Source organism: Bufo bufo, chromosome 2 (assembly GCF_905171765.1).
Source record: "Bufo bufo chromosome 2, aBufBuf1.1, whole genome shotgun sequence".
Lineage (NCBI taxonomy): Eukaryota > Metazoa > Chordata > Amphibia > Anura > Bufonidae > Bufo > Bufo bufo.
This window is the reverse complement of record NC_053390.1, coordinates 667,186,349-667,330,527: the sequence shown is the minus strand read 5'-3', so window position 1 is coordinate 667,330,527 and position 144,179 is coordinate 667,186,349. Positions and strand designations below refer to the sequence as shown.

The window sequence follows — 144,179 nt, the reverse complement described above, 5'->3', positions numbered from 1 at the left end:
ATGGGCAGCATAATGGATCCGTCTGGTTTCCATTATGCAGGACAGGACTTTGTTTCCATCCTGCATAACAGAAACCAGACGGATCCATTATGCTGCCTATAGACTTCTATTATGACGAAATGCAAAACGGAATGCCTCTTAAAGGCTTCCGTTTGGCCTTCAGTCATAGAATTCCATGCTAACAGAATCCATAACGGAATTCCTCCACCGCCCAAACGCCAAACCCGAAAATGTCGGGTTCGCTCATCCCTACTCATGAGGCATTCCCTCCTCCTTGTACAGAGAGGCATTGAGGCTGAGGAGTTTGATTATCCTACTACCTACAAGCTTTGTCATGGTTGCTCAGCCTTGTGTGTGTGTGCGCTTTTGTCCCTATCTACAGCCTTTGTGAGGTGCTCTCCTCATATGCTTTCCCCTGTCCACACACCGATCTGCTATGTACAACATCCTTCTCCCTACTGCTATCTCTAACAATGAGAGAAAGAAGGGGGAAGATAAATAGATGTAAGACACAGGAGCAGAGCTTTGATGAATTTTTGATTTAGAAGCACTAGCAGCTATGTGAAAGATCCACACATACTGCAAACTGGTAGGAAATGATTAATGAACACTATATAAAAAGTTGCATACTTTTTCCATATCTAAAGACCTAATATGCCATAGTTTGGAACACCTTCACAGCAGAAGGAAGAATTTAGCTCACTGATTTCCAGGATTGCATACATTTTTAGCAAACTCTTAGCTGTAAGAAATAATAGGCCTATACAAGCTTTCCTCTGGAGATATACACAGCTCTGGCAATAATAAAAATCCCTTAAACCCATGGGCGTAGGAACCGGGGGGGGGGGAGGGGGAGGGGAACGGATCCCCCCCAGGAAATAATGCGGGGGGGGACAGGTATGGTGAAATCCCCCCCAGCGGCACAATGTGTGCAGCGGCGGGGCACTGAGATGAGCGCTTCCATTGTGGAAGCGCTCATCTCCATAGTGATCTGTTTGTATCGCCGTCCTCAGGGAGCCGTACATCGCGGGACACAGGAAGAGGCCTGCAACGGCATCGCTCCAAAGAGGTAAGTATAAGTGTTAATTTTAAAAAATATATATACAATACTTCGTTTTACTGGAACATGATTGGGGGGGCCGGGCCCTGTTATTACTGGCACATAATGGGGGGGGGCCCTGTTATTACTGGCACATAATGGGGGGGGCCTGTTATTACTGGCACATAATTGGGGGGGCGCCTGTTATTACTGGCACATGATTGGGGGGGGGCTGTGATTACTGGCACATGATTGGGTGGGGCTGTTATTACTGGCACATGATTGGGGGGGCCCTGTTTTTCTGCTTCCAAGCAGAAAAAAATAAAAACCATATTTCAACTATCTTCTTATACAAATGGCAGACCTTTATTGGCAAACATCTGACGAATGTAGAAATACAAAATCTCATGCGTAATTTTCCACAGAATGGTACCTGACAAAGGATATCAAAGGACAGTTGGGACATCTTAAGATACTTAATAAAAAGTTTCGCATTTGCCCCTGGAACTCCCTGTCAGCTGGTGTATGTGGCGTTAGCCATTTGTTTAATAGGCATCTCAAAGCTACCAATAAAACCCCATCTATCAGTCTCTGTATCTTTTTCCCTTCAGGAAAACTATGAAACAAAACTATGAGTGGCTCACATGGTAGTTCTATCTGCCAAGTCTGTTTGATCCAAGATAGTATCCAACTCCAGTAGGTTTGTACCATTGGGCAGGACCATATACAATGGTCCAAATCTGCCCTTGATTGGTTACATTTTGGACATGCTGTTATCCTTTCGGGAGCCACATCCGAGGCAGGTAGACTAAATGCAAATATTGCACTATGTGTGAGCCTAAACTGCGTCTCTCTCCATCCCTCACATGTGACGCCCTTCCTAACTCTCATCCACCCATTCAAATTAACAATCTTTATTTAATCCAATACAATAAAAATGAATATAAATATCAAAGTAATTACATCAATACGGTTAAAAAATGGATCCTATGTAGCAACACGTGACAGGTCATGCACTCTAACAGCGGTCCACAAATACCAAAAGTATAGCAACAAGTCCACAAACAAATGGAGCCAATGGGTCACTGTACAATGTAGCAAAAGTGAGTCAAATAGATACAAACGCTAATAACAAAAATAATAACTAGAATGATTGTGAAAGGAGAGCCAGAAAAAGTTCCCAGCAGTCCAAGAATTTCACATAAGACTCACTCCATCACGTAATACCTTATGCACAGTGATCCATGGAAGTCCATGTAAAATGTATTTGCAGCAGTGTGCCACCATTAAATACAAGTGGGCAAACACTGAATGATGCATAAACTACAAGTAGGACAAGTATTGCATTGTAAGATGGTACAAACCGCAGAGGGGTGTGGCCTCCAGCGACTCCCCAACGCACGTTTTGCCCAGCGGCTTCTTCCACGGGGTGTATCCACAGAACCCTAGGTGCGCTCTTATAAAGCCCTATTAGTCCACATGTAACTCACACTCACACCAGAATCATATAAAGTCAAATCAGTTGCCAATACCATGAGTACAATGTCCCTCCACAGGGCATTCCACTACTTTCACACTACTAACGTTTCTATTTTCTGGTATTGAGATCCCTCATAGGGTCTCAATACCGGAAATATTGGATTACCCTTACCGGTAATCGGTTTTCTTTGAACCTATGACAGCACCGCTGGAGAGACCTCCTCCACATCCTCAGGACAGGAAACAGGAACCAGAACCGCCTTTTAAAGGAGGGATCATCCCCTCTATCTCTTAACAACCGAAAACACTTTTTTTTTTCCCTTTAAAAATAAAAAAATTATTTATATATATATATATATATATATTATTATTATTTTTTTAAAGGAAAAAAACAAAACAAAGTGTATTCGGTTGTTAAGAGATAGAAGGGATGATCCCTCCTTTAAAAGGCGGTGTTGGTTCCTGTTTCCTGTCCTGAGGAGGTGGAGGAGGTCTCTCCAGGGGTGCTGTCATAGGTTCAAAGAAAACCGATTACCGGTAAGTATGTATGTAATCCAATATTTCTTTATCACCTATGACAGCACCCCTGGAGAATAGGCAAGAATTTGTCTAGGGTGGGACCACAGCCTGAAGTACCTTACGACCAAAGGTAAGACCTTCATTAGAAGGTAACTGTATTCTATAGTGCCTAAAAAACGTATGTGGAGCGCTCCAGGTAACGGCCTTACAAATCTGCTCTACGAAGGCAGAAGCTCTCTCTGCCCAAAACTTGGAAACTGATCTCGTAGAGTGGGCCCCAAACCCTGAGGGTGGATCAATCCCATTAGAACAGTAGGCTAAGGAAATGGCCTGTCTAATCCACCTAACAATAGTGTGAGAAGAGGCTGCAGATCCCTTCTTTGCTCCCTGGAACAAAATCAGCAGACATGAAGAAGATCTCCATGGCGGAGTGACCTGCAGATATTGCAAAATACATCTCTTAATGTCTAGACAGTGGTACTTATTTTTATTTTTAGGGGAAGCACAGAAGGAAGGTAACACTATCTCCTGAGAACGGCGAAACCGTGAAGAGACTTTTGGTAAAAAAAGAAGGAATCAGGAGAAATCACTACCCGATCTTCCAGGATCACCAAATAGGGAGGGTCAATAGAAAGAGCAGAAATCTCACTAACTCTTCTAGCCAAAGTAATGGCCAGAAGGAAAGCAAGTTTTAGGGAGAGCAACTTTGGGGAGATTTCATCAATAGGCTCGAAAGGGTCTGAGGTGAGAGGAGAGGGCCAAATTTAAATCCCGGGGAAGGGGGGGATTCTATTTTTACAGACCGGGGACAATTTAGACACGGCTGTTATAAACCTTCCAATCAAAGGATGTTCCGCTAACTTAAACTCAAATAAGGCACTTGATGCTGAAATCTGGACTTTTAAAGTGCTGGGCCGAGGTTTTTTGTTCCATCCTTCCTGTAGAAAATCCAATACTAGCGGGATGTCAGGAGCATCTAGCACATCCACAGGTGTCTTGGCAAATCTGATAAAGGTCCTCCAACCCCTAAGGTAGATCTTAGAAGTGACCTCCTTCAACTGGCCAAGAGAGTGCTAACTATATCCTCGGAGAGACCTCTTTTCTTTAAAATCTCCCTCTCAATAACCAGGCAGTCAGGTGCAGATTCTTCACCTCTGGGGGAAAAACTGGACCCTGGGACAGAAGCTCCTGAGATTGTGGAAGCACCCATGGTGTTGCTATCGACATCTTGCGGAGCCAGGAAAACCACACCCTTCTCAGCCAAAAGGGAGCTATAACTATTACTGTGGCCTCCTCCTCTCTGATTTTCTGGAGGATTCTTGGTAGCATTTTTAGTGGGGGAAAGGCATACAGAAGGCCCTGCCTCCAAGATTGAGCCAGCGCATCCACAGCTCTCGGATGCTCTACTGGAGAAAGGGAAAATAATACTTCTACCTTACTGTTTGCCCTGGTGGCAAAGAAGTCTATTTCTGGAGTACCCCATAATGCTGCCACCTGATTGAAAACCTCCTGATCTAAGGACCACTCTCCCTGGAATAGTTGATGACGGCTAAGTCAGCTTTCACATTGTCCGAACCCCTTAGATGTACTGCAGAAAGAGAAAATAGAGAAGCTTCTGCTAGGCTAAAAATCTGATGGGAGAGAGACATTAGGCCCCAAGCTCTTGTACCTCCCTGAGGGTTGATATAGGCCACTGCTGTTGAGTTGTCCGAATAGACCCTTACATCCCTGCCTCTGATGGTCGGGAGACTCTGCACTAAGGCTATCCTGATTGCATCAAATTACCTGAAAATGTGCAAATGGGCCAGAGATTTGCTGTCCAAAATCCCCTGCAATAGCAGGGACCCCACATGGGCTACCCAACCGGATGGGCTCGCATCCGGAGGAGTTCCTGGTCCAAGGAACTCCTCTTTCTAGATTTTCTTAGATCCATCCTCCACCCCAAGGAATCTAAGGTCTGGGAGGATAGAGATATCTCTGAGTCCAGAATGGGGAGACTTCTGTCCCAATCTCGCAGGATCTAAAGCTGAAGAAGCCTTGAATGGTACTGGGCTCATTCCACCCCTGGAATAGTGGCTGTCACGAGACCCAGTACCGACATGGCCTCTCTTATAGTGACTGACAGAGATGAGAGAAGAAGCTGAACTCTTGATCTGATTAGTAAAGCTTTTTGCACAGGTAGCAGGCACTTCTGGCAACTGGAGTCCAAAATCATTCCTAGGAAACTGCATCTCTGGCCTGGCCATAAACTGGATTTTTCAAGGTTTATCTCCCATTCCAGCTTCTCTAGAACTTCTCTCAACCAGGCTATCTGACCCTGAAGAATTTGACTTGACCGGGCCCCCAGCATAAAATTGTCTAGGTAAGGTATAATGATGATCTCCTTCTCCCATCATTTACGAAACAATCTTTGTGAAAACACTCAGAGCTTGAGCGAGGCCGAAGGGTAATGCTCGGAATTGAAGATGTAGAATCTCCCTTTCTAACCGAACTGCTACCCTCAGGAACCTCTGGTGGCTGGGTTAAATGGGGACATGATAATACGCATCCCTCAGGTCTACTGTGGTCAGAAAGCAAAACGGGAAGAGATTGTTCACTGCTGACTTGATGGACTCCATATGAAATCTCTCATACTGCAGAAATTGGTTTAAACACTTCAAGTTTACTATAGTCCGAAATGAGCCATTTGGTTTTTTGACCAGAAAAAGAGCTGAATAAAACCCCTCTGCTCTGGGACTCTTACCAGCACCCTTTTTTCTATCAGGGAAAAAACTTCTGCGACGATGTCAAATTACCTTTCAGATCCCACAAAACAATCTGTAACTACAAATCTCCCTACTGGAAAACTCAGAAATTTTAATTGTAGGCCCTCCCCTATCACAGAATGTATCCAAGGACTGCTGGAGATCTTCTGCCACTGAGGTGCAAAAAGAGACAGACGATCTCCGACAGGTGCTCTGGTGTCATTTGGACTGCTTTTTTGTGGTGTCTGACCTGGAAAAAAGAAATCCCTTACTTTTCTTATTTGGACCTGCAAATTGCTTTGCTCTCTTTGCCCCTAAAGATCCCCTTATTAAATCTAGGACGAAAAGACTTCCTGACTAACAGAGGGAAAGCCCTTCTTTCTGTCCGAGGCCTTTTCTAGTAAGTTGTCCAGGACGGGCCCAAACAAAAACTCTCCTTGACAAGGGATAGCACAAAGTTTTGCCTTGGAACTAGCATCCCCATTCCAGCTTTTCAACCAAATAGCCCGCCGGGCAGAGTTGGATAAGGCGGAAGCCCTAGCGGAAGATCTTAAAGTATCCGCAGAAGCGTCAGCTAAGAAATCCAAGGCATTACTTATAACAGGGAAGGAAGACAATAACTGCTCCCTAGGGGTACCCCCTTTCATGTGAGCCGCTAACTCCACCATCCACACTTTTAGTGATCTGGCAACAGACGTAGCGGCAATAGCAGGTTTAAAAGCAGCCGCAGAGGCTTCTCAATTTTTCTTTAAATAAACCTCTGCTCTACTATCCATCGGGTCCTTGAGTGAACCCATGTCCTGAAAGGGGAGTGCGGCTTTTTTGGACATTTTTGCTACTGGGGCATCAAGCTTTGGGGACCTATCCCAGGGGGCAGACAACTGCTCAAACTGATACTTCCACTTCACTGAAAAAGGGACGAAAAACTTTCTATCCAGCCTTTTCCATTCTCTGGCAATCACATCTTGAATGTTCTTATGCATATCAAATACCTTCCTCTTATTGGGAGCTAAACCTTCGCACAGAGTCCTGGACTAAATGCTGTGGCCTCTGATCGTCCAACCCCATAGTTGCCCGAACCGCCTTTACTAGGGAATTTGTATTTTCCACATGAAAAAGCGGTCTCCCTGCAGCCTCGTTCTCAGAAGACTCGTCTGTTGATCCCCACTCTCCTTCTTCCAGACCAGAAAGTAGATCACTATCACTGGAGGGGAAGTCTTTTGCAGCAGCTGTGGAAGTACTGGGGCGATGCTTTCTCAGACCGCTAACCGACTCCCTGACCTCTTCATGTATCATGTGTTTTATGCTGCCCATAAAAGATGGAGCTTCCTCTTCCATTAATTTGCTGATACACCCTTGACATAAGGGTTTTGCCCAAGCAGAAGGAAGTTTCTTCTTACACACACCACATCCCTTCTCCTTTACTCTGGAAGTCTTCTAGAAGACTCCTTTGAAACCTAGGCAACAGAAAATGACCCCATAAGCATTAATATAAATAATATATGCTGGGGTATAACCCCTCTTACCCCACCGTGGTACCGATGTATCATTTGTGGTCTCAGTAGGATCACCGCTCTGAGCCTGCTCCATGTTTCATACAGAAAACAGCCTGAATGGAGGAACTGTCACAGTTCTTCACCCAGCATGACAGTGAGCCGGCTGGGCTTTTCTCCTCGGCGCGCGCTAGTCGGCATCCCTCCCCTTCCGGTCCGCAGCGTTAGCTTCTTCCCACCGCCGCAACCCGTACATGCAGATCATCACACGGGCTAGCGGCCTAACAAGCTAACACTGTTGCAGAGGTTTGCAGGAGCCCAGGAAGACCAAGACCCTCCCAGGAACCGGGAAGGAGGACGGAAGTGGTAAGGACAGAGAAGGGAGCCCAGACTTCTGCAGCGGCTCATAGATGAGACACACACAATTTTTTTTAGCCTGGGCTCGCGTAGCTTTTTCCTTAATATCCAGCGGATCCGGTTTCCTCTTAGGACAGGAAACAGAACTGCAGATAGAGGGGATGATCCCTCCTTTAAAAGGCGGTTCTGTCATAGGTGATAAAGAAAAAAACAGTTTTCTCCCCATTCATTGTCAAAGCGTAAATGAACAGAACGGAATGCTCCAAAATGCGTTCCCATATTGGAGAGAAAACCGCAGCAAGTTGTGGTTTTCTTTGAGTCATGGGATGCGGAGCAAAACTGATCTGTCATGACCTCCAATGCAAGTCAATGGGGATGGATCCGTTTAACTCTTACACAATAGAAAACGGATCCGTCTTGGCAATGTTAAGGATAATACAACCGGATCTGTTCATAATGGATGCAGATGGTTGTATTATCAGTAACTGAAGCGTTTTTGCTAAACCCTGCCGGATCCAGCAAAAATGTTAGTGTGAAAGTAGCCTTACAATGTTTAGTTCAGGCATACCCAATATTTGTCACATTTTATCTATTATTTTACCCCTCACCCACGACAGCACCACGAGAGGATGGATACACCCCCAAAGACAGGAAACCTGAGGTACAAAAAGGCGGAGACTCCTTCCTGCCTCCAGTATGGTTTCCTGTCTTTGAGGGGAAGCCTGTGGTTCGTCCTCCTCTTCCTGGGCTGCCCTGTTTACCTGCGGCCTCCGTTCTGGTGTGTCACAGAGTGAGCGGTGGGGCTAGCAGAGGCGCGATGGCAAAGCTCTCCTGAGAGCTTGGGGCATGATGCTTTGGTGCAATAACAAGCACCAGTAAGCATCGCACACGCAGCAGGAATCAAAAGATGTTGGCCGAGGGGGAGGAGCCTCGGCTCCGCTCACGGGACCACCGCTTCTGGTTTGAGTGTGAGGCTTGGAGTGCACGTATGGGAGGAGCACATTACGTTCAAAGGGGGAAGGTTTTAAATGCACTAGAACCCAGAAGTGAGCTGCCAGCGTTAGTCGCTCGCGTGGGGCTGCAGAGGACAGAGCATAGAGTTGTCTAGTGAACGCGGTGGCCACGATGGAGGAAGAAAGAAAGGACACAGCAGAAGAACCAGTGTCCAACCCGGCCTCGGTACCTAGGAGGGGTGAGAGGCTTCTTAAAGCCATGTATTCATGTCCATCTTCTTGATGTGGATTTATATATGTGTTGTTGCAGGAGAAACCCAAGAAGGCGGTATCTAAAAGACGCCACAAGCAATGTGCCTTGTGTAGATGTGCCCTGGCGTCTGACTATGGGAAAAGGTTATGTCAAGAGTGTATTGATAAGACTGTTGCAGAAGAGTTGCCATCCTTTATAACTGTCTACAACATTTTGTTAGAGCAGAAATAAATGCATCTTTGTCCTATAAAAAAGCTGGTACTTAAAAAAAAAAAAAATAAATAAAGTAAGGAAGAAAGAAAAGGAGTCAAAAATGGTTTCCTCAGATTCAGAAGAGGGTGACAATATCCAATCCTTGGATTTGGATTCAGGGGCTTCATCTCTTTCTTCTGACACCGAAGAGAATTAAATTAAAAGAGCTTTTTTCCCCGTTGAAGATATTGATAAACTTTTAAAGGCGATAAAAGCCACAATGGGGATAGAGAATGTCAAAGAGTCAAAGTCGGTGGAGGATATTATGTTTGGGGGGCTAAAAACAAGACAGGTCAGATCCTTTCCAGTTCAAAAAATGTGTCGGCATTAATTAAGGAGGAATGGAGTAAACCGAACAAAAGAGTATTTATTTCAAAGAATCTAAAAAGGAAATACCCCTTTTCAGATGAGATAGCCACAAATTGAACAAAGCTCCCAAAGTAGATGTTGCCATATCTAAAGAAGCGAAGAAGATATGGGTTCATTGAAGGATCCTTTAGATAAAAAAGCTGAGGGGTTCTTAAAAGGAGCATGGGAAGCCTCTTCGTTCAATTCCCCCTTCAGGATTCATAATCACAAAATCAACCCAAAAGGAAGGAAGGGCAATTGTATTAGAAGTTCTGTCCTTAATAGAAAAGGAAGTTTTGGGACCAGTACCAGAGGGTCAAGAAGGAGAGGGGTTTTACACTTCTCTCTTCTTAGTAAAAAAAGCCAGATGGTACTTTCAGAACCATAATGAAGAGACTAAAATCAGTTCCTGTTGCAGAAAAAGTTCAGAATGGAAACTAATCAGGTCGACAATAAACATATTATTTCCAGGATGTTTCATGGCGGTGCTAGACTTGAAGGATGCTTACCTTCATGTTCCAATCCATCAGGAACACCAGAAATACCTAAGAATAGCGATAGAGATAGGAGGAGTAATGAGTCACTGGCAGTTCCAAGCCCTTCCTTTTGGCCTAGCAATGGCTCCCAGAGTATTCACCAAGAGATGGAGATGTCAGCACATATTCGGGAGAAGGATATTTTGTTCATTCCCTATCTCAACGATTTTCTAATTGTAGCAGGAACGGAGATGGCCTGCAGAATAGCAGTCCAAGAGGTAATTCAGATTCTGAAGAAATTGGTATGGATCTTGAACGAAAGAAAATCAAAACCAGAACCTCTTCAACGCCAGAAATGTTTTTTTTGCCAGAAGAGAAGATAGTCAACATAATGCGGAAAATACTGAATTTAATAGATCATCCACAAATTACGTTAAGGAAAGGTATGTCGATCCTGGGGAGTTTAACTTCCTGCATCTCAGCGGTCACATGGGCCCAGTTTCACTCAAGAGATCTTCAGTGGGAGATTCTAGAGGCCTGGCAGAAGGGGAAGTAACCCCTAGAAATAAAAATAAAGATCTCTACCCAGACCTTTCTCAACCTGAGATGGTGGTTGGAAGCAGACAATCTAAATCAGGGACTTCAGTGGTTAAGGAAGGACTTTGTTTAACAACAGACGCAAGTCCCTGGGGCTGGGGAGCCCACATTCAGAATTGTTCTTTGCAGGGGGTGCGTTGGGAGGAGACTCTAAAGAGATCTTCCTCCAAAATGAAAGAATTAATGGCGGTGAAATATGTGATTCTAGGAGCTCTGCCATTGTGTATAGACAAAGATTTGATTTGAGGATAATGCCGGACAATACAACAGTAGTGTCTATATCCATTTTCCAGATATAGATCTGGGGTCTTCCCTGTATAGATCTTTTTGCCACAGTACAGAACAGGAAAGTGGAAATGTTTTTTTCCCATGTCTCCGGAGGGATCCCCCTGTGGGCTGGATGTCTTTCTCCACAGGTGGGATTTTCCTCTGGCCTACGCGTTTCCTCCATTTCCTTTGCTAAAGAAGGTCAGCGAGGATCAGGTCAAGAATAATATTAAATCGCCCCGTTTTGGCCAAGAAGGCCATGGTTCACGTGGCTGAGAAGATTGTCGATTTCAGATCCTTGGGTGCTCCCAGCAACTCGTGGTCTTCTCTTTCAGGGTCCGGTATCCCATCCTTAGGAGGACAGTCTCCACCTGATGGCTTTAAAGGCAGCTTTTAAAAAACAGGGTTTTTTCTACTAATCTGATTAACACCCTTTTAAAAAGTAGGAAGGTAGTCACGATGTCAATTTATTCTAGAACCTGGCGAAATTTTTTGTCCCTTGCAGATATGCAGTTTTGTCCCTTCCGGTCTCCCCCCCCTTTAAATAAAGTACTAGAATTCCTTCAGAAAGGGTTGTAGTTGGAGCTTTCTCCTAGCACTTTAAAAGTACAGGTTTCAGCTTTATCGGCCCTCTTTAACATTCCTCTAGCTTCTAATACATGGATTATGCAATTTTTTAAAGCTATTTCCAGATCTTCTCTTAATGTTTCCCAAGGTTTCCCCAAAGGTAGCCCCTTGGGATTTAAATCTGGTCCTGCAGGCTCTTACAGTTTCCCCCTTTGAGCCCATTCATCAGATCCCTATAAAAATCTTGTCGCTTAAATTATGTCTGTTGGTGGCCTTAACATCTGCTCGTAGAATTAGTGAGCTTCAGGCGATCTCCATCAATCAATCTTACACTTCCATTCTACATGATAGAGTCATTATTAAACTTGATCCTGCATTCATTCCAAAAGTGGCCACTAGATTTCATAAATCCCAGGAGATTATTCTTCCCTGCTTTTATGATAATCCGTCTTCAGAAAAGGAAGGTCTTCCACTGTTTGGATGTCAGAAGGTGTCTCATTCAGTATTTAAGTGAGACTAAAGATTGGAGGAAGTCCTCCACATTGTTTATTCTTTTTCAGGGAAGGAATAAAGGACATCAAGTTTCCAAAAAGACTCTGGCGCGATGGATTATTTCTACTATATCCCTGGCATACTCATCTTCGGGGAAGGAGCCTCCTGAGGGTCTAAATGCACACTCTACCAGGGCTATCGCTACATCTTGGGAAGAGAAAGCGGCAGTGTCTATTGAAGATATCTGTAGAGCTGCTGTCTGGTCTTCTACTTTCTTTAATCACTACCGGTTGCAGATAAATTCTCCATCTGATTTGTGCTTTCTGTTATCCCACCCTAAGTTTCCTTGGCTCTCTCTCTCGTGGTGCTGTCATGGGTGAGGGGTAAAATGAAGATTACTTACAGGTAATTGGATTTTCCTGAACACACGACAGCACCCTTATTTTTCAATTCCGTCTTTTTTAGGTGTTGGTGGTTTATTCACAAGTGTTGCCAAAAAAAAATAAAAAATAAAAAATGATAATGATTATATATACACTCACCTAAAGAATTATTAGGAACACCATACTAATACGGTGTTGGACCCCCTTTTGCCTTCAGAACTGCCTTAATTCTACGTGGCATTGATTCAACAAGGTGCTGATAGCATTCTTTAGAAAGGTTGTCCCATATTGATAGGATATCATCTTGCAGTTGATTGAGATTTGAGGGATGCACATCCAGGGCACGAAGCTCCCGTTCCACCACATCCCAAAGATGCTCTATTGGGTTGAGATCTGGTGACTGTGGGGGCCATTTCAGTACAGTGAACTCATTGTCATGTTCAAGAAACCAATTTGAAATGATTCGAGCTTTGTGACATGGTGCATTATCCTGCTGGAAGTAGCCATCAGAGGATGGATACATGTTCTCATTCTGTTTACGCCAAATTCGGACTCTACCATTTGAATGTCGCAACAGAAATCGAGACTCATCAGACCAGGACACATTTTTCCAGTCTTCAACAGTCCAATTTTGGTGAGCTCGTGCAAATTGTAGCCTCTTTTTCCCATTTGTAGTGGAGATAAGTGGTACCCGGTGGGGTCTTCTGCTGTTGTAGCCCATCCGCCTCAAGTTTGTGCGTGTTGTGGCTTCACAAATGCTTTGCTGCATACCTCGGTTGTAACGAGTGGTTATTTCAGTCAACGTTGCTCTTCTATCAGCTTGAATCAGTCGGCCCATTCCTCTCTGACCTCTAGCATTCACAAGGAATTTTTGCCCACAGGACTGCCGCATACTGGATGTTTTTCCCTTTTCACACCATTCTTTGTAAACCCTAGAAATGGTTGTGCGTGAAAATCCCAGTAACTGAGCAGATTGTGAAATACTCAGACCGGCCCGTCTGGCACCAACAACCATGCCACGCTCAAAATTGCTTAAATCACCTTTCTTTCCCATTCTGACATTCAGTTTGGAGTTCAGGAGATTGTCTTGACCAGGACCATGCCCCTAAATGCATTGAAGCAACTGCCATGTGATTGGTTGACTAGATAATTGCATTAATGAGAAATAGAACAGGTGTTCCTAATAATTCTTTAGGTGAGTATATATATATATATATATATATATATATATATATTTATATATATATTTATATATAGTTGAAGGAATTCAGTGCAGCACACCTTGTAAAAAGCAGTTGGGTGCCAGCGGTATTACACTTTACCAAAGTGATGATCCAAAATTAAATAAATACACCGCAGCACATCCGGTAGGTGAAAAAACAGTGGGATCCTTTATTCACCCATGCAACGTTTCGATCCACTTGCTAGGCTTGAAAATGGTCCCAGCAAGTGGATCAAAACGTTGCATGGGTGAATAAAGGATCCCACAGTTTTTTAACCTACTGGATGTGCTGCGGTGTATTTATTTATATATATATATATATATATATATATATATATATATATACACTTACCTAAAGAATTATTAGGAACACCTGTTCTATTTCTCATTAATGCAATTATATAGTCAACCAATCACATGGCAGTTGCTTCAATGCATTTAGGAGTGTGGTCCTGGTCAAGACAATCTCCTGAACTCCAAACTGAATGTCAGAATGGGAAAGAAAGGTGATTTAAGCAATTTTGAGCGTGGCATGGTTGTTGGTGCCAGACGGACCGGTCTGAGTATTTCACAATCTGCTCAGTTACTGGGACTTTCACGCACAACCATTTCTAGGGTTTACAAAGAATGGTGTGAAAAGGGAAAAACATCCAGTATGCGGCAGTCCTGTGGGAAAAAATGCCTTGTGGATGCTGGAGGTCAGAGGAGAATGGGCCGACTGATTCAAGCTGATAGAAGAGCAATGTTAACTGAAATAACCACTTGTTACAACCGAGGTATGCAGCAAAGCATTTGTGAAGCCACAACACGCACAACCTTGAGGCAGATGGACTACAACAGCAGAAGACCCCACCAGGTACCACTCATCTCCACTACAAATAGGAAAAAGAGGCTACAATTTGCACAAGCTCACCAAAATTGGACTGTTGAAGACTGGAAAAATGTGTCCTGGTCTGATGAGTCTCGATTTCTGTTGAGACATTCAAATGGTAGAGTCCGAATTTGGCGTAAACAGAATGAGAACATGTATCCATCCTCTGATGGCTACTTCCAGCAGGATAATGCACTATGTCACAAAGCTCGAATCATTTCAAATTGGTTTCTTGAACATGACAATGAGTTCACTGTACTAAAATGGCCCCCACAGTCACCAGATCTCAACCCAATAGAGCATATTTGGGATGTGGTGGAATGGGAACTTCGTGCCCTGGATGTGCATCCCTCAAATCTCCAACAACTGCAAGATGCTATCCTATCAATATGGGCCAACATTTCTAAAGAATGCTATCAGCACCTTGTTGAATCAATGCCACGTAGAATGATTCCAGTTCTCAAGGCAAAAGGGGGTCCAACACCGTATTAGTATGGTGTTCCTAATAATTCTTTAGGTGAGTGTATATCATTATTTTATAAAACTAACTTACGCGGCGGAGTTCCTCAAATCCTTGGAAACGTCATACTGGAGGCAGAGAGGAGTCTACGCCTTTTTGTACCTCAGGTTTCCTGTCTTTGGGGGCAGATCCATCATCTCTCGTGGTGCTGTCGTGGGTTCAGGACAAATCCAATTACCCGTAAGTAATCTTCATTTTTTGTGCTCTACTTTGTACAGATGGCACACTATATTGCATGATCTTCGGACCTAGGAGACGTGGCAGACGATGGCCACGTGGAGGAGGGAGACGTGGGATGTCACGGGGGTCAAATTACCCGACTACACCCTCGTCTCCATCTCAATCCTGTTCTTTCAATATGCCGTCTCTTTCTCAATCTGTCCCCTCTTTTTTTAGAGAAGACTCAAGCCCCTTGCCAATTACGGGAACGGGGCCGGGTGGACAAAGTATAACGAATGATCTTCAGATCATTAATCTTACCTCTCGTAGTCTAAACACAACAGAGATTGATGTACTCAAAAGGGGTCTATCATTTGTACCAACTACTAATTTCAGCCTTTTCAGCTCGACTAAGGATCTACATCTATTTGGTAGACGTCTGAAATGGCAGAAATTTTTCAAACATTCGAATAGACAAATATGTGAGAGTCTGGGACTCGATGCGAGTGACTATTCCGATTTTCGAGCACTTCTGGACCTCGAGGAGGAGGGGGGACGAGACCTAGGTCAGGGCTCATATACTGATCTAAAACTAAAAAGTAAAAGGATGCCCCCTCCGTTTAATTATGAATGTATTGACATTTTTCTTCAAATGGTGATCTCGGATTTGGAACAACTCGAGAAAATACATCCGAATAAATACACTGCTCAAAAAAATAAAGGGAACACAAAAATAACACATCCTAGATCTAAGTTAATTAAATATTCTTCTGAAATACTTTGTTCTTTACATAGTTGAATGTGCTGACAACAAAATCACACAAAAATTAAAAATGGAAATCAAATTTTTCAACCCATGGAGGTCTGGATTTGGAGTCACACTCAAAATTAAAGTGGAAAAACACACTACAGGCTGATCCAACTTTGATGTAATGTCCTTAAAACAAGTCAAAATGAGGCTCAGTAGTGTGTGTGGCCTCCACGTGCCTGTATGACCTCCCTACAACGCCTGTGCATGCTCCTGATGAGGTGGCGGACGGTCTCCTGAGAGATCTCCTCCCAGACCTGGACTAAAGCATCTGCCAACTCCTGGACAGTCTGTGGTGCAACGTGACGTTGGTGGGTAGAGTGAGACATGATGTCCCAGATGTGCTCAATTGGATTCAGGTCTGGGGAACGGGCGGGCCAGTCCATAGCATCAATACCTTCGTCTTGCAGGAACTGCTGACACACTCCAGCCACATGAGGTCTAGCATTGTCTTGCTTTAGGAGGAACCCAGGGCCAACCGCACCAGCATATGGTCTCACAAGGGGTCTGAGGATCTCATCTCGGTACCTAATGGCAGTCAGGCTACCTCTGGCGAGCACATGGAGGGCTGTGCGGCCCTCCAAAGAAATGCCACCCCACACCATTACTGACCCAATGCCAAACCGGTCATGCTGGAGGATGTTGCAGGCAGCAGAACGTTCTCCACGGCGTCTCCAGACTCTGTCACGTCTGTCACATGTGCTCAGTGTGAACCTGCTTTCATCTGTGAAGAGCACAGGGCGCCAGTGGCGAATTTGGCAATCTTGGTGTTCTCTGGCAAATGCCAAACGTCCTGCACGGTGTTGGGCTGTAAGCACAACCCCCACCTGTGGACGTCGGGCCCTCATATCACCCTCATGGAGTCTGTTTCTGACCGTTTGAGCAGACACATGCACATTTGTGGCCTGCTGGAGGTCATTTTGCAGGGCTCTGGCAGTGCTCCTCCTGTTCCTCCTTGCACAAAGGCGGAGGTAGCGGTCCTGCTGCTGGGTTGTTGCCCTCATACGGCCTCCTCCACGTCTCCCGATGTACTGGCCTGTCTCCTGGTAGCGCCTCCATGCTCTGGACACTACGCTGACAGACACAGCAAACCTTCTTGCCACAGCTCGCATTGATGTGCCATCCTGGATAAGCTGCACTACCTGAGCCACTTGTGTGGGTTGTAGACTCCATCTCATGCTACCACTAGAGTGAAAGCACCGCCAGCATTCAAAAGTGACCAAAACATCAGCCAGGAAGCATAGGAACTGAGAAGTGGTCTGTGGTCACCACCTGCAGAACCACTCCTTTATTGGGGGTGTCTTGCTAATTGCCTATAATTTCCACCTGTTGTCTATCCCATTTGCACAACAGCATGTGAAATTGATTGTCACTCAGTGTTGCTTCCTAAGTGGACAGTTTGATTTCACAGAAGTGTGATTGACTTGGAGTTACATTGTGTTGTTTAAGTGTTCCCTTTATTTTTTTGAGCAGTGTATAATCTCTCACAAACGGAGATGTGTGCACTACAGTCACTGGAACGTGATGAATCACTAATTTTTAAACCATCCGATAAGGGAGGTAATCTAGTGATACTAGATCAGTCACTGTATACTCGAATGTGTTTGGATTTGCTTGAGGACAAAGGAGGATATAGCATATTGTCATCGAACCCCACCATCCAGTTCAGGATTGAGCTTAAGAGAATTCTTGATGAAGGCATATTGGAGAAAGTGATCACTCCAGTCGAGTATGATTTTCTCCTCCCTACCTATCCATGCATTGCCACTTTTTACGGACTACCAAAAGTCCATAAGGGGACCAACCCACTGAAGGGTAGACCAATTATCTCGAGGGTTGATTCCCTCACCCAGAATAGTGGCATATTTCTTGACAGTGTTTTGAGCCAGTTTGTCGTGTCCCTACCAGCACACACGAGGGACACGATGGACTTTCTCAATACACTGCGTGCAGAATTATTAGGCAAATGAGTATTTTGACCACATCATCCTCTTTATGCATGTTGTCTTACTCCAAGCTGTATAGGCTCGAAAGCCTACTACCAATTAAGCATATTAGGTGATGTGCATCTCTGTAATGAGAAGGGGTGTGGTCTAATGACATCAACACCCTATATTAGGTGTGCATAATTATTAGGCAACTTCCTTTCCTTTGGCAAAATGGGTCAAAAGAAGGACTTGACAGGCTCAGAAAAGTCAAAAATAGTGAAATATCTTGCAGAGGGATGCAGCACTCTTAAAATTGCAAAGCTTCTGAAGCGTGATCATCGAACAATCAAGCGTTTCATTCAAAATAGTCAACAGGGTCGCAAGAAACTGAGAAAAGTCAAGCGTGCAGCTGCCAAGATGCCACTTGCCACCAGTTTGGCCATATTTCAGAGCTGCAACATCACTGGAGTGCCCAAAAGCACAAGGTGTGCAATACTCAGAGACATGGCCAAGGTAAGAAAGGCTGAAAGACGACCACCACTGAACAAGACACACAAGCTGAAACGTCAAGACTGGGCCAAGAAATATCTCAAGACTGATTTTTCTAAGGTTTTATGGACTGATGAAATGAGAGTGAGTCTTGATGGGCCAGATGGATGGGCCCGTGGCTGGATTGGTAAAGGGCAGAGAGCTCCAGTCCGACTCAGACGCCAGCAAGGTGGAGGTGGAGTACTGGTTTGGGCTGGTATCATCAAAGATGAGCTTGTGGGGCCTTTTCGGGTTGAGGATGAAGTCAAGCTCAACTCCCAGTCCTACTGCCAGTTTCTGGAAGACACCTTCTTCAAGCAGTGGTACAGGAAGAAGTCTGCATCCTTCAAGAAAAATATGATTTTCATGCAGGACAATGCTCCATCACACGCGTCCAAGTACTCCACAGCGTGGCTGGCAAGAAAGGGTATAAAAGAAGAAAATCTAATGACATGGCCTCCTTGTTCACCTGATCTGAACCCCATTGAGAACCTGTGGTCCATCATCAAATGTGAGATTTACAAGGAGGGAAAACAGTACACCTCTCTGAACAGGGTCTGGGAGGCTGTGGTTGCTGCTGCACGCAATGTTGATGGTGAACAGATCAAAACACTGACAGAATCCATGGATGGCAGGCTTTTGAGTGTCCTTGCAAAGAAAGGTGGCTATATTGGTCACTGATTTGTTTTTGTTTTGTTTTTGAATGTCAGAAATGTATATTTGTGAATGTTGAGATGTTATATTGGTTTCACTGGTAAAAATAAATAATTTAAATGGGTATATATTTGTTTTTTGTTAAGTTGCCTAATAATTATGTACAGTAATAGTCACCTGCACACACAGATATCCCCCTAAAATGGCTAAAACTAAAAACAAACTAAAAACTACTTCCACAAATATTCAGCTTTGATATTAATGAGTTTTTTGGGTTCATTGAGAACATGGTTGTTGTTCAATAATAAAATTAATCCTCAAAAATACAACTTGCCTAATAATTCTGAACTCCCTGTAAAATTGACACCATTAGTCTTGACCCTGGATGCCTTTTAGCAAGTATTGACGTTGAATCTCTTTATAGCTCAATACCACATGAAAGGGGGCTCCTTGCGGTGGAATATTTTCTTAAGACCAGGGGGACACACTGTAAGACCCATAACGGTTTTATCTTGAGGCTTCTTGAATTCATACTGACCCACAACTTCTTTTTATTCAATGGCCGTTTCTTCTACCAGCTCAGGGGGACGGCTATGGGGAGTCCCTGTGCCCCTACTTATGCCAACCTCTTCCTGGGCTGGTGGGAGGACACCTGTATCTTTCCAGACCAGACTACTTGGTGAACAGACAAGATTATTGTCTGGACACGTTATATTGACAATATTTTCTGGTCTGGAAAGGTGGGTCAGATGAATTCAGTAACTTTGTAACTGAGCTCAATTTTAAACAAAATGGCCTCAAGTTTACATTTGAGATTGATCCGAAGACGATCGCTTTTCTGGATGTTCGTGTCACGAAGGATGGTGACAAACTAACTACTGATATCCATAGAAAGGCGACCGCCACAAATTCCCTTCTACACTGGGAGAGCCATCATCCTGTACCCCTTAAACTGGGGATTCCGAGGGGACAATATCTCCGTGTACGACAGAATTGTTCGGACAATCAGACTTTTTACAATGAAGCGAGGAAGCTGCAAATGAGGTTAAGAGAGAGGGGATACCCCCAGAGACATCTAAAAGAAGCCTTTAAAAATGCAGCACACCAGGACCGAACCAGTATCCACCTTTGACTCAGCTAACGAACAGGTCATGATGACACTTGATAGATATTGGCCCATACTTCAGATGGACCCAGATCTATGTGACATCTTGACGGAGAAACCAAGTGTTAGTTACAAACGTGGTAAGAGTCTCAATGACTGCCTTGTACACAGCCACTATACCCCCCCCCCATTAGGGAAGGCACGTGGCTTGACCGTAAACCTTCAGGAATGTTTAGGTGTGGATCATGCAAAGCATGTAAGTATATCTCCACCTCTAAGATAATAACATGTGCGGTCACGGGACAACTTTTCAAAATTAGGGATTTCTGTAATTGTCGTAGCAAGGGGGCAATATACAGGGTGGGCCATTTATATGGATACACCTTAATAAAATAGGAATGGTTGGTGATATTAACTTCCTGTTTGTGGCACATTAGTATATGTGAGGCGTGAAACTTTTCAAGATGGGTGGTGACCATGGCGGCCATTTTGAAGTCGGTCATTTTGAATCCAACTTTTGTTTTTTCAATAGGAAGAGGGTCATGTGAAACATCAAACTTATTGGGAATTTCACAAGAAAAACAATGGTGTGCTTGGTTTTAACGTAACTTTATTCTTTCATGAGTTATTTACAAGTTTCTGACCACTTATAAAATGTGTTCAATGTGCTGCCCATTGTGTTGGATTGTCAATGCAACCCTCTTCTCCCACTCTTCACACACTGATAGCAACACCGCAGGAGAAATGCTAGCACAGGCTTCCAGTATCCGTAGTTTCAGGTGCTGCACATCTCGTATCTTCACAGCATAGACAATTGCCTTCAGATGACCCCAAAGATAAAAGTCTAAGGGGGTCAGATCGGGAGACTTTGGGGGCCATTCAACTGTCCCATGACGACAAATCCACTTTCCAGGAAACTGTTCATCTAGGAATGCTCGGACCTGACACCCATAATGTGGTGGTGCACCCTCTTGCTGGAAAAACTCAGGGAACGTGCCAGCTTCAGTGCATAAAGAGGGAAACACATCATCATGTAGCAATTCCGCATATCCAGTGGCCTTGAAGTTTCCATTGATGAAGAATGGCCCCACTATCTTTGTACCCCATATACCACACCATACCATCAATTTTTTTGTTCCAACAGTCTTGGAGGGATCTATCCAATGTGGGTTAGTGTCAGACCAATAGCGGTGGTTTTGTTTGTTAACTTAACCATTCACATAAAAGTTTGCCTCATCACTGAACAAAGTCTTCTGCGTAAACTGAGGGTCCTGTTCCAATTTTTGTTTTGCCCATTCTGCAAATTCAGTGCGCCGATCTGGGTCATTCTTGTTGAGATGCTGCAGTAGCTGGAGTTTGTAAGGGTGCCATTTGTGAGTAGCTAATATCCGCCAAAGGGATGTTCGACTAATGCCACTCTCCCGTGACATGCGGCGAGTGCTACACTGTGGGCTCTTGCTGAATGAAGCTAGGACAGCCACTGATGTTTCTTCATTAGAGACAGATTTCATGCGTCCACATTTTGGCAAATCCAACACTGAACCAGTTTCACGAAACTTAGCAAGCAGTTTGCTAACTGTAGCATGGGAAATGGGTGGTCTCGTAGGGTGTCTTGCATTGAAATCTGCTGCAATGACCCGGTTACTGCGTTCACCAGACATCAACACAATTTCTATCCGCTCCTCACGTGTTAACCTCGGCGACATGTCAATGGCTGTAAACAAAGAAACTTGTAAATAACTCATGAAAGAATAAAGTTACGTTAAAACCAAGCACACCATTGTTTTTCGTGTGAAATTCCCAATAAGTTTGATGTGTCACATGACCCTCTTCCTATTGAAAAAACAAAAGTTGGATTCAAAATGGCCACCATGGTCACCACCCATCTTGAAAAGTTTCCCCCCTCACATATACTAATGTGCCACAAACAGGAAGTTAATATCACCAACCATTCCCATTTTATTAAGGTGTATCCATATAAATGGCCCACCCTGTACATCTGTCAGTGTCCTTGTCCAAAGGACTATATAGGCAAGACAATTAGAGAAGTACAGAGGAGAGTATGCGAACATGTGAATGATGTTATTAAAAAGAACATCACACCAGTAGCTTCACATGCCAACGAAACTCATGGGGGGAACCCTGGATGCCTGAAATTTTCTGTCTTGGAACTTGTCCAACCGTCACCTAGGGGCGGGGACTGGGACAGAAAAATACTACAGAAAGAATGTACATGGATCCATAGTTTTAGATCCCAGGCCCCATTGGGCACAAATGAAAGATTAACCTTTTCCTGTTTCTTGTGAATATGTCTGTACCTGCGGTGTTCCTATCTGTTGATTGGTGGCCAAGCTTTATAGTGAACCACGTAGTGTTTCCAAAATTAGGCCTGATGCGTGAAGCATCAAAATTTGATGTATCGGAATGGACATCAGTGACGTATATCATGTCACTGTCCACAGACGGGCACTGACTGTGGACAGTCTTTAGAAGAATTATGTAATTGTGGTATAATTGTATTTATGCTACTCTGTAATTAATGAGCCACATTTAGGGATTACATGACCTTATAATTGCCTGGTAATATGCTCTTTAATAAGTGGGGTTCAACTACCGACTATATCATTCCCCACTATACGATGCATATATGATTTGGTGCCTCCTGCATCCTTAACATGCGATTCGATACCTGTGGAACGCAAGATGCAGGAAATAGGAGCTCAACCTGCGTCTCACCAACAGGAAACTGGACAGGTCATGTGACCGGAATATGGGGGCAGGGTAATCTGGGCACCGGATACTATGCGTTCCATAGCCCGGAACTTGCCTTCCGGGCACCGGAAATTATATCTTGGAGCGCTCTTGCGTTCCATGACCGGGAAGAGACGTCATTGCCGGAAGCCCCGCTGTCCACCAATAGTTTTTACAATAGTGATTTACATTTGGTGATCCTGTTTTTTGATCATAGTGTGGGCCTTATCAAGGCTTTCTGCAGTGGGACGACAGGAATGCTGTCTGAGTAGGGTGCACTATACCTCTAACTATGCGTGTACATTATATCATTGCTATTTGATGTATATCATTATGGAACATCGTATTAATATCGGTATACGATAGGGCTGCGCATCTTCACTCGTCTCACGATTCGATGCGATTACGATTATCAAGTCCACGATTCGATTCGATTCGATTCGATTCGATTCGGCGATGCATCACGATGCATCAAGATTATTACCCAAGTCCCCTTGTTTTTCAATTTTACATCAAAAAATTAATTCAATCAGTCAGAAATTGCACAAAAATATTTATTTGTATCTGCTATTTAAACAAATCATACCAAGTTCCCTGCATATCATATAGCAAAGTCTGAATGAACAAAACAGTGCAGCAGACAACAGTATTTATTTAAAACAGTACTGTCAGTGTCTCTGTAACATTAAACTGTTGTGCTGGCCTGGCTGGTGCAGTTAGTTTATAAGTTTTACAATAGTTTTACCATATAATATATATTATATATTATATAATATTAAACAGTACCTACAAAAAAAGGAGCACTTCAGTTCCTGACTGTAAAACATCACAGTGAGTCAGTGAACCTATAACACAGTCAGTGACTGTGTTATAGGTTCACTCACTGTGATGTTTGCCAGTCAGGAACTGTCTGTCACACAGTGTGTTCAAGTTGTCTGTGTTGCAGAACTTCCTGGTTCACCGTGATTGTTTTGGCAGCAGGAGCAGCACCACCACCAGCACCAGCACCACCACCAGCACCAGATGGGTAGTACGTCTAGATCAGTGCTATAAGCTCTCAGAGTTGTCACTTTACAGAAAACGTTACCTGCACTGAGCACTCAGCAAGCACTCTACCACGATACATCAACTGAAGCCAAGCCATGCCACCATTAGAGGAAGCTGGAAAATCCTTGACAGAATACATTTTCAACTGAATCTGAAAACCTTGGACAAATCTTTATGGGATCACAAACACACACCACAGAATACCAGAAAAAAAATAAACACACATCCTCCTCACTGAATCATAATGGTAAAGGGAAGGCCACAGGACGGGCAATGTGGCACAGCCACCATAGTCAGACATGATGTCAGAAGGTCGGTGTGTGTTTTTTTGGTTTGTGTGAATGTGTATTTGTGTGATCCAATAAAGATTTACTCCAGGTTTTAAGTTTCAATTTTATTCTTTCAATGATTTGCCTTCCTCTGGTGGCTTGGCGGGCGTCAGTTGTCTTTAATCAAATAAATACACTTTTAGAATATTTGGCTGAGGTTTTAAGTTGAGCCCCCCTAAAAATTGACATTCAAAAGATAGACAGTACATCAAGTTAGAAAATTCAATGGAATGGACACATTTTTGAAGATTGTGTCCGACACAATCTTAAAAAATAATACCATTCTCCCCAGTGCTAGAAATTGAAAAGCTTGTCGTCACACAGTGACTTAACAGAAAATTTTACCTGCACTCTACCACGCATAGTCGCATACACCAACTGAAGCCAAGCCACGCCACCATTAGAGGAAGCTGGAAAATCCTTGACCGAAAAAATTGGCAACTGAATCTGAAAACCTTGGACAAATCTTTATGGGATCACAAACAGTCACCACAGAATACCCAAAAAAAAAGAAAAACACACACATGACACTGGATAATGATTGGTAAAGGGCAGGCCACAGCAGATCAGACAGACAAGCGGGCAATGTGGCACAGCCACAGACAACATGAGGTCAGGTAGGTGTGTTTTTTTTTTTTTTTTTTTTGGTTCGTGTGATCCAATAAAGATTTACACAGGGGGAGGGGGGTGTCACTGTCGTCACGTCAGCGGGAGGCGGGAAAGAAGGCGCCAAAAAACTTTTTTTTCCGACTCGGCTCTGCACGGCGGACGCGACGCTAACGTCATCAACATGCATCGATTATTTAAAGCAACCGCATCGATGCAGAATCGCCGGGGGTCGAATCGCGATGCATCGATTATATTCAACAGCCCTAGTATACGATCATCTTTGTTCAACAGGATGTGGAACACACTTCTCTGGCCTTCAGGACCTGCGACTGCAGCACCGATATTATAGCCACATATGATATTTGTGGCTGTGGCTGATTTGGAACAGTGCTATACCTTAAGTTGATCGGTCTCAGAACGCTCCCTATTTAGATTATATGTATAGCGGCTATCATTTTATGTAACCTGGTATTGCCCCAGTACATATTGTGTTACATCAGTGCTTGATAGATCATTATTATTGATATCTTTACCTCCTGATGATCCCATAGTATTGACTAGGGGGAAACGCGTTGAGGTTTACTCTAAATGTTGACTATATGGTTAACTCTGATTATATGTATATGCACTTTGTTTATAGCATCCAGGATTTTTGTACTTTTTGATCCTTGCCTCATACCCGGGGGTATCCAGACTATATTGACATCTAAACCCTTAGGGAAAATGCAGGGTCAATAATAGCCTAGGAACGTGGACAGGGGGTCTCCACGATCAGGGGTCCTCCCTGGGCTGAGGCTTTAGGATAGGGGTAAGTATAGGGACAATTTATTCCCCTCTCCTCAGCAGTATTATCATTTATCTGGATGCATTCTATCAGTAAACCACTTTATTGTAATTTTTTGTCCGTCTTGGATCTTTTTAATGCATATCAATAAAACAGTGATTTTAGTTTTTTTTTTTTTTTGCTGGAACATACATTCACCTAAAGAATTATTAGGAACACCATACTGATACGGTGTTGGACCCCTTTTGCCTTCAGAACTGCCTTAATTCTACGTGGCATTGATTCAACAAGGTGCTGATCGCATTCTTTAGAAATGTTGGCCCATATTGATAGGATAGCATCTTGCAGTTGATGGAGATTTGAGGGATGCACATCCAGGGCACAAAACTCCCGTTCCACCACATCCCAAAGATGCTCTATTGGGTTGAGATCTGGTGAATGTGGGGGCCATTTTAGTACAGTAAACTCATTGTCATGTTCAAGAAACCAATTTGAAATGATTTGAGCTTTGTGACATGGTGCATTATCCTGCTGGAAGTAGCCATCAGAGGATGGATACATGTTCTCATTCTGTTTACGCCAAATTCGGACTCTACCATTTGAATGTCTCAACAGAAATCGAGACTCATCAGACCAGGCAACATTTTTCCAGTCTTCAACAGTCCAATTTTGGTGAGCTCGTGCAAATTGTAGCCTCTTTTTCCAATTTGTAGTGGAGATGAGTGGTACCCGGTGGGGTCTTCTGCTGTTGTAGCCCATCCGCCTCAAGGTTCATAATCAGAGTGCCCGCTGCCCCAGGCATCTCCCTGCCATCCTCATGGTGATCGACTTTCTGCTGTGAATGAAAATTACTGAGGAGGGCAAGTGTAGCGCTTCCCCCAGGATATACACAAAACTCATAAACCAAACTAAGTATTTTTAATGAGCCCAAGAACCAATAACAAAAGTTCCCACTCCCTCAAAAGGAGGGAACTACCCCCCAACCACCGTGTTTTCAGCGAGCATACGTACTTAGGGTGGGAAATTTGTGTGCTGCTGTTAGGACTAAGGGAAAACAAATTATCGTTAGAAATTAACGATTCCCTTACATCCTACCAGCAGCACAGATGGGGAGATAACAAGAAGAACCCCTAGGGAGGGCCTTCCTGCCTGGCAGAATCAAGAATGGTCTGCCCAAAGGCCGAAAACTCTGCAAACTTCGCACCAACTCTGTAGTGCGAGATAAAGGTTGATTCGGAGCTCCAGGAAGCCGACTTGCAGATTAGCTCTAAGGGAAGTTGGTTTCTTTCTGCCACTGAAGTTGAAACGGCCCTAGTAGAATGGGCTTTAACGAACTCTGGAGGGTCCAGAGTTTGAGACAGAAAAGACTCCCTAATGGCTTCCTTGATCCAGCGACTAATGGAAACCTTAGACGCTTTACGGCCTTTAGATTTACCGGCAAACAGGATGAAGAGATTCTCATCAATCCTGAACTCCCTGGACCTATCCACATAGGTCTGGAGGCATCTCGAGATGTCCAGAGGATGTCTGACAGGAACATCGGAGGAGGCGGAAGAAAATAAGACTGGTAAAGAAATTACCTGATTGATATTCTGAAAGGATAACACCTTAGGTCTGAAGTAGGGTAAGAATTTTAGGAGAACCCGGTCCTGCAAAAAGGTTATATATGGATGCAGAGCCAAAAAGTCTTGTAACTCCGAAACCCTCGTAGCTGAAGTCACAGCTAGCAAAAAGACTGTCTTTAAGGTGACAAACTTGAACCCGACCTCCTCCAATGGCTCAAAGGGGGGAGATGCTAACCCATTGAGCACTACTGAAAGATCCCACTGAGGAATGGGTCTCAGTATTGTAGGCCTCAATCTCTCAGCTCCTTTAAGGAAGCGTTTGATGAGCGGGTCCCGAGAATATGGCCTGTTTAAACAGGCCGAGATGGCAAAAACTTGTACCTTCAAAGTGGCCGGAGCAAGGCCCTTGTCTAGTCCATCCTGAAGGAACTGTAGTATGGCGGAAAGGGGCGGATCTGCAGACGCCACCTGGTTAGAATCACACCATAAGGTGAAGATTCTCATCACTCTGGAGTAGGCCTTCTTAGTGGATTCCGCTCTTGAATGTGACAATGTTCTCAGGACCGCCTCAGAGAGCCCTTCTACTCTGGGAAGGGACTGATCAACCTCCAGGCTGTCAGGTTGAATCTGTGCAGATCTGGGCAGAGATGTGTGTCCCACGACACCAGGGTCTGCTCCGGGGGGAGTCTCCAGTATTGTCCCCGACTCATCTGAATGAGCTGGGTAAACCAGAATCTCTTGGGCCAGAACGGAATGATGGCTATTACCGAGGCCTGATCCTGACGAATCTTCATCAATACCCTCGGTATCATGGAAAAGGGAGGGAAGATGTAAGCCAGCCTGAACCTCCACGGTATCGACAGAGCGTCTATCGCCAGGGGGTTGTCCTCCCTGTATAGAGAGCAGAACCTTTATACCTTGGCGTTGAACCTGGTTGCCATGAGATCCACCTCCGGTAATCCCCATCTCAGGACTATCTGCTTGAAGATCTCCAGACGCAGAGACCACTCCATGGTCGGTAATCCGCGGCTTAAACAATCTGCAATCATGTTGAGGGACCCCCGAATGTGGGTGGCAGATAGATGGGATAGGTTCAACTCTGCCCACCGTAGAATTACCCCGATCTCTGCAAGAAGGGGTAGGGATCTCGTGCCTCCCTGTTTGTTTATGTAAAGAACAGCAGTCATATTGTCTGACTGTACTTTCACCGCTTTGCCCCGGATTTGAGGGGCGAAGTGAAGGAGGGCTAGCCGGATAGCTCGCATCTCTCGGAGATTGGAGGAGAGACACGCTGCTCCATAAGAGACCAAATTCCCCGAACTGTGGAACTGTCTAGATGAGCGCCCCAGCCTACTAGGGACGCGTCTGTAGTCAATATGAGCCAAACTGGTTGGGTCATAGACTTCCCTGCAGGGAGATGGAACCACCATCTCAGGGAATTTCGAGTTTGGGAGGATAGAGAGTATAGGGAATCTAGCCCCGTAGGGCTGCCGTCCCACTTGTTCAAAACTTCTGTTTGAAGAGGGCGAAGGTGCCATAATGCCCAAGGGACTGCATCTGCAGCCGCTGACATGAGACCCAACATCTTCATGAGAGTCCGAATGGATACTCGTCGTGGTACCGATAAGAACCTTGCCAGGTCCTGTACCCGGGACTTCCTTTCCGATGTCAACTGAAGAGACATCTCCACAGAGTCGATTATGAAACCTAGATATTGTATTGAAGTCGAAGGGCTCACATTCGATTTCTGCCAGTTGATGATCCACCCTAGGCGGAGCAGAAAGGAAATTGCCAAATGAAGATGGTGGGTGAGAACTGGAACGGTGGCCGCCAAAAGGAGCCAGTCGTCCAGGTAGGGGACAATGGTCAGTCCTTGAAGTCTCAGAGCGGCTACCACCACCTTCGTGAAGATAAGGGGGGCGCATGAGATTCCAAAGGGGAGAGCGGCAAACTGGAAATGCCTGAGAACCCCGGAAATCTGGACCGCGATCCTGAGATATTTCCGAGACGCGGGATGGATCAGAATATGGAGATAAGCATCCTTGAGATCCAGTGTGGCCATCACATCTCCGAGTTTGAGAATGTGGCTGACTGACCTTATGGTTTCCATACGAAACCTTGGTCTCTTTATAAATCGATTGAGAGGTCTTAAATCGATCATCCGGAGATCGCCTGTCTTTTTGGGAACCAGAAATACTGGTGAATAGATCCCTAGGCCCTGCTCCCCTGCCGCGACCTCCTCTAGAGCCCCCTTTGAAATATAGTCCTGGATGTAGGATTCTAAAATCTTTTGTTTGGCAGGCTGAAAGCCCCGATTGATGAGGAATCTTTCTTGGGGGAGAGAGGCGAGATCTATCAGGTACCCGGAGGAGATGATGCTTAGAACCCAGGGGTCTGCAATCTCCTGGAACCAAATCTCTTTGAAATGGGCAAGGCGTCCTCCCACGGGGATCTGGGGAGCGGGTACCGGGAAACCAAGAGGCGTAACGGCGGGGACAGCAGGGGGAAACCAAAAGCCTCTGAGAGGCTCGCAGTCAGGAGGGATTGGCCTCCTTAGTCGGTCTGCGGGGGTGCCTCGAAAGTCTTCATTGCCCCCCCCATTTCTACAGTAAGTAGCCTGTTGGCCCTGTCTGCTGCCTCGATGCTGACTGGGGCGTCCTCGAAAGGGCTGCTGAGGAAAACTCTTGCCCTTCTTGTCAGAGAGGCCCTCCATGATCTTATCCAGCTCAGACCCAAAAAGCCGATCGGGCTCGAATGGAAGCCCACATAAATTATATTTTGAGGCCTCATCTGCCTTCCATGGTTTTAGCCATAAGGGTCTACGGGCCGCAGAGACTAGGCCCATGGTCTTGGCCGCTAGCTTTAGCTGCACCTGCGAAGTATCGCATAAAAAGTCCATGGCCAGATTCACAGTTTTGAAGGCGGCCAGGATATCATCACGGGACACACTCTGGTCCACGTCGGTCTGGATTTGGTTTAACCTACTCCTCAGGAAGGACGACACCTCAGATGCTGCTGTAGCAGTGGAAGCTGAAGCGGCTGAATAGCCTCTTCTTAAAGTGCACTCCGCCCTCCTATCAAGAGGGTCTTGCAGACTCGACCCATCATCTGCGGGCACCAGAGTGCGTCTAGACAACTTGGCTATGGCCATGCCAACCCTGGGAATGGAACCCCACGATTCCATTAAGGGTTTCGCCATTGGAAACATCATTTTAAATTTGCGAGTCAGGACTGGTCCTTTCTCCGGTTTCTTCCATTCAGTACGCATGACTGAACGGAGGGTCTCATCCGCTTTGAAGACACGCTGTGCCCGACCAGCGGGATCGGAGGACTCCCCAACGTCAACATCCTGGTCCCCCGACCGGATGGACTTTAGAAGCTTTTGAGTTTTTTCTGGCGGAAAAAAACATGAGGTTAACTCTTCCTCGTCCGAGGAAGATGAGCCCACTGAAACAACAGCGGGTCTCTCGCTTGGTGCGGTCACCTCCATAGGAGTCTGGGAGGGTCCCGGCAACCTCATTTAAAAGCTTGACCACCCCCTTAATAGAATCATCCACATAGCATCTGGCCCACTGATACATCTCCTGCATCGTGGGTTCCGCAGTGGTACGGGAACGGCAGCTGTCACATCTTGAGTATTGGCAGTCGTCATCTAAGGGGGTATCACAGTTGAAGCAGGCCAAATGTTTGCGTTTGGCGGTGGCCTTCCGCTGGTCAGCGTCTCGTGGAGAAGACATGACTGCGAAAAAAGGAAGGAGGATTAAACCTCTATTAAAGCAATAGGAAGACAAAAAAGAAAAAAAAATTGAGAATAAGCCCACCAACAGAAACAAAGTTTCAGTCTCAATATCACCAGAAATGATAGAGAAAATCTCTCTCAGCACAATAGGACTCTGGAGGCTTGCTACCAAAGCTGCACACCAGAGACTGAGTGAGGGTAACTGAGGGCTTATGAGGAGGTGTGAGGGACCGCTCAAAGGCAGAGCCATTGCAGCCAATTAATCAAGCTTGATGTTGCCACCCACTACCCTCCTACTTTCTGTCACTCTTCCCTTTTTCTTTTTTTTCAACCTGGGGAAGATATTCCCCCCAGAGATCAGGGAATTAATCATTCCCTGCAAGAAAAAAACAAACAGAATGTACCCTCAAACGGGTCATTGCCTTCCTCCCTCCCCCCTCCCCTCTCCTGTAGGGATGCGAGCGCTGCAGCGACAGCTGCCGGCGAGGGAGCCGCAGAGCGGCGCCGTCATCCAGGGAGACTGCGGCGCGAGTCTCGGAAGCGGCGCCGTCAGCACACAGCTCCGAACAGCATGAGGAGGACAGAAAACCTGAGAAAAGATCAAGGTTAGAGGGGGAGGAAGGGACATAAGAAAGAGAAAGGCAAATAGCCTTAAAGATACTGGAAAATATAAGGGGAAGACAAATGTCATATCCCCTCCTATGCTCCCCCCAAAGAAAAAGGAGGGGGGAGCTGCACTCCAGTCCACCTGTCCAAAGGACAGAAAAAAACACGGTGGTTGGGGGGTAGTTCCCTCCTTTTGAGAGAGTGGGAACTTTTGTTATTGGTTCTTGGGCACATTAAAAATTCCGCCGGTCCTACCAGTCCACAGGGGGCAGTTAACCCCCTCTGTGCTGGTAGGACGTAAGGGAATCTTTGATTGCTCCTATTAGTCAACCGGTCCATTATTTTTGTATCCCGTTATGGTCAACAGAAAAGCAGACCTGTCCCCATACTATGCTGCTGTTACTTATGATGATCTCTGATGACAGATCTACTTTAAACATGATAGAGCTATGCTGCATCATCAAATACATAAAAATTTCACATTTTCATCCAGTCTCAACTGTCATATGACAAACAGAGCTGTACTAGGGCATCATGCAATGGCCACTGTGTTCTGCATTACAAAGCTGCAAGGATAAAAATATGATGCACACCACAAAGCAAACAATTTATAGTCAAAGGTTTATTGCACAAAATTTCACATAAAATATTTAAAAGGTTACATCAGTAAAATAAAAGCAAATATTCCCTAATTTCACCTGACAACTGTTCAGTATGTTGAAGTGCCAAGATCAGGTGTTCCAGATGCACATGAGCAATTAACGAACAGTTCCTAATGTGTGTACACACAAATTTGGCCCTGGATTTTTTGTAGCAAAAAAAAGTTTTTTTTCTTTTTTTACCCCCTGCGGTTTTTGTGCCCTTTTTTGTGCACAACTAGCATTTTCTTCATGGCGTTTTTTCCCCTACAGAGAAGGTATTCGCAAAACACCTGAAAGAAATGGCAAAAACTACAGCATGCCGAGTTAAAAAAAAATAAGAATAAAAGTCCGAAAGACAAAAAACGCCAGGAGCAAAAAATGCTTTCGTGCCCTGCATTTCATAGATCTTCAGCTAACATCGGGAGCAGGCGTTTTTACAGAACAAAATGGGAGGTGCAAAAAAAAAAAAAAACACAAAAGTGCATAAAAACTGCACCAAAAAAAAAAAATAGGTGTGAAAGCGTCCTAAATGAAACTCACTCTGCCTGGTAAAATCACTGCTTTTAATAAACCCAGATTTTCTACAACGAGACAGCTTTTAAATGAAAACATTTCAAAAACGAGTTAAACTTCACTACCAACAACAACAAAAAGTGAAAAACGACATCTAGGTAAAAAAATAAAATAAATCAGCTTCAACACTGGCAGCAGATTAAGACTTGTACGCAGATTTTCAGTTTTTACACTTACAGTCTCCATTAATTCCATGTCAAAAAGTACATGTGCGCAATGATATGTAAGCAACACATACAAGGTCGAAGCACAATCTACTTTAATACTGACAATAAACTATTAAAAATATTTCTTATTTAAAGCAAGGAAAAGTCTATAAAAATTCTGGGGGGTAAACATAAAAAAATAAATCTAGCATACATGTTAGCGGGTAGTGTATTCTCCCCCAACTTGCACAACACAAGAAAAAGAAAAACGTAAAAACACAACACAAACTTGCTCGCCACGTCATAGTATGCATTTTTTCTATTTTAAATAGAAAAAAAAAGACTTCACACAAAAGAGCCACAGTCCTAACAATTGAGGTAGAAACGTGAAGAGAAGACAGCGAGTACGGTCTGGATAATTAGTGTCATTTCTCATTTGGTCTATAATCTTCTACAAAAGACTTCGTATTCATCTGGGAAAATACTCATGGTTTCTCGATGAGTCTACTGTGCTGCACATCTATTCCCCATGGGTAACAGGTCATTGTTCATCAAAGTAAAGGCCAGATCCAGTATGAAAGCAGTGGTCAGTGATAGAAGTAATGATATGCTACATAAAGTACAAGCTTCTGTACTTTGAAGAAAAAGAAAAAAAAAAAACATAACTGATTTTTTTTTCTAATGCTGCACTGGTGAGGGGAAAATATCTGACCTAGGTCATAATTCAATGACGATCCACTGATTACTTGCATATTGCAAAGGGAGGACTGTCAGAAGTAGAGCCTATAAAAACGTGCTGGGTGCAATGTAGACTGGCTACCATCTCTGACTAGAAGACCAAAGTTCACACATTGTATATATGTGGTGGAATATGCAGTGAAATTCAGCTTCACATTACAGTACAGCTGAGGTTCTAAGGCTACTCCGGCAGAGAAGAGCCTGCTGGAGTCCTCCAGATGCGGCATTACCGGGTAGTGCTGCCCGCCCGCCAGACCCCTTTGACTATAATAGGATCCGTCAGCTCCCCGGCAAATATGCACGCAACTTTTTTATCTGGCCAATACCTGGCATTTTCTGCCGAAATAACCTGCCAGAGAGCCTTAACAACCTGAATGCACCACGGAGGCCCTATCTGTTGCAGAAATGCCATGGAGGTTATCCTTTGCAATACAACAAAATCAACATATATCACAGGGTGGAATCGGGTGTGGATTTGTAGGCTGGTTGATCAGCATATTACTGTGTACATATGGAATTTGTGGACCTGGCCTTAAATGAAGAAATTGTGAAAATATATAGAAAAAATTAAAAAATAAAAAGAAGAAGAAAAAAAAAAAAAAAAAAAAATTATATTTGGTTGATGGCTCACATTTTCTTTTCAGATGGTCAAGACCGCACATGGGCAACCAGCTACATACAGTAGGTTCTACTATAGCACTCAGCTCACATACTGTCCCTCCCCTTTGGCAGTGATGACTTGTTCCTGATTCTTTCCCCCCAACTCAACCAGAAATTTCTCTTCCATACATCCTTCCTTTCTCTTCAGATATGCTGTTTCATACAGCACACAGGAGAAGAGATTGTAAACCTGCATCTCCAGTGTAAAAGCGTGATCACTACTGGTGTCATATGTAACATGTAGGACACATTTCCAGACTGTAGGATGGACATACCCAAAGGGCTCATCTGCAGGGCAATATAGGAGAAGAAAAACCTTTTCCTTTGTCCTTCCAAGATCTAGTCCAATATTTACCACAAAAGTCCATTGAAGGGAATTTAAGCCTCAAATACAACCATAGTAGAGGGTTTGCATGCGAGTCAAGTATGTAGGTTTCATTTGAAAAGTTCCTTAAGACTACTAGTACCATGCAAATAATTACAGCATACACAGAGGAGCGCGGCCTATAATGGAAGACATTTACAACAGGCCATAATGCTTTTTTAATTCCTGCCATAAATTTCCGATTGGTCACTGCTGAACGTGGCTTTAGTTAAATCCACATCAGCACTAATATGTACGTTACTCCCCTTGAATGGCTTCTATTATCAGCACCAGTCATGTGCTAATGGGGTAAAGTGAGGGCAAATGGCTAGGATATGCCATCACGCTATGATCGGTGGGTCTGAGCCCCACCAATTTATAGAATAAAGGGGCCACAGCGCTGCATTCCCTTCTAGGATTTCTCTGCGGAGACCACCCAGCTGTACAGAGATTTGCAGCACAGCCCCATTCAAGCTGCAGTTCTGTACAGCTGGGTAGTCTCCGCAGAGAAATCCTAAAAAGGGGATGCAGCCCTTTGGCCCCTTTATTCTCAAAATTGGTGGGGCTCAGACCAAAAACAGGCTAGAATGGGGCTGTGCTGCAGTACACGTCAAAGATGAGTGGCCAGGAGAGTCATCATGAGAGGAAAACCTAACAGACACAGGGCTACATAGAGGTCCCAGAGATCAGACCCCCAATGATCATAAAGTAATAGCATAGCCATACACCATAACTTTATAAGATGAGAATATTCCTTTGAAAGGGTGGTGAATTTTTAGAAATCTGCTCAAGTAAAAGGACCCTTCGAGATGCCCTTAAATAACTATTATTCCTCGACACCCTCCCCTCCAAGTGCAGTAAACCAAAAAAAAATAAAATAAATTCCAGTGCAGTTTAGAATTCAAATCTCAACATGGATTTGTTGCTTATGGGACCATATGGGCCATGGGTACCATTTATCAAGAACAACAACCAGGAATGTCCCTCTAACTGGTCAGCCAGTTCCACGTTTTCTTGGAATATATCCAGCAGAGCATGCTGGGACTTGTAGTTGTGGGATAGTGGTAAAATGCAGGAGAATACGCAGAGGGGATCGTTTGTGGTGTTGTGCTTGTAAGACTATTCTAATCATTGGTCAATGTGTATATAGGCACCAGCTCATATCCCATAAAGGCCATACAATATAATTACATGCCGAATTCTCCACATCTTCCTGTTCTAGACACAGTGCAGTAAGTCTACACGACGTTGGTGGAAAGATTTCCAAAAAAAGAAGTGACTGTCCAGACATCAGCACTGAAGAGTTTAAGTATTTCAAAGTTTTCCCAAAATGCTTTACTGTGAAGAGACAAAAAGGCCACTGGGGATGGCAGAATGCCTTCACGTCATGTAAACTTTAAAAAGTGCCCCCATTAGGATGCAGGGGATACAGTTCAGAAGAACAGAGGCGTCAGGTCTCCCCTTTTCCAGAATGGTAGTTTCTCCTCCGTAGCTTATGGAATGACCGAATGTATGATGCAGCTTATAAAAGGATTTGGGCAACATGAGGAGAATGGGTACTTGCCACGGCCGCCAACAAAGGCAAGTCATTGGATTCAATCCTGAATGGGAAACAGAATGCAGAGGACACCAGTTACAAGAATATCCACATTACACAGCATACACACACGAATCAGCAACCTCCAGCTGTTCAGCGACTACAACTCCCAGCATGCTCCATTCAGGTCTATGGGAGTTACAAGAACAGTCACGCAAGCATGTATTCTGAGAGTTGCAGTTTCACAGGAGCTAGAGTGCCGAAGGTTGCTGACCCGATAGTCTGTGTTCACATCATGGCACACATTTGGTGGATAAAAAAAAGCAATGAAAAACTTTCTGATGTAAACTCAGAACCCATAGCCCAATATATTCAACTGTACGCCAATCGGCTGCCAGACATGTACTGTATACTTTTAGGAGTGCTCATCTGTATTGAAAAGATTTTCATACAGTGAAATACAAGGGATGGCGGTGCACACCCCCAGAGCAGGCTTATGGACGCCTATCAGCATATACATTGGGAGTTGATTCTGGTGAAGTGAACAGTGGCTTAAGGTGTATGGCCAGCTTAGGCTACTTTCACACTTGCGGCAGAGTGATCCGGCAAGCAGTTCCATCGCCTGCAAAACGTATGCCAACTGATGGCATTTGTAAGACTGATCAGGATCCTGATCAGTCTTAAAAATGCCTGATCAGTCAGGAAAAAGCATTGAAATAACGGATCCGTCTTTCCGGTGTCATCCGGCAAAACTGATCCGGATTCCGGTATTTTGAATGCCGGATCCTGCACCAATACATTCCTATGGAAAAAAAATGTCGGATCTGGCATTCAGGCAAGTCTTCAGTTTTTTTCCGCCAGAGATAAAACCATAGCATGCTGCGGATTTATCTTTTGCCTGATCAGTCAAAAAGACTGAACTGAAGACATCCTGAACGGATTACTCTCCATTCAGAATGCATATATATACCTGATCAGTTCTTTTACGGCATTAAGGGCTCTTTCACACCTGCGTTCTTTTCTTCCGGCATAGAGTTCCGTCGTCGGGGCTCTATGCCGGAAGAATCCTGATCAGTTTTATCCTAATGCATTCTGAATGGAGAGAAATCCGTTCAGGATGCATCAGGATGTCTTCAGTTCCGAAACGGAACGTTTTTTGGCCGGAGAAAATACAGCAGAATGCTGCGCTTTTTGCTCCGACCAAAAATCCTGAAGACTTGCCGCAATGCCGGATCCGGAATTAATGCCCATTGAAAGGCATTGATCCGGATCCGGCCTTAAGCTAAACGTCGTTTCGGCGCATTGCCGGACCCGACGTTTAGCTTTTTCTGAATGGTTACCATGGCTGCAAGGACGCTTAAGTCCTGGCAGCCATGGTAAAGTGTAGCGGGGAGCAGCATACTTGCCGTCCGTGCGGCTCCCGGGGCGCTCCAGAGTGACGTCAGGGCGCCCCAAGCGCATGGATCACGTGATCGCATGGACACGTCATCCATGCGCATGGGGCGCTCTGACGTCATTCTGGAGCCGCACGGACTGTAAGTATACTGCTCCCCCGCTCCTACTATGGCAACCAGGACTTTAATAGCGTCCTGGGTGCCATAGTAACACTGAAAGCATTTTGAAGACGGATCAGTCTTCAAATGCTTTCAGTACACTTGCGTTTTTCCGGATCCGGCGTGTAATTCCGGCAAGTGGAGTACACGCCGGATCCGGACAACGCAAGTGTGAAAGAGGCCTAAGCCCTTTTGACGGAACTCAGTGCCGGAAAAGAAAAACGCTAGTGTAAAAGTACCCTTAAAGAGGTTTTCCAGGACTTAGGAAGAGCACTGCAGCCTCTTCATCTTGTGACGTCACATTCATCAGTCACATGTCCTTCTGCAGGTCAGTCCCTTTCAAGTGAATGAAACAGAGCTGCAGTACCAGGCACAGCCACTAGACAATGTACCACCCTGGGCCTGACTGAAGAGGCGAATACTTTTACCTGATCACTGGGGCCTCTTCTACGGGCTGTTTAAATGGGTTTTCCGAGATTTTGTTACCGATTACCTATCCTCAGGAGAGGTTATCAGTATTTGATCCGTGGGGGTCCGACACCCAGTACCCCTGCTGATCAGCTGTTTTGGGAAGGCAGCTGCGCTCCTGTGAGCACCGCGGCCTTCTCGCAGCTTACCAAGCACAGTGTCGTACATTATATAGCGGCTGTGCTTCGTATCATGCGCAGCCCCATTCACTTCAATTCTAATCCAATCAGATTCCACCTTTCATTTTTCAAAGGAGCTGTGAAAAATGAAAGGTGGAATCTGACTGGTTGTTATGGGCGGCTAAGCCAGATTTCCTTTACACCAGTTTTGATAAATCTCCCCCTAAGTGTTTTAACTAAATGAGTTTGGTAAAAAATGCTACCATCCATCTATGAGGTCATTCAAGACATATATTAGCATAAAACATGAGACAACCTTGAGAAAAATAAAAGATACTAAATTGAATACAAATAACACATTAAAATAGATAATAGCCCTAGCTACAGTATATCTGATGGTTACATAAAAAAATCCAGACAGTTCTCATATGTACAGTGTCCATATTCATCAGTTACTTGTACTAGTAACTGCTCAGACTGCTGGACTGATCAAAGAGCAATTACTGAAGAATATATGGGAAGGGTAGTTATGAGATTGTGTGGGTCGCTTATGTACCCATCAGTTATATTGCTAGCTATTAGCCCTTTTATTCATTTTGTATTTTATCTATTTTTTCCCTCAAGTGGCTATCTTTGTGCTTTACATTTTACACGAATATGTCTTGAGTGACCTCCAAAAGCAATGTTCTTGAGTCTGCCTGACTGCATGTTGGGAGTGGTGGTTTTATAACAGCTCTAGACACTGGTGACCAATGTTCTAAAAAGACCTTTACATTTATTTTAATTCCTCCTATAAAGACTGTTGTACCAATGACATAATGACGGTAGATATTCCAGAGATGGCCTGTGATCATGGGTTCATTAGCTTAGACCACTTTATTGGAAGCACTCACCCCAACACGATTCCAAGCTCTTTCACATGGACTCGGGTGTGTCCCCTCAGGTACTCCGAAAGCATTTTACTTTTCAAGTACAGCTCTTGTAGTTTGTCCTCTAGATGCATCACACACTTAATGGGGTGGGAAAAAAAAATTTAAAATTTGGTTTAGGTCTATCACTAAATAAAAGCTAAATTAAATGATTTAATGACTTCTGAAACAATATGTACAATAATCTACACCACATACAAGAAATCAGAATATACGGTAAATGGCAGCTAAACATGTAGACAAAGCTAATGTTAAAGGGAACCTGTCATGTTGGACCCCATGTCTGAGCAGATTTATATATAGTTTTGTGGGGATTCGGGGGCAGACTGGAGCCTACAGTGGCCCTAGGAGGTGGGTGGGAAGTAAAAGTGGCCCCATTTTGTAGGGGGTCCAAATTGACATAAGGTGGGGCAACACAAGTAGGCATGGTCAGCAATTGCATAGTGCAAAATACCGTCCCAGCAGAACCAGGTACACTGCCCCAAAAGCTGTCCTCATTGGTGGTCAACTATAGCTGCCATTTTCAGCCCTCCTCCTCCAGTTGTCTCCGATTAAGATATGGAGCAGGGAGATTAGGAGGCAAGATTTGGGCCACAGTAGTTAAATTTAGGAGGACATGTGTTTTCACTGGCCGGGTACATGAGTATCTGCATTAATTACCACTGAGAGCTCTTTATGTACCCGGCCAGCAACAGAGGAGGATATTTCCCTGTAGGGTCTATGGCCAGTCCGCCCCTGTGGGGATTTAATATAACTTGTGGTCTCATCAGTGACGGACATATCTGAGCATGCACATTGAAGAGCAGACGGATCACTGATAACTCCACCCACCTGGCTCCTAAAACACAGAACGAGCAGAGATTTAAATATATTGCCTGCAGATAGGACTGAATTTAATGGGGACTGGTTCTCTTTAAGACTAGCATCATTCATACTGCTTCAAAAAAGCTCAAAAGAGGTTTCCCTCCTAAATAATTGATCTGCCAAATCTCATACTACACACAGCCCGACATGGGGAGTGCCATGATGAGACGGTGCCCACGCTTTCTAATGAAAGCGCATTATAAAATGGAGCTATGCCCTGGAGTCACTTTAGGCCACAGTTTACAGATCCGCTTTATCGGCAACTTTCTTGTATTTGGCAGATTCCTAAATCACTATCTTTATGAGGCAAAGGAAGAACAGGAAATTAAAGAAGCACTCCAGCAAAAGAGTGCCTTGTGTATACCCAATTTAATCGAGTTAGCTACAGATCTATTGGTACATAAGTACAAGTCACTTTGAGATTCAACAGTGCCCATCTTAAATCAATAAAAATGGAGATCAATTACTAAGTCTGCAACAAAAGACCCCAAAGTGCATAAGGTCTGATAGTGGCAACTCTTTCTGACCAGCGGAGTACTTACAAACACAGGGGGGGTTCTCAGCTTGTGGAGCTGTAAAACGGATTGAAGCAAACTGCACACTTGACTGGACACCAAGACTTCTGTACCAAGCTTCATGCTGTCCGTGGTGGTCTTCTGGCTGCTGACAACCTGCACACTGCATTTATCCGTGTCTGCCACTATGCACACGGCTTCTGCAAGGGGCTCATCCAGGACAGGGTGCTGGAAGCAAAGACAACGGTTTTAACTCCTCGGCTTAACGCTTATTTTATACATGTGCAGAAGATCTATTCACAAGCTTTTTTTGGTATGCTAATAGTTATATTACAGGCATTTTTAGAAAAGAGGCAGAATGGATAAAAAAAAAATATAAAAAAAAATTCGATGAGCATAACTTACTGATCCGTCACAAGTGCAGTGACCACCGTTTACCAGCTCCTTGGCGATTTCCACCTCCTGGTTCCATCTTGACACACAGGAGATGCCCATTCAGCGTGCGTGCATTTTCTGCATGTCGAGATGGAATGAAATAAAGTGGAGACCAGCGGGAATGGCAGCTGTGGGGATCGGTAAAGTGAGAAATGCTTATTTATTAAATTTTTTTAACCCATACTGTCCCATATGTTTTATATGTAAATGTTTTATTCTGCTTGACAACCACTTTAATAAACTGTCTATATCTATCACACACACACACACTTTCTCTCTCTAAGGCAACATTCACATTTGCGGGCCGAAAAAAAAATAAACGGATGACGTTCCCTATGGCATCCGTTTTTTGTTTTTTTTTGCGGATCCATTGTAACAATGCCTATCGTCCGCAAAATGGACAATAGGACATGTTCTATTTTTTTGCAGGGCTACGGAATGCACATACAGATGTGGATAGTACACGTGTGCTGTCCGCATTTTTTGTGGACCCATTGAAATGGATCTGCATTATATCCGCAAAAAAAAACTGACACAAAATAATCAATCACTCTCTCGCGCTCTCCAAGGGCTGTTTTCACACGAGCGGATGCAGTGCGTGTCATCCACAGCGTAAATGACAGCCAAGCCCCGGACAGCAGAGACACGGAGCAGTAACATGACTGATAACGCTCCGTGCCTCTGTGATCTTTTTACTACAAAATCACAGTGAGATAAAGTGGTCACTGTGATTTTGTAGTAAAAAGATCACAGAGAGGCACGGAGCGTTATCAATCATGTTACTGCTCCGTGCCTCTGCTGTCCGGAACGGGGCTTGGCTCTCTTTAACGCGGCAGATGACACAGCATTTGCTCTTTATTATGTCCCTGCACAATTATTTGGAACAGAAACTATTCCACTCAAACAAACTTATGTTTTAGCCCACATTGACACAAACATTGTGGCTTCTGTTCATTCTATGCAATGCAAGTGTGAACAGAGCCTTATTTTGGGGGCAATGTCACCTGACCGTATGCACCAACATACGTGGGTTGAGTGAGCGAGGCTGGCCGTCAAGCATGGCTTCAGCTTCTCAGTACTTGCAATCCCGTGAAGCACCATATCAGGCATATATGTGGAGCAGTAACCACCAAACAGAGACCTCCCAAAGTTTTTAACACTTGGGCTGCTGATGAATTCAGATCTAGAAGAGGAAAAAAAGGGTTAAATAAAATCTACAACCTCCCCAACACAGTATGAACTATGACAGAAGACATGATCCGTTTTACAGTAAGTGATTTTCAGAAGGTTACACCTAAACTGAAGGATGGCCTCAAGTTCAGCCAGGTTTCAAGAGCCAGCATAATGCAGTCTGCTGCACTACTATTTAATATATGAAAAACATAAAAATGGTTTCACCAAGTTCCCATTTATATATATTTAGATGTTGTCCACCAGGCACCATAAAGGCAATAAATCCAGAACTGCTCCTGCAATTACAGAAGCCATGGCTCCAGGGCGAGGAATGCTAGTTCAGCTCAGTAGGAGCTTTATACACCTATACATGGGATTGGATCCAACACCAACTGGACAAAGTGACCTGCAGTCAATTTTATTTAACGACCTTGTACACCTTTTTAGGATAGCATTTTACTTATTCGGGGGTAGAAATCATTTTTTCAATTGGTCTTTATTAAAAACGTTCAGCAGTTCCTGAGATAAAAGGGTTAGACAAATCTGTTTGTTTGCAAGCAGTGACTGTTTTCTATGAATCTTGTCATCTGATGGCTCATGTGGAGCTCTTATATCTGATTTCCTGACCGCAAACGTTTAAGCCATATTCTTATCAGTTTGACAGAAATGAATTATAATTGTGTTTATGAGGTTAGGAGATCAGAGATAAGAGCTAAACATGAGCCTCATGGCATTCATAGAAAACAAAGCCTCAGGTTACAGACTGTTTTTTAATCCTTGTATCTCAGAAATGGCTTAACATTTTTAATAAAGACCAATTGAAAAAAATATTTTTAGCCCAAAATTTGTAAAAATTCTTGTTCATAAAGAAATTCCCCTGAAGGTGAACATAGCCTTTAAAGGAATACTGCAGGGCTGCAGCATGACTCAAACACAATTTAAGGATCTCCGACTTTGTACTAGGGTTAGCAGAGTATCAGTTGTGCCTGGAGCTTATACATTGTGTGGGGGAGGAAAGCATCATGAGAAATGCTGATTTATCATATTATATACAGCATCACTGCAAGTACTCTCTAAGAGGAATCTCTCTTTACTTAATCTATGTCCTACCTGGGAATTGGAAGCTCTACTTCTGCATAGTCATTGTTGTGGTCCCAGTCTTCTGAATGGGTGCGATCTGTGTTCAGCTCCTCGTCACTGTGGCCCAGGGCACTGTCATAACTCTTGTTCCTTGGAAGGTTTCCCTCCAGCCTGCCTCCTCTCGTTTTGAGTGGATCCCCACAGGGGATACTTCGAGAGGCCATCTGAGGAGGGTGGACTGTCAGGTCATTCTCACAAGTTCTTTCCTCCCTGTGATTATATGCTACTACACTAGACACAAAACATTTTTCTGATAATAGAGAATTACAGGAAAGAGATTCTGCTGTATTAGTTTCAATGTTGTTACCCTCCACAAAATACTCGTCAAATAAACTGGAACCTCCCTCACAAGAGGGGATCCGTGAAAGCATTTTCCTCCTTCGGTGAGCAGCACGGAAGTCACTTTTGGACTCGCTTGACTGTTCAGGCTTTACGTTGTTCTCTACTTCATTCCTGGAGGTCTCCAGGTCGGAGTCAGAAGATGGGGACCAGCCCATTCTGAAGGTTACTTTCCCTGGAGGAGGAGGAGAATTATCCTCTTTAAGGTCTGAACGAAGTACTTCCTTTGCCCATTCGGACAGTTGCACTGGAGAGCTAGCTTTTTTGTCATATTTGCCAGCAGAGTGGTGGCCTTTAACATGGGATGTAAGAGAATCCGAGGTAAACATGTCTTCAGCTTTGTAAGCTGGTGTTCTCGTGACTGAAACCAAAGACTCTACTTTGGCTTCTTTCACCAATGTTACAGTTTCTTTACAAGAACCTTCATTACGTAAAATAGCTCCATTGCTAGTAGGAGGTGCAACAGTTCTCTGGGTCAACTGAAAGCAGCCACCACTTTTATTTTCTGCGGTCACTGAAATTTCAGAAGGCTCAAGTCCACTGCCATTTTGAGGTGATCTAGAGGGCAGAGAAGGAGACAACAGGGCAGACTCATTGTTCAGTGTTATGACCACATATTCCGAGTCTTCTACCTCCCCCTTCTCAAGTGAAGTTGTCACATTACTGCCCTGTACAATCTGCTCCCCTTTCTTCAAGACTCTGCTGTGAACCAGATGGTTCTCCTGAAGTTCAGAGCAACGGATGAAATAGGTAAGGACATACAAAATGCGCTGGACCAAGTCTTTACGTTTTCCTACAACAACAGTTCGAGTCATTCTGACAGGAGACCCTATAGCTCCATAGAGATCACCTATAGGAGTGAGAAAAGGAAAAGGGTTCATAAGAATCTTAATTGGAAAGCAACAGACCTTTACACTATCCTAGCACAGATGTTAGGCTCTGGAATCCACAACACTGACATACAGTGCTTTGAAAATGTATTCATAACCCTTGTACTTTTCCACATTTTTTCATGTTACACCCACAAACTTAAATGTACTTTATTGAGATTTTATGTGACAGACCAATACAAATAAGGCTACTTTCACACTCGCGTTTGGTGCGGATCCGTCTTGTATCTGCACAGACGGATCCGCACAGATAATGCAAACGCTTGTATCCGTTCATAACGGATCCGTTTGCATTATTCATAAAAAAAAAAAAAGGTCTAAGTCAAAACTGATCCGTCTTGACTTACATCGAAAGTCAATGGGGGACGGATCAGCTTTCAATTGCACCATATTGTGTCAGTGAAAAACAGATCCGTCCCCATTGACTTACATTGTAAGTCAGGACGGATCCGTTTGGCTCTGCGTCGTCAGACGGTCACCAAAACGCTGCAAGCTGCGTTTTAGTGACCTTCTAAAAAAAAACGCAACGGAGACCAAACACAGCCAAATTGATGCATTATGAACGTATCCGTATCCATTCAGAATGCATTGGGGCTGAACTGATCCGTTTCAGGGCTTTCACAAGCGGCCCAAAACGGATCTCACAAGCGGACCCAGAAACGCCAGTGTGAAAGTAGCCTTAGGCTACTTTCACACTAGCGGCAGGACGGATCAGACAGGCTGTTCACCCTCTTTGATCCGTCCTGCTGCTATTTCGCCGTGCCGCCGCTCCGTCCCTATTGACTATAATGGGGACGGGGGCAGAGCTCCGGCGCAGCACGGTGAAAGGCCGCCGGACTAAAAGTACTGCATGTCGTACTTTAGTCCGGCGGCCTTTCGCCGTTCTGCACCGGAGCTCTGCCCCAGTCCCCATTATAGTCAATGGGGACGGAGCGGCAGTCCGGCGGCACGGTGAAATAGCAGCAGGATGGATCCGACAGGGTGAACAGCCTGTCGGATCCGTCCTGCCGCTAGTGTGAAAGTAGCTTTAGCAAGTATGTGTGAAGTGAAAAGAAAATAATTCATGGTTTTTAAAAAATGTCATAAATATCTGGAAAGTGTGGCGTGCATTTGTATTCACCCCCCCTTAGTTAATACTTTGTAGGACCACCGTTTGCTGCAATTGAGATATAGGTCTCTACCAGCTTTGCTCATCTAAGGCTACTTTCACACTACCGTTCAGAGCGGATCCGTCTGTTGTCTGCACAGACGGATCCTCTCCTATAATGCAGACGTTTGGATCCGTTCAGAACGGATCCGTCTGCATCATAGTTTAGAAAAAAATTCTAAGTGTGAAAGTTGTTCAGACGGATCCGTTCAGACTTTACATTGAAAGTCAATGGGGGACGGATCAGTTTGAAAATTGAGCCATATTGTGTCAACTTCAAACGGATCCGTCCCCATTGACTTACATTGTAAGTCTGGACGGATCCGTTTGCCTCCGCACGGCCAGGCGGACACCCGAACGCTGTTTGCAGCGTTCGGGTGTTCGCCTGCTGAGCGGAGGCTGAACGCTGCCAGACTGATGCATTCTGAGCGGATCCGCATCCACTCAGAATGCATTGGTAGCTAGACTGATGCGTTCGGGGCCGCTTGTGAGACCCTTCAAACGGAGCTCACAAGCGGACACCCGAACGCTAGTGGGAAAGTAGCCTAAAAGGCTGACATTTTTGCAAAATAGTTCAAGCTCAGCCAGATTGGATGGAGAACATCTGCAAACAGCAATTTTCCAGTCTTCGGCAGATTCTCAAAGAATCTGTACAGGGAAGACCTACAAGACAGATTGCTGTGTGGATATGGTAATATAACAGACTATATGTGCTTATTAACCACACGCAACACCTGCCCTCCTCTCTGTACTTCTGCTTTGCTCCGTTACTACACGAAACGGCTCTATGAAGGATGGTAATTCATGACTGCAAGAGCAGTGAGGAGAGCCGAGACAGTTCTTAAGCTCACTACTTTGAAGTCACCATCCAGCTTTGTTATTAGGATGGGTTCTGTGTGTGCTAATAGGGCGGTGGTCATTTTATTTTCCTGGATGCTCCCCCCCCCCCCCCCCCCCTAGAGAAAACCAGCCATTATAAATAATGAAAGCTATTTGGCAATGTGATGATGGTGATGAGTAATATTTAGGCATTTTCAGTAATATTATTTTATTAATTACTGGAGAATCTCTTCAATACAGATTATGATAAAATATACAAAATAAATTTAAAAGCAGTATGGCCCCTGACAGCACCAGTATTCCAAAACACTACGTAAAGATCAGTGACCCTACTCTATCAGCTGGTGACCTGAAGGATGTTCTAGAGACTTAAATAGATAAGACGTTTATCCCCTACTGTCAGATTTACAGCAGCCTCACATGGGTGCATTCAGTTATCTGCAAGTCTTTGGCTGGGGGGGGGGGGGGGTCACATTTTTTAAATGTTAAAATGTATATTAAAAAGGGGATACATAATGCTTAATCTCTTGATATACATGTACACACTAAGTAGATATACCTACTTCTACAAGAACGGGGCTCCCCTGTATGAAAATTAGGCACGTAGCATTGGGGGTTCAGCCAAACCTGGGGGGGGGGGGGGGTTGTTCTCACGCAGCTGTGTGAAAGGGGAAAAGGGGATCCCATGGACATAAACAACTCATCAGCTTGAGGGGTCAGAGTAGAATGCCAAGAATCATTGTGGTGCCCCAACTAAAGTGCCACAATGCAAAACTCCTGGTTCCTCAGTGCAGATGGGCTATAAACAGCAGACGATCAGTTTGAGTGCCATTGCCATCTAAGGGAACCAGAAAGGCAAGATTCCAGTGGGAAAAGAGCGCAAACTTTTAAGACCAAGCAGTGAAAGAACATCACCTGTTCAGAGGAGTTCAGATTTCGGTTGCTTATTGGAGGGTGAGATTTTGGCTGAATTGGTGGAGGTGGACTAACAACGTGGGGAAGGTTTTCTTCCCAAACCCTGGGTCCTCAGATACCTGTGGATGGATGTTTGGACAGTAGGGCTTACCTAAACATTGTGCCCGACTAAATTCATCCCTACATGACAGATGTATACTCTACAGCAGACGGACACCTTCAACAGGACAATGCACCAAGCCAAAATGGCCGAATAGTCATGGATTGGTTCCAGGACATGAAGAGAAGTTTCCATGGTTCCCTATAATTCACAGTTCTTAGATCTCAATCCTATAGAGCATCTCTAGCACAAATAGAATGGATTGTGCATGTCAGTACATCTAATCTATGGCAACTGCAAGAAGCTATCCTGTCCTCATGGGTCTATACCATGATGAATTCCTGAAGCTCTGAACACCAAAGTAGGGTTTCAACACGCTACTAATAAAGTGGCCCTTCAGTGTCTATCTCATACACAAATGTATGACCTAATATGTGCACAAGGCCTAAAGGATATACAGGATCAGCATTTGTAACCTAGCCCAAAGCCTACACAATTCCACTGTCATGAAAAGTAGAAGATGGCATAAAATCTATCCAGAGATCCATGGGAACTTACTAGACTCCTGTTTGCTACGTTGAGTAAAGAGCTGACAGCACAAGAGAACAGATAATAGGTTAATCAATTAAAACGAATAAGTCCATAAACTACTCAAGAGAGCAAAATGATTCACCAATATGGAGAGAGAATGCTTATTATGTACTGAGCAGAAGGGAAACTAGTGTCTTCCAAGGGGTTACCCCACGACCAGCATTTAGAATATATAGCCGTGTGATCGCTGGGGGTCCAACAGACATTATAATGAAGGCATGACAAATACTCACCAAGCTGAGCCCACAGGGGGTTATATGGGTGAGATTTGGCCAGCAGACTGACTGACTGAGAAGTGTGCTTTTCACAAAAAGACCTTATTGGAGGATGGTCATTTGGCATCACTGTTGGAACCCAAGCCAGATGGTAAGTCAGAACAGCAGTGATTAATGCTGCAAAGAACCTGCAAAACACATGCAAAGTGCAGAAATTTAGGAAAATGCTAAATGAATATACACTGCTCAAAAAAATAAAGGGAACACAAAAATAACACATCCTAGATCTGAGTTAATTAAATATTCTTATGAAATACTTTGTTCTTTACATAGTTGAATGTGCTGACAACAAAATCACCCAAAAATAAAAAAATGGAAATCAAATTTTTAAACCTATGGGAGGTCTGGGTTTGGAGTCACACTCAAAATTAAAAAGTGGAAAAACACACTACAGGCTGATCCAACTTTGATGTAATGTCCTTAAAACAAGTCAAAATGAGGCTCAGCAGTGTGTGTGGCCTCCACGTGCCTGTATGACCTCCCTACAACGCCTGTGCATGCTCCTGATGAGGTGGCGGACGGTCTCCTGAGGGATCTCCTCCCAGACCTGGACTAAAGCATCTGCCAACTCCTGGACAGTCTGTGGTGCAACGTGATGTTGGTGGATAGAGCGAGACGTGATGTCCCAGATGTGCTCAATTGGATTCAGGTCTGGGGAACGGGCGGGCCAGTCCATAGCATCAATGCCTTCGTCTTGCAGGAACTGCTGACACACTCCAACCACATGAGGTCTAGCATTGTCTTGCATTAGGAGGAACCCAGGGCCAACCGCACCAGCATAAGGTCTCACAAGGGGTCTGAGGATCTCATCTCAGTACCTAATGGCAGTCAGGCTACCTCTGGCGAGCACATGGAGGGCTGTGCGGCCCTCCAAAGAAATGCCACCCCACACCATTACTGACCTAATGCCAAACCGGTCATGCTGGAGGATGTTGCAGGCAGCAGAACGTTCTCCACGGCGTCTCAAGACTCTGTCACGTCTGTCACATGTGCTCAGTGTGAACCTGCTTTCATCTGTGAAGAGCACAGGGCGCCAGTGGCGAATTTGCCAATCTTGGTGTTCTCTGGCAAATGCCAAACGTCCTGCACGGTGTTGGGCTGTAAGCACAACCCCCACCTGTGGACGTCGGGCCCTCATATCACCCGCATGGAGTCTGTTTCTGACCGTTTGAGCAGACACATGCACATTTGTGGCCTGCTGGAGGTCATTTTGCAGTGCTCCTCCTGTTCCACCTTGCACAAAGGCGGAGGTAGCGGTCCTGCTGTTGGGTTGTTGCCCTCCTACGGCCTCCTCCATGTCTCCTGATGTACTGGCCTGTCTCCTGGTAGCGCCTCCATGCTCTGGACACTACGCTGACAGACACAGCAAACCTTCTTGCCACAGCTCGCATTGATGTGCCATCTTGGATAAGCTGCACTACCTGAGCCACTTGTGTGGGTTGTAGACTCCGTCTCATGCTACCACTAGAGTGAAAGCACCGCCAGCATTCAAAAGTGACCAAAACATCAGCCAGGAAGCATAGGAACTGAGAAGTGGGATGTGGTTACCACCTGCAGAACCACTCCTTTATTGGGGGTGTCTTGCTAATTGCCTATAATTTCCACCTGTTGTCTATCCCATTTGCACAACAGCATGTGAAATTGATTGTCACTCAGTGTTGCTTCCTAAGTGGACAGTTTGATTTCACAGAAGTGTGATTGACTTGGAGTTACATTGTGTTGTTTAAGTGTTCCCTTTATTTTTTTGAGCAGTGTAAGTAAAAAAAAAAAAAAAAAAAAAAAAATATAATAATAATAATAATAATAATAATAATAATAATAATAATAAAAAAAAAGAGCGAGTGAGAAGTATTAGCCATAGAGGGATTTTCTGACATATCAGTATCTGATCGGTGGGGGTTCGACACCTGGGCCTCCCGCCGATCAGGTGTTTGAGAAGGCACCTGTGAGCGCCACAGCCTTCTGACAGCTTACCCTAAGCCAGTGACGTCATGTTCAATGGTCACATAGGATTCAGCGAATCGACTTCCGATGAAACATCCGAAGTCGATTTGCATAAAACTTTGTTAGAATACTGTATGGAGCAAGTGCTCCGTACAGTATTAGAATGTATTGGCTGCGGTTATTACTTTTATTGGCTACAGTATTGGCTAAGGGTTATTACTTCACAAAGTAAATGTCTCCTTTATTTAAATACACTGTATCCGCCATCTGTACTTAAACTGTTGGAAGTTTAGTATAGGTGCCTGGTCATGGCGGCCATTTTTATGGACAGGATCTCGTGGACAGCACAAAAAAAAAAAAAAAAAGAAGACTACGCAACCAGAGGGCATACCTCATGTGACATAAAAAGGCACAGAATTTCCACAAAGGCTAGATTAGTAAGTGGTATTTGTCACATCAGAAAGGATCTTGTAAGGTTAGACACTGGGGATTTGGATTAAAACTGATGCAAATAGACTTTACTTACTGGTTCTTGTTAAGCTGCTCAATGAGATCGGTGAACTCTTTCAGGAAATGCTGGCAGAGCTGACTCTTCTCTGCAGTGCTGGACATCATGGTAAGCCACACTGGCTCAGCGATGCGAGGCGCGCAGTACAAGCTCCAGATGGTCTCCCTGTAACATATGAAACATTGCCTATATCCACAACAGAATATGATATCAGTGATATTACATAAAAGATAAGGAAATGAAATGAGTTCTGCAAGTGTTTCATATTTTTAGTTATGATAACTGTTACAATACCTTGCTTGCCGTCAGTGAATGACAACATCCTAGCTTATATCCAGTGGTTAAAAGCCATGATTATGTCTAAGTTCAGGGTTCCTTACAAGAGAGAGAACACTGTTCCCATTCACTGTCAGTAAGCAGAGATCTTTGAAATATTTGAAAAGTAAAAAAATATATATAATGTTAATAAGCTTAAACGGACAGCATTTTTACTTAAGACAGGAATTTTGTAGCTTGTAATTATTTTAACTATAAATCAATTCAATAAAACTGCATCTAAAAAGGTGTGATGTTGGATTTGCTGTAAAAACTATTTAGAATCAATCATTCCCTACCTAAACTGGCCCAGAGCCTCCATGACCTGACTCAGGTAAACCTGCACCCGTTGGCTCGATTCTGTAATTTTCCTGCAGGAGATCATTGCCTGAAAATGGAAAGCAAATGATATAATAAGGTCCGTTCGAGTACACTAGTATCACTTTTGGAGAAGCCATTTCAAGAAGACATGTGAAAAGAATGTACCACAAGCATGAGTGTAAGAAGAACAGACTACAGTTTGCATCATAGAAACGCACAGCAGATGGCAGCCAAGAGCAAGCATCAAGCAGGCAACAGTCTGCTTCACTTCCAAGTTACAATATTGATTGCTTCCCTGCAGACCATTGGAAGTTCAAAAGATGGCAACACGAGTCCATCACTCTATGGAAAACTAGTAAGTGGTCCCAAGTGTCATTCCTAAATAAGAGAAAATAAAGACATTCCACTTGTGAGACGTTATCTCCGATACACAGCATAAACTATAAGGATTAGATTGGTGGGGGTCCTACCGCTGGGAACTCCGCTGATCACAAGAACAGGGATCCCATACCCTTTGGGGCCCCCAAAATTAAAGGAGCACTCCTTCTGCTCAATTTCTATGGGAGTTCTGGAGACAGCACTTCCCAGATCTCCCACAGAAATTAATGGCGCGTCAAAGTACATGTCTGACCGGCCGCTACATTCATTTCAGGAGGGGCCTCAGCGGTAGGAGGACTCCCACCGATCTAATATTTTGTGTAGAGGGGATAACTTCTCACAACCAGAATACCCATTTAAGACAAATAAGCAGATAGCCAAGATAGATAAACAGGAACAGACATTTGGAGTTGTAAAATCACTTACTATGGTGAGGAAGGGGGCTTCTTCTGGGGTTCTGAGGACTAAACACACATCCCAGAAAAATGACATGAAGCCCACTTCATCTGGTTCTAAGAATCCACTCATCGTTGCACAGGTAAAGACCAGTACAGAACAAATAGTACCGCCCTGTACTGTAGAAAGGAGCTACTAGACATTCAAAATGGGTGTTCTACCAGAGAAATGGTCATGTTGATGGTGCAGGAAAGATCAATGTATTCTAAAAATATTTTATTGTGAGGCCACTGTATGTTTTGGGACCACTGTACCTACATCCATTTCCCAACGAGTAAAGAAGATAAAATAAAATTTCGTAGAGTTTACGTGAATTACAAAACTTAATTTAAACGACTTGGCATAATGATTGTATCCTGTTCCAACGTATACTTTTACTGGTTCGTGCTTCCTAAAGAGCAGTTTCCTCTAAACTGAATATTTGTTAGAGCATTTCGGTTCAGTTCTGTGTTGTCAGATGTCTTGCCCATGTTGAGAATTCAAGAAGCCATGTTTCTTGTGCAAAGTCACATCAACATGAAGACCCCAAATGATCACTGCTGTGTAGGAGTTTCATCTAGGGTCAGTACTGCAGTTTTAAACAACATCCACGGAAATGAGTGGTCCACCATGGTCTTGCAGTGTTCTCCCTCCTGAAATATGCAGTTAGTAGCAGCTCAAGGGTTGACCAGATGGCCATTCTCATCTTAGACATGCATGGCATATTTGCGGGATATGCCACAAATGTTTGATCGCTTTAGGTCCCATCTCCTAAAGCTAACTCCAAAGGGCATCTCCTGACCCTTGTTCTGCATGTTGCCACATCTTGATGGATAATGAATGGAGGTGGATTCGCATGTGCATGGCTCACTCCATAAATTTATGTAAGAGCAGGGTCAAACTGGCCCCCTAGAGTACCAGAAGCTCAAGCTTTGACACAATAATTGGCCTCTAATAAACCAGGGCCATTAAGGCCCAGTAGAAGCCAATGCTGACCTTGGAGCCCAGGTGGACATATCATTTATGCAGCCTGTGAAAATGTACAGGTTCCTTGTAGAAAAAGAGGCCTAACATTTATGGCGTATCCTGTGAATACCTTTAAGGTCTTATTACAAATTACAAAAATGCCTATAGCTTAAACATTTCAAGTTTTAAAATGGTCAAGTTACCTTCTCGATTGCAGATTTCAGCTTATTCATGTGAGACTCAAACAAAGGGAAATGTGAGAAAAAGAAATCTTGGAAGTTCCGTTGCGCTTCCTCCTCTTCAGACAAGGAGAAGATGACACCAATTGCAATCTTCTTTCGACCAATCGTTGCTGGGTTGGAAGTATAGCTTTCATCAGCCATACTAAATGTCTCTTCTGTGGTCCTGTAAATATATGCTAGTTAGAGACTATACAGGATAGGATCATCCCAGCCACCTTGCATTATAATAAGCATTAAAGAGGTATTTCCATCTCTAGGATATACCACCAATGTCAGGCAGGTGTAGGTCCTACCTCTGGGACCCGCTCCTATCTCCAGAACAGGGCCTCCGAAGGGAAGGAGAGCCCACTGTGCATGGGGAGGGGGGGGGGGGGGGGGGGGGAAATCACCCGCAATTCATCTTTATGGTGTTTCCGAAAATAGCCGAGCACTAGCTCGGCTATTTACGGCAATCTTATAGTGGTGAATGGAAAGGTGGCATGCTCTCCATTCATTGGTATGGGAGTTCAGAATACAGCACACCGCGCATCCATGGCCACCTCTCTATTCACCACTATAGGACTGCCGGAAAGAGCTGAGCCAGTGCTTGGCTATTTTAAGACCTGCTCTAACAGTAAGCCGAGTGTGGTCGCACATGATCAGCTGCTCTACCTTCAATTTAGAGGGAGGGGGCCCATTCTTGAGAGAGAACCGAGTCACAGAGGTGGGACCTACACCTATCTGACATTGATAGCATATCTCTAGGATATGCCACCAATGTCTGAGATGGGAATAAATGGATTTTTTGTACTCACCGTAAAATCCTTTTCTCGTAGTAGGCATTGGGGGACACAGCACCATGGGTATATGCCCAGCTGCCACTAGGAGGCTGCCACTAAAAACAAAAAAGTGTTGGCTCCGCCCAGGTGGGCTATACCCCTCTGCAAGAGCCGAGAGACACCAGTCGGTACAAAAGCAGTAGGAACGCCACACCTGAACAAACAGAAACTGAACGCCAACAAGTCTTCAACTGGGGAAACCCAACGACCACAAATCGCCAGGACCACAAACAAGAAGAAACTCAAAAAATGGGCGGGATCTGTGTCCCCCAATGCCTACTACGAGAAAAGGATTTTACGGTGAGTACAAAAAATCCATTTTTCTCGTGCATGGCATTGGGGGACACAGCACCATGGGACGTCCCAAAGCAGTCCCTGAGGGAGGGAAGAAGAACGCCATGTCGCCAATCTAAAGCACAACTGCTTGTAGAACCTTGCGCCCCAGGCTAGCGTCAGCGGAAGCCAGGGAATGAATATGGTAAAACTTAGAGAAAGTGTGAACTGACGCCCAGGTGGCGGCCCGGCAGACCTGGGAAGCAGATGCCTGATGACGCACCGCCCAGGAAGCCCCAACTGCCCTAGTCGAATGAGCGGTCAACCTGGAAGGGGGAGCACGGCCCTTTGCGATATAGGCCTCCTTGACAGCCAACCAAACCCAGCGAGAGATGGTGGCCTTGGAGGCAGGCAAACCCTTACGAGGACCCGCCGGGACCACGAAAAGGGAATCCGAATGACGGAAGGGTTCCGTGAGGCGAAGGTACAGGCGAAGAGCCCGAACAACATCAAGGCAATGGAGGGATTTCTCCCTAGGGTGAGAAGGATTAGGGCAGAAAGAGGGAAGGACGATCTCTTCATTGATATGAAACGAGGAAACCACCTTTGGAAGAAAAGAGGGAACAGGACGCAACACCACCTTGTCCTGATGGAAAACCAGGAAAGGCGAACGGCAAGAAAGCGCCGCCAGTTCGGAAACCCGGGGGATGGAGGTGACTGCCACTAAGGCCACCTTGAGCGAGACAAACAACAGAGATATCTCTGTCAAAGGCTCGAAGGGAGAAGACTGAAGGGCGTCAAGGACGAGATTCAGGTCCCACGGCTCCACTGGAAAACGAAAGGGAGGGGCTCGGCGAGCGACACCCCGTAGAAAAGTCCTAACCTGAGCCCGCAAGGCCACGGGACGCTGGAAAAGGACCGAGAGGGCCGAAATCTGTCCACTGAGAGAAGCCAGGCGAAGACCCTTCTCAAAACCGGCCTGAAGGAAGGCCAGAACGTTAGGGACGGAGAAACAGAGAGGGCGGAAACGCCCAGACTCGCACCAGGCAAAATACGCTCTCCAGGTCCGGTAGTAAATCCGGGCTGACTGGGGTTTGCGAGCGTGAAGCATCGTCTGAATGACAGAATCCGAGAGGCCACGGGACTTCAAGACCGCGGTCTCAACAGCCACGCCGTCAAACGAAGCTGAGGTAAATTCGGGTGGGACAGAGGGCCCTGTGAAAGGAGATCGTGGCGCAGGGGAAGTTGCCACGGGACGTCGGCGAGCAGAAAACACCAGATCTGCGTACCACGCCCTGCGGGGCCAATCCGGGGCCACCAGGATTGCCGGAACCCGGGCTGCCTTGAGACGCTTGAGCACTCGGGGCAGGAGAGGAATGGGGGGAAACAGGTACAGAAGGTTGAACTGAGACCAAGGCAGAACTAGGGCGTCTACCGCGAAAGCCTGAGGGTCCCTGGACCGCGCGACATAGCGCGGGATCCTGTGGTTGAGACGTGACGCGAAAAGATCCACGTCCGGAGTTCCCCATCGGTGACAAAAGTTGGAGGAACACCTCTGGGTGTAGAGACCATTCGCCCGGGTCGACTAGCTGACGACTGAGGAAGTCTGCCGCCCAATTGTCGACCCCGGGAATGTGTACCGCGGAGAGGACGGGAACGTGGTTCTCCGCCCAGCGCAGGATACGGGAGGCTTCCTGCAAGGCCATCACGCTCCTGGTGCCCCCTTGGTGGTTCAGATAAGCCACGGCGGTGGAATTGTCCGTTTGAACCCAGACAGGGAGACCGCGAAGACGTGGGGTCCAGTGAGACAGTGCCAGGAAAATCGCCCTGAGTTCGAGCACATTTATCTGCAGGGAGGACTCCTGAGCAGACCAAAGACCCTGGACTGTGAGAGAGTCGAGGACCGCTCCCCAACCCGAGAGGCTGGCGTCCGTCGTGATCACCCGCCAACTGGGGGAAGGAAGGAACGGCCCAGGGACACCGTCCGAGGAAGCAGCCACCAGGAAAGGTCCTGGCGAAGCTGGAGAGGGAGACGAACCTGGCGATCGAGGCCTGCCTGGTACTTGTCCCACCTGGATAGGATGAACAACTGAAGGTCCCGGGAGTGGAATTGGGAATGGCTTCGAAGGAAGCCACCATCCTCCCCAGGACGCGCATACACGTCCTGATAGTCAGAGAGGACGGGCCGCGGAGAAGAGTCACCCCCGCCTGAAGGGAGGCAATCTTCTCTGGGGGGGAGAAACACCCGCCCGAGGAGAGTGTCGAAGATCATGCCCAGGAAGGGCATCCTCTGGCATGGGACGAGGGAGGACTTGGAGTGGTTGACGAGCCACCCGAACTGGGCAAGAGCTGAGAGGGTGATGTGCAGGCTGGACAGGTTGTCCTCCAACGACGGGGCCCGAATCAGAAGGTCGTCCAGGTAAGGTACTAAGGCGACCCCCCTGGCACGTAGAAGGGCCATGAGAGGCGCTAACACCTTGGTGAAGACCCTCGGAGCGGAGGCCAGGCCGAAGGGCAGGGCTACGAATTGGAAATGAAGAGAACCTACCGCGAAGCGAAGGAACCTTTGGTGGGAGAGGTCAATGGGGACGTGGAGATAGGCGTCTTGAATGTCGATGGACGACAGGAACTCGTCCGACTCCAAAGGAGGCGATCACCGACCGGAGGGATTCCATACGAAAATGACGGACCCGGACAAAGTGATTTAGCGCCTTCAGGTCCAGGATAGGACGGAGCGAACCGTCCTTCTTGGGAACCGTGAACAGATTCGAATAGAACCCCCGAAAGCGTTCTGACTCTGGAACCGGAACGATGACCCCTAGAGAGCGAAGGGAACGAATGGCCTGAAAAAAATCTTCTGCCCCGGAGGGGGACCTGAGGGGCGACGTCAGGAAGAACCGTCCCGGCGGAAGATCGGAAAATTCGATCCTGTATCCGGAGGAGACTACCTCCAGAACCCAAGCGTCTTCCACACTTGCTTGCCAGACGTTCTGAAAGGCGAGCAGGCGCCCTCCCACCTTGACAGAGTCATGCGGAAGGAGGTTTAGTGGACTGGGGGCGAGCAGGTTTGGGCTTGGCATGCCAGGAGGGCTTGGCCTTAAAGGAAGGCCTGGAGGCCTTCTTGTCAGATCGGGCAGGGGGGGCCCGAAAGGACTGCGCCCGAGAGGACGACCCAGGGAAGCGACGGCGGCGAGGCTGATTCTGGGGAAGAAGAGAGCTCTTACCGCCAGTGGCCTCCGAGATGAGCTCCTCCAAACGCTTCCCAAAGAGCTTCCCACCGAGAAAGGGAAGGGAAATTAGAGCCTTCTTGGAGGCGGAATCTGCCGCCCAAGAACGAAGCCAGATGGTGCGGCGGATGGCCACAGAGTTAGCGGCCGCACGGCCCGATCGGCGGGCCGATTCCATAGAGGCATCGCAAAGAAATTTGGACGCCTGGTAAATTTGAGAGGCAAGCACTGCCAGTTCCCCCTGATCTGAGTCTGGGGGTAAGGCGCAGACAAGCTGTTTTGCCCAGATAGCGCAGGCCTTAGCCACCCAGGAGGCGGCAAACGCAGGGCGGATAGCGGCGCCCGCTGCAACGAAAACAGACTTGGCCAAAGAGTCGACCCGTTTGTCAGCGGGGTCCGACAAGGAAGCCGCGTCAGCCAGGGGAAGGGTAGTAGCCTTCGCCAGGCGAGCAACCTGAGGATCTACTCGAGGAGGAACCGTCCAGGTATGGACAGATTCCTCAGAAAAAGGATAGGGGATGTCAGAGGCCTTCGTAAGATGAAGGCGCCGATCAGGATGACGCCACTCCTTAGCCAGAAGCGCGTCCAGATCCTCGCGATTCGGGAAAACCACAGTGGACCGTCTAGACCGGCGGAAGGACACCGACTCCAGGGAGGAGGAAGAGGGAACGTCCTGCACATGGAGCGCGTCACGGACGGCTTTGATGAGGTCCTGAACGGCCGCGGACATCGCCGAGCACCGCTCTGATTCAGAATCAGAAGCGGAGGAGTCCCCAGGAACGGCGGTAGCGGCTGAAGAAGAAATTTCGCCCGACTCAGACCTAACCGGGGAGTGATCCGGGGTAGCTGAGGAAGAGTGGGACCCGGCCGAGACTGTATGAGGTCGCTTGCGGGACCGCGTACAGGAGCGAGAACGGACATCCCCAGCGGGGGGGTCCCTGCCCGAGGCGGCCGCAATCTGAGCGGGCAGGCGGTCCAAGGACTGCGCTAGGGATTGGGAGAGGCTGGCAAGGTTACCTATGGCCTGGGATAGAGTAGCAGCCCATTCCGGAAGGACCGACAAAGAGGGGGCCGCAGGGGCGGACTGGGTGGGCGGCACTGCACGCAGAGAGAGGTAGACTGGCCGCATGGGAACTTTCTATTACACATGGAACAGGCGTAATGAGTGGAAATGGCGGCAGGGGGAGTGGGGGCCCGACCAGAAGAAGACATGAGGGCGGATGGTGGAGCCTGCAAGCAAAAAAGAGTCAGCCAGAGGCTGCCTACCAGACCCAAGGTGCTGTGTCCCACAGAAGCGCGTCCAGAGAGCCGAATCGCAGGAGAAGCTGCAAGATGGCGACAGCTGCAGGCAGGACAGGAGCCGGTAGTTGTAGGAAGACACGCCCCCCCAGCAGCCCGCGCTGGTGCTGGATTGGCAAGAAAAAATGCGCCTCCCAGGGCACCACCCACAGAGGGGAGGGAGAGGAGAAAAGCCCGGGAAGGCAGAAGGCGGAGACGGAGCTCCGCCCCACGTGACCTGCGGCCTAGGCGGCAGAAAAGCCGGGGCCTGTAGTAGAAAATACTGCCGGAAACAGACGTCCGCGGTCACGGTGACGTCCGGAGGCAGCAGCAGAATCGGGGACACAGCGCCGATGCGGGGGGGGGGGGGGGGGGGCCCGGAAGGCCAGGTAGGAGCAGGAAGGAAACCCGACAGTGCGGGAAGGAAACTAAAGGACAAAAAACGGCCGTCTTAAAGGGCCAGGCCCTAGAAACAAAAGGTGCCCCCAAAGAGAAGTCCCCGCGCAAAAATGACGCCAGGGGAGGAAAAAGAGCATGCAGTGCTCCCTAGCTCAACTCAATAGGGGTCAGGCCACAAGGAGACACAGAGGAGATCTGGGGAGTGAGGGGGGGGGGGGGGGGGGGGAGTACGGGATACTGCCATACTCACCTTCCGACTTTTTCAGGCGCAGCAATGACCACCCCCTCGGCGGACTCAACACGGGAGCCGTGGGTCCGCCGGAATTCCACTGCGGAAGCAGATAAGGTGGGGACTGGGTGGCTGCCGGGTACCTGAGTACGCGCGCGCAGGGGGGCAACTAAAGTGGAACACGATGGAGCCACCCCTGCATCAGGAAGAAACCTGCAGATAAAAAGAGAAAAAAAAAAAAGAGTAAAATAAAAAACAATTAGCAGGATGACCTGCGAAAACAGGTCATGTCTGCCTCCTACGGACACTAGAACAAGACTGGTGTCTCTCGGCTCTTGCAGAGGGGTATAGCCCACCTGGGCGGAGCCAACACTTTTTTGTTTCTAGTGTCAGCCTCCTAGTGGCAGCTGGGCATATACCCATGGTGCTGTGTCCCGAAATGCCATGCACGAGAAATTCTTTTAAAACAACTGTTTCTACTGAAGCTGCAAAATGTACCATACTTAACCCTTTAACAGTCAAAATTACAAATATACAAACAGGAATAAGGAGTGGGAATAAGGAGTGGGAAAAAAAAAGGGGGGGGGGGGAGAGAGTCCTCACCATCGTGGCGCAACACCATTCTCTAAACTGGTAGTTTGACTCCTCAGCCAACGGCGCTGATAGCTGCTAGCACAGTTACTTGAGAATGAGGTACTTGGCGAAGGGAGAGGGGTTATCAGGAGGCTGCTCAAAGATGCTGCAAAAAACAAAACACATGTAACCAAACATATGAAGAAACGTCCACAGGTCGTTCAAGTTTTGCCGAACTATAGGAACTTACTCATACAAATCATACCTTGGTGTTTACATCTTCACAGGGCAACATGCTCATAGAAAACATTGCTTATTTGGATACAAATACATATAAAATGAAAAACTACAGGTATAGTGTAAACTAGAGCATCCTGATATACCTAGGGCATGAGAATAAATGTATTCGAGGCTTCAGAGAAACCTCTAAACCTCTGGGTCTGTGATAAATATCTAGTGGCGTTGACCAGCAGTTGGTCTACTGATTAAGACCAGAGTTTTACATGCCAGCCTTAATCTATCCCCAGACGTGGCACATCTGTGCACTAGAACTGGTATCGATGCCAGCTGGAGAGCCAGTTTTCTGGTATAGACCATAACAAAATATGACCAGCCCCCGCTCCACCCACCAGAAGTAGCATCTCACTGATGGGGTCCATTCACACATCCGTAGAACGTGGTGTGGACCCATTTACTATCTATGGAGCAGGAATGGAAGCGGACAGCACACAGTGTGCCATCCGCATCCCCGATCTTCTGGTCCGCGGCTCTGGAAAAAAAAAAATGGAACATGTCCTATTCTTGTCCGCAATTCTATGGTGTGGGCCGGCCGGGTGTATTGCGGATCTGCATCTGCAATACACTGCGGACATGTGAATGGACCCATAATCTGACCACTTCTGTTTCGATGCTTAATGGGCTTTCTATCTGGTTCCTCTTGACACAGGAAGTGTGACCAGTCAGCCAACTGGTAGCTGAGGTGGGTCTCCACTTTGGCCAGCTATTAGCTAAGCAGTCACAGTCTCATGTTTTGAGGGACCAGGAAACAACTGCCAGAGAACTGTTAAGTGTCTGAATGGGAGCGGTGGTACTTTCCTTTACTGGGCAGACAATCCTTTAGTAAAAGAAAAGATACTCTAAACACCAGAGAGACCAGCATTTTAGTGCACAATGACTCCATTTTTATCTAAAGTGGGTACCTGATCGAGCAATGCCGCTATCCTTATCTTCATTCTGCCCCCTGCTTGGCATATCCACCGGTGTGCTGTGGGCTGGATAACAGAGCACACATTTCATGAGAAGTTGACTCATAAGAGACATTCACTACAGGCACCGCAGGAAAAGGGGCGCATGGAAAATAGAGGATTAGAGGGTAGGCCTATCAGCGGCAAGTAAAGGTCAGTTATCAAGGTTAGTACCTCCACCAATCCTCATGCAATTTAAGAAAGAAAATTACATTTAAGTCCATGACAGATCAACACACTTTGTGAGAAAGGACGGTCAACTCATCTCAAAGCGATAACCACTTTAACACCAATCTGAATACTCTCCTCAACCCTCAGGGTACTATTAATCGGACATACAGGTGTGATATTATATACATCGGGATGACAGAATAAGACATTATGAACCAGTCACAATGCTTTGAAGAGCCAAGTAGACCGCACTTTATCACAAGAATAATACTATTTTGTGCCTCTTTTACCAGATCTTAAGATGGAAGAGAAGAGTAGCCAATACATGCAATAAGTAGAGAAAACCTAAGCTGATAAACCTCTGTTTTAGAATTACCAAAAGGGCGTTTGCAGTAAAATACAGAAACCGGAAATCATTTCAGAATTACAAGGGTTCATGTTATCATACCATTAATGGGGGGCATTTATCAAGACTGTCGTTCCCATACGCCAGTCCTGATTCCCTGTATGCTGCGCCTAATTTATGAACAGGCAGATCCCGCCTAATAAATTAGTCTCCTCTCTGTGCACCAGAAACTCAAGTCTACTCCGGCCTTTGAGCTGTAAAACTTATGCCAGAAAGTTGCGCAAGTTATAGTAAATCTGGCCGCAGTGATAGCTCCACATCACTTTTCTAAGGTGGCGAGAAGCTGAAACGTTACAAATATGGCGTCTTGCAACTGTTTAGCGCCACAATAGTGGTGTTAACCTTTTGATAAATGTTCCCCAATGTGTTTCTTGAACTAGTAGGTGGATGCGGTATAAGATAATATAACTTTATACCAAAGCTACAATAGGAAGCTTTAACACAAATGGAGCAGCGGAGGTGACGCAAGTATGACTGCGGTACGCAGACATGTACATGTGTCACATTAATCCTTATATACAATTATTGGGCTGGAACCACACATGCACTTTTTAAAGCAGTTTTTTTTCCCTAAAGCCAGAAGTGGAAACGACAGCTGCATGTGTAATTGTAGCCTGAACACGCAATAAATCAATGATAAGAACATGGACCCGGTGTAATTAGGAGCTGGACCATTGGTTCTTTAAAATCATACAATCACACAGAGCTTTTGTGTGGCTTTCGTGGTATTTTGCATTCCACACAAACCTGCAAAGAAAGAGGCACTCCGGATGAGCCGGAGGGGGCGTGCTTCCAACATGGCAGGCAGCAGTTTGCTGCCACACATCTGTAAAATACCTAAAACAGGAAGTGGAAGCAAAATTGAAAAAAAATAAAAAAAATAAAAAAATAAAAGTAAGCCACACACTATAAAACAGGAGAAGACAAAGACGAAATGATGGGAAGTAAAGGCAAGTGGGTTATATTAATGTATCTCAATTCAAATGGTAATAAAGAGGTTGTCCGTCCATATAGACCTCACTGTGTGCGCGTGAGAGCCGACATCACCAGGAGTACTAGCAGTCAGGCTCATGGCAATAACCTGCACATACCTAAATTGGATCCATTCTGGCATAACCCTTGTCCAGTGTGGCTCACACCAAGCCTGGCTCCTGTGCCATCATGACTGATGTTCTCCATGCTATCCTGTAAACTTCAGCAACAGAAAAAGAAGAAGGTCAATATAAATTTGTCATGCGAGAGGCTTATGACAGTAAACACCAGACCATCCTGTAGCCAAGGAAAATACCTTTTACAACATGATAAAGTTATTGCAAAACAAACATGGACGTTTCTAAGAGGAGTTATATGCAGAAGACCTAATTTGCATACAATGCATTCCATTGAAGTCGCATGACCTCAGAAGTCTGGAGATGGCACAGAACAGCGCCTATGCCCCCTCCATCTTCGTATCGCTGGAAGTCCTGGCTCACCGAGGCCATCCTCAGATTTTATTTTTCAAAAAATAAAAAATAAAATCTTCAAATGACTCCATAGGTTCAGCTAATTCTTTCAACGATAAGGATTCATGCCTACATTCTGGACGTATGACAAGAACATCACCATTTTACAACTGGGTCCATCATGATCCTGAGAGGATGTTCCTCTATGAACGTTCAGATAATACATTTGGATTGCTCATCATTTTGTAGGTTTTTTCCATAACCTAACATGGTCTACCTCTAGTTACAGTAAGCTGGAATTTCTTAGATCTGTCAGAAGCTCTTACTGATGGTAGGTACTAGTGTCCAGATCCCCACCAGCTATAATGAAGAGGCTCCAGCACATTACAGAGCATTGTGGCGCCACAAGTCATGTTCAGGAGAAGCTATAGATTTACATTACAATGGACTGCCACCAATGAAACACGTTTCATATGATTGGAGGTACAGTCATATTGTTAATATGATTAGAAAAGTTAAAGGGGTTGTCCAGGATTAGAAAAACCATAGCAGTGTCTGGTATCGCAGTTCAGTTCCATTGGAGTCAATAGGGGAAGAACGGCAATACTGCACATAACCTGTGGACAGGGGTGGTGCTGGTTTTGGATGAAAGCAGCTAGGTTTTCCCAGTCCTGGGCATCCCGCTTAACGCCCATTTCATATTGGGCATGATAGATCGATCACAAATGCAGACATTGCAGATTTCATGAAGGAAGAGGTGAAACAAGAAATTCTTACGTGCTGGTGCTGCCGCTGAAACCTCCGACTTTAGCAGAGAAGACTTTACTAACCATAAGCTGAGGAGGACACCTAAAAGGAAGGCAAAATCAATCAGTATGTCTCCATACTAAGTGTGCAGCACGGCCAGAAACTGCATGGAAATAAAACCATATACATTTGATGCCGTTTGGCTGTGCTGGTGAACAGGCTGCCTAAACAGTTCTTACAACAGGGCAGAACAATCTAAAAACGGACTTTAGACGCATTACCATACAATATACTCTGTATAATAAGCCTCTCTCACGGATGACACAAAAGTATAAAGTCATAGAAAACATTTACTGGCCAGGAGTGATTTTATTGTACTAGAGCCTGAATTCCACTGCAAATTGCATCAAAAAGGCGAGCAAACAACAAATTTATCATGTCTTTTAGACCATTTTTACACTTCATTTTTGTATCAAAAACTTGGCAGTAGCAGGACATATCCGTGTTTGGCTGACCGCCATATGCACCGACTCCCTATAAATACACATGTCTGGACCACCACTTGCCTCAGAGGAGACCATGAGATTGGACAGGTTGAAATTCACTGTCCATCCATGATGACCACTATACACCAGTACACAATGACGACACATTCTCCCAAGTAACCGGTCTGCATTCCAGTAGTCAGTGCTCATGTCTTATATAATAAGTTTCATTCCCATATTCCTAGTTAGTCCATTACGTCTATATTATGGGGCTGTACCTTCTTCCGTCACAACCCCAGCACCACATAACCTACATTTCCAGGATTACTTTCCTGATGGGAGTGGTAGTTGTGGTGCCCTGGAAACAAAAGCAACAAAATATTTGCTAATGACTTCCTTATTGACTCTGACTGTACTCCAGCTTCAGATAAGAATCCTTGTGATCCTGACCTCCCTTTTTATTTAATACCTTGCAGAAACACGTACGTAATTACATTTACCTGGAATAGCACAGACATGTCATGCAGATATGTAGAGCACTCCAATTTAATGCAGGATATTCCTTGAAAACGTACCGGATTAGGTGAATCTTTAAGGTGGAACCTTTGTAACTCATTGCCACAGAACCAAACATCATCTCCCCCAGCATGTTCACGTCTGAGGCTGGCTTGGTGTACTGTAAAAAAAATAGAATAGTCATAGACAACACCACCCATAAAGAATGCCCAATGATCTAAAATAATTGGGCGCTCCTGCGCTCTACTGGCCTTCTGATCAGAGGAACTATATTTAAAAAAAAAAAAAAAAAAAAAAAAAAAATAAAAATAAAAAAAGCTTAAAAGTAGATCCTAAGAAATTCCTATTAGGGTCCCATTTCTCTCATATGGCTACATGTTCTGGTTATACCGAGTAACATCAAATACGAAGTTATAGGGGTGGTTTGATTTATTTGAAAATCTCCAAAGCCCCTAAATGTGTTAAAATAAGAAAAGATTATAGATAGTCACCAGTTAATCCCTCCCCATTTCCAGTCCCCACCTCTGGTCTGTAAACAGCATGTGACCGCTGCAGCCAATCACTGGCCTCCGCAGTATACAGTACAACTCCACTGAGGCCAGTGACAGACCATACAAAACGGAAGTTGGGTCTTTAAGCATTGCATTAGCTCACATGCCACCGGGTTTCTACGGTTTTAGACAGCAGACACTCGATGCTAATCTCTGTAAATGAAGAGAACGCCGATCACTGACATTAAACCCCTTAGATGCTGTGGTCAATTGTGACCACGGCAACTGAGAGGCCTTTCCCCAGGAGCGCCGAGATCGGAGGAGCTGTTTGTTGTGGTAGTATTGAGCCTTTTAAAGGATACAATGATAATTCATCGCAGGCTATGGAACAAGCAATCTAATAATTGCGTGTTCAAGTGCCCTAGAGGGGGACTTAAAATAAGTATATAAAAAAAATTATAAAAATAAATGATATATAAAAATCACCCACTTTACTCATAGTAAAAATAAGCAATAAAAAAAATATAAAAATATCATTTGCATGTCCTAAACGCCCATACTATGGATTTCTGTTTGTCATATAACTGCTTGAAAGATGGGAAAAACCTGACTAAGTCATTTTGCATTTCGGTAGAAACACAAACAAGTCATTAAAACTGAGTATGACACACGCGTTTCAGTGTAAGGATCGAGTCATTGTATCTAGGAGGAATGCAGCAGCGGTTCACCGCGTGGATTATTGTACCTTGGGTGTTCCCTGGCATGTAGTATCAGAAGATCAGAAATAGGTGTTGGAGGTTTGTGCAGTGACTCAGACTGTCATGAGACCTGGACACGTTATTTACTAGTCAGTGGATTCCAGGCGATCGTCAAAGGCTCTGCTCACACTAATGTTTGACTTCTCCACGGACACATTTGGAGGTAACAGATTATACATGACATTTACAAAGGATAAATGGCAGTTCCCATTTTATTTGGTTGACCTCAGATTTCTTAACCTGGGTAGAATAGTGTAACAAATAAACCAAAAATTTATATCCGGGGGCAATCCTCTAAATCAATCAGAAAAACTCCATCTAAATTACTGAGGCTGTCACAGGGGTTGTACCACCAAAGGAACGCATCCCCCATCCACAGGAGGATCTGACCATTGGAACCCCCTGCAAAAAACCCACAAGAATGAAATGCCGGAGTCCACGGAGCAGCTGCCAATGCATTCAACTCTAGTCCCAAAGAGTTGAATGGAGCGGCAGCAGCATACATGACTGCCGATTCACTCCAGCACCTCAAACATGTGATTGGTGGGGGTCCAAGCAGTCGCCCAACCCCCCCCCCCCCCCCCATTGAGTGGATACATAACCCCTATCTTGTGGATAAGTTGTTATGGTGGAACAACCCCTTGAAGGAGCTTTATTCAATGTTTTTATGTAAAATAACAATGGAATAAAAAAATAAAAAAAGGAGACAGATGAAACCCTGGCAATTGCACTTTAAGGGTAGGTTCACATATGGAGAATATGCTGCAGAATCTGCAGTGTACATTTTTTATCTGCAGCATGTCAATTTATGCAGCCTATTTATACAGTGTATTTCACCTTTTCCAATACATAGGGTGAAATCGGCAGAAAAAAGAAATCTACCACAAATATGCAATCAACACCTCTGCCCCATGTGACCATATCCTTAAAGGGTCATTGAGTTTTGTTAAAGGGCTGAACCCCGACATACCCATAATTTCCCCCAGGCAGCCCCTCTGCGCGGGCTCTTTTATTTACAATAACACACTGCCGGGCAGAGGCTTCCGCCCAGCAGCGTGTTCGGTGACGTCACCGGCTCTGATGTGTGGGCTTTAGCGCTGCCCTGGCCATTTTACTGGCTAGGGCAGCGCTAAAGCCTGTCCATCAGTGCAGCTGACATCACCGGGTTCACTGCTGGGCAGAAGCCTCCGCCTAGCAGTCCTATGGAGAGCCCGGTTCGTCACTGGAACTCCAGAAAATACCTTTGCCCTGAGCAATTCAGCACAGGGCAAAGGAGAGTATCGGAGCCTGAACTGCTCCGATGCCCAAGCCAGGGGGGGCTTCCTGGGTGAAAATGGGGATATGTCCGGGTTCAGCTCTGAACCCAGACAACCGCTTTAAGTTTTACTAAAACTCTGTGACCCTTGAAACTGGAATTTTCAGAAAAATATATAGTGCTGTGCAGAAGTGTTAGGCAGATAAAATGCTGTGAAGTAAAAATGCTTTCAAAAGCGTTAATATTTATTTCTCAATTAGCGCCTGTTTCACTCAGTTTTTAGATCTGGCAGGCTGTTCCAGCAGGGAGCATCCTGCCGGATCTCTCTGCATCCGGCATTGCTGGAAACTACCACATCGCTGCCTGGCCCCATTCACTATAATGGGGATCCAGCCGCAACCCGACAAACATGCCGAGAATCAGCCAGATGAAAACCTCTGCACACAGCGGTTTACGCTGGGCCAATTCTCTACATATTTGCCGGGTTGCAGCCAGCTCTCTGCCAGTCTTTATTATGGTGAATGAAGCCTGTGAGTGTCAGGTAATCTCTGGCAAACTGCCGAAACAGCCTGCCGAAATGGGAAACGCGAGTGTGAAACTAGCCTAACAAAATGCAAAGTGAAGGAACACCAGGGAGGCGTCTAAATGGCTCCGAATTTATTCTGCTGCAGTAGAACGACCTCAAAACATAAAGTCAAGGCTGGAGTGGTGGAAGTGATGATATGGCCCTGATCTCAACATCATAGAGTTTGTCTGGGATTACATGATGAGAAAGAAGGATTGAGCAAGCCTACATCCACAGAAGATCTGAGTAGTCCAAGATGTTTGGGAAAACCTTCCAAGTTCCTTCAAAACCTTCTGTTCATTCACTTAGCATTTTGTTGATTGATAAAAATAAACTATTAACACTTTTGCAGCATATTTCCACACATCTGCCTAGAACACACTACTTTGCATATATAGCATGCTTCAAAGAAAAGACCACTTTTTATATTTAGCCATTTTAAGCTACATTAAAGGGATTCTGTCACCTCGTTTTCAGTTAGAGATGCGGACATGCACGGCTAGATCACCGCAATATACCGGTCCTATAGGGCTGTGTGCTTTTATTTTGTTGAAAAAATTATTTTAGAGATATGTAAATGAGTTTTGTAAGGAAGGAACTGCGCATGCGCGAGATTACGGCAATCTAACTGTGTCGAAAGGAGGAGATTCGGAGGACGCAGGCGGTGCTGGGCTCCTTCACAGGGGACGTGGCTGGGCACCAGGAAGGTTAGTGCAGCCCCTTGGGCACCTTACAAGACTCATTTACATATCTCGAAAATCATTTTTTAAACAAAATAAAAGCACACAGCCCTATAGGACCGGTATATTGCGGTGATCTAGCCGTGCATGTCCACTGCTCTATAACCGAAAACAAGGTGACAGAATCCCTTTAAGTCTACCATTGTATAATCGCAATTATAGTCTTTACTTATCTTGAGAAATAATCTGCTGATCTCCAATAACCAGGGCACAGGGCATGGTGGCAGAACATGTGACAGTCACAGATTCACATGCAGGTCTGCAGCGTTCACACAGTATGAAGGAGGCAGCACAAGATGTAAGCAAGTTTACTTCTAAGCATCAAAACTGGTTCACACCTGGTACTTTGGCAGCTGCTCCCTGGCAGGCTGGGCACATCCTGATGCTGCATTTCGGGAGGAGATGGTACATGTCCCACTGCTGCTGGTCTGACAGGGTTTTGATCTGGCTGGAGCCTCTTCTCTGGATCTCTAGGTTTCAAGATGAAGTCATTTTTATTATACAATGTAATATATTTGTATTTAAGCATGTGGGATCCCTTCCTGTAGTGCCCCCTCAGTCAGCCCCCCCATACAGGCTACTTTCACACTAGCGTTCGGGTGTCCGCTCGTGCGCTCCGTTTGAAGGGGCTCACGAGCGGTCCCTAACGCATCCGTCTGGCCCCAATGCATTCTCAGTGGAGGCGGATCCACTGAGAATGCATCCGCCTGCCAGCGTTCAGCCTCTGCTCCGCTCAGTGAGCGGACACCTGAACGCTGCTTGCAGCGTTCGGGTGTCCGCCTGGCCGTGCGGAGGCGAGCGGATCCGTCCAGACTTACAATGTAAGTCAATGGGAACGGATCCGCTTGAAGATGACACAATATGGCTCAATCTTCAAGCGGATCCGTTCCCCATTGACTTTCAATGTAAAGTCTGAACGGATCCGCTCAGACAACTTTCACACTTAGAAAATTTTCTAAGTTTTAATGCAGACGCATCCGTTCTGAACGGATGCGAACGTCTGCATTATCGGAGCGGATCCGTCTGATGAAACATCAGACGGATCCGCTCCGAACGCTAGTGTGAAAGTAGCCTTAAGTGGACGCTATAACAACCTGTAGGGCTAAAACCACCACCCGTACGAAGGTCAATAGTTCCAAACCAAAAGTCATCTTAGATCTAAACTATTGCTTCCTGTAAGGAGCCACTTCTGACCGGGGAAAGTCTTTACAATGGGATTATGGTCAGACAGTCCATAACCCCCCCTTCCCACATTATCCTCACTTTATCTCCAGAAACACTTCATACAAGTAGGGTCTTAAAGGGGTTGTGCCACTAATAACACATGCCCTATCCTGTGGAGAGGAGATAATTGCGGGGACCACCAGAAATCATGCGAATGGGGGTCCACAAGTGCTGCTGAACTGCGGTGGTCCGCATTCACTTCTATGAAACTGCAGCGAGCACCGTACTTGTCAGCCCCATAGAAGTGAATGGAGGAGAAGACGCACCGCTACATTGTCAAGTGGCAGTTTAGCAGCACTCGAGGACCCCCGTTCTCAGGATCGCTGGGGGTCCCAGTGGTTGCACACCAGCACTCAAACACTACTTCTCTATCCTGTATTAGAAGACTCCTTGCCCCGCGCTGCGTGCTGAGACGACTCGGGGTAAGTACCTTTATACTAATGAGTACTCTCCACTCAGTGGCAGCAGTACTGTACTTAACAGGGCTTGGGGGGGCTTCCCATTAGGGCCCATTCACACAACTGTATTTTTCTTTCCACAATCATGCGGATCGGATGCAGACCCATTCATTTCAATGTGCTGTCTGCATGTCTGTTCTGCGTCCCCGCAAAATAGATGTCCTATACTTGTCCATATTGCAGAGAAGAATAGGCATTACTAGGATAGGGCAGGATCAGCAAAATGCAGAACGCACACGGCCGGAATCCATGTCTTATGGTCTACAAAAAACGTATACGGTTGTGTGAATGGATCCTTAAAAGGAACACTTAGCATACGTTCACAAGTGACCGATCAGTTGCAGATTTGCTGCCATGGATTTTTGTGCGGCAAATCTGCAGCACTGTACGGTACCAGTATGCCTGCCGTTCCACTGACGCTACCCCAGTGGTCCTCGAGTCCAAAGCTGCAGCGATGAGGTTATGGACTACTCCATATGATCAATGCAGCTGGTCCTGGAAATCCCCTTTAATTTCCTGCTGGGAAACAGCAGCGGGGAGGCCTTAGCCAAGGGGATGGGGTCTAGCATTTTCAGTTACCAATATGTTAGGTTTCCACAGCTTTTCCATCACTGTGAGGGGCGCGTCATGTGTCTGACCACTTATTAAATGTCTTTTTTATTTTATTTCTTCTTACAACTGAAGGTGAGAATTTAATTCAAGCTTTAACATAAAAATCTGAAACCTGGATGTGGACAATTCTTTGAAGAATCACGAGGCACATTGCTCTGCGGATTCGGTAGAAGGCAATCTGTAATGTGACCATCACCAGGCTATTAGAATGTACATGCAGCAGTCATGTGCCTGACACAATGCAGGGAAAAACAAGACCATTAAACGCGTCCTCTCTGCGCAAAATACATTAACCCACTTCTGATATCCATCTGCAAACAGTCACATAACACTGTACATCTGCTGCCGGAACGACAGATGGAGGACACCATGGGCTGGTCATTTATAGACAGAAGTGATCAGAAGCAGAGCCGCTCTGTTCCATAGGCTGTGTCTAGTATTGCAGGACCAGTCAATTAAACTGAGCTGCAATACCAGATACAGCCTATGGAGAAGTGGGGCGCTGTTTTTAAAGATCCTTCCCCCCCGCCGGTCTTAACCACTTTATAGAGCCATATCAGCATAGGCATAAACTTATTTAGAAGCATATTTTAAGAAATTTCCTGTACACATTTTTTTACCCCCCCTCCATTAGCTGCACAGAATAGCAAAGAAGAGGTGTCAGGGCAAAGACGAACCCCTCCATCTGCTATACTGACCATGTGAACCTGGAGCCCACATATAATATCGCCTGTGTGCACATCTTCTGGTGGAGGTCTTACAACTAGGCAAGGGTCTTAGTATCCGACTGGTCATAGATTGTGTCTCCCCCGCCCCCCCCAGACACTTCCATTGAGACAACCACACGCAGAACTGTAACCGCAGACCATGGTCACATATAAATGAAATCTCACTGTCTTTTAATAAAGGGGTTATGCCATGATTAATGAAAAATATAAAAATCAGACATCATACAGTACATGACAATCTATGTCTAACAAAGCTAGAACCAGATCTCCACATTCACTGCTTCGCTAGATTATCCTCAGCCTGGCAGCTCAGGCGGGCGTGTCCTTTCTGCTGCAGCTCTCTCCCTGTAACTGCCACAGCTTCTGACAGAAGATACAGCTGGTGACAGTTGAACATTTAGGGTCCATTCACACTTCAGCAAAATTGTGGAACGGATGCGGACCCATTTTGCGGAACAGGTGCGGACCCATACATTTTCAATGGGGCCGGAATGTGCTGTCCGCATCCGCACTTGCGTTCTGCAAAAAAATAGAACAGGTCCTATTCTTGTCCGCAATTCGCATTTTCTATGAGAGTGTCGGCGATGTGGAACACACATTGCCGGTGTCCGTGTTTTGCGGATCCGCAAAACACATACGGACGTGTGAATGGACCCTTAAACTGAGTGCGTCCACCAACTCCGTGAGATGGACGGGAAAAAAAAAAAAAAAAAAAAAAAAGGGAAAAACAAAAAAAAAAAAACGGCAGGTGGAGCTATACAGACATTGTATGGAATAGCTCACTGGCTGTATTAAATGTATAATTACATGCAATCCCCAAAGTATTCAGATCCACGAAGTGCCAGCCTGAAATCTAGAGGAACAATTGGAGCCAGAGGTCGCACTACGTTTTTTCCAGAAGAGTAAAAATACTCCTGACCATTTTTGAGGAGTATTTTTACCCGAGGAGGAGTGCGAAAGTTGCAGTAATTAAAATACATAATACATAGGCCTGCACTCGCTCACAGCTACGTTTGGAGCCTCTGTGGCAGATTTGGTTGAAGACCAGACAAAAAAGCCTTGTATTCAAAAGCTTGGTAAAGACGGGATCCTGAACAGAACCCATGATAGTCGGCAGAGTCTGGTCAGCTTCTTCCCTGTGGGGTGACAGGAGGAGGGGGGAGCAGAGAACTGGGAGACTAGACGGAACCATAATTGGGGGAGGATGGTCGAAATCACTTACGTGAAGACTGACAGGCTGGGCTTTTCACTGCCACAACATGGCCGGTGGGGGTCACAGGCCTGGGGGCAGCTCTTCTCTCAGACCAGTCACATGAGTCTGCGGCTCCTTAGCTCTCCAGCGGCCCGGTCACGTTTCCTGGGGCAGTGCGCCCCGCTCTCCTTACTACAGCCCCTCCTCCTTCCAGCTCCCGCCGGACCTGTATCGCTCCGCCGCGCCAACCAATAACCAAGCTCATTGCTGTAAGGAGCTTTGCTACTGGTTATTTCAGGCACAGGCAGCATCGCTGCGCTGCCTGTGCCGTTCACAGTGCTGATGAATGTGGGGGAAAAGTCTAAGACGTATTGGTACGCCTTTAGACTTTTTCCAGGGAGTAAAATGGTCTGAACAGGCGTCATAGACGCTTGAACAGGAGTTATTGCGACCTCTGATTGGAGCAGTGAGTGTGGAGATCTGTGGATCCATGTGATGTACAGGGCTGGTTCTAGCTTTGTTAGAAAGAGATCGTCATGTACTGTATGATGTCTGATATTCAGACGGCTGTAAAGTGGCCGTATATTACAGTCAGTCATACAGCTGCAGTACCCAGACCTCGCATGGTTCTATTAAACTAAACTTTGACCATCACAGGGTCTATATAGCGATCCAAATTTAGCTCAGGTGGCCATAATGTGGAAACCTCAACTTGGCGTGACGCGCTGCAAACAACGTATAAACGTATCACAGTGCTGATCCCAATTTTTACCACTGTCTGATAAGACAATGTATTACATTTAGGAATGTTACCCATCCCATTCTGAACACGGACAGGACGGCCGTCATTGTGGATGAAAGGCAGTGACAGCGAGGCATTACTATTAAACGGCCTGACCTATTTGTGCTCACAGGCAGATGATCAGTCAGACATTTGGCAGCAGTTCAGGCGATCATGTGATGCTCTCGGGCACGGTGCACACGCCCGCATTAATCACTTAGGTGCTAGGTCACACAGCAGAATGTGAGGGATGAGGAACTGAACGCCATCAGCTAAGAGATTACCAAGGAAAATACATCCTCCATGAATGAGAAAATCAAAAACATCACAGAACCATTAACGAATACAGAATTCATTCTCCTACTCAGAGGCTCGCGCCACGGAATTTCGTTTTTTGATCATTCTGCCTCACTGCAATGGAAATCTGCTCATTGAGGATTTTCTGCTGGGCTTTTAATTACATAGGGCATTCATACCGAACATTAATAACAGCAGTATAAAGCATGTGGGTGGGACAGAGCATTATCCCAATTTTCAGGCAGGAACTAGAGTTCAGAATACCCCAGCCTTACCATAGGCCATAGGCATAGCTGCGGGAGGGGATGTCTCAACTGGACAGCTAATAGGATGGACATCGCCATTCCAGCTGCTGCAACCTTCCATGGCCACACATCTTCACTAAGCAGGAATGGATTAATAGGTGGCGCTCATTTAACTGAAAAGACGCCACGTCATCTATGCTCTGGGTAATAGAAGGGGTCCAGAGCAAGACACATCCCTCTATGAAGCCCATTTGTCCCAACAGGGTGTATGAACAGGGACTGCCCAGTTGTCACATACACATTGAATCTAACCGAGCCCTCATGCAGTACCGCCAAAAGGCATCCAAAAAGCAACCGTTAAAGAAAATAAAACACAAAAATTATAAAATAAGTAAACATAAAATAAAAACATGCTTGATCAATGTTCAGTGTTAAAATAAATAAATAAAATAGGAAAAAAAATGTTTTCCATTGTCCCGTGGGCTATTGGATTTTACTCATGGGTTACACTGAGCCAAGTCTTGCAGGGGGTGTTCCCATCACTGACTGTTATGACCTATGGCTAGCATACACTTTAATATGGTCTTCCGTGGGGGTCTGACATCCATAAGACAAAATACAGGGGTCACTGTATTTTATGCTGCATAGCTAGACTTTTGGTCACCCACTACTTTAGGAAAGGGGCTGTGTTGAAGACTCCTGCACGGCCAGACGGCAAAAAGTGCCGTAATCTCCTAGATAGCAATTGGATCTCCATCTGGAAGCTACAGAATATACTAACGCATTTGGCACAGCTACATGAGAAAAGTGTGGATAAAGGACTATTTGAGGTTTTTGGTGACATCTTGACATTAAAGTATTAGATGGAATATTGTTGGGAATTATATATATATATATATATATATATATATCCTGCTCCTGGAGGAGCAGGGTCTACAATGTCTATTATGCAAAAATCATTGCCCTGTTCAAGGCTGCAAATCTATAGCTGAAGGTCGCAGCAGCATGATGCAATGTGGAAAGGACATTGAAGGTGTATTCTAATCTCTGTGAAGTATTTTTAAAGGGGATATCCCAGACCTTCATGACATAATGGCAAGATACAACGTAAAAAAGTTCTATCAGTGGGGGCTAACATCTGGGAGTCTGAGACCGAAGGGAGCACCCCCCAGATCCCACACTAAATCGCTTCCTTCTAGCCTTCTGTACATGGTAAGAGCGGAGAGGTAGTCGTAGCGTGCCCTTCCCATTCCCAGACTACAGGCAGACATTTAGGATAGCATTTCTTTTTGGGTAAAAGGCACATGGAATTATCTGTGCTGAAGTCCCCAATTCAGGACCAACCATAGCTTCAAAAGGAGAACGTCAACTTACAACAGAATCCGAGGAGCGAATTCAAAGACTAGGGCTGCATTCACACAAAAGAATTGCTGCAGCAATTTCTACGACTGAATAACTGTTCTCTGACTGGAGTCATTTCTGCAGCATACGCATGGCTGTCCACAAGCCAAATTCAGAAACTTCTGAAATAAGTCTGCTAAGTGTGAATATACCTCTAGCTGTATGCAGTTTTCATGGCTCACAAGTCATTAAAGGGGTATTCCAGTTGTTTGAAGTTAACACCTACCCACAGGATAGGGGATACCTATTAGCTCAGTGGAGGTCCTACCACTGGGACCCCCAACAAAAACAAGAACAGAGGCCCCTACCCTCTGCAGCCCTCCTGAAATGAATGGAGCGGCCCCCTGGCCATGTGTGCAGCCGCTCCATTCATTTCTATAGGAGTTCCGAAGATAGCCCAGTGCTGTACTGCAGGCAAGACCGGATGCTCCGTTCATTTCTGGGGGTATGGGGCCCCTGTGGATAGGGGGATAACGTCAAACAACTGGAATACCCCTTTAATTCACCAACGTCAAAATCACATTAAATGTCTGACACTTGGATATTCAGCACCATCCGATACATTCATACTAACTCTTTGAGGGTATGTTCACAGGGTTCTACATCATCTGGGAGTCAAATAAGAGCTGAAAGGGGTTGACCAGGAGTAGAAAGACATGGCTGCTTTCTTCCAAAAACAGCACCACATTTGTCCACAGGTCATGTCTGGTATTGCAGCACAGCGCCACTGAAGTGAATGGAGCGGAGCTGTAATACTACACACAACCTGTGGACAGGAGTGGTGCGCCAATGGTCATTTTAATAGGATAGAACAGGCATGCTCAACCTGCGGCCCTCCAGCTGTTGCAAAACTACAACTCTCAGCATGCCCGAGCAGTCTACAGCCATCAGCAGGGCATTGTGGGAGTTGTAGTTTTACAACAGCTGGAGGGCCGCAGGTTGAGCATGCCTGGCATAGAATAATGACGCCATGCACATGGCATTGCCAGCGTGTGCACCATTACTGACTGATATTAATATCAAGGAGGATAATGCTGCCAGAAATGCCATGTGGGCCCAGTACTCTAGTAACCCGCAGAAGGACTACTTTTGCCCCATGACCAGACTCACCTGTGCGTTTTCATCCTTTATTTCACGGACTGCTCTGGAGTCAAACAAGACATGTCTGCCCCTTCTTTCACAGTCCTGGTAAACAATCAATCGAATGCAGTTCAAGTCAAACTCTGTACAAGGCCAACTGTGAAAAGAAAACACGGAGTTTGGTCAGCCGGACGGGTATTTACAGGTCTCAGAATTCAGACTATACTGTATACATGTCTGCTGTATTTACCGAGGCATATAGTCCACACACTGAATTAGCCATTTATCATTCCAACATTTTCACCAGAACCCCTCCCCAGAGATAGTTAAAAAAAAAAACGTACAATATGATTCATGATCCATAGTTGGCTCCCAAATACCACATTCTTCTACATGGCAGAGATTGCACGTTATCGGGGAAGCATGAACAGATGCCGCCAAACCTTCCACACAAGGTGACAACGCTGGATCTTTATATCTAAGGCGCTGTTCACAGTGGCGTTATTAGCTCCATATTTGTAAAGGTTCTCCGAGAGTTTCCTATGCTTTTCCAGTAACCCTGGCTATCTGACAATGCCCACCTACCTGGTGATGCCGGATAAAACAAGTGCTCCTGGAGTAATAATTAGTATCACATGTTTGAGTTGAGTGTCTGTCATAGAAAACTGCCATCTTATAACCTACCGTTCGCAGCCACTGAAATCAGATTTCAGCATTACCGATCTGGTTTGACAAGTACAGGCACGCGTGACAAGCATCAGTTTCATAAAGAAAACCTAAACCAAGAGCCATCGTCAAGAATGAAAACTAATACCAGTCTATAGACTGCATCCTATTCAGGTGCACCTCCATAGTTGTCCGGGGTCCACATTGCACTGACCTCACCTTGATTTGAGGGCCTTTCCAAAAGCACAAGACTATCAGATGACCATGGGCAGGCACCCCCCCCTAACCCACATGACAAAAGCTGCTGAGCAGACTGATGGCTCCATTGTCTAGGAGCGGACCACAATACATCACACAGCGATTGTCACCCGGCAGAGTCCAGACCAGCCAGTTCCTGCTCATTCCCCCAGGGGACACTTATCTGTCATGAAGGAAGAGATCCTCGCTTATCTACGGCTTCATATATCACTCTCTTGCTCTCTGGATCATTAAAGGGAACCTGTCACCGGTTTTAAACCGTAAGAATCATCGGCATCCTGAGATAGTTCTCCCCCACCCGAACCATCCAAGTACTTCTTTTACAGTCCACTTTCGCTTTTTCAAGTTATGTAAATTAAATGCTTGCCTTATCACTTCCCATTCCTAACCCCCCCTCCCGTTATAAGAGTGACAGAAACTAAAGATACTACCCTCCTCCCGAACTCACGTCCCAAATCCTGCGCATGTGCAGAACCAGTCACCTCACTCACTGATGAAAAAAAAAACTAGAATATTCGCGATTACAAAGTGCCGATATTCGCGATAGAAATTTGCGATCAACACTACTACTGATCATATAATGTATACTGCGCAGCTGCGAGACTTGGAAGAGAAGGGAGTCGAGGTGAGCAATCGCAGAGGGTGTGCCTTATCCGTTTGTGGGCATGGGTGCACTACAAGAGTCAGAACGCTGGACTCATCTCTGAAGCATGGAGGAGACGGGACTCATCTAAGGTGCATTTACATATATGGCGGGAACATTTATGATAGTTCGTTCAGAATTGATTTTAATATCATTATTAATGCATTAAAATGTATTTATAGAAAAGTGAGTGGATAAATAGGCTTCGAAAATGATGACAGGTTTCCTTTTCATGCTGCAGAACAGCTGACAGCGCCTGCTAGGAGTTGTAGTTTCACAACAGCTGAAGGTTCCACCGTTATGCAGAAAGTTACAGCTAATGGACACTTACTCAGGGGTACTTGCAGTCTATGCCACTACTGTACATTTCTTCGCAAAAGCAAATGCCATTGAGGAGAGGAAGAACCAAAAACCGCCCCATGCCCGTCACCATAAAATTCAACGGGTCCACACTGTGCCTTCAAATATTTTTTTTTTCCACAGATTCCTGCAGCACTTTTTTTCCACAGGTTCCTGCAGTTCATGCTACACTTAAAGGGGTTTTCCGAGATTTTTTTTTTACTGATGGACTATCCTCCGTATAAATATCTGATCTGTGGGGGTCTGACACCCGGGACCCCCGCCAATTATCTGTTTGAGCTAAGCGCCGCAGCCTTCTCTCTGCTTTTCCGAGGCCAGTGATGACAAGTTTATGTGCCATGTGGCCTAGGAGCAGCTCAGCCCCATTCAAGTGAATGGGGCTGAGCTGCGATACCAAGTAAAACCGCTATACAATGTACGGCCCTGTGCTTGGTGAGCAAGGAGAAGGCCACGGTGCACACAGGAGCACTGCTGCCTTCTCAAAACAGCTGATCGGGGGTCCCGAGTTTCGGACCGCCAGAGGTTAGGTCATCAGTAAAGAAAAAAAAAAAAAGAAAAAATATAAATATAATCTCAGAAAACCCTTTTAAGCCACCAAGAAAAAGTCATGTGCCAGAATCTCATGAAAATCATTTGACAGAGTGGTGGTTTTCACAGAGGCAGATGTTTTCAGAAGTCTACGAGTCCATGAAAAACCACTGACACAACACGTAGGGCATCCGTGTTCCATGGACCATTGGTAGGAGATGCTCTGGAAATTAGTTTTCAGCTGAGCAGTGTCCTTGGAAATCAGATGACACACGGACCAAAGCACAGATTCTTCATGGAATTCTTCACAGATGAAACACGGATGGATTTTTAATGGACATCAAACGGAAATGTGAACGAGGCCTCTAGAGGTTCAATAACCACATATGAATGTAGAGGTTTGAGCAACCCTGTACCAAGAACATTTCCAACACCCAGGAATACTACCAATCCCCTGTACAAAGCAAACACTATGGTACAGTAATCGTACCAGGAGTCCAGAAATACCTCCTTCAGTTTACGGTATAATGGTCAGAACTGGACTGTGAATTAGCACTTCATGTATATATCGAATCATATATAGCAGGGATGCTCAACCTGCGGCCCTACAGCTGCTGCAAAACATTAACTCCCAGCATGCCCTAATAGCTGTAGGATGTCCAGGCTTGCTGGGAGTTGACGTTTTGCAAAAGCTGGAGGGCCACAGGTTGAGCATGCCTGATATATAGCATTTAAAAAAAAACTTTTTATCTCCTCTTCATGTTGACCCCCATTGGTGCTGCTACTAATCTGTGTTAGGGTGCATTCACACACCGTATGTATTTTGTGGTTCGCAAAAAATATGGACGATGTCCTTGTTGTATCCGTTTAGGTTTTTTTGCTGGACAAACAGACAAGAATAGGACATGTTCTATCCTTTTTGTGGGACTCTGGACACCCCATTGAAATGAATAGGTCTGCATCGGATATGCAAAAAATGTGGATCAGATGCAGACCAAAAATACGGTTGTGTGAATGGGGACTTACTGGGAGTAGGCTCTGAGCAGAATCTGTCTCCTTCCCCCTCTGGCAGCTTACCTTCTTGTTTAAAAATCAGTTTACATACTGATGAAAAACAAATTTGCACAGATTTGAGAACATGCTGAGGATTCAGTCAAGTATACACAATTGTCTTCTGTAGCTATTGCCAATCAGCTGTTTAAAGAGAACGGAGTGCTTGTGCCAGCGCTCCGTTCTCTTCACTGTTTGCGGTTATCATTACATCGGTGTTTAGATGTAATAACAGCTCCTCCATCCCGCTTCACTTGAATGGAAAGGAGTATAATTTCAACTGCTTCTTCCCATTCAAGTAAATGGGATGGAGGAGCTGTAATTACGCCTGCCCACCGCTGTAATGCCGACGGCGAGTAGGTAAACCGTGAACGCAGCTCTAGTACAAGTGCTGCATTCTCTTCATACAGCTAATCGGCTGGGGTGTCGGGAGTCAGACCTCAGCTGATCTGATACTGATGACCTTTCCCGACTATAGGTCATCAATATCAGAAATCGGGAAAACCTTTACACATTAAAGTCTTCTGGGCCCAATGATTTCCGTAGGATCGGCTCAGTATCTCATATGTATGGCTACTCCTGGACTCTCCCTCCTGTGCTAGATGTTGGGGAGACAAGAATCAGCCATGTTGGATTTCAAAATACCCAACGCTCGGTTCAACCAGGAGATAAACTGCTCCCAGAGGAATTTGGCAGCAATTTATTCCACTCGTCCCATTGAAAACACACGGACACTCAGCTCAGTGTGCATGTGTATGGGGAGACCAAGTGCTGGTGGAAAAAGCCTCAGGCGTTAGGCTCTGTTCACATTGGCGTTCATTTTACAGGACCTGTTTCAGGTCATATATGTTATGATCTGTGCCGTTACAGGACAGTACAGCACGCTACAGTGACCTAATGGCTGCACAAACATGATGCTTATTCCAGTCTATCTTACCAGTCAGAGGTGGGACCAGTGACTATGAGACATTTATACTAAGGGGCACATTTATTAAGATCTGTGTTTTAGATGCCGCTCTTAAGTCCTATAGCTGACTGTGGACTGCCGAAGTTTTGTACAGGCGCCGGCCTCTACATAACTTCGGCGCATCCAGCGGCGATTCTAAACTTAAGACAGCTCCCTTGCCGCCTACCGCTCCCCCCCCCCCCTTTCACACCACACCCACTTTTTTTTGACCTGGCATGAGCAGGAAAGAAGAAGTCGCAGAATCTGCCGCACCATGGCGTGCGCCAGATATACGCCACAGAAGTGCCGTATATCCGGTCATAAATGACCCCCTAAATGTATAAAATGGGAATACCCCTGTAAGGCGAGTAAGGCTTCATGAAGTCAAATGTATTTTCCATCTGCATTTTTTGCGGACAGCATACTGCCCTGTTCATTTCTACGGGGCCATGCCCACATCTGTATTTTTGCAGATCCATGTGGCTATTCCACCATGTAGAACATGTCCTATTCTAGTCTGTATTGTGGACAAGAATTGCCTTTTCTACTGATGGGAGTGAAAAAAAAAAAATTTTGGAAGGCACAAGGAAGGCATCCATATTTTGCATATCCATTGTTTGCAGACTGAAATCTGAACATGGCTGTGTGCATGATGGCTAATAGAGCAAGTTCTGATTTAAAGCTTCCACTCATTGATGGTACCTGCAGGACACACGTCACATTATACAGTGCATACATAATGCACACGTTACATTCATGACAAAGGTTAGCAGTAGGCGGTATTCAAGCATGTATAAACAAAAACACCAGAAGCGGTATACTCCGTAATAACACCTACCTGCATGACCTTTACTCACTTACAGCGCAGACTATACCAGCCTAGGATTCTAACTGGCAGTGCTTCTTCTCCTGGACTCAAACCCCAGACTATGGAGTAATAGAACTGTGCACATACAAAGCAAAGCACACGAGTGTATTTTAGCTCCACATTAGACTTTATCCGCTGTTAAAATAGTACTGGATGCCAAACAAAAGTATTTCTCCCATTCTTTCTAACTCTAACTTGGGAAAAAAAAAAATATATAAATATATATATATATATATATATATATATAAAAAATAAAAAGTAACGCAAGCCTGGAGAACGGCCGGTTGCAACTTCCCATTATAAGCCAAAGCAAATTAAAGCAGAGGAACAAAACAAAAGCTATCCAATAATAACAGACGTGACAACACATACTTGTGAGATATGTCTGTGTGCATGCAGACAATCCTGGAATACGTTACCTTGACTGGGTGCAATAACCAGTGTCAGGAAGGTTATTTGCCGCTGGTCTCATGCGCTTTCCTGTCGCCGCACTGCTGCCAGAGGATTCAGATCTGTCTACAAGCAGGCAAGTAGCAATCCACCTGTTTCTCAGCCTTTTTGAGCAGCACCCAGCATAGCTGCCAGTTCTCTGGGTGCCCCCACACATTCTCCACTGAATTACTAAATAAAAAAGAGGGAAAGGGTCCAGCAAGGCTTATCCCATTAATACAGACACAAGTCTGCTGCCGAGATCAGCTCCCTCCTGTCCAGGTGCTGCGCAGTGTGAACAGCTGACAGCATGCTGCTTTCCACTCACCGACCATACATACAAGTATTGGCAAGTCACAAGACTCCGGCATATGTCTGGCAGGAGGCAGGGCTTCGTAATAAGGGCACACCCTCTACAGGAAGACTGGGACACCACTGGACGGCCTGCTAAGTGACTGTCATGTGAGAAGTAGTCATCAGGCAGGAGACAGCACTTACTGCTTTACTAACTCCCAGAGGTAACACATCACCTCACCCCTGGTTCAAACAAGAAATATTCGGCCACATGTCAACACTGAGAAGTCTAGGAGCTCTGGATGACCCATTAAAGGGGCTGTCCGGTTTGATATCAGAACGGCGGGGGTCATGCAAGCGCTGCGCTCTTTTCACAGTTTACCCGCTCGCCGTTGATGTTGCAGCGGAGAGCAGGTGTAATTACAGCTCCGCCATCCCATTCACTTGGATAGAAAAGAGCAGTTGTAGATACACTTCCCCTTGAAATGAATGGGACGGCAGAGCTGTAATTTCACTGCTCGCTGCTGCAATATCGACGGCAAGCAGTGAAGAAAACACAGTGCTCATATGAGCAGCTGATCAGCGGGAGTCGGACCCCCATCGGATAGGTCATCAATATCGGAAACCAGATAACCCCTTTAATATCTAAGCTGTAGCATTATGATCTACAGCAGGAGTACTCAACAGGCGGACCATGGTCTGGATCCAGACTGCAGATGTGTGGAACCCTGCATGTCCTGCTGTCAGCTCCTTGCTTCACCAGTCCCCTGGAGGTTCCGATCCAGCAGACACGATGCAGTGAGGTCATCGATACTCCAGCGCTGAGCCACAGACAGCACAGTCTGGAGCAGAGCTGCTCAGTTCGTTGCGGAAATGCAGGGTAGATGAATATTCAAATTGGAGTCATCATTACTGCCTGGGGGGGCGCTGAGGGGGCCGTCATTCCCGCCTGAGGGGGCGCTGAGGGGGCCGTCGTTCCCGCCTGAGGGGGCGCTGAGGGCGGCCGTCGTTCCCGCCTGAGGGGGCGCTGAGGGGGGCCGTCGTTCCCGTCTGAGGGGGCGCTGAGGGGGGCCGTCGTTCCCGTCTGAGGGGGCGCTGAGGGGGGGCCGTCGTTCCCGTCTGAGGGGGCGCTGAGGGGGGGGCCGTCGTTCCCGCCTGAGGGGGCGCCGTCGTTTCCGCCTGAGGGGGAGCAGTCGTTCCCGCCTGAGGGGGAGCAGTCGTTCCCGCCTGAGGGGGGCCGCCGTTCCCACCTGAGGGGGGCCGCCGTTCCCACCTGAGGGGGGGGGGGGGGGCCCATCATTATTGCCTGATTGGGGGGGCCCGTCATTACTGCCCGAGTCTTGAGAATCCCTTTAAAATTACCATTTTAGTGCCTTTCAGAAAAAAGATAGGAAACATAATGCTTATTCTATATGAAATTCTAATGCTAGTAAATATATTACATATCATCACTATATCTTGATATATAATACATGTACAGCACGAGTCGATGGCAACGGTCATAAACAATACAGATATAGTCTTGTGACAACACATTTCGAGTCCAGAGGTCAAACTCCTGACCAGACTTTCAGTCAGACGTCTGCATCAGTGTTCTCTATGCATGCGACTTAATCTACGCCACAATCCCTCCAAAGCAAAATGTCTTATCACTAAGCCCAAGTCACCTCTGACAGAGGACAGGGGGCCAGGATGTGCTAGGTGTCAGTCCCATGTCCTCTAGGGTGAGGAGCAGGGCTGCCCCCGCTTCTAGGTATAGTATCTGCACTGAGCTGGAGACCCCTGCACAGCTCCCGCGCTTCACCTTTGTCTAAGGGTAAGGGGATGTTCACATGGCGGTTTTTTAAGTGGAATTTTGGCGCAGACATTTGACCGAAAACAGTGGTCTCTCTGCGTCCATACAGGCAGTGCAACCAAGTATTAAAAAGTGAAAGTTTGATTTATGATGATTATTCTGTCCCATTACATTTGGTTCCTTAACAAGTGGGAGGCACATATGCAAACTGTTGTAATTCCTACACCGTTCACCTGATTTGGGTGTAAATTACCTCAAATTAAAGCTGACAGTCTGCAGGTAAAGCACATCTTGTTTGTTTCATTTCAAATCCATTGTGGTGGTGTATAGAACCAAAAATCTTAGAATTGTGTTGATGTCCCAATAGTTATGGACCCGACTGTATATAGCATATATGATGACGACCCCAAAAAAATGTCATTTATGCTCGGTATCACAGCACATCACACAGAGGACAAATAAAACAGCCGTGTACTGTACACAAGGTGCCCCAGACCACACCCGCCCCCTCATACCTAGACACGGCTCCGCCACTCACCCCTAGTCCCAGGGCACGGCTCCGCCACTCACCCCTAGTCCCCGGGCACGGCTCCGCCACTCACCCCTAGTCCCCGGGCACGGCTCCGCCACTCACCCCTAGTCCCCGGGCACGGCTCCGCCACTCACCCCTAGTCCCCGGGCACGGCTCCGCCACTCACCCCTAGTCCCCGGGCACGGCTCCGCCACTCACCCCTAGTCCCCGGGCACGGCTCCGCCACTCACCCCTAGTCCCCGGGCACGGCTCCGCCACTCACCCCTAGTCCCCGGGCACGGCTCCGCCACTCACCCCTAGTCCCCGGGCACGGCTCCGCCACTCACCCCTAGTCCCCGGGCACGGCTCCGCCACTCACCCCTAGTCCCCGGGCACGGCTCCGCCACTCACCCCTAGTCCCCGGGCACGGCTCCGCCACTCACCCCTAGTCCCCGGGCACGGCTCCGCCACTAACCCCTAGTCCCCGGGCACGGCTCCGCCACTCACCCCTAGTCCCCGGGCACGGCACTCCCTCTCATACCTGGGTATAGTTCCTCCTCTAAGTCCCCAGAATGGCTCGCCCTCTCATCCCTAGTCTCCTACATCCTCCCTGATGTCTACTGCAAGTCTTCTGTTCATTGAAGCAGAGTGAAGAGATGCAGACCCAGTAACTCACAGTATGGAGGCTCAATGTGGAGTCTTTTCAATGTGGCTCCCACTGAAATATTTGCTAAAAATACATTGATTACTCTTACCAGTAATCCGTTTTCCATGAGCCCATGACAGCACCTATGAGAGATCCTCCCCCTTCCGGACAGGAACTTCCCAGATCTTTAAAAAGGGTCCTCCATACTTCATTCCTCAGTTTGTGACAGGATTCATAGGACTGCCCATTTCTATGTACAGTGAAACAATCAACATACAAAAAGCATCTCAAATATATGACTCGCTTAGCGAGGTCACGTGTTTGATCATGTGATGCGGTCAGGTGATTTTGCGTCAATCTCGTGTGACTATCATCTGAAGGCAATCATCTATGCTGTGAAGATACGAGATGTGCAGCACCTGAAACTACGGATACTGGAAGCTTGTGCTAGCATTTCTCCTGCGGTGTTGCTATCAGTGTGTGAAGAGTGTGAGAAGAGGGTTGCATTGACAATCCAACACAATGGGCAGCACATTGAACACATTTTATAAGTGGTCAGAAACTTCTAAATAACTCATGAAAGAATAAAGTTACGTTAAAACCAAGCACACCATTGTTTTTGTTGTGAAATTCCCAATAAGTTTGATGTGTCACATGACCCTCTTCCTATTGAAAAAACAAAAGTTGGATTTCAAAAAATGGCCGACTTCAAAATGGCCGCCATGGTCACCACCCATCTTGAAAAGTTTCCCCCCTCACATATACTAATGTGCCACAAACAGGAAGTTAATATCACCAACCATTCCCATTTTATTAAGGTGTATCCATATAAATGGCCCACCCTGTATATTCCACTACTTTCTGCAACTTTTTATTATTGTCTTTGATATTTATTCTAATAAAAGATATAATGTTTGTACTTTTATGTGTGGTTTTGTGTATACATTTTTTGGAGGCTTTGACATGATCCCACACATGTTGTATTGTTGTGGTGTTTATTTGTGGGTATCAAACTACAGTCAAGCAAAACACTCAGGGCATAAACTTGAACCTTCAACGTGCTAGGTCTTCATTTTTTTATTGAGAATTAATAGGATATCTGGAAGAGCTGATAGATCCAAATCTGACCCGGCAAACCCCATAAAGGTATTCCAAATTCTCAAATAAATATTGGAGGTAACTTTTTTTCCTGCTAGCTAGGAGAGTCTCTACTACCTGGTCTGACAGACCCCTGGATTTAAGGAATTCCCTCTCAATATCCAGGCAGTTATATGAAGCTTCCCTATCTCAGGATAACGAAGGGGCCCCTGGAATAACAAATCCTCTCTGGAAGGATCCATGGATCTGAAAGGGACAGCTTCCTTAACCAAGTAAGGCAAGCACAGCGCCACTAACGATAATTAACCCTTAATACAGGAGGCAGGTACTGGCAGCAGATCAGCGGCAGTTAACCCCCTCAGGTGCCACACCAGAGGGCTTAACTGCCGCTGATCGCAGGTCCCTGTCAGAGGCAGGGTGACGGCACCTGCCTTCTGTATTAGGTGTTAAAGACGACCTTATATGGGTCCGGACTTTAAGTAGCAGGCTACACAGAGTGGCGCCCAGAGATGTCCCAGCACTTACTATTATTCCTGGGCGCCGCTCCGTTCGCCCGCTGTGCCCCATAACTGTCTCCTGCTCCATATGCTAATTACTATCGGAGCAATGGACAGGAGACATCAGCTTCTCTAGTGGACGTTCCTTCTCCCTGGCTGTAGCGCTGTCCAATCGCATAGTCGATAGGACCCATTTAGCTTGGGGACAAGAAAGAGTGTTAAATAAAACATTTCCTCCATTTCTTCTGTGGGAACTGGGACTAGAACGGATTTGTCCAGGAGATTTCTTATTTCCCCCAATAAGGAAACCTGTTTTGGAGAATGTTGATGCAAAGCCGTAATTTTTAGCCTTTCCGGTGGGGACCTTTTGAATTCTAAACAGTATCCTTCCTTTATTATCTCTTTTACCCAGGCCCTTGATGTGATATTTTGCCACGCTTGAAAATATAAAGACAGCCGCCCCCCCCCCCCACTTGAGCCCTGGCATCACTGCTGAGAACCATTGGAAGACTAGGACTTCGACTTGAATAAAAGGCTTCTTGATTTATCTCTTCTCCACTCATTGCCTATCTTTTGGCATCTAGCCTCATCTCTTATCTCTAACCCGAAATGGCCTCCTCTGCTTAGGAAAGACGGGCTCCGGGAATCCCTTTTTTCTATCAGATGCTTTGTCTAATATGTCATCCAGAGCTCGACGAATAAAAAAAATTTTCCTTGCAAGGAAGGGCACATAACTGACTTAGAAGCGACATCTTCCTTTCATCCCTTCAGCCAAATGGATCTTCTGGCAGAGTTTGATAATGCTGCTGTTCTAGCAGATAACCTTAGAGCATCAGCCGACGCATCCAAAATGAAGTCTACAGCTTTTAACATAGTAGGTATTGCTTCCAGCAACACATCCCTCGGGGTTCTGTTAGCGATATGAGATTCTAACTCCCCTAACCAGACTTTAAGCGATCTAGCAACAGATGTCGTAGCAATATTTGGCTTAAAAGAAGATGTAGATGCTTCCCAATTCTTTCTAAGATAGGTGTCTGCCCTTTTATCCATTGGATCCTTAAGAGAACCCAGATCCTCAAACGGTAGCGCTGATTTTTTATTAACTTTTGCCACCGGAGCATCCACTCTAGGAACCTCCTGCCAGACCGAGATGTCTTGATCATTAAAAGGGTATTTTCTCTTAACTGATCTGGGAACAAAAAACTTCTGATCGGGTTTATTCCCATTCCCTCCTTATCAACTCCTTAACACAGTCCCGAATACTCTCGCCTTTCTTGGCTTCAGACTGTCAAACATTAACTCCTGTCTTGATTTAGTTTCCTTTTCTTCTTCTTCTATCTCCATAGTGGACCGCTTTTAATAGAAGGTCTGTGTCTTCTACTTTAAACAGGGGCTTTCCCGTAAGATCTTCAGAAGAGGAATCTGAACGTTCTCATACCCCCTCCTCCTCCGAATCTGACTCAGTAAAGTCCGATTCTGGCACTTGAGCCTTCCTCTGCCTAGAAGAACCAGGAAGCGACTTCTTAAATTGTTCCACTGAGGAACGGACTTCCATCTTGACCAGGTTTTGAATATTCTGAGACAAGGATGGGGATTCCTCTGCTACCAGTCTATCTAGGCAGGGCTGACAACATGTCTTGGGGTAAGACGGACTAAGCTTCTTTTCGCATATCCCACACTCTCCGCCTTTCGTCTTGTGGGTAGCCTTCCTGGGGGCCTCTAACCTACATCAATACGTGGCCCATAATAAGTCACCAGAAAACACAATAGAATAATCTCCCCTAAAGGAGACTGTGGGGTTCAACCCCTCTTGCCCCACAGGAGTACCATGCCGGCTTCGGAGTGTTGCTCCTGTTTTTCATTGCGCTGTTGTTCTTCCCCTTCTTCCAGCATATTGATTGCGCATCCAAGGGGAATCCGAAAGGAATAACTGGCTGTTCCTCTGAACCTGCCACGCTGCTGCTAAACTTCCCTCCGTGATGGCTGGCCGGAGTTCCCTTCTTTACAGGCCGCGCACCGCACGCCAAGTTTTCTCAGCCCCTTCCCTGTCTAGTGTGGAACACACGCGTCATTTCCGTACAAATAGTGTATCCACAAGACACGGATCCATTTCGTTTTTCCCTTCGAATGGAAATGTCCTATCCATGTCTGCAAAAAGGACAAGAATAAGACACGTTCTCTCTTTTTTGCAGGGCCACGGAACGGACCTGTGCTGTCCGCATCTTTTGCAGCCTCATGGAAATGAATGGGTCTGCATCCGATTCGCTGAAAATATCGATCGGATGCGGACCAAACATACAGTTGGGTGCATGAGCCCTAATGGGTAGAAAAATCAGTGATCCAGTATAAAAAGCATTGGAGCACATTTGTACCCATGTGGAACGGGCTGCCAGGTATGAGGACTCTACATGTAATAGAGTCAGATGACTCCCAGCATTCAGGTGCCAACTTCCTCAAAAATTTGTTACAAGTGGCTTTTGAGTTGTTTTCTATTGAGGGCTATAAAGTTCTTTTACACAGGGCGATCAATTAGGGGGAATAACCATTTGTAGAAAAACTTGCTCCCTATCATTTTCCAGCGTAAATGTGCTGCCAATCACCCAACGAATAAGCAAACTATGTAAATAGGGATCCGCTGCCCACTAGCAATGAATCTGTATGGGGATAAGTGATCACTAGTAATCGCTCGTCCTCATACAGAGGAGATGACTGCTGCACGTAAATGCTAAACAATCGGGCACCTTGGCTACTGGCATGATCGGTGATTTTATAGCCCAATACAGCAGTCAGGTATATACAATGAAAATGATTCAGCTCTCATCGTTCATAGAGACCTGGTCAGTACTTTGGTAAAGGTCAGTACAAGCTATGAGTATTTGCTTTGTAGACAGCTCGCCCACTAGGAAAATACAGCTGTGAAATCTGGATACAAAAAAGTCTCAAAAAACACTTCTAAGCGCACACCAACAAAGGGCTTACCCTGCTGGCACCATGAACGGGCTGTTTTACATCCTGTACAGATTGCACTCTGCTTTTATCCCCAACGTAACCTATCAAACAGTGTCTGCAAACATCCCTTAGCCAACAGGACGGGTTATACACCACGTAGAAGGCCTATTGACGTAACTGAAGCCATGATGAGACAGTCCCTGTTCTCTTGTCTAGTGAACATCTATCAATCCCATAGGTTTTTAGGCCATAAGTCTATGGGAATTATTAAATGCAGTACAAACACACCTTTTTGGTGGTACATTGGCGTTGATCCGTGTCCTACATGTCCCAAATCTAGCTACTCGTATTTTCAGTACTGACCATAATACAGTTCATATTAAGGCTCCAACTTAACACAAGTGGAGACGATAGGTAATATAAAGTCTTATAAAAAGGGCAAAATATTCACTAACACAACGTTATAAGGTTCACTCTACGGCAACCTTCAGAGTAGCGCTGGGAATCCAGTAGCCTGATCCAACATTTCTGGACAAGACGGTGTGCCTCCTGCTGCCCATTGACTATAATGGCATCTAGATGGTTTCCGGCATAATTAAAGGGTTTCTATCACTTGGTATGACATAATGAGCTGTCAGACACTAGCGATCTGCTAGTGTCCGCTCTGGCCAACCATCCTACTATAATCACTTGTGGGGCAGCGGTTTTGCTAAAAAACTAACTTTTATAAATATGCTAATGAGCCTCTAGGTGCTATGTGGGCGTCATTAGCACCTAGAGGCTCCGTCTACCTTCATACACAGCCGCCGCCCAGCGCGTCCCTCCAGCCCGCCCATGTCCTCCTCCGAGTTCTCGCGCATGCGCCGTGCGCGGCTGTATTCGGTGCATTTGAGATCTCAGCTCGGAGCGGTCAGACATTCAATGCGCATGCGCAGCTGTATTCGGCGCATGCGCATTGAATGTCTGACCGCTCCGAGCTGAGATCTCAAATGCGCCGAATACAGCCGCGCACGGCGCATGCGCGAGAACTCGTCCGCTGCGTCACACGGAGGAGGACATGGGCGGGCTGGAGGGACGCGCTGGGCGGCGGCTGTGTATGAAGGTAGACGGAGCCTCTAGGTGCTAATGACGCCCACATAGCACCTAGAGGCTCATTAGCATATTTATAAAAGTTAGTTTTTTTGCAAAACCGCTGCCCCACAAGTGATTATAGTAGGATGGTTGGCCAGAGCAGACACTAGCAGATCGCTAGTGTCTGACAGCTCATTATGTCATACCAAGTGATAGAAACCCTTTAATAGGTTTCGGCCAGGCCAATAACGCTGCATGCAGCAGGTTTTGGCCGTCTGGCATTTATGCCGAAACAGTCCGCTGGATCAGGCATGCCAGAGATGTGAACGAAGCCTAAAGACTTCTCTGAGAGCACTACGATGAGGGAACCTGCCACCAGGAGATTCACTGTTAATGCCTTGTAGGACTAATGATACTAGGGATGAGCGAATCGACTTGGGATAAGACATCCGAAGTCGATTCGCATAAAACTTCATTTCAATACTGTATGGAGCGAGTGCTCCGTACAGTATTAGAATATATTGGCTCAGATGAGTCAAAGTTATTACTTCGCATAATAACTTCAGAAGTTTATTTATACTGTAAAAAAACATTTCCCGAACTTGGGTTCGGTTCCAGGTGATGCCTAGGAACCGAACCCAAGTTTGGGAAATGGCTTTTTACAGTAGAAATTAATTACTGAAGTTATTATGCGAAGTAATAACTTTGGCTCATCTGAGCCAATATATTCTAATACTGTACGGAGCACTCACTCCATACAGTATTGAAATGAAGTTTTATGCGAATCGACTTCGGATGTCTCATCCCAAGTCTATTCGCTCATCCCCAGGGTGGATAAAAAAAATCAATGATTTTTTTTTTTATATAAATGCTTTGAGGAAAATATATTACCATCCAAAGGTTATTCCATCAAGAAATAAAGATTTGTTTTTTAATTATGTAGAATAAGGCTGTACGTAGACTCCCATATTGTTGAATTGATTAGGCAGTGGCTGAGGGAAAGACAGAGGGTTGTAGTCAATGGAGTATATTCAGACCATGGTCTTGTTACCAGTGGGGTAACTCAGGGATCTGTTCTGGGACCCATATTGTTTAATATACACTGCTCAAAAAAATAAAGGGAACACTTAAACAACACAATGTAACTCCAAGTCAATCACACTTTTGTGAAATCAAACTGTCCACTTAGGAAGCAACACTGAGTGACAATCAATTTCACATGCTGTTGTGCAAATGGGATAGACAACAGGTGGAAATTATAGGCAATTAGCAAGACACCCCCAATACAGGAGTGGTTCTGCAGGTGGTGTCGACACACCACTTCTCAGTTCCTATGCTTCCTGGCTGATGTTTTGGTCACTTTTGAATGCTGGCGGTGCTTTCACTCTAGTGGTAGCATGAGACGGAGTCTACAACCCACACAAGTGGCTCAGGTAGTGCAGCTTATCCAGGATGGCACATCAATGTGAGCTGTGGCAAGAAGGTTTGCTGTGTCTGTCAGCGTAGTGTCCAGAGCATGGAGGCGCTACCAGGAGACAGGCCAGTACATCAGGAGACGTGGAGAAGGCCATAGGAGGGCAACAACCCAGCAGCAGGACCGCTACCTCCACCTTTGTGCAAGGAGGAACAAGAGGAGCACTGCCAGAGCCCTGCAAAATGACCTCCAGCAGGCCACAAATGTGCATGTGTCTGCTCAAACGGTCAGAAACAGACTCCATGAGGGTGATATGAGGGCCCGACGTCCACAGGTGGGGGTTGTGCTTACAGCCCAACACCGTGCAGGACGTTTGGCATTTGCCAGAGAACACCAAGATTGGCAAATTCACCACTGGCGCCCTGTGCTCTTCACAGATGAAAGCAGGTTCACACTGAGCACATGTGACAGATGTGACAGAGTCTGGAGACGCCGTGGAGAACGTTCTGCTGCCTGCAACATCCTCCAGCATGACCGGTTTGGCATTGGGTCAGTAATGGTGTGGGGTGGCATTTCTTTAGAGGGCCGCACAGCCCTCCATGTGCTCGCCAGAGGTAGCCTGACTGCCATTAGGTACCGAGAGGAGATACTCAGACCCCTTGTGAGACCATATGCTGGTGCGGTTGGCCCTGGGTTCCTCCTAATGCAAGACAATGCTAGATCTCATGTGACTGGAGTGTCTCAGCAGTTCCTGCAAGACGAAGGCATTGATGCTATGGACTGGCCCACCCGTTCCCCAGACCTGAATCCAATTGAGCACATCTGGGACATCATGTCTCGCTCTATCCACCAACGTCACGTTGCACCACAGACTGTCCAGGAGTTGGCAGATGCTTTAGTCCAGGTCTGGGAGGAGATACCTCAGGAGACCGTCCGCCACCTCATCAGGAGCATGCACAGGTGTTGTAGGGAGATCATACAGGCACGTGGAGGCCACACACGCTACTGAGCCTCATTTTGACTTGTTTTAAGGACATTACATCAAAGTTGGATCAGCCTGTAGTGTGTTTTTCCACTTTAATTTTGAGTGTGACTCCAAATCCAGACCTCCATGGGTTGAAAAATTTGATTTCCATTTTTTTATTTTTGTGTGATTTTGTTGTCAGCACATTCAACTATGTAAAGAACAAAGTATTTCAGAAGAATATTTAATTAACTCAGATCTAGGATGTGTTATTTTTGTGTTCCCTTTATTTTTTGAGCAGTGTATATTGCAGAAGGCCTCGATGGTAAGGAGTGTCTTTTTTCTGATGACACAAAGATTTGTAACAGGGTTGATGTTCCTGGAGGGATACACCAAATGGAAAAGGATTTAGGAAAACTAGAGGAATGGTCATAAATCTGGCAACTAAAATGTAATGTTGATAAGTGCAAGATAATGCACCTGGGGCATAAATACCCAAGAGCAGAATATAAAATCAGTGATACAGTCCTAACCTCAGTATCCGAGGAAAGGGATTTAGGGGTCATTATTTCAGAAGACTTAAAAAGGTAGGCAGACAATGTCATAGAGCAGCAGGAAATGCTAGCAGAATGCTTGGGTGTATAGGGAGAGGCATTACCAGTAGAAAGAGGGAGGTGCTCATGCCGCTCTACAGAGCACTAGTGAGACCTCATTTGGAGTATTGTGCTCAGTACTGGAGACCATATCTCCAGAAGGATATTGATACTTTGGAGAGAGTTCAGAGAAGAGCTACTAAACTGGTCCATGGATTGCAGGATAAAACTTACCAGGAGTGGATATCTAGGGGTTTGACTAGGGCGGAACATCTGATGCATCAAGGGGAAAAACGTTGGCTAACTCCAAAAGAACTGAAGGAAAAATATGCCCTACCGGATTCCCATTTCTTGCAAATAATGCAGATTGTGGGTTTCTGCTCACATAGATTGCGTGATCTATCAAGGGAGGCGACCAAAAATTCCTTCGATGAGATCCTTAGTTTCTCCCCCCAAACAGTTTCTCTCTCTAGGTTGTATAGGGCCTTTTCAGGAAATTTCACGAAAGCCAAGGTTTCCACTCTTTTTAAGAAGTGGGAGCACATCACTATGGATGATGAGATTGGGGTAAAGATCCTGGAAGGTTGGAGTAAGGTACGTCAGTGCGTGATAGGTGAGACTTGGCGTGAAACGTTTTTTAGAATGATGCATCGGGCAATCTATGGTTTTAACTTTCCAGCCTCTCCCCAGTTTCCAGACCGTATCACACATTGTCCTAATTGTAAATTGGCTGCTACGGATTTCTGGCATGGCATTTGGACATGTCCTGAGGTAGTCAAATTTTGGGCCGCTGTGATTGAGTATATCAAGACTAACTGGTTGGTGGAGTTACCTATGGAACCCCAGACCTTGGTTTTCCATTATATCCGTCCGGAGAACCCAACTAAGATACCGATTTTATTACACTCGGTCTTGTTAGTAGCCAAAAGGGTCTTGCTCCAGAGATGGCTCACAGATGCCATGCCAGACATTCCTGCTGTGATCTCTGAATTGAAAGTCCTTTTGGGATATGAAAGGATTGAAGCATCTAGGCACAAAGAAGGCTCAGCTTCCAAATTCTTTAATAAGTGGCGCACTTTTGTTATTGCACACTTTAATATGGTAAAAATTAGAGAATTCGTTAAACCCTTTCAGTACACCTCATGGTATCTTATGGTATCTTAGAGCATCTCTAGGTAATACTCTGGGACCCCTGGCAGTATAGTCCTGCCTCCCCTCCCCCCTATATCTCTCTCCCTTCCCCCTCTTCCCTTCCTTTTCTTTATTATTTCTGTTCCTACTACTTTTAAATTAAAATAAAAAATGCAGTCAGATTCATGTATATTAAACTCATGTTCCTTATGTTACTGTATGTGACTCCCTGACTTCCTCCAGAAGCCAGGTGGGGAAAGCATGTATAATGTATGATATGCGGGTTCATGACCCTTGCCTTGTATTTTGTGAATCTGCTCCAAATAAACAGAATTAAAAAAAATAATAATAATAATAATAATTACCAGGAAAGATCAAAGGACCTTAACATGTATAGCTTGGAAGAAAGACGAGACAGAGGGGATATGATAGAAACTTTTAAATACATAAAGGGAATCAACAAGGTAAAAGAGGAAAGAATATTTAAAAGAAGAAAAACTGCTACAAGAGGACATAGTTTTAAATTAGAGGGGCAAAGGTTTAAAAGTAATATCAGGAAGTATTACTTTACTGAGAGAGTAGTGGATGCATGGAATAGCCTTCCTGCAGAAGTGGTAGCTGCAAATACAGTGGAGGAGTTTAAGCATGCATGGGATAGGCATAAGGCCATCCTTCATATAAGATAGGGCCAGGGGCTATTCATAGTATTCAGTATATTGGGCAGACTAGATGGGCCAAATGGTTCTTATCTGCCGACACATTCTATGTTTCTATATGTGTAATTTTTTTGGTAAATAAATTCCATGAATCCATTCACAATGTCATGCTCTTCCAGAGGATTTTGTAAGATTATTGGGCAGTTTCTCTGCCTACAAAATATTATCACAGATGCTTGGTTTAGGCTACTTTCACACTAGCGGCAGTGTGATCCGGCGGGCAGTTCCGTCGTCGGAACTGCCCGCCGGATCCGCCGCTGACTGAAAGCATTTGTGAGACGGATCCGGGTGCGGATCCGTCTCACAAATGCATTGCAAGGACGGATCCGTCTCTCCGCTTGTCATGCGGACCGACGGATCCGTCTTGTACATTTTTTCACATTTTTACCGATCTGCGCATGCCGGGGCGACGGATCCGGCATTCTGAATGCCGGATCCGGCGCTAATTCATTCCTATGAGAAAAAATGCCGGATCCGGCGTTCAGGCAAGTCTTCAGTTTTTTTCGCCGGAGAGAAGACCGTAGCATGCTGCGGTTTTCTCTTTTGCCTGATCAGTCAAAACGACTGAACTGAAGACATCCTGATGCAAACTGAACGGATTACTCTCCATTCAGAATGCATGGGGATAAAACTGATCAGTTCTTTTCCGGTATAGAGCCCCTGTGACGGAACTCTATGCCGGAAAAGAACAACGCAAGTGTGAAAGTAGCCTAACTTTTGCAGTTCTCAAAACTGAATTTGACTCAGCAGAGATCACATGCCTCTTCTTCACAGCAAAAATGTTATAACATGAACAGAGTTGAGAAAAATACCTTAATCCTAACTTCTACAAACCTACGAATGCAGAATCAACCTGATCAAACTAATATGAAAAGTTGTTGTTCTAAAAATCTTCATCTACTTGCATATTATAAGTTATACCAGCAAGAATTAGTCTTTATGTAGAAAACTAGGATTTAAATCAAGCCTTACTGACTAGTGATTTAAATCGTGATTTAAATCATTTTGATTTAAAATCAAATCCACCCTGCTCATCCCTAAATGATAACATTCACTTTAGGGATCCGTTGCTTTATTCTGGAGAAAAAGTACTTTTAAGGGCTCATGCACACGGGCGTTGTGTACATCGGGGACCCCAATTTGCAGTCCCCAATGCACGGGCAACAACTGTGCGGTTTCCGCAGACAGATGCAGACATATCCAACTTCAATCTATCTGCACCGCAAAACAATAGAACATGCCTCTATTCCGTACCGGACCTTCTGGATTGCGGACCCATTCAATTGAATGGGTTCGCATCCGTAATGCGGTGCACAAACGGCCGGGGCCCGTAAATTGCGGACCCACTGTTTGCGGGGCCCAATACAGGCTCGGCCGGGCAAAGGTCCCGAAGGCAGGACCAAGCCACTCTGAGCTCTCTTGCTCCTCCTTCTTCCTTGAGTAACCCCTCCCTCTCCTTCATGATTGACAGGACCAGGATCCTGCATAGATCGTTATTTCGCCTGGCTCTGTTAATCAAGTTGGAGACAGTGGCTGATGGAGGAAGCAGGAGGAGTAAGGGTGGACAGAGTGGCTTGGACCTGCCCTTGGTGCACTTAACTGCTCATTTGCATACGGATTAACAGTATTTATTTTCTCCAGAAAGAGGCAATGGATCACCAAAAAAGGTTGAGCTAGCCCTACAAAGCACTGTACCTGGCTTAAAGGGGTTCTACACCTTTTGATTATTGATGATCTATCCTCTCGATGGGGGATCTGACACCCAGGACGCCGCTGATCAGCTGTTTGAGAAGGCAGTGGGGCTCACAGTAGCTCTGAACCTGGACAACCCCTTTAAGGAGAGGGTGAAGTGGTTAAGTGGTGATCTGAGGACTAGGCCTATCCCACTTTGCACTGGAGACTTAAACAGTATCTGGAATGAAAGACTCATTTCTAAAACGAGCCCAGATTTGAATGCAAGAGGTTGCTCAGCAGGGTCAACCTGACCAGGCACTATGCCTTTATAATATGACTGACCCTGGTGACAGATGCCTTTTAACCCCTTGTGATTTTAATTTTTTTGCCATTTTGCTTTTCACTCCCCGCTTTCCTAGTGCCATAACTTTTTTATTTTTCCATTCACATTCCCTTATGGGGGCTTAATTTTTTGAGGGACAAGTTATACTTTCTAAATGGCACTATTTAACCACTTCCCATCTGGGCCCTTTGCCCCCTTCCTGACCAGGCCAAATTTTGCAAAACTGACATATCTCACTTTATGTGGTAATAACTTTGGAACGCCTTTATTTATCCAAGTCATTCAGAGATTGTTTTCTCGTGACACATTGTACTTCATGATAGTCATAAATTTGAGTCAAAATATTTCACCTTTATTTATGAAAAAATCCCAAATTTACCCAAAAATTTGAAAAATTCGCAATTTTCTAAATTTCAATTTCTCTGCTTTCAAAACAGAAAGTGATACCTCATAAAATATTTATTATTTAACATTCCCCATATGTCTACTTTATGTTGGCATCATTTTGGAAATGTCATTTTATTTTTTTAGGACGTTAGAAGGCTTAGAAGTTTAGAAGCAATTCTTCAAATTTGTAAGAAAATTGCCAAAACCCACTTTATAAGGACCAGTTCAGGTCTGAAGTCACTTTGTGGGGCCTACATAGTGGATACCCCCATAAATGACCCCATTGTAAAAACTACACCCCTCAAGGTATTCAAAACCGATTTTACAAACTTTGTTAACCCTTTAGGCGTTCCACAAGAATTAAAGGAAAATGGAGATCAAATTTTTAAATTTCACTTTTTTGGCAGATTTTCCATTTTAATCAATTTTTTTCTTTAACACATCGATGGTTAACAGCCAAACAAAACTCAATATTTATTACCCAGATTCTGCGGTTTACAGAAACACCCCACATGTGGTCGTAAACTGCTGTATGGGCACACGGCAGGGCGCAGAAGGAAAGGAACTCCACATGGTTTTTAGATGCCATGTCCCATTTGAAGCCCCCTGATGCACCCTTACAGTAGAAACTCCCAAGAAGTGACCCCATTTTGGAAACTAGGGGATAAGGTGCCAGTTTTATTAGTACTATTTTTGGGTACATATGATTTTTTGATCATTCATTATAACACTTTATGGGGCAAGGTGACCAAAAAATTGGTTGTTTTAGCACAGTTTCTATTTATTTATTTTTACAGCGTTCACCTGAGGGGTTCAGTCAAGTGACATTTTTATAGAGCAGATTGTTACGGACGTGGCGATACCTAATATGTATACTTTTTCTCATTTATTAAAGTTTTACACAATAATAGCATTTTTGAAACAAAAAAATTATGTTTTAATGTGTCCATGTTCTGAGAGCTATAGTTTTTTTATTTTTTGAGAGATTTTCTTATGTAGGGGCTCATTTTTTGCGGGATGAGGTGACGGTTTTATTGGTACTATTTTGTGGGACATACGCGTTTTTGATCACTTGGTGTTGCACCTTTTGTGATGCAAGGTGACAAAAATTGCTTGTTTTGACACAGTTTTTTTTATTTACTTTTTACGGTGTTCACCCGAGGGGTTAGGTCATGTGATATTTTTATAGAGCTGGTTTTTACGGACGCGGCAATACCTAATATGTATACTTTTTTTTATTTGTTTCACTTTAACACAATAATAGCATTTTTGAAACCAAAAAAAATGATGTTTTAGTGTCTCCATGTTCTAAGAGCTATAGTTTTTTTATTTTTTGAGAGATTTTCTTATGTAGGGGCTCATTTTTTGCGGGATGAGGTGACGGTTTTATTGGTACCATTTTGTGGGACATACGCGTTTTTGATCACTTGGTGTTGCACCTTTTGTGATGCAAGGTGACAAAAATTGCTTGTTTTGACACAGTTTTTTTTACGGTGTTCACCCGAGGGGTTAGGTCATGTGATATTTTTATAGAGCTGGTTTTTACGGACGCGGCAATACCAAATATGTCTATTTTATTTTTTCTATTTTTTTTTTTTTATTCCTTACTTGGGATTTATTTATTTTTTTTACATGTGAACCTTTTTTTTATTTTATTTTTTCAACACTTTATTTTATTTTTATTTTACACTTTTCGTCCCCCATAAGGTCATACAAGACCTCTGGGGGACATTTACTTCACTTTTTTCTTTTTTTTTTCACAGTTGATTTCTCCTGTAACTGGGGCTGACATAGTAGCCCCAGTTACAGGACAAATGCACCCCTATAGAGGCTGTACAGCAGCAATCCAGCGCTGTACAGCCTCACAGCAGGGCTGATCGAGGTCTCTGAGAGACCTCACACAGCTCCTGCACTCTCCGGTCACGGCGGTCACATGACCGCCGGGCCGGAACAGGAAGCGCACAGCGCTTCCTTCTCTGCAGACACAGCGCTCGGTGAGCGCTGTGTCTGCAGCGATCGTGAAGGCAGGGACACCTGGGCACTGTCCCTGCCTTATCTCTGGGTTGCCCTGCTGTCACTGACAGCGGGCAACCCGATCAGCAGCTGCACGATTAGCGTGCAGCTGCTATTTCTGACAGGACGTTTTAAAACGTGCTGTCAGAAATAGACGTCCACCCATAGGACGTTTATATCCTATGGGCGGACGTGAGGCGGTTAATATTGCCTATGATGTAGTGGGGAGCTGGAAAAAATTCCAAATGGGATGAAATTTAATTCTGCCACAGTTTTATGGTATTAGTTTTTTTTATGGCATTCTCGAGGAGGTAAAATTGCCCTGTTACCTTCATTCTCCAGGTCAGTAACATTACAATGATAACACGTTTATATAGTTTTTCTTGCATTGTAATACGGATTAAAAAATAAACACCTTTTAAAAAAAAAAATTACATTTTTCTTTTCATCTCCATATTCTGACCCCTATAACTTTATTGTAATTATGTCTACAGGGATGTACAAGGGCTCATTTTTTGCGGGGCAATCTGTACTTTTCTGTCATACCATTTTGAAGTGTGCGTGACTTTTTGATCACTTAACATTTTTTGGGGAAGTGAAGTGACAAAAAAAATGGCCACTTATATTTTTTTTCATTACCCCCTTCGCCGTATTGGATAAATAGTTATATTTAAACCCACAGGTGTTTTTGCACACAGTGATACCCATGATGTGTGTTTTTTTAATGTGTATGTATTTTGATGAAAAGGAGTATAAGGCGACTATAACTGGCAATCATTAGATCGCCCATTGTGTTCTGTGATGGCTAAACAGCCATCATAGAACACTTCGTCTACAATATAAAAATACAATGCTGCCACCTGCTGGCCTGTATTGGTATATCCTAGTAATGGCTACAGAAGCTTGCTTGAGGATTTGAGCTCTTACTATACGGTAACAGGTTCCGTGATCTAAGCCGAGAAGCGCTGTTATGGCGCGGGATGCGTGGCGCCTGCTTCCGGACCCCTTAGATGCAGTGTTCACATTTGATCATGGCATCTGAGGGGGTAAATTTGAAACAGCAGAAACCCTGCGGCTAAGGTGCCCGCTACACGCGCAACATTCTAGGGGTTAAGTCTGATGAAAGATGCCACAATTAGTAACATTAAAAGAACCCTCAATATATCTCACTTAAGAAACTGGAGGCAGTGGGGGGCTCATGTACAAAACCGCTGGAATACAGACATGAGCATCTCAGACAGGCCGCCATCACTGGGGGAAGAGTCTTATTATACGGCATGCCTTCAAATAAAGGGGTGACCACACAGCACATAGCTGCCTCATGTCCTCAGAGCAGCGCTCCGCACCAAGCCTGCGACAAGGGGTAATGTCTGGAGACCCAAATCTATGGACACCTCTGTATATGCCAGGGCTATGTGACAAGGCTACCTATTCCCAGAGACCCCATTATACATCTCTGCACCCCAAAATCTACCCCGGGTCAAAGTTATCAATGAACACATCATTAAGGGTCCATTCACACGTCCGTAGAATGTGTCCGCACCCGTTCTGCAATTATCCGTAACGGGTGCGGACCCATTCATTCTCTATGGGGCAGAAATGGATGCTTACAGCACACAATGTGCTGTCTGCATCGGCATTTCCGGAGCGGGGCCCCCGAACTTCCGGTCAGCGGCTTCGGAAATAAAATAGAACATGTCCTATTCTTGTCCGCAATTTCGGACAAGAACAGGCAGTTCTATGGGGGTGCCAGCCGGGTGTATTGCGGATCCGCAATACACTACAGACGTGTGAATGGACCCTTAGGCTGGGTTCACACTTGAGCGCTTTACAGCGCGTTCAAACGCGCTGTAAAACGCTCAACACATGAAAACCAATGCTTCCCTATGGCCCTGGTTCTCACTTGAGCGTTTTACAGCGTGTTTGAATGCGCTGAAAAACGCCCTACGCTTAAACAAGTTCTTGAGCTTCTTTGGGGTGTTTTGACGCGCGTTTGTGGCCATAGGACACTGCAGTCAATCACACAAACGCGCGTCAAACGCGCGTTTACTATTGCAAAAAACGCGCATAAAAACGCGCATATCAAATACGCTCAGGTCTGAACCCAGCCTTAGGCCTCTTTCACACGGGCGAGATTTCCGCGCAGATGCGATGCGCGAGTTGAACGCATTGCACCCGCACTGAATCAGGACCCATTCATTTCTATGGGGCTGTTCACATGAGCGCTGATTTTCACGCATCACTTGTGCGTTGCGTGAAAATCGCAGCAAGCTCTATTTTGTGCGTTTTTCACGCAACGCAGGCCCCATAGAAGTGAATGGGGCTGCGTGAAAATCGCAAGCATACACAAGCAAGTGCGGATGCGGTGCGATTTTCACGCACGGTTGCTAGGAGACGATCGGGATGGAGACCCGATCATTATTATTTTCCCTTATAACATGGTTATAAAGGGAAAATAATAGCATTCTGAATACAGAATGCATAGTAAAATAGCGCTGGAGGGGTTAAAAAAAAAATAATTAAAAATTAAACTCACCTTAATCCACTTGATCCCGCAGCCGCCATCTCTTCTGTCTCCTCCTTTGCTGATTGCAGGAAAAGGACCTGTGGTGACGTCACTCCAGTCATCACATGATCCATCACCATGGTAAAAGATCATGCGACAGACTATGTGATGACCGGAGTGACGTCACCACAGGTCCTTTTCCTGCAATCAGCAAAGAAGGAGACAGAAGAGATGCCGGCTGCGCGAGCAAGTGGATTAAGGTGAGTTTAATTATTTTTTATTTTATTTTAACCCCTCCAGCCCTATTGTACTATGCATTCTGTATTTAGAATGCTATTATTTTTCCTTATAACTATGTTATAAGGGAAAATAATACATACAATCTACAGAACACCGATCCCAAGCCCGAACTTCTGTGAAGAAGTTCGGGTTTGGGTACCAAACATGCGCGATTTTTCTCACGCGAGTGCAAAACGCATTACAATGTTTTGCACTCGCGCGGAAAAATCGCGCATGTTCCCGCAACGCACCCGCACCTTTTCTCGCAACGCCCGTGTGAAAGAGGCCTAAGTATTGCCGCTCCTTAACTGTGCGTTGCGTGCCATATAGTGAAGCATATGAAAAGCATGCTTCTTCACGGTCACTTAACGTGTTTGTTTTGCGGTATTGTGACGCACTGCATGCATTGGCCTTTATTCTTACAGTAGAGAAGTAATTAATTATAACTTTTTGTGAATTGGGACATTTAAACTTTCTTTTTTTAATTTTTTCCAATTTAAAATTTGTAGGAGTCTGAGTAGGTTCATTTTTGCCGACTCCAGGTACCCAAAATTGTCTCCGACTCCTCGACTCCGACTCCACAGCCCTGGTTCCGTATATGGAACCATTCATTTAATTGGACCTGCAAAAAAACGGAAGGTGCTCCTTATGCCTTCCGTTTACAGATAGAACATGTCCTATTATTGTCCGCATAACGGACAAGGATAGTACTGTTCTATCAGGGGCCAGCTGTTCCGTTCCGCAAAAAACTGAAAAAGCCATACGGTCGTGTGCAAGAGGCCTAAGGGCTTGTTCACACGACCGTGTGAAGCCCGTGCTGTGGACCGCAAGTTGCGGTCCACAATGCACGGGCACCGATCATGGCCCAGCCGCATGGGGATCACCAACCCATTCACTTGAATGGGTCCGTAATCCTTCCGTTCCGCAAAAAGATAGAACATGCTCTATCTTTTTGCGTTGCGGAGGCACGGAACGGAACCCCAGGAAGCACTCCGTATAGCTTCCGTAGTGTTCCGTTCCGCATCTCCAGATTTGCGGACCCACTGAAGTGACTTGGTCTGCATCAGTGATGCGGCATGCACACGGAACGGTGCCCGTGTATTGCGGATCCGCAAATGCGGACCGCAGTACGGCAACGGGCAGCACACATTCGTGTGAATGAGCCCTAATGGTGATCTCGTAGAAATGAATGGGGTTGCAGTGTGAATCGCAGGCGTGCCACGATTGTAATCCCAGAATCAAAAAAAAAAAATCCAGCAATGACCCCATTAATTTTTATGGGATCACCACTACACTTCAATGCCCCTACAATCCTGGACGCAATTAGTGTCGCTGTGTAGAGTACCCTTAAAGGGTGTTATCTAACCCCGAAAATGCCGGGGTACCTCATACAGGTTATACATACCCCGCACCCTGTCACCTGCGTCTCTCTCCTGATGCCTGCACAGCTGCTGCTGCATCTCCCTGTTGCGATGGGGGGGGGGGGGGGGACAGGCAAACCTCTTAGCGGAGATGCAGTTGCGGCCATGCAGGCATCAGGAGCAATGTGGGTGCCGGGAAGTGGGGTAAGTATAACCTGTATGAGGTGCCCGGGCATTTTGGGGGGCATTAAAGAGGTTAGATAACCCTCTTTAAGGGTACGCTACACAGAGACACTAATTGCGTCCAGGATCGCAGGGGCACTGAAGTGTAGTGGTGATCCAATAAAAATAATGGGGTCGTTGCTGGATTTTTTTTGATTCTGGGGTTAGCATGCTGAAGCCTCTAGCGTTTTGACATCTTCTCTAAAACAGAAAAAAAAATTGGTTCACAAAGTTGTTTAGAGAAATAAAAACACGCTGAAAATGTCATAAAAACTGCACGCAGCACAGAAAATGTGTAAGCTGCCTTTTTTTCAGTCAATAAAAACCGCCAGCGGAAAATCATGCATGTAGGGACTAGGGCTGCCCGATATGGGAATTTTGTGCGATTGCGATTAGGGCCCTAAAAATTGCGATAACGATATGCGATGCAATATTTTAAAGGGAATTGTGCTAGAGATCTATTTGCCGTTATGTGGGGGCATCTGTGGATGACGCCGTTATGTGGGGGCATCTGTGGATGACGCCGTTATGTGGGGGCATCTGTGGAGGACGCCGTTATGTGGGGGCATCTGTGGAGGACGCCGTTATGTGGGGGCATCTGTGGAGGACGCCGTTATGTGGGGGCATCTGTGGAGGACGCCGTTATGTGGGGGCATCTGTGGAGGACGCCGTTATGTGGGGGCATCTGTGGAGGACGCCGTTATGTGGGGGCATCTGTGGAGGACGCCGTTATGTGGGGGCATCTGTGGAGGACGCCGTTATGTGGGGGCATCTGTGGAGGACGCCGTTATGTGGGGGCATCTGTGGAGGACGCCGTTATGTGGGGGCATCTGTGGAGGACGCCGTTATGTGGGGGCATCTGTGGAGGACAGTGTTATGGGGCATCTGTGGAGGACAGTGTTATGGGGCATCTGTGGAGGACAGTGTTATGGGGCATCTGTGGAGGACAGTGTTATGGGGCATCTGTGGAGGACAGTGTTATGGGGCATCTGTGGAGGACAGTGTTATGGGGCATCTGTGGAGGACAGTGTTATGGGGCATCTGTGGAGGACAGTGTTATGGGGCATCTGTGGAGGACAGTGTTATGGGGCATCTGTGGAGGACAGTGTTATGGGGCATCTGTGGAGGACAGTGTTATGGGGCATCTGTGGAGGACAGTGTTATGGGGCATCTGTGGAGGACAGTGTTATGGGGCATCTGTGGAGGACAGTGTTATGGGGCATCTGTGGAGGACAGTGTTATGGGGCATCTGTGGAGGACAGTGTTATGGGGCATCTGTGGAGGACAGTGTTATGGGGCATCTGTGGAGGACAGTGTTATGGGGCATCTGTGGAGGACAGTGTTATGGGGCATCTGTGGAGGACAGTGTTATGGGGCATCTGTGGAGGACAGTGTTATGGGGCATCTGTGGAGGACAGTGTTATGGGGCATCTGTGGAGGACAGTGTTATGGGGCATCTGTGGAGGACAGTGTTATGGGGCATCTGTGGAGGACAGTGTTATGGGGCATCTGTGGAGGACAGTGTTATGGGGCATCTGTGGAGGACAGTGTTATGGGGCATCTGTGGAGGACAGTGTTATGGGGCATCTGTGGAGGACAGTGTTATGGGGCATCTGTGGAGGACAGTGTTATGGGGCATCTGTGGAGGACAGTGTTATGGGGCATCTGTGGAGGACAGTGTTATGGGGCATCTGTGGAGGACAGTGTTATGGGGCATCTGTGGAGGACAGTGTTATGGGGCATCTGTGGAGGACAGTGTTATGGGGCATCTGTGGAGGACAGTGTTATGGGGCATCTGTGGAGGACAGTGTTATGGGGCATCTGTGGAGGACAGTGTTATGGGGCATCTGTGGAGGACAGTGTTATGGGGCATCTGTGGAGGACAGTGTTATGGGGCATCTGTGGAGGACAGTGTTATGGGGCATCTGTGGAGGACAGTGTTATGGGGCATCTGTGGAGGACAGTGTTATGGGGCATCTGTGGAGGACAGTGTTATGGGGCATCTGTGGAGGACAGTGTTATGGGGCATCTGTGGAGGACAGTGTTATGGGGCATCTGTGGAGGACAGTGTTATGGGGCATCTGTGGAGGACAGTGTTATGGGGCATCTGTGGAGGACAGTGTTATGGGGCATCTGTGGAGGACAGTGTTATGGGGTGGATCCGTGGAGGACAGTGTTATGGGGGATGTGTGCTATGACACATAGGGCCATGAGGGGGGCCAGCATAAGACACACATATAGCATCTTATGCTGGTCCCCCTCATGGCCCTATGTGTCCCCTCATGTGTCCTAAACGGCGCACATAACTGGCTTTGTGTGTAAAGTATTTTACTAGTGTGTGAAACAAGCTCTCCCCTATTGATAACATGGCCGCCTCTGTACTCACTGTCACTATGAATGCACTACAGCGAGCTGGCCGGCCGGCGCGTGTCTGACGTCACTTAGTAACGCTCCTCCCACTTCAAGAAGCAGGAGCGTTACTAAGTGACGTCAGACACGCGCCGCCGGTCCCGCTCGCTGTAGTGCATTCATAGTGACAGTGAGTACAGAGGCGGCCATGTTATCAATAGGAGAGAGATTGTTTCACACACTAGTAAAATACTTTACACGCAAAGCCAGTTATGTGCGCGGGGCCCCTTCATATATAATCGCGGCATTTTCGGGTCGGCCAAATCGCCATATTGACTGAGCTGTTAACAGCATTTAGAGATTTGCTTTACAGCAGCCACTGTGGGCCATAGAGACAATGGGCAGGAGGGACCTCATTGACTACTTTTCTAGACTTCTCTGTGACCTGTGCAGAAAGGAGTAGCAGATAACCGTTGATATCACCTATTGGTGGATTCTATGTTATCAATACGTAGGTGGTACCTGTCAGTGTAATCCTGTCCATGATGATAATGATAAGACTGCTGAAAAGTAATCTGTACAGATAATTATTGGGCTTGGTGACTAGTCTGAAAAACATATAAATCACCCCTATTACATTAGTGTCGCTTAAGGTTCAATCAGCTTCTGTACACTGGGCGCACGAGTCCCATTCTAATAACTACACACCTGTACAGAATATTCTGCGGGCGCTGTATGGTTACCAAGGCAACAGTACCACTCAGCGTGCAGGGACGTCTCTCCCCTCCTGATGTCAGACTGGACGGGAGGCCATGGCCTTTGGGTGGCCATGGAAGCACGGATCTCCGTCCACTGTGTAGTGCAGGGGTTGGTAACCGCCGACACGCCAGCTGTTGTGAAACTACAACTCCCAGCATGCATATCGCTCTGCTCTTCTAAGAACTCTCATAGAAATGAATGCAGCCTGCTGGGAATTGTAGTTTCACAACAGCCGGAGTGCCGAAGGTTGCTGATCCCCGGTGTAGTGGATGGACCTGGTTACGGCAGCGATGCTCCCATTCAAGAATGGCGAGGTGGCCGCGCCTGCGCAGCGCTCTCCATACACTTCTAGAGGACTTTTGCAAATAGCCAAGCAAGTGAGGAGCATTGAGGGGATACCTGCACCTATTGGACATCCCCTTTAAGGATTGTCCTTCCATAACCACACAGAGCAGGGGTCAGCAGCCAACGCTATTCCTGCTGTTGGGACTACAACTCCCAGCACGCACATAAAAGTGAATTGGCAGCAGAAATCCAAGGAGGACAGCGATGTCTGCGGTGGATCTGCAGTCAATGACACAGGACCATTCACGATCGACGCTGATTACTTCCACCGTATGGATGTGGAGCGTCCTCATCTATTCCTGAAGGTGTGAACACTGCCATGCTAGGGGCATCAGGAGAAATGGCTGGGGGGATCCCAAATATGACGTGAGACATGGCAATGCCAGCCAGCACCACCTGTACTGCCATCAGACACCCCCACTAGTCACCTGAACGCGGCTCCCTCCTTGGCACCTCTGCCGGGTACCGCGGCACTGCTGGTCCTCTTGCTGAAAAGCCTATGGAGAAGAGCCATGGTGGTGACACATCGCAGCCGCTCCTAGCACGTTCTCCGGTGCCCGCCGTGTAGGACCCCCGGGGCCGGGGAGAGCCCTCGCCCGCTGCCGCCCGCCATGGTGGGAGAACAGTGCTTTATCTCCTGCATGGAGCCGCGGCTCATGTGACTGGGGGAGGGAGGAGGAGGGCCCGGGAAGACGGAGGGGCGGGGCCAGGCAGCACCACTGATTCTAGGGGGACACCCCCCCCCCCCCCCCACCACGTGCAGAGGACCTGGCGGTGTGATGTCATCCAGGGCATGACGTCATCATCGGGGAGACTCCTTCCTGCCACCATGGCACACGTAGGGTATCCATAGAGCTCTAGGATCAGGGGGCAACACTGACCGCGTTCTAAATTGGAATTTTTTTTTCAATTTTTATTTTTTTTAAAGAAATTAACAATGTTATTATCATTTACAAGTTCAGTAGTGTTTAGCGAACTTCCCGCAGACCCATTTGCTTGACTGAGCGATTTCTGTGGGGAAATTCAAGCCGATGCTCCAATTTGCTCTGCGCGGACCAATGGCATAGTTACTAATAGTTGGTAAAATAGGGACAAGTCACCCCTGCCCCCAGACCGCAAAACGCCAACAGCTGCGTGCATGAGGCCTGACAGACGTGTGTAACGCCCCAGAGTGGCATTACCACTCCTGCACCCTGCGACTATCTCTAATGGTCTAACCCCATGTCATCTTATGTATTTATTCCGGGTCCTCAACGCTGTGCATTTCTATTTTGTTGTGTAATTGTTCATATGTAATGTGCCTGGTTCACCAGCAGGTGGCAGCAAACATGGCAAAGCTCCAGTTAGATAGAATGGAACCTTCCATTCCATTCTAACGCCCCCATCTCTGTGAAGAAGTGGGCGAGTCCCATTTCCTGCAGGAAGGGTGGGTCCCAGTTCCTAGTCAGTCTAGCTTACCCACTCCTAGGGGAAGGTGTGCAGGGCACGTCTCTGCTGGACGTGCCCAAGCCAGCCAGAGCACCCTCACATGGAGGCCAAAGCTTGAAGTCTCAGGAGCCAGGAGGAAAGTTCCCTGGCATAACCTAGAGTCAGACAAAGTGATGTGCAGCATACAGAAGAAGCTGAGTTATACAGCCAGCCTGTCAATACAGCAGAGTCAGAGAGAAATAGCAGAGTGGAGTTTGCCTGCCAGTTTTAATGCTAAAGCCTGCTGGGACCAAGACAAAGCCTGAAAATTGTTTCTGGTTAACGTTTATTCAAGTAAAGCTGCTGTTCAACTACATACAAGGTCTGGGCTCAATCTTTCTTTTAAATTCCTCAATTATTCCCCCTATTTATTGCTTCGGAGCCAAAGCCTGGGGTCCAGCTGTATCCAGGTAGGAGCACCATGACACACATGAAGGGACATTTTAGGCCGCACTATACCACTCGGCATTCCTACACCTGGGACGCGTGTCATACATCTATTAAGGGCCCTAGGGGGAGGCGCCCGTTGCAAATGTTGATGGCATGATCGTCAGTAATTATATAACCGCTCTACATGGGTGGTATGGCCAACGAAACCGGGCCAGTTGTAACCCAAGGCAACTGAACAGAACTGTGAAGATACAATTTTCTTGAGGGGTTAGAGCAGAAAGGTCCCTTTACACGGGACGACACAGCGGGCGATTGTCGGGAAGGAGTCGTTCCTTCCCAGCAATAACCTGCTTACTTGTGGAGGAGACCACTGCTATTTTTGTGACCGCATGACTGATCTATTTTACTTGATGAACAAGCATTTTGCTTATTCATCAGGTAATCGGTGGCACATTTACACCGCAAGATAAACGGTAACGAGCATTCCTATAACCACTCGTTAGCGTCTATCTGTGGGATTCTTGGCCCCGTGTACATGCCTCCGTTGAGCTTGTATACCTTCTATTGTTCTGTAGGGAATTGTGCAGCCTGCTGAACTGCTCCATACAGATGCATAGTATGAGGTTTTTTTCATAGGCAGCCTATGGGAGACGTACTGTACTGTATGCCTATAATACCGTATATAGTGGCATACGTCAGGAAATTCTCCCCATGTATGCTGCAAACACAGTGGGACAGATTTACTAATCCTACAGGCGTAAGTGTAGACCTGCACCAGACGTATCACACTGTTGTCTAGCTCTATACCAAACTATTGTCCGACTTAGGCTACATGCACACAGCAGTGTTTTTTTGCGGCCTCCGTTCCGTTTTTTTTTTGCGGATCGGATGGTTTCCCATTCATTTCTATGGATCCGTTAAAAATGCGGTGGACTCATCCATTTCTTGTCTGCTTCCGCTGTCCGTGTTTCACGTCCGCAAAAAAAGTATTGCATGTCCTATTCTTGTCCGCAATAAACGTTTTGTAGACCCATTGAAGTCAATGGGTCCGCCAAAAAATACGGATGACCAACGGAAGCCATCCGTATGTCATCCGCATCCTTTTTTTTTGTGTGAATGGTTGCTGGGAAACCTGTATATATTTCAAGAATTACAGCCTTGTGGTCTTTTTTGTGGACCGCAAAAAAAAACCAACTGAAGACACATGGAAACACAACCTACAAACTTTGCGGACAAATGGAACGGATGTGGATGTAAAAAAAATTAGGAGCACGGATCTGCTATTTGCGGACCGCAAAAAACAACTGTCGTGTGCATGTAGCCTTAGTTTCAGGCAGAATTGTGGCGCAATTTTCACTCTAAATGTGGCATATTCAGCCATACCCCTTTCCTGTGAATCCGCCCCTTTTCTGGTGACCCACACCCCCTTTGGGTGCAGAGGATATTAAAATAACTAGATGTGCCTAATTGCACCACATTTTAGTGCCGTTTAGCGCACTGACAGTAAATGTGGGCCGGTATAGATCTTAACATAGATCAGAATGAAAAAAATGCTATTGCTCCATTGCAAGCCGTGAAACAGAACCTCAATCAGAACACAGGTTGGCAGTGACGTTCAGTCCTGTGACCATATTATGGGCAACCGTGTCTGCAGTGGGAGGTAGAAATCCAGTGGTTACTTGAGGGCCAGCCCAGAGATATAGCAACTAGGGATGAGCGAATCGACTTCGGATGAGACATCCAAAGTCGATTCGCATAAAACCTTGTTTGAATACTGTACGGAGGGGGAGCTCTTGGAAGGTACCACTTGGAACCGAACCCAAGTTCGGGAAAAGGTATTTTACCGTAGAAACCAATTTCTGAAGTTATTACGCAAAGTCTCATGAGACTTTGTAAAGTAATAACTTCGGCTCATCGGAGCCAATACATTCTACCTTCGCTCCGTACAGTATTCAAACAAAGTTTTATGCGAAACGACTTTGGATGTTTCATCCGAAGTCCATTCGCTCATCCCTAATAGCAACCTCTTACATGGAAACATCTTGTAGTCCCGCAGTGCTGCGATGATGCTTCCGGGCAGGGTCCAGCCCTCGTAGTCAGCTTGTACCTCTACATTTAGGGCACTTTCACAATTTGTCGGTCCATATGTAGACTCAGTATTTGCCAAAACCATCCATACCATGAAAGGCGTACATATCTTTCCACCATATTCTCTCTCTGTAGGTTCTGCTCCTGGTTTTGTTTTACAAATACTGATGAAGCTTAGTCAGGTTGCTAAATCTTATTAACCCCTTCCTGGCCTATGATGTAATAGTATGTCATAGCGGCAGGTGACTTCCCGCCATTTGACGTACTATTACGTCATGCCGTGCCCGCCCAAACAGTGCAGGGCTCCGGCAGTCACTGATAGTCAGGCCCCTGCTGTATGCGCCGGCATTGGCTTAACCCTCTCCACGGTCAGCGCTGACCGTGGCATAGAAGGTGTTTGCGAGGGCAGCCCGATGCCTTGCATGGCATCGGGACCTGCCTTCTATGGAAGCCGACGAGATTCAGCCTTAGGCTGGGTCTCCTAGGGAACCTGTTGGTATATTACTCAGTGTCATACACTAACAGGCAATGCATTACAATACAAGATGTCAGAGTGGGACAGAAATAAAGTGTGGCGAAAATAACCTCGCCGCTGGGTTTTGGAGGGGCCTGTTTGCCAGCCTCTTGCCTCAGGATTATGGCCCATATACTAACTTTGAAGGAGAAGACAGACCGGCCGCACAGCTTAAATCTGTGGAACTGTTTTGGGCAGGAAAGACATGCTTGCGGTCGGCCAAATGTGATTTCCATGGAATTCGGGAACCCCTGCTCGGATCTGGGTGATTTTTGGATATGTTGTTCATTCAGATCAGAGCTATCCATGGATGTATACATTATGGGGATATGTGGGGTTTTGAGGTGTTTTCTGTGTTTTGGGAAAAATGTGTGTTTTCTGTCTGTGAGTGATTAAGTTAGCCCATTATGTTTGGTAATTGTATCACAGGCAGAGCCCAATGTGTTTTGGTAATTGTATTTTGTTGATTGCGTTACAGACAGAGGGAAGGGGATTTTGTGTAAAATTGCTGGGAAGGTTTCAATACTGTAAATGCATGTGATTGGCTAAAATATAAACTGTCACAGTCTTCTACAAGGGCCCCAGGGGGAGTGTCCCTTGCTAGGAGACCTGCATATAAGGCTGAAAAATAACCCATTAAAGAGTTCCTGTTTTACATTCAACATAGAGCCTCGTCTCATGTGGTGGGGATTGCTATACGTGGAGCATCCATCAACGGAGGTACCCAGTCGGGGTGTCAGGAGATCCATTACATTGGTGGCAAGCGGCGGGATCGTTCCCACAGCCAGAAGGACAGCTACAGGAGACACCATTCCATGGATTTTACAATTTGAGGGCAACGCATGTCCTAGTACAGCGACCCTGACAGCACCAAAATGGAAACAGCAGTGGAGTACGATGAGAGTGTCATGGATGACAGAGATGCAGTCCGCAAAGGCATTTGGTACCAGGCACTGGGTATTGTGGAGTATATGCGGGACGAGAGACTCCCCACGAAGACCAGCTGTTGCAGAAGCGAGTAGCCCTGCGGATGCCCTTCCTGGGAGAGCAACCACGGGAGGAATGGGTAAAGAAATTGGAACACCTAGCATGGCAGGAGCTGTGGCTGGAAGATGCCTACCAGGCGCTCTGGTCGTATGGGGCACAGTACCTACCTACCCAGGACAGCTAAGCATGACAAGCCAGAGGGAGAGGAGTTTAACCACTTCAGACCCCAGTGCTTAAACACCCTGAAAGACCAGGCCACTTTTTACACTTCTGACCTACACTACTTTCACCATTTATTGCTCGGTCATGCAACTTACCACCCAAATGAATTTTACCTCCTTTTCTTCTCACTAATAGAGCTTTCATTTGGTGGTATTTCTTTGCTGCTGACATTTTTACTTTTTTTGTTATTAATCGAAATTTAACGATTTTTTTTGCAAAAAAATGACATTTTTCACTTTCAGTTGTCAAATTTTGCAAAAAAAACTACATCCATATATAAATTTTGCTCTAAATTTATTGTTCTACATGTCTTTGATAAAAAAAAAATGTTTGGGTAAAAAAAAAAAAATGGTTTGGGTAAAAGTTATAGCGTTTACAAACTATGGTACAAAAATGTGAATTTCCGCTTTTTGAAGCAGCTCTGACTTTCTGAGCACCTGTCATGTTTCCTGAGGTTCTACAATGCCCAGACAGTACAAACACCCCACAAATGACCCTATTTCAGAAAGTACACACCCTAAGGTATTCGCTGATGGGCATAGTGAGTTCATAGAACCTTTTATTTTTTGTCACAAGTTAGCGGAAAATGATGATTTTTTATTTATTTTTTTTCTTACAAAGTCTCATATTCCACTAACTTGTGACAAAAAATAAAAACTTCCATGAACTCACTATGCCCATCAGCGAATACCTTGGGGTCTCTTCTTTCCAAAATGGGGTCACTTGTGGGGTAGTTATACTGCCCTGGCATTCTAGGGGCCCAAATGTGTGGTAAGGAGTTTGAAATCAAATTCAGTAAAAAATGACCTGTGAAATCCGAAAGGTGCTCTTTGGAATGTGGGCCCCTTTGCCCACCTAGGCTGCAAAAAAGTGTCACACATCTGGTATCCCCGTACTCAGGAGAAGTTGAGGAATGTGTTTTGGGGTGTCTTTTTACATATACCCATGCTGGGTGAGAGAAGTATCTTGGTCAAATGCCAACTTTGTATAAAAAAATGGGAAAAGTTGTCTTTTGCCAAGATATTTCTCTCACCCAGTATGGGTATATATAAAATGACACCCCAAAACACATTCCCCACCTTCTCCTGAGTACGGAGATAACAGATGTGTGACACTTTTTTGCAGGCTAGGTGGGCAAAGGGGCCCATATTCCAAAGAGCACCTTTCGGATTTCACAGGTCATTTTTTACAGAATTTGATTTCAAACTCCTTACCACACATTTGGGCCCCTAGAATGCCAGGGCAGTATAACTACCCCACAAGTGACCCCATTTTGGAAAGAAGACACCCCAAGGTATTCCGTGAGGGGCATGGCGAGTTCCTAGAATTTTTTATTTTTTGTCACAAGTTAGTGGAAAATGATGATTTTTTTTTTTTTTTTTTTTCATACAAAGTCTCATCTTCCACTAACTTGTGACAAAAAAATAAAAACTTCCATGAACTCACTATGCCCATCAGCGAATACCTTGGGGTCTCTTCTTTCCAAAATGGGGTCACTTGTGGGGTAGTTATACTGCCCTGGCATTCTAGGGGCCCAAATGTGTGGTAAGGAGTTTGAAATCAAATTCAGTAAAAAATGACCTGTGAAATCCGAAAGGTGCTCTTTGGAATGTGGGCCCCTTTGCCCACCTAGGCTGCAAAAAAGTGTCACACATCTGGTATCCCCGTACTCAGGAGAAGTTGAGGAATGTGTTTTGGGGTGTCTTTTTACATATACCCATGCTGGGTGAGATAAATATCTTGGTCAAATGCCAACTTTGTATAAAAAAATGGGAAAAGTTGTCTTTTGCCAAGATATTTCTCTCACCCAGTATGGGTATATATAAAATGACACCCCAAAACACATTCCCCACCTTCTCCTGAGTACGGAGATACCAGATGTGTGAGACTTTTTTGCAGCCTAGGTGGGCAAAGGGGCCCATATTCCAAAGAGCACCTTTCGGATTTCACAGGTCATTTTTTACAGAATTTGATTTCAAACTCCTTACCACACATTTGGGCCCCTAGAATGCCAGGGCAGTATAACTACCCCACAAGTGACCCCATTTTGGAAAGAAGAGACCCCAAGGTATTCGCTGATGGGCATAGTGAGTTCATGGAAATGTTTATTTTTTGTCACAAGTTAGTGGAATATGAGACTTTGTATGAAAAAAAAAAAAAAAAAATCATCATTTTCCACTAACTTGTGACAAAAAATAAAAAATTTGAGGAACTCGCCATGCCCCTCACGGAATACCTTGGGGTGTCTTCTTTCCAAAATGGGGTCACTTGTGGGGTAGTTATACTGCCCTGGCATTTTCCAGGGGCCCTAATGTCTGGTAAGTAGGTAAATGACCTGTGAAATCCGAAAGGTGCTCTTTGGAATGTGGGCCCCTTTGCCCACCTAGGCTGCAAAAAAGTGTCACACATCTGGTATCTCCGTACTCAGGAGAAGGTGGGGAATGTGTTTTGGGGTGTCATTTTACATATACCCATGCTGGGTGAGAGAAATATCTTGGCAAAAGACAACTTTTCCCATTTTTTTTATACTAAGTTGGCATTTGACCAAGATATTTATCTCACCCAGCATGGGTATATGTAAAATGACACCCCAAAACATATTCCCCAACTTCTGCTGAATACGGAGATACCACATGTGTGACACTTTTTTGCAGCCTAGGTGGGCAAAGGTGCCCAAATTCCTTTTAGGAGGCCATTTTTAGACATTTGGATACCAGACTTCTTCCCACGCTTTGGGGCCCCTAAAATGCCAGGGCAGTATAAATACCCCACATGTGACCCCATTTTGGAAAGAAGACACCCCAAGGTATTCAATGAGGGGCATGGCGAGTTCATTGAAAAAAAAATTTTTGGGCACAAGTTAGCGGAAATTGATTTTTTTGATTTTGTTCTCACAAAGTCTCCCTTTCCGCTAACTTGGGACAAAAATTTCAATCTTTCATGGACTCAATAAGCCCCTCAGCGAATACCTTGGGGTGTCTTCTTTCCAAAATGGTGTTATTTGTGGGGTGTTTGTACTGCCCTGGCATTTGAGGGTCTCCGCAATCATTACATGTATGCCCAGCATTAGGAGTTTCTGCTATTCTCCTTATATTGAGCATACGGGTAATGAGATTTTTTTTTTCCGTTCAGCCTCTGGGCTGAAAGAAAAAAATGAACGGCACAGATTTCTTCATTCGCATCGATCAATGTGGATGAAAAAATCTCTGCCAAAAAAAGAAAAAGGAGGGGAAAGGCGTCTGCCAGGACATAGGAGCTCCGCCCAACATCCATACCCACTTCAGCTCGTATGCCCTGGCAAACCAGATTTCTCCATTCACATCAATCGATGTGGATGAATAAATCATTGCCGGGATTTTTTTTTTTATATATACAAAGTGTTTGCCAAAGTATATGAACACCGCCACCTCCTCAGCTCATATGCCTCGGCAAACGTATCTTTTACTGCAGAGGAGAAATCTCGTCTTGCAGCGCCGCATACACCGACTTGCGTGTAATCTGACAGCAGCGCAATGCTTCTGTCCGAATGCACATCAGTGCTGCAGCTGGTCGATCGGTTGGTCCACCTGAAAGGTAAAAAAAAACAAAACAAAAAAGAAAAAACCAGGCCGCAAAGCAATAACTTTATTAACTGTTGAACAGAACATAGAAACTTTTTTTAAACTTTTTTAACTGAACGTTTAACTTTTTTACTTACCGGTATTTTTTTTTTTGTTTAGTTTTTTTTACCTTTATAGAACAAACCTCTCCTTCCCCATGGGACAATGTGCAAAGCGCAAATCGCCCAAAGATGTGGCGAAGTACGTTATGCACTTTATCCCAGGTGAAAGGAGAGGTTTGCAGCAGCTGTGAGTGAATGGGCCCTAATAGCCCTGTGTGCCTGTCCTGGTGAGATGTGATCCCTATGCTAGGTGTACCTGTGTGTGGTACTTCCGGAAACACTCTCCATAGCATAGGGCAGGGTGGTCAGCACAGTCAGGACAGAAATAGCGGGTGTCACGCCTTATTCCACTCCTGCTACAGACACGACATCTTTTTCGGGGTGACGGTTGGGTTGAGGTACCAGGAACGACACTGGGGAAATGTCGCTCGTGTACACTGGTGGATGGGGCCACGGAACCTCCTGGGTAAAGGAGGTTCTCGATGATCTCTTCCTGGAATTTGAGGAAGGATCCTGTTCTCCCAGCCTTACTGTAGAGAACAAAACTATTGTAGAGCGCCAATTGAATTAAATATACAGACACCTTCTTATACCAGCGTCTGGTTCTGCGGGAAACTAAATACGGAGACAACATCTGGTCATTGAAGTCCACCCCTCCCATGAGCGCATTATAGTCGTGGACACAGAGGGGCTTTTCAATGACACGGGTTGCTCGCTCAATTTGGATTGTCGTGTCTGCGTGAATGGAGGAGAGCATGTAAACGTCACGCTTGTCTCTCCATTTCACCGCGAGCAGTTCTTCGTTACACAAGGCAGCCCTCTGCCCCCTTGCAAGACGGGTGGTTACAAGCCGTTGGGGGAAGCCCACGCGACTAGTTCGCGCGGTGCCACAGGCGCAAATCCGTTCTAGAAACAAATGCCTAAAGAGGGCCACACTTGTGTAGAAATTGTCCACATAAAGATGGTACCCCTTGCCGAATAAGGGTGACACCAAGTCCCAGACTGTCTTCCCACTGCTCCCCAGGTAGTCAGGGCAACCGACCGGCTCCAGGGTCTGATCTTTTCCCTCATAGATCCGAAATTTGTGGGTATAGCCTGTGGCCCTTTCACAGAGCTTATACAATTTGACCCTATACCGGGCACGCTTGCTTGGGATGTATTGTTTGAAGCCAAGGCGCCCGGTAAAATGTATTAGGGACTCGTCTACGCAGATGTTTTGCTCAGGGGTATACAAATCTGCAAATTTCAGGTTGAAATGGTCTATGAGGGGCCGAATTTTGTGGAGCCGGTCAAAAGCAGGGTGGCCTCTGTGACGGGAGGTGGTGTTGTCGCTAAAATGCAGAAAACGGAGGATGGTCTCAAATCGTGTCCTGGACATAGCAGCAGAGAACATGGGCATGTGATGAATTGGGTGCGTTGACCAATATGACCGCAATTCATGCTTTTTTGTCAGGCCCATGTTGAGGAGAAGGCCCAAAAAAATTTTAAGTTCGGAAACTTGGACTGGTTTCCACCGGAAAGGCTGGGCATAATAGCTTCCCGGGTTAGCGGTTATAAATTGTGTGGCATACTGGTTGGTCTCTGCCACGACTAAGTCCAAGAGCTCCGCAGTCAAGAACAGCTCAAAAAATCCCAGGGCCGAACCGATTTGAGCCGTCTCAACCCGAACTCCAGACTGGGCGGTGAAAGGGGGAACTACTGGTGCGGCTGAAGTTGGTGACTGCCAATCAGGATTTGCCAGCACCTCAGGGACTCTAGGGGCTCTACGGGCCTGTCTGTGCGGTGGCTGCGACGGGGTAACTATTGCACGTGCCACCGTACCAGCTTCAACTGCCCTTCTGGTGCTCGCTACTTCACCAGGTTGTACGGCAGTGCTGGTACTAGGTCCAGGAAGGGCTGCGCTGCTGGTGTATGCCTCACCACGTGATCCGGCAGCGACAGCCCCACTCTGCTGCTCTTGAAGCGGATCCTGCGTAACCTGTGGTCTAGCGACATGGGGCCGGGTACGCCTGGTGCTGCCAGGGACCTCCACCTCCTCGTCCAAACTTTGGGTCAGAGAGCCACTGCTTTCCACAGGTTCATATTCTGACCCGCTAGATTCGTCAGATGAGGGTTCCCACTCCTCATCCGACTGGGTCAGAATCCTGTAGGCCTCTTCAGAAGAATACCCCCTGTTTGACATTTTGGACTACTAAATTTAGGGGTATTCCCTGAGACTACCCAAGAAAAAAAGCAAACCTGTCTTACAAAGGGGAGGCTAGCGAAGTACCGGAGGCCGCTGCGGTTAATAAAAAATATCAAAACTGATTTTTTTTATCGCCGCAGTGCGTGTAAAATGAATGTGCAGTGATCAAAAAATATATATTTTTTGTCACTGCGGTGGGGCGGGCGTGGGTGAACGCACGTGTGGGCGACCGATCAGGCCTGATCGGGCAAACACTGCGTTTTGGGTGGAGGGCGAACTAAAGTGACACTAATACTATTATAGATCTGACCGTGATCAGTTTTGATCACTTACAGATACTATAAAAGTACAAATGCTGATTAGCGATACGCTAAACAGCGAATAAAAGTGACTGCGGTGCGGTGGGGTGGGCGCTAACTGACGCTAACTACCTAACCAAGGGGCCTAAACTATCCCTAAAACCTAACAGCCAATACCAGTGAAAAAAAAAAGTGACAGTTTACACTGATCACTTTTTTTCCTTTCACTAGTGATTGACAGGGGCGATCAAAGGGGTGATCAAAGGGTTAATTGGGGTGCAGGTGGGTGATCTGGGGCTAAGGTGTAGTGTTGGTGCTACTCACAGTTCAGTCTGCTCCTGTGCTGGATCCAACCGACGAAAAGGACCAGCACAGGAGCAGACAAGCCATATAACAGATCATATTTACTAATATGATCTGTTATATGACTTTGGATTGGATTTTTTGAAAATCGCCAGCCTGCCAGCCAATGATCGTTGCTGGCAGGCTGGTGACGAAATACTTCTTTTAATTTTGACGGCCCGCGATGCGCATGCGCGGGCCGGCTTTGAGCGAAATCTCGCGTCTCGCGAGATGACGCGTATATGCGTGACTCTGCGCAGCGCTGCCACCTCCGGAACGCAATCCTGCGTTAGGCGGTCCGGAGGTGGTTAATGGTCCTGGCTTGTTATGGGAGACTTTTTCAGAGCTGGAGTTTGGGAACCCTACACAAGCCCGGTTTCGTGATCTCTTGGAATGGAGGGAGAGCAGGTATGACTGGGACGACACTCATGAGATTGAGCAGGACCTAGTCCACCTGGTGACCCAGTAGATGGAACTGGAACAGGGCTACCAGCAGCTGTTCCACTCCAGTGAGAAGGCTCAGCAGGAGAGCAGAGTGACAGACCCAGAGCCAGACCTCTTCAGCTGGGAAGATATTGTGGAGGTTTACTGGGAAGAACTCCAGGGGGCCGGTGGAGATGGGACTGAGGTCTCTCCACCGGTCCTGCAGGGAATTGGGAGCCCAGTCTCTATTCCCCAGCGGCAGGGTGAGTTACAGGGGGCAGAGACAGTCGGTCCTGTCCCCCAGCGGCAATGTGATTTATTGGTAATTGGGAGCCCAGTCTCCATTCCCCAGCGGCAGGCTGAGCTACAGGGGGCAGAGAGAGTCGGTCCTGTCCCCCAGCGACAGAGTGTCCAGCAGGGAATAGAGAGCCCAGTCTCCTTTCCCCAGCAGCAGGACACTGTATTGGGAGCGGAGACGGTCGATCGCCCTCCCCAGCGGCATTGTAATTTATTGGGAATTGGGAGCCCAGTCTCCATTCCCCAGCGGCAGACTGAGTTACAGGGGGCAGAGACAGTTGGTCCTGTCCCCCAGTGGCAGAGTGTCCAGCAGGGAATAGAGAGCCCAGTCTCCTTTCCCCAGCAGCAGGACACTGTATTGGGAGCGGAGACGGTCGATCGCCCTCCCCAGCGGCAATGTGATTTATTGGGAATTGGGAGCCCAGTCTCCATTCCCCAGCGGCAGGCTGAGTTACAGGGGGCACAGACAGTTGGTCCTGTCCCCCAGCGGCAGAATGTCCAGCAGGGAATAGAGAGCCCAGTCTCCTTTCCCCAGCAGCAGGACACTGTATTGGGAGCGGAGACGGTCGGTCGCCCTCCCCAGTGGCTGGAAGTATATATGGGAGAGGAGCTCGTTACCCCCTCTCCCCAGCGGCAGCTTAACGTACCAGGGGGAGACAGTAAGCCCCACAACAGTGCAGATGGGACCGTGGTCTCTGCACTTACAGCACAGGGGGTAGGGACAGTCGGTCCTGTCCCCCAGCAACAGGGCTGTTTACCCAAAGGGGAGACAGTCGGTCTCCCCCTCCAGCAGCAGAGCTGGGTATCCAAAGGGGAGACAGTCGGTCTCCCCCTCCAACAACCAGGCTTCTTCCGTGGCAGCGCTGGCACCAGGGCAGAGTACCGCTGATCCCTGCCCACAAAGCAACCTCCACTCCAAGCCAGGGAGCAACACAGAGACCAGGAGTACCAGTTACCAACATAACCTTGGTGGACTCACTGGACAGAGACAGGCTACCAAATTCAACAGGTCCAGTATTTGGTTGTGGGTGGACTGCCAGACTAATTCAGGTACCGACCTGCGTGAGGTCAGGTATCTGGTTAGTCTTCCCTGGGAGGGGGAGATGTGTGGCGAAAATAACCTCGCCACTGGGTTTTGGAGGGGCTTGTTTGCCAGCCTCTTGCCTCAGGATTATGGCCCATATACTAACTTTGAAGGAGAAGACAGACCGGCCGCACAGCTTAAATCTGTGGAACTGTTTTGAGCAGGAAAACCATGCTTGCGGTCGGCCAAATGTGACTTCCATCGAATTCGGATCTGGGTGATTTTTGGATATGTTGTTCACCCAGATCAGAGCTATCCATGGATGTATACATTATGGGGATATGTGGGGTTTTGAGGTGTTTTCTTTGTTTTGGGAAAAATGTGTGTTTTCTGTCTGTGAGTGATTAAGTTAGCCCATTGTTTGGTAATTGTATCACAGGCAGAGCCCAATGTGTTTTGGTAATTGTATTTTGTTGATTGCGTCAAAGACAATGCTCATTGTATTTTGTTGATTGCGTTACAGACAGAGGGAAGGGGATTTTGTGTAAAATTGCTGGGAAGGTTTCAATACTGTAAATGCATGTGATTGGCTAAAATATAAACTGTCACAGTCTTCTACAAGGGCCCCAGGGGGAGTGTCCCTTGCTAGGAGACCTGCATATAAGGCTGAAAAATAACCCATTAAAGAGTTCCTGTTTTACATTCAACATAGAGCCTCGTCTCATGTGGTGGGGATTGCTATACGTGGAGCATCCATCAACGGAGGTACCCAGTCGGGGTGTCAGGAGATCCATTACATTGGTGGCAAGCGGCGGGATCGTTCCCTTGCTAGGAGACCTGCATAAAAGGCTGAAAAATAACCCATTAAAGAGTTCCTGTTTTACATTCAACATAGAGCCTTGTCTCGTGTGTGGGGATTGCTATACGTGTATACTCCCCTGGCTATTACTCCTAGCTCTTGTAAGAGCTGTTCCTGGTTCCTGTGGTGGTATCGGTGTCGAGTGGAGTGCTTGGAGTCCTCGGGAGGCACTGGGAGCAGCCATCAACGGAGGTACCCAGTCGGGGTGTCAGGAGATCCATTACATAAAGTAAAGTGTTTTTAATAATTAAAAAAAAAAGGGAACCTATAAAAAAAAGAAAAAACACACATTATGTATCGCTGCGTCCGTAACAACCAGCTCTATAAATAAATTACATAATCTACCCTGTCAGATAAACACCGTCACCTTACATCACAAAAAATGCAACACCAAGCGATCAAAAAGGTACATGCCCCCCAAAATATTACCAATTAAACCATCACCTCATCCCGCAAAAAATGAGTCCCTACATAAGACAATCGCCCAAAAAATTATATGGCTCTCAGTCTATGGAGACACTAAAACATAATTTTTTGTTTCAAAAATGCCGTAACGATCTGCTAAAATAAAATGTCCAAAACAACCAAATTTTTTGGTCACCTTGTAGTGTAATATTGATCATAAAATCATATGTACCCAAAAATAGTACCAATAAAAACGTCAACTTTCCTGCAAAAAACGAGCCCCTGCACAAAACGATTGGCAGAATAAAAAAAAATATGGCTTTCAGAAAATGGAGGCATAATTTTCAAAAATGCTTTATTATGTAAAACTGAAACAAACAAGTAGACATATTTGATATTGTTGCATCCGTAACAACCTGCTCTATAAAAATAGCACATGATCTAACCTGTCAGACGAACATTGTAAAAAAATAAAAAAATGGTGCCAGAAGAGCCATTTTGGTTACCTTGCCTCACAAAAAGAGCTATTAAAGATCATATGTACCAAAAATTGTATCAATACAACTGCCAACTTATTCCGTAGTTTCCAAAATGGGGTCACTTTTTGGGAGTTTCTACTGTGAGGGGTGTATCAGGGGGGCTTCAAATGGGACTTGGTGTCTAAAAACCAGTCAGGCAAAATCTGCCTTCCAAAAACCATATAGCGCTCCTTTTCTTCTGCGCCCTGCTGTGCATCCTTACATCAGTTTACCACCACATGTGGGGTGTTTCTGTAAACTGCAGAATAAGGGTAATAGTAGAGATTGAGTTTTGTTTGACTGTTAACCCTTTATGTGTTACCAGAAAAAATTTATTAAAATGGAAAATCTGCCAAAAAGTTAAATTTACAAATGTCATCTCCATTTTCCTTTATTTCTTATGGAATCGCTAAAGGGTTAACAAAGTTTCTCAAATCAGTTTTGAATAATTTGAGGGGTGTAGTTTCTAAAATGTGGTCATTTATGGGTGGTTTCTACAATGTAAGCCCCACAAAGTGACTTCATAACTGAACTGGTCCTTAAAAAAGTGGGTTTTAGAAATTTTCTTAAACATTTTAAGAATTGCTTCTAAAATTCTAAGCCTTCTAACGTCCTAAAAAACTAAAATGACATTTTCAAAATGATGCCAACATAAAGTAGACATATTGGGAATGTTAAGTAATAAATATTTTATGAGGTATCACTTCCTGTTTTAAAAGCAGAGAAATTGAAGTTTCGAAAATTACGAATTTTTACTTTTTTTTTGTAAAATGTAGATTTTTTTTCATAAATAAAAAGGTAAAAAATATATTGACTCAAATTTATGGCTGCCATAAAGTACAGAATGACAGTCTCAGAATGGCTTGGATAAGTAAAATCAATCCAAAGTTATTACCACATAAAGTGACACATGTCAGATTTGCAAAAAATGGTCTGGGCAGGAAAGTAAAAACTGGCCTTGGGTAGAAGGGGTTAAAGAGATGGATCCTTTACGAAGACTTACTTGGAATTGCTCTATGGTGTGAAGAATAGATATATTGGCAGTGCTACATGGGAAACAAGTATGCAAAGAGGTATCTCCCAAGGAAGAGAACCATCTCACTAGCTCTTGGAAGTGGCTCCCTATGAGTCAAAATCCAACTTTCTAGGAAGCTCAGGGATTATAGAAAATATAGCCAATCCAAATATCCATCTATACAAAACTTGTCCCTTATCAGTACAGGGTAGGATTCTGGCTGGTTCATTGCGATGCCTTGAATGTGGCTTAGGCAGGGTGCTGAGTCGCCTTAAAGAGACCAGTCCAGAGATGGCACTAGTGAGATGGTTCTCTTCCTTGGGAGATACCTCCTTGCATATTTGTTTCCCATGGAGCATTGCCAAAACATTTCCATACCTTGGAGTACCTCCAGTAAGTTTCCATACAGGACTGGTCTCTTTAAGGAGATTCAGCACCCTGCTTAAAGAGGACCTTTCATCTGTTTTACTTATAGGAGCTAAATACCTGTACTTGCTGCCACCCATTTTTATCGCCCCTCTGCGCCTGCCTGAAGTTCTCCCACTAAAAATAAAATAAATACTGAGCATCGGAACATGGAGGAGAAGACGCCAGGGTTTCCGCGATCCAATCACATCGGAGAGCGTCACAGCCAGGGAGGAAAAACATCAGACATCAGCTTTTCTCTGTGGGCGTTCCTTCTCTGTAGTGCTGTCCAATTGCAGTGCAGAACGTCACAGCCAGGGAGAAAAAAAACCTGGGAGAAGGAACGCCCAGGGAGAAAAGCTGATGTCTCCTCCCTGGTGTTCCGATGCTGTTACTTGGCATACAGCGCAGGAGAATGTAACGGGGGCCACAGCGGCGCAACGGAGCGGCGCCCAGAAATAATAGTAAGTGCAGGGACATCCCCTATGTATGCCCTACATGTCCTGCTACTTAGTTAATAAAGTATGGACCCATGAATGCGGCAGCGGCACTTGTGTTCTCCTTCTTGCCCAGGGTCCAATCAATATTTAAGACGGCCCTGGTTCCCTATATCCAATCACTTGCTCGCTGTTGGCGTCTGCACTATAAGAACATCTTCAGAATCCTTCCTTGTCTTACGATGGAAACGGCCAAAACTCTTGTTGTTTTGATTCACTCTCATCTTGACTACTGTAATTCATTACTAATCGGTCTTCCTCTCACTAAACTCCCCCGCCCCCCCCTTCAGTTTGTCCTAAATGCTGCAGCCAGGCTCATCTATCTGTCCACCCACTATACTGATGCCTCTAGCCTGTGCCAGTCACTTCACTGGTTGTTCATCCACCACAGAATACAGTGCAAACTTCTCTCCCACAAGCCCTCCACAGTGCTGCACCTCCATACATCTCCCATCTCCTTCCTCATCTCTATCTACCACCCTACTCGTGCTCTCCGTTCTGTTAGTGATCTAAGATTAACATCCTCCATAATTCGTACCTTTCACTCCCGTCTCCAAGACTTTTCTCAAGTTGCACCTACTCTCTGGAATGTTCTGCCCCGGAATATGAGGTGAATTCCCAACTTCCCTACTTTTAAACGTGCCTTAAAAGCACCTTTTTAAGCAGGTTTATCATGCTTCCTAAACTGACTCTTCCCTAAGTAACCCCTCCCCCCAACTCTTCTGAATTGAACTCAAACTTCTGACAGTCCTACACCCAGAGCACTAGCACACGCAGATTGGCCTACACCCAGGGGCATAACGATCACGGTCGCAGAGGTGTAGTGTCCCACCAGGTAGGCGTGGGCACTACACAAGGGTCAATTGGGTGACATGTTACTCCTGCTCACAAGGGACAGAAATATTATATTTAACTATGCATTTAATGTATTTTTCTGGGTGTTTTTACATGCAAAGTTTCCCCTGTATTGTGCATAGCAGGCCTATTAGGGTGTAGTTAGGCATCCTAGACACTAGAGGGAGATAGGGAGCCCCTAGTTTAAATGTCCAGGCCCAGACAGGGAGGAGGGAGTTCATAGTCAGGAGTCTGTGGAGACAGAAGTGAGAAGGCACCAGCCAGAGATATGCTGAGGGCCTCCTCCTGACATGCAGCTTGATAGCCCTGGCTGCTAGCTATGACCAGGAGGCTAGTGAAGAACCCTAGCCTGCCTGTAGATCAAGTGAGCCTCAGTTAGCTCAGAAGATACCCCAGTAGTAGGACAGGACCTCCTGGGAGAAACCTGCAGCTTCCCTATCAAGCAAGGATATTACAAGTCAGATAAATACCCTGATGGGCAGAGGATCCATAAAATAAAGCAAGTGCCAATACTGGAGGAAGATTATTTATACCAAGGATTTAAGCCAGCAATTAGGCATCCGGGCCTTGGGATCCAGCCAGCTAGAATAGCTGAAGGGGATAGAGCAGCGTTGCACTGCAAAGTATTAGTTGTATACCCTCCAAGTATCTTGCATGATTTATACCTGCCATTATATGGAAAGACAACCTGCTTGTGAAGTATTGTTCAAGGGACTGCATTATTGTTATCAACTGTAACTGCCTGTACAAAGTTGGACTGTTTTTACAAAGTAAAGAAACGTTTGATTTATCAACTGCGTACTCAATTTACTACTCCTACAAACCGGTGTGCCACCGTTACAGGCACTGGCGTCACGAATCTTAAAAGGGACCTTGCTTCAGGCACTCTAAACACCTGCAACATCCAGGGCACCTCACACAACATCAGGCCAGGTCTCTACATACAGAGTGTGCCCCAGAGGAACTTGTGTCTACCTCTCCTTCACTGCCGCATGCCTGCCCAGGGTTCTCCTCCAAACAGTGAGTAACCCTCGATTGCCCATAACCGTGACCTCACTTCGCAATACCCTGCAGGTCTGGCGTGCTGCATAAATTGGCGTCACGAACAGGATAACGAACATTCCTTCGCCATTGCGGATACAAGAACTGTGTGCTGAAAATTGCCTTAAAGTGACCAAGCCCTAATTGTTTTTATTGAAAATTTCTGGGCCAAAGAGAACTGTAATAATTTGCGGTGTGAAGATAATATTTTCTGGACTGTTTCCTGCTTATTTGAGCCACCGCTTGCTGTCAGTGAATAGACAGCGTTTTGCTCAAGATGGCCGCTTAACTTGCTTGGATTTACTGCTGCGTCATCTTCATACTAAATTGGCGGTAAAAGTTGGCGCCTTTTGCTGAAAAGAGCGGGAAAGGCTATCTGTCGGCGCCACCGCCCTGTCTGGACATTTGCTGAAGTACCTGGGGGGCGGCCTCCCAGAGCAATGGGAGGATCTGTCTGAACTTATTGGCGCCACCCTGTCGCTCTCCAGAGAAGGATCGAGCATGTTGAAGAGTGAAGACTGCTCTGCTGGGATGTCCGCGACTGATCTGTTAAAGATGGATGTTATTGGTGTAGAGCAAGAGGAAGCTCCACCGGCCTACTCTCCGGGACCGGAGAGACCCGCCTGCCCGCCACCGAGGACGCAACCGGAGACCTATTACGGCTCCTGGAGAGACTTTTTCCAGCCCTCATTCAAGTGGTCAGCATTGATGGCAGAGATACGGGAGGCCGCCATCAAGAAAAATACCAAGACCAAGATCTACTATGAGGAACTGGCAAAGACCGTTCATGAGCGCCACACTGACACCCAACCCCGCCTGGAAAGGAGAAAGGGGTTGGTTGTGGCATTTGACAAGAACCGTGGCTACGGTTTCATCCAGGACTATACCACCGGCAGAGACTTATATGTCAATCGGAGGTCCGTCAAGCGGAGTTACCTCTCCGAATACATGCACAACCTCCGCGAGGGAGAAGAGGTGGAGTTCACCCCTGCCGAGGGCCTGCGAGGCCCAGATGCTACTGCCGTGACCCGTCCCAGGAAAGAACCGGAGGACTGGGAAGCAGATGAGGACTATACTGGCTGCGAGCGCGAACCAGCGCGCTCTACAGAACCGGCCCATCATGCGTTTCAAGAGCGGGGCTCTTTCATTGGCCCGAATGTATTCTGGCAGCCAACGGTAGTAGAGAAATGGGTGAGCCCCTATCCGTCCCCTGAGCTGCCTCACCGGGAGAAGACTATAAAGGAGTTAGAGAACCTGGAAAGATTCCACGTGACCCTGGACAATATCCGAAAGGGTAAAAGACCGGACGCGTCACCTGAGCCTGCAGCGGCTGCGCAGGAGGCAGCCATCTATTGTACCAGTGCCGGCGGCCACATCGGAGGACAGCGATCCTGAATCCGAGAGCCTAGATGACCAGATCGTCCGTCTGGAGGAAAATCTACGGGAGTTACGCCGAATTGCCACCACCAGAATCCGGACGCCACCTAGGAAGGAAGAGGTCCGCCTTCAGTACTCGGACATCGCTGGGTCAGAGGTAAGGGTACCTGTCCCTACCAGCCGGCCACCTACTGCTACTGCGGCTGCGTTGAGGCCCCCAAGAAGGCCCTCTCACACTGTGACTTGCTGCGCAGAGCCAGTTATCCCAGAGCCCACCGGACCGCTTGCGGCGGCGGTACCTAGGCCAGCACAGCCTACAATAGTTATGCCTGGACCGATGCGGTCCCCAACTGTGATTACCCCTAGGCCTATGGGGCCCATACCTATTAGGGGTCCATTTATGCTACAGTTGCCCCCCAATACCGTGTTGTGGGCACATCCGCCTGTTGATGCTTACTACAGGCCCCATCTGCAAGCAGAGCCAGGGAGCACCACTGTGATGTCCAGCGAATCTGACATGCCCCTGTGAATTGGCCTGCTAGGCCATTGATTTGTTTTCTTTGCCAAGGGATTACTTCAAAAGGATTTAACCCTTCTAGGACAGGAGTCCTTTGTTATGGTCCTTTGTTGCTGCTGTCAGTTACCCACGGCTCAGTGGTATGGTCGCCCACTGAAATAAAAATTGCATCAAAGCCATGTTTGTTTACAGGACCTCCTGCCTGCTTCTACAACATTACACCAAGTTGTGCCTATTTTTATGTTGCACCTTTAACCCTTTTTAACCCCCTTTTCAGGTTGATTAAGGGTATTGCAGCACTTATTTTTATATAATGCCATTGGAATAATGTGGGCTATTTTTATGTGCTGTCATTTTATTGTGCAACTTAAATTTCAAGGAAACATGCCCGGAGATAGACTCAACTACACATGAGCCTCTGAGATATTGCTACTTTAAAGAAATGTGCCCAGAGATGGACTCCACTGTATGCGAGCCTCTGTGATCTTATACCTTCACCAGTGCTGGACTGTTTGTAACACTTGCTCTAAATAAGAAAGGAACCTGGGTACGGACTCATGTTTGTTCTTTGAGCCTCCAAGAACTTTTAATTGTTTTACCTTTTTCTACTGTTCTATTATGGACAATTTACACTTAAAGTATTATATGGACTATCATGGTATTATTGATACGCTGCACCAGGTCAGCGCCCCTGTTCCCTTACATTATCCTGAGAGAAGAGAACAACGCCCCTTTTCACCGTACTTGCTCCTAAGCCAGTGGAACTGCCTGATGTATCCATATAATGTGTTTTGCAAATGTAGATGTATTTTTCCTGCTTTGCCTTATTTCTCTTTTTCAGTTGCAGTATCCAGCTGGGCAGGGCCCCTTCATGTTGCGCCGAGGACGGGCAACGTCATAGCGTGGGGGTATGTAGTGTCCCACCAGGTAGGCGTGGGCACTACACAAGGGTCAATTGGGTGACGTGTTACTCCTGCTCACAAGGGACAAAAATATTATATTTAACTATGCATTTAATGTATTTTTCTGTGCGTTTTTACATGCAAAGTTTCCCCTGTATTGTGCATAGCAGGCCTATTAGGGTGTAGTTAGGCATCCTAGACACTAGAGGGAGATAGGGAGCTCCTAGTATAAATGTCCAGGCCCAGACAGGGAGGAGGGAGTTCATAGTCAGGAGTCTGTGGAGACAGAAGTGAGAAGGCACCAGCCAGAGATATGCTGAGGGCCTCCTCCTGACATGCAGCTTGATAGCCCTGGCTGCTAGCTATGACCAGGAGGCAAGTGAAGAACCCTAGCCTGCCTGTAGATCAAGTGAGCCTCAGTTAGCTCAGAAGATACCCCAGTAGTAGGACAGGACCTCCTGGGAGAAACCTGCAGCTTCCCTACCAAGCAAGGATATTACAAGTCAGATAAGTACCCTGATGGGCAGAGGATCCATAAAGTAAAGCAAGTGCCAATACTGGAGGAAGATTATTTATACCAAGGATTTAAGCCAGCAATTAGGCATCCGGGCCTTGGGATCCAGCCAGCTAGAATAGATGAAGGGGATAGAGCAGCGTTGCACTGCAAAGTATTAGTTGTATACCCTCCAAGTATATTGCATGATTTATACCTGCCATTATATGGAAAGACAACCTGCTTGTGAAGTATTGTTCAAGGGACTGCATTATCGTTATCAACTGTAACTGCCTGTACAAAGTTGGACTGTTTTTACCAAGTAAAGAAACGTTTGATTTATCAACTGCGTACTCAATTTACTACTCCTACAAACCGGTGTGCCACCGTTACAGGCACTGGCGTCACGAATCTTAAAAGGGACCTTGCTTCAGGCACTCTAAACACCTGCAACATCCAGGGTACCTCACACAACATCAGGCCAGGTCTCTACATACAGAGTGTGCCCCAGAGGAACTTGTGTCTACCTCTCCTTCACTGCCGCATGCCTGCCCAGGGTTCTCCTCCAAACAGTGAGTAACCCTCGATTGCCCATAACCGTGACGTCACTTCGCAATACCCTGCAGGTCTGGCGTGCTGCAGAGGGTGCGACCACGACTGGGCCCGGCGGGGGGAGGGGGCCCGCTGCACTTACAGTTGTGTTCAAAATTATTCAACCCCCACTGAAATTGAGTGTTTTGGCCAGTTTGACATTGATTTTGATCATTTCAGTCATCTTGTTTAAAATTAAATCAAAGAGGCACTTGTAAGTCAGACAAATATAACATAACATTTATAATGAAATAACCACAAATGTCTTTTCTGTGCTCACATCATTATCAGTTTTATTCAACCCCCAAGTGACATTCAATCTTAGTACTTAGTACAACATCCTTTTCCAGTTATAACCGCTTTTAAACGTGAAGCATAGCTTGACACAAGTGTCTTGCAGCGATCTACGGGTATCTTCGCCCATTCTTCATGGGCAAAAGCCTCCAGTTCAGTCACATTCTTAGGCTTGCGCGCTGCAACTGCTTTCTTTAAGTCCCACCAGAGGTTCTCAATCGGATTTAAGTCTGGTGACTGCGATGGCCACTTCAAAATGTTCCAGCCTTTAATCTGCAACCATGCTCTAGTGGACTTGGAGGTATGCTTGGGATCATTGTCCTGTTGAAAGGTCCAACGTCTCCCAAGCCTCAGGTTTGTGACGGACTGCATCACATTTTCATCCAATATCTCCTGGTACTGAAGAGAATTCATGGTACCTTGCACACGCTGAAGCTTCCCTGTACCTGTAGAAGCAAAACAGCCCCAAAGCATGATTGACCCCCCGCCATGCTTCACAGTAGGCAATGTGTTCTTTTCTTCATAGGCCTTGTTCTTCCTCCTCCAAACATAGCGTTGATCCATGGGCCCAAACAGTTCTAATTTTCTTTCATCAGTCCACAGAACAGTATCCCAAAACTTTTGTGGTTTGTCCACATGACTTTTGGCATACTGCAGTCGACTCTTCTTATTCTTTGGAGACAGCAAGGGGGTGCGCCTGGGAGTTCTGGCATGGAGGCCTTCATTACGCAGTGTGCGCCTTATTGTCTGAGCTGAAACTTCAGTACCCACATCTGACAAATCTTTTTTCAGTTCCTCAGCAGTCACATGGGGACTTTTCTCCACTTTGCACCTCAGGTAGCGCACAGCAGTCGAAGTCAGCATCTTCTTTCTGCCACGACCAGGTAGCGTTTTAACAGTGCCCTTTGCCTTGAATTTGCGAATGATGCTTCCTATGGTGTCTCTTGGTATGTTTAACATCTTTGCAATCTTCTTATAGCCATTGCCCTTCCTGTGAAGAGAAATCACCTCTTCTCTTGTCTTCCTGGACCATTCTCTTGACTTCACCATGTTTGTAAACACACCAGTAAATGTCTATAAGGAGCTGAGTATCACAGTCCTTTTAAATCTGCCTAATTGCTACTTATTATGCTTGATTGCTGCTCCTTGACATCCACAGGTGTTTTCAATACCTGATCGAAAACACTTGAATGAACCTCTGTTCTTAAGAGTGGTAGTCTTTAAGGGGTTGAATAATTGTGTCAATGAAGAAATCACAAAAAAAACATTTAATACTGTATTACAAAAACAATTGATGTCATTTTAGTTCCATTTGGTTCTGTAAAAAGTCCTTGTAAGATTTCATTCTGAACACAATTACAAATGTACTGTCACGAGGGTGTCGAGGACCACGCCTGACTCCGTTATACCCGGGGTCAGGAAGTCGCAGCGGTTGGCTGCACGCTCTATTTAAGATAGGGCTGTTTTCCTTATGGTAGCTTTCTGGGTTTGCTTAGCAAACCCTTTTGGCTCACTCAGGGATCCGTAGCTCCTTCTCCTCAGCTGTTCCTTGTCCAGCACTCCCAGACCTCCTTATATTTCTCTCTCACACTTCTCTGGTTGCCAGAGATAGAGCTTCCTGCCTGGACATCTATTCTGACCTTCTGGAGCTGTGTTGCTGCGTTCGCTGGTAGTTGGTCCAGTACGCTACCCTCCAGATCCCTGTTGGACCTTTTTGGTTTATTGTGGTCGCCCACCTGGGTGTATGTGTTTGTATGTTTTGTCTGTCCTCTCCCTGGTGTTTCCCTCTTAGTGATAGTGGTGTGGACTAGCGATCCCACCGGCCTGTTCACTATCCAGGGCACATATTAGGGAAAGCCAGGGTTTAGGCGCGCGATCGCCGCACGGGTGAGGAACCCGTCTAGGGACGTCAGGGCAGTCAGGTGCCAGCCGCAAGGTGAGTTAGGGGTCACCACCTTTCCCTCTCCCTTGGGCAGGGCTTTCCCTGTTTTCCTCCCTGTGCGTGTCGTCGGTCATTACATTATCTCTGGCCATTATTTTGTGTAGGTAAAAAAAAAAAAAAATTTTTTTTACCTACTTAGAATCCAGTATGGATCAAATTGCTGCTCTGTCCAAACAATTTCATGGCCTCTCTTTGGAGGTGGTAGGATTGAAGGCGTCGGTCCTCCAGCAACAGCAGCAATTACAACTGACTGCAAGCCCAGCGGTTGCTACTGGTAACCAGGTTGTTGCGGAACCCAAGGTCCCTCTCCCTGACAGATTTTCTGGGGGAAGGGACAAGTTTTTGACATTCCGTGAGGCCTGTAAGTTATATTTTAAACTGCGCCCTTACTCCTCTGGTAATGAAGATCAGCGGGTGGGGGTTGTTATTTCCCTGCTGCAGGGGGATCCGCAGTCCTGGGCGTTCTCTTTACCTACTGATTCCCAGGCTCTTCGGTCAGTGGATGAGTTTTTTGGGGCCTTGGGTCTCATATATGATGACCCTGACCGAGTCGCCCTGGCTGAATCAAGATTACGGAGACTCTTACAAGGAGAGCGGCCGGTAGAGGAGTATTGCTCTGAATTCCGTAGGTGGGCTACGGATACCCAATAGAACGACCCGGCTCTCAGGAGTCAGTTCTGCTCTGGGTTATCCGAAAGGGTTAAGGATGCGCTTGCATTATATGAGACCCCCTTTTCCCTTGATGCGGTTATGTCCCTTTCTATCCGAATAGATAGACGCCTTAGGGTCAGGTTGAAAAAACCGGAGCAATTGGTAACCCCTCCCAAGCAGCCGTTAGTCTGTACGGACTTAGACGAGCCTATGCAGCTAGGAGGAACTACTCGTCAGGTCCGTCCTCCTGAGGCTCGCCGTAGGCGTGGGGTTTGTTTTTTTTGTGGGGAGAGGGGTCATTTCATTAATGTCTGTCCTTCTTTCCTCAGAAACAAAAGACCGTCGGAAAAACTACTAACCCCAGGCTGTGTGGAGGATGTCAGCCGGGGGGTATACGTTTCCTCCATACGTACATCGCAATTTGTGTTGCCAGCGGTTATTATTTTTGGTGATAAGACGGAGACTATTTCTTTCTTTCTAGACAGTGGAGCAGGGGTAAATTTGATAGATGCCCATTTTGCCCGCACTTTGGGTTTGTCTCTCTGTACTTTACAGAGACCCATTCCCATATTCGCTATTGATTCTGCTCCCCTGTCTCAGAGAAACCTCACGCACATGGTTCATAATTTACACCTTCGGGTAGGGGACCACCATAACGAGATGCTTTCAGGTTATGTTCTGGAGGGGCTTCCCACTCCGGTAGTGCTGGGTCTTCCCTGGTTGGTAGCGCACAATCCAGTGGTGGATTGGCAGGCCAGGGAGATATTGGAGTGGAGTGAGCAGTGCAGAGAAAATTGCTTAAATAGCAATTGCTTAGTCGCCTCCATAACTACCCTACCTACATTTATTTCGGACTTTGAGGATGTTTTTTCTGAAAAGGGTTGTCAGAAGTTACCACCTCATCGTCCTTATGATTGCCCGGTTAACCTTATTCCCGGCACAAAATTACCCAAGACCAGGTTATATAATCTTTCGGGTCCAGAGAGACAAGCCATGAAAGATTATATCTCCGAGAGCTTGGCTAAGGGACACATCAGACCCTCTTCTTCACCCGTGGCTGCGGGGTTTTTCTTCGTTAAAAAGAAAGATGGGGGCCTGCGTCCTTGCTTAGATTTTCGCGAATTAAATCAGATAACCATCCGAGACCCATACCCTCTTCCTCTCATTCCTGACCTGTTTAATCAGATTGCGGGTGCTAGGTGGTTCTCCAAACTTGATCTTAGGGGTGCCTACAATCTGATTTGTATTAAGGAGGGGGATGAGTGGAAGACAGCGTTTAACACCCCTGAGGGGCATTATGAAAATCTAGTTATGCCTTTCGGTCTGACCAATGCTCCTGCCGTCTTTCAACATTTCGTTAATGACATTTTTAGTCATCTAATCGGCAGGTTTGTGGTAATATACCTAGATGATATTTTAATTTATTCGTCCGATCTGAAAACACATGAGGTGCATGTCAGACAAGTACTGCAGGTCCTACGGACGAATGAATTATATGCTAAAATTGAAAAATGTGTCTTCGCCGTTCAGGAGATACAATTCCTGGGTTATTTTTTATCTGCGTCAGGTTTCCGTATGGATCCTAGGAAGGTCCAGGCAATTTTAGATTGGGATCTTCCTGAGAACCTCAAAGCACTACAACGGTTCTTGGGCTTCGCGAATTTCTACAGGAAATTCATTAAAAATTATTCACTTATTGTAAAACCGCTTACTGACATGACTAGGAAGGGGACTGATTTTTCTAAATGGTCTGACGCCGCTAAAGTTGCTTTTTCCTCTCTAAAAGAGAGGTTTACCTCAGCACCTGTACTGGTCCAACCTGATGTCTCTCAGCCTTTTATTGTTGAAGTCGATGCGTCAGAGGTGGGAGTGGGGGCGGTGCTGTCTCAGGGTCCGTCTCCTGGCAAATGGCGTCCTTGTGCTTTCTTTTCTAAAAAACTATCTGCAGCAGAAAAGAACTACGATATTGGCAATAGGGAACTATTAGCTATTAAACTTGCGTTTGAGGAGTGGCGTCATTTCTTAGAGGGGGCAGTCCACCCCGTCACTGTAATTACGGACCACAAAAATCTTCTGTACCTCGAATCAGCTAAGCGTCTCACCCCTAGACAGGCTAGGTGGTCGCTATTTTTTACCAGGTTTAACTTTGTGATTACCTATCGTCCTGGGGCAAAGAACACCAAGGCTGATGCACTATCTCGTTGTTTCCCTGGAGGGGGTAATGTGAGTGATCCGGTACCCATTCTTCAAAGAGGAGTGGTTGTTTCTGCGGTACACTCTGTTTTGGAGGGGAAGGTGTTAGAGGCCCAGGGGGACGCCCCGGTCTCTTGCCCCTCAGAGAAATTGTTTGTACCGTTGAACTTACGTTTCGAATTATTAAAGGAACATCATAATTCGGCACTTGCTGGGCACCCGGGTAGTAAAGCAACCTTGGAACTATTGTCTCGTCGTTTTTGGTGGCCAAGGTTGCGTCAGGATGTATTGGATTTTGTGTCTTCTTGTTCTACCTGTGCGCGCGCAAAAGTTTCACATACACGTCCTGCAGGGTCTCTATTACCACTCGTCATTCCCAATAGACCGTGGACACATCTGTCAATGGATTTTATCACTGACTTACCTTTGTCTGCGGGTAAAACAGTTATTTTGGTAGTAGTGGACAGGTTTAGCAAAATGGTACACTTCATTGCGTTACCCGCACTACCTAATGCTAAGACTCTTGCTCAGGTATTCGTCAGTGAAATCGTGAAGCTTCACGGGGTCCCCTCCGATGTTGTTTCGGATCGGGGTACCTAGTTTATTTCTAAATTTTGGAAAGCTTTTTGTTCTCGTTTGGGGGTACACTTGTCCTTTTCCTCTGCTTTCCATCCTCAGTCGAATGGACAGACTGAGCGTACCAACCAAAACCTTGAGACATATCTAAGATGTTTTGTGTCTGAAAACCAAGAGTTGTGGTCATCATATTTACCGTTAGCTGAGTTTGCCATAAATAATCGTCGTCAGGAATCCACTGGCAAGTCACCATTTCTTGGTGCATATGGTTTTCATCCCCAATTCTGTACTTTCAAAGAGGGGGGGTCTTCTGGGGTTCCCGAAGAGGAACGGTTTTCGTCATCTCTTTCATCGGTATGGCAGAAGGTGCAAGCTAACTTGAAAAATATGGGAGGTAAATACAAATGCATGGCTGATAAGAGACGGTCGCCAGGTCCGGACCTAGGAGTGAATGACTATGTGTGGTTGTCTACTAGGAATATTAAATTGAAGGTTCCCTCTTGGAAACTGGGTCCTAGGTTTATTGGCCCTTACAAAATTGTAGCCATCATCAACCCCGTGGCTTTTCGCCTGGAGTTACCTCAGACTTTTAAAATTCATAATGTTTTTCATAAGTCGTTACTCAAAAAATATGTTCCACCTCTAGAACCATCACCGCTGCCACCCCCTCCTGTTGTCGTGGATGGTAACCTAGAATTTCAGATATCCAAAATTGTTAATTCTCGTCGGGTCCGCCGCTCTCTTCAATATCTGGTGCATTGGAGAGGTTACGGTCCCGAGGAAAGAATGTGGGTTCCTGCGTCTGAGGTAAACGCCGACAGGTTAGTTCGGGTTTTTCATGCCTCTCATCCTGGGAGACCTGGTCCTGAGTGTCCGGAGGCCCCTCGTAGAGAGGGGGGTACTGTCACGAGGGTGTCGAGGACCACGCCTGACTCCGTTATACCCGTGGTCAGGAAGTCGCAGCGGTTGGCTGCACGCTCTATTTAAGATAGGGCTGTTTTCCTTATGGTAGCTTTCTGGGTTTGCTTAGCAAACCCTTTTGGCTCACTCAGGGATCCGTAGCTCCTTCTCCTCAGCTGTTCCTTGTCCAGCACTCCCAGACCTCCTTATATTTCTCTCTCACACTTCTCTGGTTGCCAGAGATAGAGCTTCCTGCCTGGACATCTATTCTGACCTTCTGGAGCTGTGTTGCTGCGTTCGCTGGTAGTTGGTCCAGTACGCTACCCTCCAGATCCCTGTTGGACCTTTTTGGTTTATTATGGTCGCCCACCTGGGTGAATGTGTTTGTATGTTTTGTCTGTCCTCTCCCTGGTGTTTCCCTCTTAGTGATAGTGGTGTGGACTAGCGATCCCACCGGCCTGTTCACTATCCAGGGCACATATTAGGGAAAGCCAGGGTTTAGGCACGCGATCGCCGCACGGGTGAGGAACCCGTCTAGGGACGTCAGGGCAGTCAGGTGCCAGCCGCAAGGTGAGTTAGGGGTCACCACCTTTCCCTCTCCCTTGGGCAGGGCTTTCCCTGTTTTCCTCCCTGTGCGTGTCGTCGGTCATTACATGTACCCTAAATTCCCTAAAACCCTTTACAGCATTGGGGGTTTAATAATTTTGAACACAACTGTACATGTAATGGGAGCGCTCTAACGGGGCCCGGCATGGAGTACAGTGAGAATGCCGGGCCCCGTCAGAGCGCTCTTCAAACATGAGGAAGTGCAGAGGCAAGGAAGGGGGGGGTCAGTTCTTGTCACTGCCGGGCTGTTCGTTTTCAGAGTGAAGCAGGGTGACCTGTCCACTCCCTGCTTCACTTTTCTTCTGAGCTCCGGCGCTCCCCCGGCTGGCCGCACATCGCGCTACTGGCTGTGGGAGGAGTGCTTAAAGCCCAGGAATCAGCATTCAGCACAGCCAGCAGCGCGATGTGAGTGTGGGAGCGTGTCATCTGGGAAAAAGGTATGTGTTATTTTTTTCCATAAAGCTTTTCCATAAAATTATGTGTTTTGCCAGTGTAAGGAGAGGTTTCATTTTGGAGCAGAGACAGTTAGGGACACCAACGCTAGCTAATAGGGCCGCAAAAGTCATTTTAAGGACTGGCATAGGTGTGCTATGGATAGGTGTGATATAGAGGGGTGTGATATACTTATAATATACTTTATAACATATAAATTATATTATTGTGTATTTGTATTGTGCAGCAGTTGTGTGCGGTTCTGCTGCGATACCGCAGCTATATAGAGGGACAAACGCTATTGGAGTAACTAATTGAAACGGGTGTGATATACCTGTTGCCACAAAAAAAAATGCTTGAGGGCTGCGATATACCTTCTTCCACAAAATCCTGATTGAGGGGTGCTATATACCTGCTTCCACCAAATACTGATTGAGCGGTGCTATATACCAGTTTCCGCCAAATACTGATTGAGGGTTGCTATATACCTGTTTCCGCCAAATACTGATTGAGCAGTGCTATATACCAGTTTCCGCCAAATACTGATTGAGGGGTGCTATATACCTGTTTCCGCCAAATACTGATTGAAGGGTGCCATATACCTTCTTCCACAAAATACTGATTGAGGGGTGCTATAACTATATACCTTCTTCCACCAAATACTGATTGAGGGCTGCGATACACCTGCTTCCACAAAATACTGATTGAGGGGTGCTATATACCTGTATCCGCCAAATACTGATTAAGGGGTGCCATATAGCTTCTTCAGTGGCGGATTACAATAGGGACGTTCGGGTCGGCAGCCCCGGGCCACATACTGTGGCAGAGCACAGGAGCACATAGTTCCCTGCTCCGCCGCCTATCATTGCCATAGGGTTCAAGCCTAGTAGGCCTGAGGCCTATGTAGTGGTAAAATCGGCACGGCGTTCGTGATGACGTCATCGCGCACCTATATATGGGCGCGCACAGGGCTTTGATGTGCGCGCACCTGCCTTACCATTCCGGACACAGGTAAGTATTAGCCTTTATTTTTTATTTTTTTGTTGTTTGTTTTTTTGTGTGTGTGCCAACTTTGGGGGGCAGAGGAGGACATATTACTACAGGGACAGTGGGGGCAAATGTTTCCATGAGGGCAAACTACTTAATTGGGGGCAGTGTGGGGGCAAATTACTTAATTGGGGGCAGTGTGGGGGAAAATTACTTAATGAAGGGAATTGTGGGGGCAAATTACTTAATGAAGGGCAGTGTGGGGGCAAATAACTTAATGGGGCGGTGTGGGGCAAATTACTTAATGAAGGGCTGTGTGGGGGCAAATTACTTAATGAATGGCAGTGTCGGGGCAAATTACTTAATGGATGGCAGTGTCAGGGCAAATTACTTAATGGATGGCAGTGTCGGAGCAAATTACTTAATGGGGGCAGTGTGGGAAGTTATTACTTGATTGGGGCAGTGTGGGGGAAAATTACTTTGTGGGGGAAAACTACTACATGGGGAACAGTGTGGGGGGTATTGCTACATGGGAGGCAGTTTGGAAGAAATTACTGTATGGAGCAGTGGGGAGGGGGGATTACTGTATGGAGCAGTGTGGGGGGGGGATTACTGTATGGAGCAGTGTGGGGGGGGGATTACTATATTGGGAGTGTGTGTAGGAAATTACTATATGGGGCAGTGTGGGGGAAATTACTTTATGGGGCAATGTGGGGGAAATTGCTATATCGGGGGCAGTGTGGGGGAAATTACTATATGGGGCAGTGTGGGGGAAATTACTATATGGGGTAGTGTGGGGGAAATTACTATATGGAGCAGTGTGGGGGAAATTACTATATGGGGCAGTATGGGGGAAATTACTATATGGGGGCAGTGTGGGGGAAATTACTATATGGGGTAGTGTAGGGGAAATTAATTACTATATGGGGCAGTGTGGGGGTGTTGCTATTAAGCGACATTATTTTGGGGGACACTATACAGGCATTATTACCTAGAGCACAATATAGGGTGTTATTATTACTGGAGCACTCTAGGGGACATTATAATTGCTGTAGACACTATAGGGACATTTGGGGTAATTTATCAAACTGGTGTAAAGTAGAAATGGGTTAGTTACCCATAGCAACAGATTCCAGCTTTCATTTTTAACAGCTCCTTTGGAAAATGAAAGGTGGAGTCTGATTGGTTGCTATGGGCACCTAAGCCAGTTCTACTTTACACCATTTTGATAAATGAACCCAATAATGAGAAATCTAACGTGTCTGTGTAACAAACTCTGTTGAGACGAGATGTGGCTGAAAGAATTTGTCATGGCGTTCTGGGTCAAATGGAAGAGAAGAGGAAAGAGAATATCTACATGACAGGAGATGTCACTGGATGTAACAGGTACAGTCAGGGTCAGGTCCATAAATATTGGGACATCAACACAATTCTAACATGTTTGGCTCTATACACCACCACAATGGATTTGAAATGAAACGAACAAGATATGCTTTAACTGCAGACTGTCAGCTGTAATTTTAGGGCATTTACATCCAAATCAGGTGAATAGTGTAGGAATTACAACAGTTTGCATATGTGCCTCCCACTTGTTAAGGGACCAAAAGTAATGGGACAGAATAATAATAATCATAAATCAAACTTTCACTTTTTAATACTTGGTTGCAAATCCTTTGCAGTCAATTACAGCCTGAAGTCTGGAATGCATAGACATCACCAGACGCTGGGTTTCATCCCTGGTGATGCTCTGCCAGGCCTCTACTGCAACTGTCTTCAGTTCCTGCTTGTACTTGGTGAATTTCCCCTTCAGTTTTGTCTTCAGCAAGTGAAATGCATGCTCAATCGGATTCAGGTCAGGTGATTGACTTGGCCGTTGCATAACATTCCACTTCTTTACCTTAAAAAACTCTTTGGTTGCTTTTGCAGTATGCTTTGGGTGATTGTCCATCTGCACTGTGAAGCACCATCCAATGAGTTCTGAAGCCTTTGGCTGAAAATGAGCAGATAATATTGCCTAAAACACTTCAGAATTCATCCTGCTGCTTTTGTCAGCAGTCACATCATCAATAAATACAAGAGAACCAGTTCCATTGGCATCCATACATGCACACGCCATGACACTACCACCACCATGCTTCACTGATGAGGTGGTATGCTTAGGATCATGAGCAGTTCCTTTCCTTCTCCATACTCTTCTCTTCCCATCACTCTGGTACAAGATGATGTTGGTCTCATCTGTCCATAGGATGTTGTTCCAGAACTGTGAAGGCTTTTTTAGATGTCGTTTGGCAAACTCTAATCTGGCCTTCCTGTTTTTGAGGCTCACAAATGGTTTATATCTTGTAGTGAACCCTCTGAATTTACTCTGGTGAAGTCTTCTCTTGATTGTTGATTTGACACATATACACCTACCTCCTGGAGAGTGTTCTTGATCTGGCCAACTGTTGTGAAGGGTGTTTTCTTCACCAGGGAAAGAATTCTTCGGTCATCCACCACAGTTGTTTTCTGTGGTCTTCCGGGTCTTTTGGTGTTGCTGAGCTCACCGATGCGTTCCTTTTATTTAAGAATTTTCCAAACAGTTGTTTTGGCCACCCCTGGACCTTTTATCTGCTCATTGTAATTGGGATAATGAGGGAATAACACACACCTGGCCATGGAACAGCTGAGAAGCCAATTGTCCCATTACTTTTGGTCCCTTAACAAGTGGGAGGCACAAGTGGTGTGGGGATGTAAATATCCTCAAATTAAAGCTGACAGTCTGCAGTTAAAGCACATATTGTTCATTTCATTTCAAATCCATTGTGGTGGTGTATAGAGCCAAAGATTTTAGAATTGTGTCGATGTCCCAATATTTATGGACCTGACTGTATGTGGTGCTGTATTCCCCTACATGTAGAGCTGGCTCACTACTGTGACCTACGTCTCATCTTTTCCTCCAAGTCTTTTTTTCATCATATTCGGAAGTATTTTACATTTGGCAACTAAAATTTTAATATATAAATAAATAAAACGAATATTTGATGTTAAAATTAATAGCAGCAATCATAGAAAGTCGAACATCGAACATCGTGGTCTTCCAGGTCTTTTGGTGTTGCTGAGCTCACCGATGCGTTCCTTCTTTTTAAGAATGTTCCAAACAGTTGTTTTGGCCACGCCTAATGTTTTTGCTATCTCTCTGATGGGTTTGTTTTGTTTTTTCAGCCTAATGATGGCTTGCTTCACTGATAGTGACAGCTCTTTGGATCTCATCTTGAGAGTTGACAGCTAAAGATTCCAAATGCATATAGCACACTTGAAATTAACTCTGGACCTTTTATCTGCTCATTGTAATTGGAATAATGAGGGAATAACACACTTGGCCATGGAACAGCTGAGAAGCCAATTGTCCCATTACTTTTGTTCCCGTAACAAGTGGGAGG

General features: G+C 45.9%; 1 protein-coding gene across 3 annotated transcripts; it reads right to left on the bottom strand.

Moving 5' to 3' along the window:
- Positions 1 to 34,747: 34,747 nt before the first annotated feature.
- On the bottom strand, positions 34,748 to 109,439 carry FNIP2 (folliculin interacting protein 2). 3 transcript variants are annotated; one of them, XM_040418604.1, is made up of 18 exons: positions 109,234 to 109,439; positions 77,171 to 77,297; positions 69,461 to 69,592; positions 65,373 to 65,473; positions 64,343 to 64,414; positions 63,215 to 63,315; positions 62,871 to 62,960; positions 61,502 to 61,573; positions 60,333 to 60,468; positions 53,467 to 53,668; positions 51,463 to 51,551; positions 50,867 to 51,013; positions 48,355 to 48,524; positions 43,270 to 44,488; positions 42,013 to 42,169; positions 40,579 to 40,779; positions 39,137 to 39,252; positions 34,748 to 36,167 (listed from the first exon to the last, which is right to left on the bottom strand). In XM_040418604.1, the coding sequence occupies exons 1-18, from the start codon at positions 109,317 to 109,319 to the stop codon at positions 36,089 to 36,091; spliced, it is 3,297 nt and encodes a 1,098-aa protein (XP_040274538.1). In that variant the 5' UTR covers positions 109,320 to 109,439; the 3' UTR covers positions 34,748 to 36,088. The 3 variants fall into 3 exon arrangements, with proteins under 3 accessions (XP_040274538.1, XP_040274536.1, XP_040274537.1); XM_040418602.1 differs by lacking the exon at positions 109,234 to 109,439 and adding an exon at positions 82,879 to 83,141; XM_040418603.1 differs by lacking the exons at positions 62,871 to 62,960; positions 109,234 to 109,439 and adding an exon at positions 82,879 to 83,141.
- Between the last annotated feature and the right edge of the window lie 34,740 nt (positions 109,440 to 144,179).

What these genes read in the sequence shown, in the direction of transcription:
- FNIP2 (XM_040418602.1), bottom strand. Translation starts at nt 83,066, where the DNA reads ATGTGTGGGGGCACCCAGAGAACTGGCAGCTATGCTGGGTGCTGCTCA. An exon ending in GCCTCGCTCACTCAACCCAC is followed by an intron (nt 40,780 to 42,012) that starts GTATGTTGGTGC and finishes CTTTGCTTCCAG; the next exon opens with CACCCTGTCCTGGATGAGCC. An exon ending in GAGCTTGGAATCGTGTTGGG is followed by an intron (nt 36,168 to 39,136) that starts GTGAGTGCTTCC and finishes TTTCCCATTCAG; the next exon opens with GATTGAATCCAATGACTTGC.